Source organism: Pelobates fuscus, chromosome 5 (assembly GCF_036172605.1).
Source record: "Pelobates fuscus isolate aPelFus1 chromosome 5, aPelFus1.pri, whole genome shotgun sequence".
NCBI lineage: Eukaryota > Metazoa > Chordata > Amphibia > Anura > Pelobatidae > Pelobates > Pelobates fuscus.
Window position 1 is genome coordinate 359319560 of NC_086321.1, and position 144179 is coordinate 359463738.

At 42.6% G+C, this 144179-nt stretch overlaps 3 protein-coding genes across 3 annotated transcripts in view; 2 read left to right on the forward strand and 1 right to left on the reverse strand.

The window, feature by feature from the left end:
- Positions 1-23501: 23501 nt before the first annotated feature.
- Positions 23502-59856, reverse strand: C5H17orf67 (chromosome 5 C17orf67 homolog). Its single transcript, XM_063453347.1, has 4 exons — positions 59634-59856; positions 55969-56069; positions 31833-31979; positions 23502-24491 (listed from the first exon to the last, which is right to left on the reverse strand). The coding sequence occupies exons 1-3, from the start codon at positions 59686-59688 to the stop codon at positions 31863-31865; spliced, it is 273 nt and encodes a 90-aa protein (XP_063309417.1). The 5' UTR covers positions 59689-59856; the 3' UTR covers positions 23502-24491; positions 31833-31862.
- Positions 59857-75048: 15192 nt separating this feature from the next.
- Positions 75049-101409, forward strand: DGKE (diacylglycerol kinase epsilon). Its single transcript, XM_063453348.1, has 11 exons — positions 75049-75476; positions 84538-84697; positions 91151-91270; positions 92282-92425; positions 92865-93022; positions 93170-93218; positions 94943-95056; positions 95646-95717; positions 98197-98324; positions 99241-99352; positions 100284-101409. Exons 1-11 carry the CDS (start codon positions 75073-75075, stop codon positions 100479-100481), a joined length of 1659 nt encoding a protein of 552 aa, XP_063309418.1. The 5' UTR covers positions 75049-75072; the 3' UTR covers positions 100482-101409.
- Positions 101410-139555: 38146 nt separating this feature from the next.
- LOC134610396 (meteorin-like protein) overlaps positions 139556-144179 on the forward strand; it is an 8101-nt gene continuing 3477 nt past the window's right edge. The window contains exons 1-2 of the mRNA XM_063453349.1: positions 139556-139766; positions 142019-142416. Of these exons, the coding sequence (XP_063309419.1) occupies positions 139606-139766; positions 142019-142416 (559 nt within the window). The 5' untranslated portion in view covers positions 139556-139605. The remainder of the gene's footprint in view (positions 139767-142018; positions 142417-144179) is intronic.

Consider the following 144179-nt stretch of genomic DNA (forward strand, 5'->3'; position numbering starts at 1 on the left):
AAAGCGAAAGCGTACAATGGACAGTGTTCAGTTTAAGACGACAGAACAAAAGTAGCTTTCGTTTATCGTTGCTGAGATTCGCCAAACACCATTTAAGTCTTTCATGGGGGGGGGACACCCACAAGGAACTTATTATTATTTTTTATCATTATTTCATATAGGCAGGTATACAGTCTAAGATAATGTATGCAACCTTTACGTTATACATTGTAATCATGCAGGTATCTTAAATTATGCCAGAATGCAGCTACGCATTTCACTGTCCCCTTAACCCCTTAATTACTTTTGCCAAGATAAATATCTTGAGAGAGAATAAAGAGCGTTTGGGTCGGAGCTCATTAAATCATTGTTGAAATTCAAATGTGGTGTATTCACCTGTCTGCAAGTGTTCTTGGGCATTTGTAAAATACGAGGAATTGAGTAGTCTCAAAGTAAAGGTTTGAGAAAGCGGAGAGACAGAATGTCTTGCTTTGACATTTAAGAAACCGATTTGGAGAAGAAAAAAAAAAAAGCATGCTAATGAATGGCTACTTTTCAGTCTTATAACAGATTCCCTCTTTTACAAACGATCGTCCACTCCCCCATCATTGCTCTCCTGCTAATATAAAAATAAGAATTGAAATGTCAATTGTTCCTTATTCCTGTGTGAAGATGGCCTGATTTCCTATTCAAACACCTGTTGACGTATCCATTCTGTCTCAGAGTTGTTGGACAGGATCCAGTGTTCTCTTAAAGTCTGTGAAAGCTGGGAATGCAAGGGCTCTTGCTGCTGAGAAGGGTATTTCATAATACCAAGATTCTTTATACCGTATTTTTTATGATGAACCTGTCATTATTAGCTAAAGAAAAAGAACACCCAAGTTCCACAATGCACTGACTTCACAATAAACATTTAAAGCGGCTCTTTCTCCAACTGTTTCTCTTCATCTTCTCTTCATCTTTCCTAATATGTTCTTCTAGGGACTACTTTGTTTTAGGTGTTTTCCTATTTTTGACAAAGGGTGGAACTTAAACGGACGCTATAGTCACCAGAACAAGTACAGCTTAATGTAGTTGTTCTGGTGTGTATAGTATGTCCCTACAGGCATTGTAATGTAAACACTGTCTTTTCAGAGAAAACAGTGTTTTCATTGCTTCCAGTGGCAATCACTCAAAGAGCCACTAGAGGTGCTTCCTGGGTCGGTGCTGCACAATGTGCAGCACTGATGTTCAGCGTCTCCACGGTCAGCATGGAAGTGCTGAACCTTTCCCATAGAGAGGCATTGAATCAGATGAGATGCTGATTGGTGCTTGCACAATAGCCTCCCAAAGCTTTTTATATGGGAAAGCACTGGATTGGCTGAGATCATCAAGTTTGATGATCTCAGCCAAGGGGTAGAGCATGGGTGGGGCCAGCCACAACTGGACCTGCACGGCACTGGAAAATAGGGAGTAAATCAATTTTTTAACTTGAGGTAAAGCTTATTTAGACCTATAGTGTCAGGAATACATATTTGGATTCTTGACACTGTAGTGTTCCTTTAAGAAATCTTCACCTACTTTTTCAAGTATAATTTTCCAATAATACTCACCTTTTCATCGAATCTATCCTTATACTCATAAGCCCCCCTATCTTCAATAGCAAGGTCTGCGCTTGTGCGTGATTCGTATCATGTTGCGTGCTATGGGCAGATGATAGCACTGGCAGTACGTCACTGCCAGTAACTTGAAGATGGTGGAGCCTTTTAGAATCACTTAATAAAGGTGATTAAGGATGGTACTGTTAAAAACAGACACATTTTGGGGACAATAGGAACTAGTACGGTTGAGGTGGGGGATATTAAAAAACACAAGGGTCATTGCCATGACAGAGCTGCTTTAAAAGTTAATTTAAAAAGTTAGTTTAACCAGCCAGGAATTTTCATGAAGGAGAACAATCTAAACCAATTAACGACGGGACACCATGCTATTGTACCTGCATTTCCATACATTGTGTGGTGAGAAATGGCTAAATGGATTAATGATGGGTGGGGTGCTATATGAACACGGTCTACTTCTTATCCTTTTAGTAAGCAATGGACTGGGTTACTATGCAGTTATTGGGTTACCATCCACACCCAGTCCCTGTCAACGTGCAGGGTGTTCGTATCGGCGTGACTGCACCTAATCAGTGCGGTCACACCGATACTTCAGAGAAAATTAAGTCATTGATCGATGTGGCCGTACATGAGCAGGGCGGTCGCACCTAAAAGGGAAAAATAAACTAAGCTGGATCGCGGCGGGTTGCCGCCTGATCCTCCCAGAATTTGGGTCCCGGCTGGTGCAGCATTCTAAGGGCCGCCGGCCACTGCGATCCCGTTCTTACTGATAAAGGGCACAGTGCCCACATTAAAGATGGCGCCAGGTATGCGTGTGACGTCACAATGTCGACAAACACGCAAGTTTGGGGTCTATGGTTTTGGTCAAACTACTCAAAAATAGTTTGACCAAGAACTGTGTGATACAGCTTGCAGCATTATAGCACCATAACCACTACTTTGGCATGTTGTTGCTATGGAGGTTAGACTGACCTATAGCTAGCTACTATATGAAAACTTTAGAGGAACACTATAGGGTCAGGAGCACAAACATTTATTCCTGACCCTATAGTGTTAAAACCACCATCTACCACCCTCCCCCCCCCCCCCGACTCCCTTGCACCCCTAAATATAGCATAATATTATTTTTATGTCAGTCTGCTCATGTTGCCTCTGTTCCTGATCTGCCTGCTTGGCTGACATCACCAGAAGTGGTGTTCTGAGCCAATCACAATGCTTTCACGTTGGATTGGCTCAAGCCAAACACAGCACTGGCCAATCAGCATCAATGAATCAATGCATCTCTGTGAGCAAAGTTCAGTGTCTTGATGCAGAGGGTGGAGACACTGAATAGCAGTAACACTGTGCAGCACTGCCCCAGGAAGCACCTCAAGCAGCCGTCTGAGGAGGAGTGGCCAGTTGAGGAATCCTGTAATGTAGGCTGTAATGTAAACACTGCATTTTCTCTGAAAAGACAGTGTTTACTGCAAAAAGCCTGAAGGGACTGATTATACTCACCAGAACAAATACAATAAGCTGTAGTTGTTCTGGTTGATATAGTGTCCCTTTAATTGAGTTTATTACAAACTATATTAAATTTTCAGGTTCGTTGGGCATCAATTTTATGTTGCACTATCATATATATATTTATATATAGTAAATGTTCTAAGATGCAATTTCATACATGAGAAACCTTTCATTGCAACTTTAGTTTCCTTTAATTAAGAACATGGAAATTACTCACACATTGCATCCGTAGCCGTCGTTTTCACCATCATGGCACCAGAACACACTGAAATAATCTGTGTTTGGCAAAATATCTTTCATTTTTTATTATAAAAGAAAAGCAAATCATAAACAATATTTGATTAAATGTTACAAATATTTAGAACATTAGCAATTATTGCCGTTTTCGTCCTAATTAGCTTGTTGAGGGAAATTCTTTGTTTTGAAATTTTTCATTTTGGAGCCGACCGTTTGTTTAAACTGTTTTATTTAACCTTTTCTCAGCTGGGACTGACATTAATAGGATATTTGGAATGCTTCACCTCACGTATCTCCAAACAGATTATTATATATTTTTGGGCGGAAATGATTTGCGGCTGATTTATGGATGTTCCAGTCAAGGATAAACATAAAGGGAATTGGTCGCATGTACCTGCTATAGGTGGAATAATATCTTCAATATAAAAATCAATATTTTTATTGTATCTCCAGATTTAACTATGGCTTTAAAGGACCACTATAGTGCCAGGAAAACAAACTCGTTTTACTGGCACTGTAGTGCCCTGAGGGTGCCCCCACCCTAGGGGCCCACTCCCGCCGGGCTGAAGGGTTAAACACTTACCTTTCTCCAGCGCCGGGCTCCCTCAGCGCTGGGGACTCTCCTCCCTCTTCTGATGTCATCGGCTGAATGCGCATGCGCGTCAAGAGCCACACGCGCATTCAGCCAGTCCATAGGAAAGCATTCTCAATGCTTTCCTATGGACGCTGGCGTCTTCTCACTGTGATTTTCACATTGAGAAGTGCGGAAGCGCCTCTAGCGGCTGTCAATGAGACAGCCACTAGAGGCTGGATTAATCCTAAGGTAAACATAGCAGTTTCCCTGAAACTGCTATGTTTACAGCAGAAAGGGTTAATACTAGATGGACCTGGCACCCAGACCACTTCATTAAGCTGAAGTGGTCTGGGTGCCTATAGTGGTCCTTTAATTTATGGATTCTAATCATTGGGGTATTGCTATATTTATAGAGAGAATAGAATACAGAAATACCACTTACCTGAAGTGAAATCCCCATTAATCTCAGGCAGGCACGGTGGTGCCCTGACTTTAGGGGCCCGACACAGCACTGTATCTGTCAAACCTACAGAGTAGGGAATATTGCGCCATTTAATTTACGCACTGAGCAATAAGGGTTAATAGAATAAGTGTATCAGTGAATGAGACTTGAATATTTCAAAATGTCACAGCCTTAAGATTGAACTATTTTCTCCTAATGCTCACGTCACCATTGTATCTTTTGTATTACATGAAGCTCTCTTCTATAGCATCAGTGCCATGGATTCTGTTCCCTGTCATTACACACAGATGCTTATTTGTCATAAGGACAGACAGTGTTTGTTTTTGTTTTTTTCAGATTTTGATTCTCGCATCTACGTGGGCTCTATCGGTAATGGCCGTCTGTTTTACAATAAAGCTTTTTTTTTTTTTGGGAATGCACAGATTGCAGAGTGGCTCTGCCAATGCTGAGTATTTCTTAAAAATAACATATTTATAAAATGCCAATGCTGACTGTGTTGGAATTTCATTGACACAATCAATAGATATAGGACAAAGTAGGGATTATATTATCTTATGGGCAAATCCAAGAAGAATAAAGGGCAAAGCTCCTGCTGTCAACTTGTCAATTCCCTGTAGCCCTTGCTATTATGGGAGAGTTTTAGGACAGTGGTAGACAACCTTTTAGTAGTACTATGACAAAATAAGTTTTTGAAGTCCCCTGCGTTGCCGGTGCTATTTTTTTAAATTGAGGTGTGTATGTTGGTGTATTGTGGTTGTGTTGGTAATGGGTGCAGCAGTTGCTTTGTAACGTTGTATTTATGAGTATGTTGGCTGTTATATTGCATATGTTCATTAGTAGTTTGTGATATTGTGTGTGATACCTAGGAGTATGGGCTGTGTATGCAGGCTGCTTGTAGTATTGTGTGTGTGTGAATGATATGTCACATTGTGTGTTTGGTGGTGTGTATATATGTGGGGCTGCCTGTTGCATTGCTTGTGAGAGGGTGCTTGTGGGCTTGTGTGGATGTATGTGGTCTGTCAGTGGTGTTGTGTTTGTGGGGACTGTGTTTTGTGTTTGTGCTGTTTGTACTATTTGTATGAGGAGGAGGCTTATTCTGCAGCTCTGTGTATATCTAGAAGGGTGGTTGGCTTTCCTGGGGTCCAGTGGCAATTGGGCTGGCCAGGTACAGGTCAAGGGGCTGCTCTACTACAGTGCGGATTCCCATTCACTAGTGCTGAGATCACTTCCTCTAAATGCTGCAATGCGTAAATTGAGGATTATCGCTCACCACCTGCAATCACCTTTCAGTTTGCATTACCAGAAATCTTAAGTCCCATGGGGACTCCTGATAGGCCAGAGCCTGTTTGTTTCTGGCAGGCTTGAGTGCCGTGCAAAGGCTCCACACGTGCCATAGATTGAAGGTGCAAGGATACATGCCTGGGTAGCCGCAGGCCTTGCTTTCTCACGTCTACTGGCACCTTGGAGGGGTAAGCTCTGACAGACCTTTTTTAGGCAGATCTCTCCTAGAGAATTCCTAAGATGCTTCTCCAGATTAACCACCTCTAGGAGTTGCTTCTCCAGATAAACTACCTCTAGAAGTTGCTTCTCCAGATTAAACATCTGTAGGAGTTGCTTCTCCAGATCAATATAATTTTCTGCAGCATGGAGTTGAAGAAACTTTCAAAATTCTGGTAACAGAAGGGGGTGATCCCCTGTCGGGATTGACACTGTAGTTCCACCCAAAGTCTAAGAAAGTCAAGCGGAGGAAATATAGATACAAAGTATTCCCTACTTTGCCTCTGTATATCTTTTGACTCGGTTGGAATTTCAGTAAAGTCCTAACACAGTCAATATGGGTATTTCATAAACATTTTATCCTTATGAAATACTCATTTTTCAGGGGACGTGAGGGGGTGACAGTGCCGCTTTAAACAGAGCTGCTAGAGGTCCATTCAACCTTCGATCTTATAGTATTCTCTCTGTCCATACTCACCTACTGTGGTCCTTTCCACTTACCAACCAAATCCTTCTAAGCGATTCTGTCACTATGATCTGTCCTTCTGCTTTCAAGCTTGGGAAAGCCTTAAACCTTGGCGCGCTGTGCGTGTTTGAAGATTAAGCCTTGGCATCCCTGCGCTAAGGTTTATTCTCCCGGCCTCACTGTTAGATTAAAATTAGCTTAGAACGTCTCCCACATTAAAAACAGAGCGGCCAGAATCTTAAGAAAAACAAACATTTCTTAAATCCCACTTCTGATGATTTTTTACTCTGCTGAACTTTGGAAAATGACAAACAATGCTGCTAAGCCAAAGTTGTGGTAAGCACACCCAGTTGGAGTGAAGCGGGCGGTAAGCCGAGACTGGAGATCGCTCCTCACCTTTCTGTTTATTTGTGATTTAAAGATCATTACGTTTTACGATGCCTGGGGTAATCCCTGGTCAGGGATGGTCTGATGTTATGTTCATTCTGCTTCACTGGTGTAGCTTTTTAGTACCTATAATAAGAGACCATTATACATTTTGATTTTAAAGCTTCTTGGTACAAAAACATTATAGAGGCAAACGTTCTGCATACAATCGAGAAATAAACTTACAGAATAATGAAAATTTCAAAGAATCGCACGACTGTAATTAAAATTTCAAGTCATGATATTACTATTTATGATATTATATACAGTCTTTTATTCTGCAAATGTTGCTATCTAGTTGTAATTCAATAGCTTTAAGTCATGTTTGAATATGATTATATATATATATATATTTTTTTTTTTATAAAGCATTTAATGTCTAAGCGCTATAAGCTCTTTGCAGTAATGGGGGTATTTTGAACACCAGAAGCTCTCCTTTCTGACTGTCACAGGTTCTGTGAGACATCCAGGACTGTCATTTAGGGACCCAGAACATTTAGTTCCAGATTATCGTATTTCAATTTTGCCCATTTTGTGACGGCCAGTTGTGCAAATTGCACACACACAGTAGTGGAGCATTGCAAAATTAAACTGGCACTATACCGCACCAACATTGCCACTAACAATCTCGCCCTGACCGCAGCCATTTTATCAACTTTATATGCTGTGCATTGCATATGTCTGAAAGTTCTGGGGTGCATGACGAATGGCATATGCAATATGCACATTCCTCTATTGCACTTTATATCACCTTTATCCAAGAAACCATTACAAATCCACTATGGAAAAATATGGTGAGATGTGTGACCTATTTCAACAATACACTGTATAGATAAACTGTTTGAACCATTTTAAGTGCCGCAATGTAATTTATTTCTTGACATGTTCATATTTAATATAAATATTTCCCATCTGTCGCAGTCCACATAAAATTTTTTATTTTTTTTAAAATAGTGTATTTTGATGATTTGAAAGACGAACTGCAAAATTAAACAAAAATGTGGTAGATTATTATAACTATAATACTTTGACCTAAGTTGTGCCATTTAGTTGGCTGCTCTGCAGGGCACAGTTTAGTAAATAAAGCCCTTTTAGTAAGCGTGATCACTGTTTGTGGTGAAATGGTTAATGCAGTCTGTATGTTTTGCTATCTCGGCATGATCGCTTCTGATAAATGACAACATTGCAACTTTCCAGAAACCTGCCCTTAAATTTCTGATTGAGTCACTGTAATTTTAAACTTACTGCATCACTCATGATCTTTTAAATATCACCCAGAAAACGGAGAATGCATTATAGAAACCAGTTATACGAATATGATGCTTCTATTGACGTAGTGGTTTTCGTACTCCCTTGCTTTTGGGGGGTGTATTACCAAATAAACAACCAGGGCATGTATTTATGGATGAGATATGGCAGTCAGAGCAGAATGTAGCAATTTTTATTTTAGGTCAATTCTTTTTTTTTATTTTATTTTATAGATTTGAGGAGATCAGCAGCAAATTTGATATGTGGTTTCTGGAATTTGCCTTGGTAACTCTGTTTCCTGTTTCACGAAAATATTATGCTGTAGTATCACTTCATGTACAGAACACCAATTTTAAAAATCTATTTTTGATGATTTATCATTATGAAGTCTAGGCAAGAGGCCGGTGTCTAGAACGCATTCCAAGATATTTACTGGAGCCAAGTTGAATTAGACATTGCAGTTTATTCACTAAACTTTGAATAGCAGAAAAGTGAAATTTGGCACAAAAAAAATATAGCTGACAAGTTCTGCAATTCAACTATAGCAGTGGTTCCCAACCCATAAAAAAAAAAAAAACTACTTACCAATGCTGCGTCCACTACATTTGAATCTCTCAGATTATCAATATTGACCAAATCTTCACTAAATTACACATCTGCATTAGTACTAAGGAGAGAGAGACAGGGGCCAAGCCCAAACCGTAGCACCATAACAACTGCAACATACTGTAGAACATGGGTCCTCAAACTCCGACCCCCCAGATGTTGCTGAACTACAACTCCCATGATTCTCTGGCTATCAATGTAATTATAAAAATCATGGGAGTTGTAGTTCAGCAACATCTGGGGGGCTGGAGTTTGAGGACCCATGCTGTAGAGGTTGTGGTACTTACAGTGTAACTACATATTTTTGAAGTTCTCAGGTGTATATATTCAGCCCAACCATATAAATGAATAGGTGGTTCACTGGAAAAATAAATGAATTTAGAAACCTTTATGTAATAGTGTTTTTTTTTATGTGTGTGCGTAATATAGTTTCTGAATTATTTATTTTGGTCCAGTGATGCAGAATTTTAGAATGTCTTTTAATACCTTTTTTATATTGGACTTAATTTATCTTACAGTGTCAAGTCTTAAAGGATTGTTCCCTGTGTTGCTTTTAACCTTTATAAAGGGAGCAAACTTGTCATTCTAAAATATTAGTTTTATATGTGTATGCATTTATACAAGATATTCATTACTATAGGCATGTAAGCTGATGTGTAGGTTTAGTTATTTGATCCTGTGAAATACTGTATATATATTTTTTAGATTTTCTATTTTTGCTGCTGTAGCAAAGAAAGGATGACACCTAGTGGACAAAGCTGTCAATGACCTATAAAACAATCTGAAGCAGAGTATTTAGTTATTATTTATAATAGTTTAATTAGTATTCATAATAATTTTGCTTAAAGGGATACTCTAGTGCCAGGAATACAAAGCTATATTCCTGGCCCTACCGATCCCTCTGTCTCCCCCCTCGCTGGTAAATAAAGGGTTAAAAACCCATTATTTACTTACCTTATCCCAGCGCCGATGTCCCTCAATGCTGGGCCGAAGCTCTGCTCCCTCCGACGTCCCGCGATGAGCGGGGTCAAGTGCAAATGCCACGCGTGCATTAGACGTCCGTATAGGAAAGCACTGAATCAAAGCTTTCCTATGGGGAAAAATCTGACAGTGGAGGTCCTCATGCAGCGCATGAGGACGTCCAGCGTCAGATAACGGACCAAAAGTCCATTACGATTCCGGAAGCACCCTGGTAGACAGCCACTTAGGCAGACTTAGTGCTGCAATGTAAACATGGCAGTTCTCTGGAATTGCAATGTTTAACATTGCAACACTAGGTGCAAAAGGGACACAGCACCCAGACCACCTCAATGAGCTGAATTGGTCTGGGTGCCTACAGTGTCCCGTTAATATAATTGATAATATTGCCAAATATGCCAAATGCCCACATTTTACGTCCAGTAAAGGTAACTTTTTGGAGGTGTAAATGGTTAATTAATTACCCCTGTTTACACAAGTAACATAGTGCTACACATTCCAATCTTCTGGGAGCAACTCTGTTAAATTAGTGCAGAGATATTCAGTGATAGCAGTCTGGCTGAAGCTCATAGGAGTTATCCAATATGTTAGCTGCCCTTGGTGTAAAAAATAAATAAATATTGAAATGCATCCCTTAGTTCAGGAGTCTTGCCTTCTATAAACATATTTTATTCATTAACAGTCATTCTGTTGTACATTTGTTTATAAACATGTTAATTCATTTCTGTAAACGGCTGTGTGTACCTCCAGTTATTCGCGTACATACAGTCTCAAACACCTATTCATTAGAAGTCATTATCCCCCCCATACAATTTTGTGAAATGTTCCTTGGAATTTTGAGATTATGTCTACCTTACCCGTTGGTTCCAGATGGGCCTCCATCTCCAACTGATCTCTCAGATGCCCTAAACCAGGGGTAGGCAACCTTCGGCTCTACAGATGTTGTGGACTACATCTCCCTTGATGCTTTGCCAGCAATATGGCTGTAAAAGCATTATGGGAGATGTAGTCCAAAACATCTGTAGAGCCGAAGGTTGCCTACCCCTGCCCTAAACCAACTGATTGCTTGCCTTCTTAACCCATCATTAGCACTTGAAATCTGTCTACAACTTCTGATTAGGTCAACCAATATGTCTTTTAAATGTTAGCTTTCTGTAACTCCTGAGTTCATCCTCGTTAGCTTTGTTCCAAATTATTTTTTTGGTAACCTTTTTAGAAGGGGTGGTCTTTCTATCTAGCTGTCCTAGATAATACTTGCAGTGGATTCTGGCACATTTGTCCATCTATTGGACATAACCTAATCCTTTACGACGTGATACAAAATGATATTCGCGAACGAACAATGGCCAGTAAGGACTTGAAATGTATAATCAGGGCAGAACACACTATGTTTGGAGATAAGGAGCCAATATATACATACACATACAGAGCTAGCCAGAAACATGTAAAAACAGTTCAGCAAAAAGAAAACCTGTATAAATCTCGGGATGTGAACTTCCACTTAGCTACGTACTGCTGACTCCTGTCTCGTGTGGTGCACATTGTTTGCTAGATTTCTGTGGCGAGCGTATAAACTATTTCAACACCAATTCATATGACCTTTTGGTATATGTTTCAATAATGCCATTATATATATCTCTCTATCTAGAACTAGTATACACATTTTCAAAGAGGATATCTATAGACGTTTTTCAAAGTTGGGTCGAATTACGAAAGCAATGTGTAGTATGATGTTTTCTCAAAATATGTTGTTACCAGCATGACTCTAGCATCAACATGTAACCGAGGATGTAACAAAATGGCCAAGGCGCGGTTGTCACTTTATGGAGTGAAAGACCATTTTAAAGTGGTATTTGAAATTTGAGAATGTAGTTGAAGTTCAATGACAATGGAGGCGTGCGTTTGCAACAGAATCTCCAACACGCCTGATAATTTCACGAATTTGAGATGTTTGAAACCCATGGCACTGTGTGTGAAGGCCCTGGGGAGGTAGCGCAGCTAAGCGGACAAGGGCACATGTAGGAGTGTGGGGATAGATGCATGGGATTGGTTGGGAAAGAGTGTGTGGGTGGGATTATGTTCTGTGTAAGTTAGTGTGGGGGAGGTCTTACCTCAGTGCCACTTGGGATTCGGGCCAGCAAACAGCTTCCTGTCCTCCTGCTCCTGTTTGCCTGGGCCTGCAGGTTTACACAGCTTGAGGGATGGAGGTTGAGGCTTGCTGGCGTCCTCAGGGCTGCTGCAGCATGGATTGTGGCCGGCACCTGTGGGAGAGATTTGGGCACATTACTGGAGGTATGGCTACCGGTGTGGACCCCCCCCCCCGCGGCCTGCCTCCCCCTGGAGCACCCCCTGCTGCCTCCCATGCAGTCCCTGCCCCTGGGGGCCGCACCAGCACTGGCAGGTGTTCCCGCCCGCCTGCCAGACTCTCCCCTGATCACACTCCTCGGGCCCGGTTGAGGACTGGGAGCCTGGGCCCGAGGCATCACCAGGACCATATGTCTGGGGCTCCAGGCATGCGGCCTACCAACAGGGGCCGGGATATGCGACCACGCGCGTGGCACGGCCTTCTGCCACGAGGCCTGCCACTGCCGCGTGGCCTGCCGCATCCATTGCTGCCCGGCCTGGTACTCCCAGGCCGGGGATGCGGCCTCCTACCTCTGCGCGGGCCCTCACTGCGAGGCAGGGGATGCGGCCTGGTGCGGCTGCCGCACGGCCCACACATGGGCCCCCTACCACACCATCCGCCCTGGCCGCCAGCGCTGGATTGCGGGCCGGGGGCGGTGGGCGGCGGATTCAACTCTCCGTGCAGCCGCCCGGCACCGGTTGATGGGAGGGGCGGGGGGTTGGGGCGGTGAGAAGGCCCACTGAGGGCCGCGCGGGGTACCTTAGTACCACCGTTTGGGATTCGGGGGGGTCTCCTTGCCCATCGGGAGCCTCCTCTGCTATTGAGGAAGGCTCCCAGGGCTCTGTCTCCCCTTCTTTTTCTCCCAGGGGGCCCAGCTTACCCTTTCCTGGGCCCCCTGGTCCCCCCTCCTCTTCTCCATTCTCTGCTTCCTTCCCCTTCTCTCCTCTAGTGCTGCTTCCTTCCCCTCTCCCCTCCTTTTTCACCCTCCTGTGTTTTTCTTCCCCCGTCCCCTGGGTCTCCATTCCCTTTCTGTCTGCCCCCCTATGTTCTCTCCCCCCCCTCTACCTAGCTTGAACCCCCCCCCTGCAGGTCACTTACCTCGGCCATCTCCTCTGGGGGTGGGCTCTCCTCTTCTCCACTGCTCTCTTCTCTGGACTCTGCTGCAGTTCGTGGACCCTTCCAGCAGGTGGCACCTGGATCACTGCTGTTGTCTTCTGTGGATGCTGGTACTGCTGTTTCTTTGCATCGTCCTTCTGCGTCTGGTGAGTACTTTTCCCCCCTCTTTTTTAGCGCTTTGCGTGCATATGTTGTTCCTTCTTTATTCAGTCTAGTCCTCCTAGCACGGTAAAATAAAATCAATTAAAAAAAAAAAAAGTAATTTACAGTACAGAAATAAATTGTGTCAATTACCGAATGGAATGCATTAAAAAAAATATAAAAAAATAAACGTGAATACACTGTCAAGTACAAGATGGTGAATAATTAAGGCCAAAAAAAATAAAAAATGTAAAAAATAAAATAAAAATATGAACGAAGAAAGTTTGGGTACATGGACAGCGCTTTCCCCCCTCTTGTTTTCAGTATGTCTCATATGTTTAGGGACGCTTTCCTGCAGCGTCTGGCGCAGCTGATAGCGCCGGCGGTGCCTTCCAGGTTTACGTGACTCTGGGTGTTGCTAAGCTAATAAGGCCCGCTTGGTTTGCGCGCACTACTAGGGAGCAGATGGGGGAAGGGGCTTTTATTGCAGGTATGTTCCCTCCTGCCATGGGGGTCCCTTGGCTTAGAGGGACATTAGGGGCTCCGGGAGGGTCGTGGGGAGCTTGCTGTGGTCGGTTACACCCCAGGGCGCATATTCGGATGCACCCCGTGTTCTGGATAGCATGGTCGGGGAGAGGGCTCCACAAGAATGTGCTGCATGGTTCTGCGATCAAGACGCTCTTGTGACGCATATCGTCCCTGGGAGGCACGGGGTTGTGGAGGTTCGTTTAGCACATTCGTCCGCCGTTGGCAGTGCGTCCCTTCTTGGCCGGGGACCAGATGGGCTTTCGACCTCTGGTTTTGCTTGGGGCTCGCCTGGCGCCTCAGCACGGTGCGTTTTCGATCCCTCTGCAATCTGTCGGGATGGGGGAAGTGGGTGCTCTCGGTGTGGGTCCCTCAGTCCATGTGTGAGCTCCATTGGGCGGTATGGGTCCGGGGGGAATGGGGTCGATATCGCCGGATTCCTTATTTACTCTGTTGTCGTTTCCTTCCAGGGGCTGGGTTTGTGAGTGTGGGGCTGCGGGGCCCTGGGGCCTTGCTGCCGAAAGCGGCTGTGGGATCGGTTTTCTGGCTACCCGTCGGGTTATTGTTTCCAGGCTGTGTTTCTGATGGTCCGGTTTAGGTGGCTGTGTGCCTCCGCGTGAGTTGCTCCCGATGTCGCCTATGTGTTGGGGTCGTCAGTGTCGCATGTCTGCGCTCTGCTTCTGCAGTGTTTTTCTTGGGGTGGTGTTTTGGAGTTTCAGAGTTCCGTGGCCCAGGCCTAATCCGTGGGTTGGGATACGTGCTGTGGTCTCCTGGAGGGTGGGATCAATTCCTGCAAGGGGGACGTCCGTTGACCCTGACTGGGATGTCAGACGGGAGACATCGGTGGTTGCAGGGCGTTGTGGGTTTCGGCTGCGCTACCTGTGGGCTCTCCTGGGTACGCTGGGCTTTGCCTGTTGGGGTTGCCCTTGGGAATGTATGGGGTTCCTTCTGGGCCTCCTTTCACGATGGCTTGTGCAATCTGGGCCCCTAAGTCCTTTCCGAGGACTTCCCTCTGTTTGCCGCTGCAGCGGGTTTGTGGGTTTTGGACCATTGGGCTCTCGGTGGGGTGCTGACTCTTGCCCATTACGCTGGCTCTGGCGGACTCTGGTGTTCTTGGAGCTTTCCCTTTCTGGTGGCATGGTAGGCATGGAGTACCCAGCTCACGGACAAGTGGGTAGTTTTTCCTTGGCGACCATCGTGGGGTGGTGCTGGCTGTCTTTATCGTGTGACGGTATCCTCTACCCCGGTGGTACTCTGGTACTCTGGTTGCGGCGCCTGGCTCGGCGGGGTTTGAGTCTAGGGGCGGCTGGTCAGGTTTTTTTTTTTTTGTCCGGTTATTCCCATTGTGATGGCCGATGCTCTGTCTTGTTCATTGAAGGGCGTACTTCGGGCAGAGGTGTCGCTTGGAGGTGGGGTCGCTTGGTCCACCTGTCCGATGTGGCTGGTCCGTGGGTCGATTCCTTGGGGGTTCCATGATTGGACTGCTCATCTACATGTTTGGTTCCGTCTATTACGGGCGTTGGGGGCGTTTTCTGCGATTTAGCAGGGCTCGGCTTCCCATTCATGTTACGGTTGTCGGCAAGTGGGAGGGTGTTTTGGTGGAGTTGGGTAAGCATTGGGATGGACTTGCTTCCGGTTTCGACGCTCGACGGCTGTTGTCGTTGGGAAGGGTAAGTCGGTTGCGGTTGGCTGATTCGTCGATAGAATCTGTGCAATTTTGGATGTTGCGGGGTTGACTTTCTGCATCCTCCTGAGGTAGATGGAATACACAGGGTAATGGTTGGGCTCCTACCATGATGGAGTGGGTTCCTGGGATAGTCTATAATATACCGTTCCGATCGGGGGTGGTGCAGGGTTCCATAATTTGCCTGTTTTCATTGGGAGTGCTGTTCCGTCCCCTGGATTATTCGGCCTCCTCACCCCTGTGTGGTTCTTGGAGATGGGTTTTCGCCCCAACGTCCATTTAATTGGGGTGTTCCGCTTGGGGGCTTGAATTCCTGGTTAAGGATGGTGGGGAGTTCAAGGGGCATTCATTCTGGTTGGGGGCGGCTACGGATGCCGCCGGGCTTGATGTTCCTGCGCCAATGGTTCAGAGAGCTCGAATGGTGGGATTCCTTAGGGTGGTGGGTTCCTTAGGTTCACCCTGCTGGTCTCCGACTGGATTTATCTCCGCGGTTACGGTCCCCCCCCCCGGAATGGGGATGGTGGGATTCTCGTAGGTACTTTGGGCCAGGAGGCAGGGGCGAGTGGTTGGATCTTATGTCTTCGGGAGCGGAGGTTTGGTGGTCTGGCACCAGATGCATGAAGGGGGTGTGGCTCCTTCTCATACGGGGTCAGCTGTCCCGCCTCATGGGGGTACCAGGGGTTTTGTCATCTTTGGGTGGAAGGACATGGGTTCGGTGACGGTTTAGGACTTGGGTGCTCTTCAATATGGACATGTTATGCATTCTGTTTCTTCCCCGAGGTTCTCAGGGGCTAGGCTGAGGCTATCGCCTTTTCCTGTTGGCAGTGCGCTCCGCAATGTGAGTGCCCTGGTGCGCTGCCATCGGACATCAGAATAGATGGGTTTCTAGGTTTGTCGTGGGGGTTTGGGGGATTCCAGTTTGCCTTTAGGGTTTGGCCAGATGTGGCCTAGTTATCTCGAGGGGATGGGTGCGCTTGCTGGAGGTCGGACTTGGCCTCTGTTAATCTAGCGCTGCAAGAAGTGGTGGAACAGGCCATGGCTGGTTGTGGTGGGGTCCCCCGCTGATTTTAGGGGTAAAACAGCGGGGTTGTGGCGGGGGTATGTCCTTGCCAATTGAGTTTGAAGGGTTACGTTTAAGTATATGGAATGAGATGAACAAGTTTTTTAAGGTCTCAACCTCCCCTGCTTCAAAGGTTAAACATTAGGTTGCCTGAGGTCTCATGCCCATCGAGCGTGGATAAGGTCGGCTGATGGCGGGCATTGGAAGATATGATTTTTATGACGAGGGGGAGGTGAGAGGAAGTGGTGATTAGGAACCACTCTATGTTTATTGGCAAGGACGGTTGGGTCACTGTATAACAATATGTGTGGAGTTATATATGTATATATGTTAATTTATGCTTATTTATGTCTAACGTTTTGGTTACAGAAAAAGAAGAGATTTCATAAATAAAGTTATGGATGTGTTATGCAGTAATTTAGTTTGTGATAATAAATGCTGTGGCCTGTTTCATCCATACTAAGTGGTCTGTCGTTATTGTGGGGTTGAATGGGGTTAGATTTTGTTCTAGGCTGCATCGTGATTCCCCACTACGTACATTAAAGGACCTGGGGAGATAGCACAGCTAAGCGGACAAGGGCACATGTAGGAGTGTGGGGACAGATGCATGGGATTGGTTGGGAAAGAGTGTGTGGGTGGGATTATGTTCTGTGTAAGTTAGTGTGGGGGAGGTCTTACCTCAGTGCCACTTGGGATTCGGGCCAGCAAACAGCTTCCCACCCGCCCACCCTATTGGTATATTTAGTCACAGCTAGCCGGGGGTATGTCCTTGCCAATTGAGTTTGAGGGGTTACGTTTAAGTATATGGAATGAGATGAACAAGTTTTTTAAGGTCTCAACCTCCCCTGCTTCAAAGGTTAAACATTAGGTTGCCTGAGGTCTCGTGCCCATCGAGCGTGGATAAGGTCGGCTGATGGCGGACATTGGAAGATATGATTTTTATGACGAGGGGGGAGGTGAGAGGAAGTGGTGATTAGGAACCACTCTATGTTTATTGGCAAGGACGGTTGGGTCACTGTATAACACTATGTGTGGAGTTATATATGTATATATGTTAATTTATGCTTATTTATGTCTAACGTTTTGGTTACAGAAAAGAAGAGATTTAATAAATAAAGTTATGGATGTGTTATGCAGTAATTTAGTTTGTGATAATAAATGCTGTGGCCTGTTTCATTCATACTAAGTGGTCTGTCGTTATTGGGGGGTTGAATGGGGTTAGATTTTGTTCTAGGCTGCATCGCGATTCCCCACTACGTACATACATGTGCACAAACGAAGATCCGGTAGACCTTGTACAGCAACAAATTCTGCTTCCTCGGCTATTGTGTTGAAATAGTTTACACGCTCGCCACAGAAAGCTAGCTCACAATGTGCACCATGCGAGACAAGAGTTAGCAGTACATAGCTAAGTGGAAGTTCACATCCCAAGATTTATACAGGTTTTAATTTTGCTGAAGTGTATTACATTTTTCTGGCTAGATCTGTATGTGTATATATATATATATTGGCTCCTTATCCCCAAACATAGTGTGTTTCACCATGATTATATGTTTCAACTCCTTGCTGGACATTGTTCGTTCGTGCACAACTCATGCAAGTGTCCCTATTTAGGAAGGACAGTCCCTATTTTGGGCCTATGTCCCTCTGTTCCTCTTTTCAGTTCTAATGTCCCTCTTTTCTAGGAGCTCTATATTCTTCGTGTGTCTAAGTGTATATCAGAGCTCCACAGCAATAATACTCTGAGTAATGTGTCTGAGTGAATAACAGAGCTCCACAACAATAATACTCTGAGTAATGTGTCTTTAAACTACAATAAATGTGTTTAGAAATCAGTCTGTGTAAATAAGATACATTGTTCTTGTTCTATGTTACATTTTAGTTGCATAATTGCACCCCTAACATTAAAGGAATATGTAAATATTTATATATCTCACAAAACTATTTACATGTTTGCAATTGATTTATTTTTATTATAATTTTTTTATTGTGTTTAATACACAAGTAACGTGTTATTGTGTGTAATTTTTTTTTTTTTGGTCCCTGTCAGTGCCTTTTATTCTTCAGCAATACTTTAATTTGACAAAACATTTTATCGGTTGACATGTAATAAATTTATTTTAGTTCACATAACGGGTCCATTGTGTTTGAGACTCCCAATTCACTAGTCATTGGCACTTTATAGCTAATGAACCCTAATATTATAAGTCTCATTATACAATGAGTATAATTAAATCTAGTAACAAAATAGAATTTGAAAAAGGGGGGGAAATATTGAATGTCTGAGCTTCTAAAATACATTTAAATTTAGTACCCTACTGTAAAGTACTTTATGGCATTGATTGGTAGGTAAAGTGATTGCCACATTTTTGAAATATTGTTTTGCGTTATCGTTATTTACGAACCTAGAATTAGAGCTAATATTTTATAAGAATATTAATAAGAGTGCAAGGCTTCTGCTTGAGTGCTTCTAATGCAACTATAATATTCTGAATATTTAAAGTACAATATGACAGGCTTGTCTTCACAAAGTCTCCTTGAAGTGATAGTTGTTAGGTTACCCCAATGTCGTTGCAATTTCACAGTTTTCCTCTTGATTTAAATCTCTCATTCTAGCTCTGTTTAATGAGCAGTTTATTGACGCATCTATAAATCTAATTAGCTACTCATTAACTGATGAATATCAACATCATATAATGACCTTTAATGGTGAGATCTCCTGTGATGTTCAGCACCCGATACGTTTGGGTTTTCGCTATATTAAAAAGTTTAAAAGACTCTAAAGTCACAAGTGCTCTTCATGTCTGTTTTTTTTTTCCTTTATTTTGTATTTTCTGAATATTTTGAAGGAACCTTTAAAGAAACAGATGATATGAGAGGGGCAAGCATTACTATTCCTCTAGAATATCTCATCGGTGGTAGTCGATAAAGACTGGAGGCTTTGAGTTCTTCAGGATTATCAGTTTATTTTTGTTATGTTCTTCCTTAGTATGTATGTTTAATGCGCAAAGTACATCTACAGAACCTCTTAAACCATAGATTTTATACGCTGCACCCAAATAAAGTATGGAGCATTAAAAGTTAGTTGGATTTTTTTTTTTTTTTTTGCCAAAACAGTTGAGCTACTGCTTACTACCATCCAAGTGTGAATTACATTTATTTTGCACAGTTATTTAACAATTCGGAGAGCAGGGGCTGGATCGCAGGTGCTTCAAGGTTGTCATAGAACCAGATACAGCTTCTGCAACCTTGTAGCACCATAACAATTACATTGGACTGTAGTGGCCATGGTGTTTGAACTTTTAAGGACATCTTATCTGTTAAACCTTTAACCCCTTAAGGACCAAGCTTCTGGAATAAAAGGGAATCATGACATGTCACACATGTCATGTGTCCTTAAGGGGTTAAAGACAAATTTCATGTCACAAAGATTGTAGCACTACAAAATGTGGGAATATGCCATACCACCACTGTATATATACAACAAGAGATATCCTGTTTTTAATATATATATATATATATAAACTCTAGCATGTTTTGTTTATCTGTTCTTAAGGAGAATATTACAGTAAAAATAATAATAAATGTAATGTTTTGTTTTACGATAAATAGACAATACTCTTTACTAGTCCTCTGGGTGTATTTTAACTGACTGAATTGAGGGATCTAGCTTAAAAGATCACTCCAAGCACCAAGACCACTAGAGCGCTCTGTAATCAGGAGTGCCCTGGATTTTTTTTCTCCCCCCCCCCCCCGTTCCCACTTGTAGTCAAGACAAGATAATGGTTTGCAATATACGTAAGAGAGATAAATGATACTGCATGTGATGATATTGTTTAGGAGTGCCCTGGATCCCCCAATGTAAGTTGTAAATCAGTTTGCTAACGGTTTGGTAATTTACCTGGAGTTCGCCAAGAGCTGATCACTTCCTACACTGAGATACGGTAGCTCCTAGACAGAGATTCTGTTAGCATTTCTTAGCAATACCCTGCCACGCTCAGTGTCCGCAAACAGTTTGAATACTTTGTGCCAGGGCACTGTAGGGGTTAAGGTGCGTGGAGTGTTCTTTAATGTGGTCTGTGAATATCTCCATTCTGATCATGTTGCTAAGATAGATGGCAGAACATGTGCAACTGACCCACTGGTGTCCCATACATCTGACTCTGTAAGACCTATTGCTATAACAATATCTAAAAATGCTGTCATTTTTTTTATTTAAACTATTATTTTTTTTTGACAAAAGAAAAGGGGTTTCTGCGCACACTTTGGATGTTTGGATATTTGATGTACTCTGCAAGATAAACAGCTTACATAGGGCAATATATAAAGTCCCAATATTTCTTAGAGAAAATAAATAGAAGCACTCACACTTTAGAGAGCCATATCAGTCGGCTCTCTACTTTAAAGGCACATCAGGTGATCTTTGTAAAGTGATTTGTGCAGGTAGGTCCCACCAGAAACGGACAGCAAATTTCGTCTGGATATAATCAGGAACCAGGAAAAGTTGGTAATCAAGTATTTATTAACAATTAAAACAATAAATAAATAAGCACAACGCGTTTCGACCACTCTCTTGGTCTTCCTCAGGTGCAATGCTGTTACATCAACAGTTTCTGCTTATATGTTACATATCTAATTAAAATATTGCGAACATATGTGTATACAATAAAATTCCCACCCTCCATGTCCATATAAGGAGATTCCGGTGCTTGTTCCCATCCAATATGGCGTTATATCCTGCTTCAGTCCATGAGAATCGACCTTCTCATCATGGCCGTGCGTTCCACAGGCTCGTATCCGCTCACATGATTATCAGTCTTACTGCCGATACGTCACATCCGCCGGCTCATGCCGATACGTCACTTCCGTTTTCGGGTATTTTCATTCTTCCGTATTCCAATACAGTGTATTCACAATTACATGTGACAAACGTCATTTCCGTGTGGGCAAAAAACGTACAAGGGTAAGGGAATGTGCAACATACAGGAGATATTTCAATAAAAGTCCAAAGTCCAGTACAAAGTATCAGTTTAGCTCAATAAAAGGTGGGAGAAAGAGAGATAAAGGAATCAAGGTGTTATTATATGTATTAAAAATAAAATATACATAATATATAAAAGATATATTATCTAAAAAGTCTTTAAAAAATACTTCTTACTAAAACAGGCAACAGTTTTATAAAATCGGACCTATATCTTTTATATATTATGTATATTTTATTTTTAATACATATAATAACACCTTGATTCCTTTATCTCTCTTTCTCCCACCTTTTATTGAGCTAAACTGATACTTTGTACTGGACTTTGGACTTTTATTGAAATATCTCCTGTATGTTGCACATTCCCTTACCCTTGTACGTTTTTTGCCCACATGGAAATGACGTTTGTCACATGTAATTGTGAATACACTGTATTGGAATACGGAAGAATGAAAATACCCGAAAACGGAAGTGACGTATCGGCATGAGCCGGCGGATGTGACGTATCGGCAGTAAGACTGATAATCATGTGAGCGGATACGAGCCTGTGGAACGCACGGCCATGATGAGAAGGTCGATTCTCATGGACTGAAGCAGGATATAACGCCATATTGGATGGGAACAAGCACCGGAATCTCCTTATATGGACATGGAGGGTGGGAATTTTATTGTATACACATATGTTCGCAATATTTTAATTAGATATGTAACATATAAGCAGAAACTGTTGATGTAACAGCATTGCACCTGAGGAAGACCAAGAGAGTGGTCGAAACGCGTTGTGCTTATTTATTTATTGTTTTAATTGTTAATAAATACTTGATTACCAACTTTTCCTGGTTCCTGATTATATCCAGACGAAATTTGCTGTCCGTTTCTGGTGGGACCTACCTGCACAAATCACTTTACAAAGATCACCTGATGTGCCTTTAAAGTAGAGAGCCGACTGATATGGCTCTCTAAAGTGTGAGTGCTTCTATTTATTTTCTCTAAGAAATATTGGGACTTTATATATTGCCCTATGTAAGCTGTTTATCTTGCAGAGTACATCAAATATCCAAACATCCAAAGTGTGCGCAGAAACCCCTTTTCTTTTGTCAAAAATTTCATATGTAAGTGTTTTTAGGTGACTAAAACACGGGTTTGGTTTTTAGACGCACTGGGATTTTATGTGCATATTGCCTAGCGCCATTTCACCTTAAAAGTTTGTGTGTGTATTATTTTTTTTTACAAAGACATTACATCTGTACGTGCGCGTTTGACATTGTTTGTTTTTCATTTTTAGATTCAGACAATTTTGATTCTCGATTTTTGCCCAAACCATCTGGAGAAAATACCGTCACGTACCAATGTTCACAAGGTGTTGTGGGGTTTCCCAAATAAGCCTTTGTCCCGGTCCCTTTAATTACAAGGTAAATGGCGGAGATGGTGTCACTCTTGCTTTCACAAGCTGAGCCTTGGGTGTGACGAGTTGTACACAAAGCCTCCGTGACGCAGATTGTGATGTCAAGGAATGTTCCTTTTGCTCATTTAGATGCTTGACTGGTCGTCAATTCTATATGACATCTATTCATAGGGTGGCATTAACCATGTGTGCTTCTCCTCCCTAACCAATTGTATGTTAATAGTAAGGTTCTGAGGTTTCTCATTCTAATTAACATATATTGGTAGAGAAAACAGTAAACTTAGCTACATTAAAGGTTTTCCTTGGAGTTTAGATGAAAACAAGTGGCTTTTGTACTTGAAACTCTAGTGGCCTGAAAGGACAGGACAAATAATTGCAGAAATTAAGAAACTAAGGAACTAGTTGGGAAAAGGGCTAAACTTTTAGAAATGTAAAATACACCAAACTTATTTGACTTTTTTTTATTTTTGGTGATTTAAGGGACACAAGCCACCAAAAAGACTTCATCTAATTAAAGTTGTTATGGTGCCAAGAGGCCTCTGGAGACACTCTTACCTCAAGGGGTCAGACCGTTCTCAAATGGTTTAACCCCAAAAGTTGCCTCCAGCGGCGATGTCCACTCACACACGGTTTATCTTCCATCATCATTCCACAACCTCTTCAGAAATCCTATGTTTGCAATAGGGTAGAACAAAATAGTAGATTCACCCGAGCTAGAACTATAAATACCTTGATTCTTTTCCACTCTATCTTTTGACCATCTCTGGTCAGCATGAAACTTGATGTTGGGGCACTGTTCGCTATATATGTGTGTGTGTGTGTTGTTGTTTTGTTTTGTTTTAATGTCGCTGTTTCAGTTTAAAACGTAATAAATAAAGCAGAACTGTTAAATTTGCAATCATTTTTATTGTAGCATTTCATACAAATCATGCATATAAACTGTAACAATGTAAAGACAGAATAGGTTAGCATATAAAAGTAAATATTGTAAATATCTCATCTAGCATTTGGCCATTTACAGGCTATCATCATGATCCAGCCAATTACTAGTGTTATATAGTAATTATATTATACTGTCTATTATTCTCTGGACAAGGTTTGTGTGAGATAAGGGGACGAGAACAAATCTCAATTGGGAGCAGAATAAATTTTATTTGGACGGATCACGGAGGAGAATAAAGCTTTACTTGTGAGCTATTATGTCAAGAATTAAGAACAGCGCTATAGAGAGTACAAACAGCATCCTCTGTCACTGTTTCAATTTTTGAGTTATATATTATGCTCAGTACATGTGAGTGGATATCACTTCATGTAGACAGGATGCAAACGTATGTGCATCTGTGTAGAAGGTCTTCTAAAGTGTATAACTTCTTAATAATCTATGACTTTTATTTGTCTTTTCTCCCAATAAATGGTTACAAGAACTGCTCACTGTAGTGTAATATCATCAGAAAAGTGTACAGATACTGTTTTATGTGGATCTGTTACTTCTTGCTTTCCTCTTGATGTGATTTGGTTGAAGGAGCGTGTATAAATGTCCGTTATTGAATACAAAGTCTGGTAAAATGATATAATATGAACAAAAGCACAGATGAAACCTCTAGCAGGGATACAGTAGGCTTCCATGCTTTTCAGAAATTAATTTGACTCCAGGCTATGTACAGGCAATAACGTGATATTTGGTTTGTCTTGATCGATGACCAAACCTTCAACTCTGTTTGGTCCACATGATTATATTCCTTGCAGTATTACGCTTTTAGCTTGTAAGAAGGGTTTCATAGGCCATGTTGTGCAGTCCGTTTTATCTGGTTTTTGCTGCATCATGGGGGATTGCGTTTATACACACCAGCAGGTTTTCCTTGTTTCATATTGTGATCTGAAAGAGATAATGGAGTATTACATCCTGGGACATGGATCTTAAACACATTGGCAACCTAACAAAATAATTTTCATGAGATCATTATTATGTACTAAGACCGGAGTCAACTACAGTTTACAACCTTCATACAACCTTCATACAACCTTCGTACTACAGCTTATTAGCCAAGGTGTTCCATAAACCACATATTTAAATATGTGGTTTTTAAATATGTACTATTTAAATATGTGGTTTATGGAACACCTTGGCTAATAAGCTGTAGTCTGCTAGACAAGCAAAATTGCTGATCGTATTGGTCTCATTTATTGGTGGACTAAATCCATTTTTGCCACTTTACCAGGTTTTGCAGCCTTCTTAATTTCTTTGACTGTCAGAGGATTTGATGGAATCCTTGTTAGCTGCACCCGGGGTTAACAAGTTTGGAGTACTGGTCCTCCTCATGGACTGCTTGGTAAATAATTTTAGTCCAATAACTTCATACAGCAAATTATTTGAATGGATACAAGATACATTACAGCCCTGAAGTATGATTTTTGTTTTATATAAGGCTCAGCAAAACGAACAATCTTGATGAGAAGCATTGGACTCGACAGTTGTCCTACATGCTTCTCTAGGACAATGCTCAACATGAACAAGGAAGTACATGCTAGGTAAAAAGGGGGTGGATCTTCACTAACTGTAGAGCCCAGTTCTGCAGCTAATGAAAGGCACGTTTTAAGTGCTTTAGAAATATTGGTGCATAGCCAGGCATAATGGTTCTGAAAGGTATATAAGTTAACAATTGTAGGAGTGAAGGACCTCCAGATATTGTACTAACGACATATTGTGCTATGAATTATTCCATCTGTATTCAAGCTCATAATTGGCTAGCCGTGAGACATTTTTTGGTTCTTATTACCAAACTGTGCCTAATGGAATTGGACTCACTCATATTTACCTGGCCATTATTACAGAGTTGTTCTCCATGCTTCCATATTAGAACCATTTAATTGGACAATTTCCAGCACAAACAAGAAAGTGAGTGCTGGGCAGAAAGGGGGCGGATCCTTATTAGCTGCAGAGGCCGGTTCTGCAGCTAATGAAAGCTATGTTCTAGTCCTTGAAATATTCATGTAAATTTTAGTAAATACATGTGTTTCTCAAGCCATTTTATGAGTGGGGAGCTAGTGATAGGCATAGAGCAGGCTTCCCCAAACTCCAGCCCTCCAGATGTTGTGAACCACAACTCCCATGTTTCTCAGCCTATCTATTTCATTCATAGAATCATGGGAGTTGTAGTTCAGCAACATCTGAAGGGCCGGAGTTTGGGAAAGCCTGGCATAGAGCATCAGATGATGCTCTTAGCCAATCAGAGGTGCCCCTGTCCGTGACAATCCAAGGCTTCCCGTTTGAAGAAACTGAGAGCAGTGGAAGGACAGAGCAGATCTGAACAGCGCTGGAGAGAAGACTTTAGGGTTAAACACCTAAAGGTAGGCCTGTGCCAAGGACCTTCACAAAGGACCATCACATTCTGATGAAGTTGTTATGGTGTCTAGAGTGTTCCTTTAACCTATTTCACATAAATTTTGTTTTAACAATATGTCCTTATTTTACCTAAATCGCAAAGCAGCAGCAGCCACTTGGTTCATGGTGGATATAGAGAGCCTATATCGGTGTTTATTGCATTCCTGGAGATTTTACAGGTACAACTGTGTATGTGTGGGTACAAGGGCAAAATAATTTTATGTTATAAGATAAAAAGGCTTATATAAAGGCATGTAGCAAAGGACATTTTTTTTTGTCATAATGTGCTGTTTATGCATGCCAACATAAAAAGTATATAAAAACATATTTTCATAAAAAAATTAAAAAAAGGATTCTAGTTGGTATTTTCAGTGGCGTGTTTAGAGGAGTCAAATATCGTGTCATATTCTAGACTTATAGTCCATGTGTCCATTTTTTAACTTATATACTGATGTGTTCCATTTATCTGTGAAATGGTCTATATAGAAAACAGCATAACCCTATTATTTATTTATCAAAAGTGTAAACATGAGTGCCTAGGATGATAACCAAAACTGCCCCAATGCGTTCTCTGTACCAGTTTCCAATATGATTAGTATTGAAATTTCAGTCTACATTGTACTTCCTCTACTCAGCCACTAGATGGAGTACTATGGCATGTTCTGTTCTCCTTGACAGGGTACATTTTTTGAATGTGCTCTTCATTTCTATTTTGTCTGTTGCTGCAGTGCCCAGCAGTTAATTCTTTAGACAGGCACACAGCTCATTGTGGGTAATGTGTCCTTACAGTAAACAAACACGCCTACAAAAAGCGTTATCATCCTTTTAAAAACTCTGCAGAAAGCAAAAATTACAAAATTTAGTAAAATGGAATAAGATAGTTAATCCCATGCCCAAATAAAACAATCCCTTATTTAGGAGATATACCTACAATGAAAACATGCATACATTTATTAATGCATTTTTTCAGTAGGGAGATATCTAAAACCAGATTACAAAAGCAGTAGATGTCTTGTCTGTAGCCTTTGCAAGCCCTGCCCTTCTTTACCAGCCCCGACATTCTGTGGCTGTCCAATCACAGACTTTCTTATGTATCTCAATGAGGCAACTGAAGCCTTTTGAGTTGAGCTCCACTGTGCTAACCAAACCAGGAAGTAATAGGACCAGTTGTGTGATTGACATACTAATGAAATATGCACTTTTTGTAAAAAATAATATTTATTAAAAAAAGAGGACACACTCTGCACACATAAAGGATTCAGCAAGATAAACGGCTCTATGTGTTTGGAGTGTCCCTTGAAGAACAGCTGCTAGACTGTCTATATTTTTCACACGAACATGTCATTTGGATTAATATATGTTGCTCCCCCTATTTGGTCTTGGCCGGATTAGATATTTGCTGTCACAAACTGCCTTCTGCTTAACTTCCACAAGCTCTCTTTTTGCCTATTCATTAACCTGGTTTGTGGGATGAGGAGAGTTATAATAGTATCCTCGGTGCGTACTCCGACCTCTGATGCTAGCCTTCAAGACTTCTCTTCTCCAATAGACTTTCACCCATTCTCCACTCCTTCAACAAGCCATTGACAACTCATTTGTTTAGGAAAGTGTATCAATTAAACTGTTAACAGGTTTCCCTCCACCCTGATAACTCTCCTGCAACTGTCATCAAAAAACCACTAAGCCCTCAATTAATACTTTTCTAGCAACCTACTTTTCTACCCTACCCTTACCTTTTGTGTCACTATACCCCACTGCCTCTAGCGTGTAAGCTCATTGAGCAGAGCCCTCAACCCCTCTGTTCCTGCACGTCCAACTCGTCTGGTTACAATTACGTCTCTCTTAGTCCACCCATTGTACAGCGCAACGGAATTTGTAAATAATAAAAAAAAGTATCCTTCCAATGGCCACCCAAGCGAGAGTAGGTCCCTGGTAGTATAAAGGCTGCTGCCAGTGTTAAATTGCTAATAAAATGTGTATTTTGGTGTCAGTGTTTTCACTGCTGTCATCCTGGATATCAAACTGGAATTTAAGTAAAAAGTAAGAATTAAATCACATCATTCTATGCAAATAGTCTCTGAATTCCCCCACACTCCATATGGATGTGTTTAAATGGGAATAAGATTATACAAATGCCTGCTGATAGATTTCTTTTGAGCCCGAACACGGGAGAATTCACTAGTAAACACTGATTGCACCCAAATACAGATGTCATGTAATCTGTCATATGTTTTTCAGTATAACTCTTTCATATATATATATATATATATATATATATATATATATATATATATAAAATAACTAACACGGTATTTTAATATTGCATTTATGGGAAAGGATTTGGTTTTTTTCTTCCTGTTGACAGGTCTTTTCATGTATCCTTTTATCTGCCGACCCACTACGCCAACTCTCTGTGTGGATGGTTTCAAAGCAGTTTTGTAAATGTGCACAAACATCTGTTCTCATTAAAGGGGAAAAGTTCTATACAATTCATAATACAGGGCCCTATTACAATCCCTTGCATGGTCAACTCTACATGGTTTATGATGACCACCGGCCTCCATAGCACTCAAGAAGTGGTTTCTATCCTCTATGCAATAAGATAGAGTCTTGTTCATTTGAACTAATAGAACTCTATCAAATACAAGTTTTCTGCAATAGTCTACAAAACAGGGTTCCATGAAGATTAACAGCGTCGAGATTGTTACAGGCAAGTAATGCTTTACATATTAAATGAGTTAGAAGGAAACCTTTAAATTAAGATAAATACTTAATATAACATTAGTTCAGGATTTGATTCAGGAGGCCAATTTGACAATACTTTTTCCAGTGGAAGTACTAAAGGCTAAGTGTGATTTAATGGAAGCGTAGTTTATACCTGGAGTGGCCTTCCAGTGGAAGTAGTAATTGTTTGCTCACTAAAGCAGTTTTTGAAAATTTGGGATGTGTATTAAGTCGCTCCTGAGGATTAAATTGCTACAATCAGTCCAAGGTTTTTGTAAGGAGCAGACTATATAAGCCAATTGTGCCTTATCTGCTGGCCAAATCATTTTCTACACCTATCTGTACAAATAATATTGTTAAAAACATAGTGGCACTTGCCTGTTACTATCAACCCAGAGTACTTTCCAGTCACCCAGTAAACCTCTGTCTAGGTTAGGCCAGGGATCTGTGTGTGGCATGTATTGGATACACAGGGGGTCTTATTCAGCCTCCGAATATTATGTAGAAAGAAGCTGTTCCCCTGCCCCCCAATGGTAGTTCTGAATTTTATTAGTCTGCAGCATACACGGCGTGCAACATAGGTAATATAACACAAGATAGAGACTTGTGGAAAATCAGCAGTGTTTAATTAGCTTGTCTTGAGTGGCATTTCACAAACCTCAGTGTAGACCTTGTAAGGATTTTACTGTTGTATTAATTATACCTCTGCTCCTAATCACCGTCAAACTAGTAGCACCCCACCCCCCACAAAAATAAAACACATGTACTTTGCTGTCAGAACCCCACAAAGCTATAATTATACTTAGTTCCGCAACACTGCATTTCAATTCAATGTACATTTTAATAAGTCTTTTTAACCCACATATCAAAAAAGCCAAGTAAGTTTGAGGTTTGATGGCAAAGATGGAAAAAGAATAAGGGGGTCTTAAATAACCACAAACTGCTTTTAATTAATGTTACAGTTTTAAACAGGCATGTTTACGGTATGCTCTGCGCCCGTCCTAGAGAGAGTTAAAGAATCTCGGCAATCCTCTTAGCACAGACTGCAACCCGTGAGACGTACAGCTAATCAGCATCATATGAGTTGTAGTCCAGGCGTAGGTAAAGAAAGGCTAGCAATCCTGAGAGCACTATTAGTTCATTATTTTAGTGAACTATCTCACCAGGCATCTGACCTCAGTCAAGACACTCTCAGGGGTCAACAGATGTCTATACTGTCCATGGTGTCTGTGAGATGAATGGGGGTTGGTGGAAACAATATTTTAATTTATGTTTGAAAAACAATTTGTATAAGATTTCAGTAACATTCTATTCCATTTGGCGTTCTGTTAGGCTAAAGGTTTTTGATGTCAGGTGACTGAAGACTGCAAGTGTCTTTAGCACCAGATCCTTCCAATATCTATACAGAATTTTATACTCACTCCTCTGGCTTTTGATTGAAAGTGGTAAGCTACTTCCTTAATCAGTCAAGGAAATATTATGGCTGCCACATAAGCTACACCACAGGATCAGGAAAATGCTTCCCACCACCAGAACAACATTGAAACCCTGGGATGTGATGTATAGGGAGGTTAAGGGAAATGTACGGAGGTCTTCGGCTATGTCAACATCCATTCTGAAATATGATGTCCCTGGTATTGATGTTGACTTCTGGGGATCTCTTTCCCTAACCAATTTGGACAATTTATTTTCAAACAATTCATTACTATCATTCAACTAATTTTAACTTACGATAAATATAATATAGGTAGGTGATTTGGTTAACCCAAAATCCGATATTATAGTTAACAAACTTAGAGATATTTTTGAAGCCCCAATTCTTGATCATAAATATAAGCATTTAGAAAACTTCCAATTGAAAAAAAGCTATCTTGATGACCCGAGTAGAAAGCGATCCATATCGCTGCGTTATTCTCATATTATGACTATTCTCCAGGCCTGGTTGGATTTTATTGAAGCATGGGAGAGGGATCTACAGAGAGAGGCACCTCTAGATGACTAGCTACACCTTACTTTAAATTTAAAAGGTATAACGCAGTGCTTGGCCCATATGAAGTGGTATATATGTGGTACTTGACACCGTCCCATCTCTCTAGAAAATGTACCCAACTTCGTCAATGGGGTTGCGGACAAATTGGCACCCACTCTCATATGTGGTGGCAATGACCAAGTATTTAGATATTTTGGAAAAGTGTACATGCTGTAGTTAAAGATATTGCTCCCTTTGTTGAGAATTTATCACCAGAAACCAGAATTGTGTCTAGAATTGTGTCTGTTTAAGATAATTACTGATGATTTCACTAAAGTCGATAGAATACTAATAGGCCATGTTTTAATTGGTTGTACCTAGATATTGGAAATCAACTACGATTCCAGTTATCAGAGAAGCTTTAACCCTGGTTCTGGAGCATAAAAGGACAAGTCGAATCTTTGTTTAGATCTAGCCTAACTGATTTACTCAAGTATCATTGGAATGTTTGGGAGGCAACTGTCAAGCGCAAATATTCTATATAATAATTTAGAATCAATTAGTTTTTTAGTGTTTCTGTTTATTTTCCTCACCAAGATGTGTCTTGATTTGCAACACATAATATTAATTGAATTGCCAACCCATGCAAAGTATTTTGTTTTACAGCATTATGATACACCTCGTTTGTACCATTATATTGCTTATCATAATGATGTTATTGCCAATTCCATATTGGACAGATGTTTCCCCCCTGTTCTAATTATTTTATTGATTTTTATTTATTTTTTCTTTTCTTTTTTTCTTAATGAGTATTCATACATTTGTATTATGCTGATAAATGTTGATTATTATTATTGTTACTCTTGTTAAAATTGCAAAATCATCCAATATAAAACATTTCTCAAGAATTTGATACCAACTAACACTGCCGATATAACCTACACTGAAAGCCAGTAAACCTCTCCTGCCTGCGGATCATAGTGGCGGGTAAAAGGCAGACCAGCTGGATGTTTCACATACTGATGTACACTCTACCAGCATAAAATAGTTTGGGTACACAAAATCCTATGCTGTGACATCTTGCAAACCTGGTAGTGTAAAGGGTTGAGGATGGCATGTCACTGATGTAGCACGGCATTTACCTTATTTACGGGAAGTCCAAATTCAGACTTTTAAACAGGATTAACAATGTTGCGGTTGCAGTGGGGCTGGCAATGTGGGTTCCACCAATGTTCATAAAACTGCTCCTCTGATCGCTGCTCTAGGCGTTGCAAGTAGAGCATGTATTCCTGGGGGGGAACAGAGCAGTGTACAATTGAATTCAAATTCACAAACATTTACACATATTTATAAACTTCTAAATCATACATCTAAGTAATTTAAACTTCCAAAGAGGGACACTTTAACCCCTTAAGGACCAAACTTCTGGAATAAAAGGGAATCATGACATGTCACACATGCCATGTGTCCTTAAGGGGTAAAGCAGTACTGTCACCCCACCCCCCTCCCCCCACCCACCTTCCAAATTAGTATTTTATAAAGATACAATCTTCTGAAATACTCATATTGACTGTGTTGGAATTTCACTGAAACTCCAACCCAGCCAAAAGTTATACTGAGACAAAGCACGGACTACTTTGTCTCAGTATTTTTCCTACGCCTGACACTCCTAGACACAGAGCGGAGCTACTGCTGTCTAGAAGTGTAAATCCCGCTGCTGTCACCAGAGAAGGCTGCAGGGAATTGTCTCTGTCTATAAACAGTCTCGCGGGATCCTCTGTAGACCTCAATGCTTTACTCTCGTGCATGTGCACGAGTACAGCAGTGACCTCGGCTCCTAGCACAGAAATGTTAGGAGCAGAAGAGGACAGGCCGCCCCCCTGGGACACGTTCAGGTAAGTTAAACTCACCTGCCCATCCAGGCCCCCTCAGGCACAAATTATGCAAAGTGGCAGTGCCGCTTTAATTTTAGGGGGTGGTGCGGGTGATATTATGGTACTTATTTCATTACCTTTTTATATAAATGAGAATGCAAATTAGAACCAAATGTTTCTTTTTGTGCAGATTTTGTTAATGCATATATTATTGTAAGAGTGTGCATATATACTGTAAAATAGGTGCTTATATATTGTAACAATTGTAGTCCCGTTTCTCAAGCAGCTACACACTCGTGTCTCCCACCTCGGGGATGTACCAAAAACGTGACTTTTATTGCAGTTTAAAGACATTTCATTTTTATTTACTTTTTATTTTTATTGCATTCCTTCTAAAGTGGGGAGACTTGGCAGGGTGATAGATGCTCTTTGATATAAGCTGTAAATATGTTGAAGCATTACTTTATTTTTGATGTTCACAATAAAAAAATGCTATTGGAACACGATTGATATGTTGTGTCGCTCAAATCCAATGACCACAGAACCCAATACGATTTCACACTTTATAAACAAACTTTAATGAGTTCATTTGGATACATTGTCATTTGGCAGTTGACTCATAGATGTGAAATCTCACACTTATAATTCCCTTTAAAAAAATAAATAAAAAAAAACCTCTGCATCCATTCATTTGGATCTGATTTCTCACATACATTGCCATTTGTAGGACATTCCGCTTACGCAATCCTAATGACGATCTAGCTGCCAAGTGTGATGGCGACGGGGATATATCCCTACGGACAGCTGGAGACTCCCACGTAACAGCCCAAGGAAAAGATTAATGCTGTTACTCACGTCCAAAAGTCACATTGTATCAAGTTGCATTTTCACACCGTCAAGAACTCGGTAATTGTAGGTCTCACATACATCATCTCATGTAAAATGGAAATTGAACCCAATGGAAGGCTCCAGCACTGGTAGCTCTCAGTGAGTTAGTCAGCACGTCTGGAGCAATGTCCTAACCCTCCCGCTGCGGCCAATGGCAATCTGGGCAATTTAATTGTCCCTGTGCCACTGGGCTGCCACAACTTGTCTGTCTTCCCAGCAGTGACATTTAGGGCTCTAATTCGATGTGTAGCACTAACTATGCAAAGAGAAAGATTTGTCAGTGTCTGAAACTATACGAAATATTAATGTCATAAAAGAATAATATATAGGGGCTTTCTGACTAAGAGGGGAATTGTGGAGAATTAATGAGGCTGTTGCAAGTTTTAGGTTAGTTTTTTAGGTTATTGCAAGAAAATAGCTAATTGAAAGCATTGTGAATTGTAGATGTTTTTTTCCCCCCGATCTGTTAATGTGGCCTAAAATTTGTATTTGTCAATTTTACATGGTTTTCAGTTCAGAGAATTATCCTAATTCATTGCTAATAGAGATTAGTAACTTTAATATTGCATCCATTCTTCTAGGTCAGTGATCGTTGTGCAGGTGTGCAAGACTACAGTTCCCATCATGCTTTGCCAGACATTCATGTTTTTTTTTGTTTTTGTTTTTTAAACAAATAAGTTTGGTACTAAAGCAGAAATAAAGATGCCGATTTCTAATATATTTATACAGTTAGGTATACATCAGACAACTTTATTAGCTCAAACATTCCTATTCCATTTAGACTTTCCAAATTGCAACAAAAAATATTACTTATTCATATTTTAATGGCTATAAAACGTACAATAGCCAGAAACAGGAAAACTCTAACAGCACCACTATGGTTAGAAATAAATAACCAGATTAATTATCACGGGCAGATGGAAGAAGCATTCTACAGAAATTCAGGTAGGATCTCATTATATAAGAAAGTATGGGGAAAAATTGATTAATATCTCCTAAAGAAATAACAGAAACATAAAAAGTAAAAATAAGGAAAATATAAAGATATAAAATTCATACGACTGGATAGGAAAATACACTGGCTCTAACTGATGGTATCATTTAAGGTCAATATAGCCAGTGAGACCTTACGATCACCCAATCACCCATAATACAATTCAGCAATTGGTTACCCTTGTTATTGTGTTTTATTTTTTTTTCTTGAAATTAATGTATGAAAGATTGGAATTTGATTTTTTTTTAAAAATGGAATTGAACATTAGTGAATACTTTGACTTGTGCACGTTAAGCTTTTTGGCAAGATGTGGCAACTGACAGAGCTTCAACATGCTTATTCATACTGGTGGCATCTCATTGTGCTTGTGTAAGGTAAACTATGGAGGGTCTTCAGGATATTCCTTAGACCCCAATTTAGTGCTGGTGTGGCACTGGTAGATGAATGTAGCAGAAGCTGAATTCAGAGCAGAAGCATAACCTGGCAACACCATTAAAGGACCACTTTAGTCACACAGACCACTTCAGCTCAATGAAGGGGTCTGGGTGCCAGGTCCCCCAGGTTTTAACCATGCAGCTGTAAACATAGCCATTTCAGGGTTAATCAATCTTCCCGACAGCCGCTAGAGGGGCTTCTGCGACGCTCAATGCGAAAATCGCATTGAGCACGCAGAACGTCCATAGGAAAGCATTAAGTAATTTTTGAATGTGCATGCGCATTCAGCTCCACTCGGGAGCTGACGTCGGAGGGGAGAAGAGGTCACCTGCGCCGAGGGAGCCTGGCGCTGGATTAAGGTAAGTGGCTGAAGGGGTTTTAACCCCTTCAGCCCAGCGGGAGGGGGGCCCTGAGGTTGTGGGGGGACCTGGAAAAAAAAAAGATGTAATCTGGAATATATTTTTAAGGCACAGTCACCTTGTTTTGTTCCAGGAGTGGACAAAAAAAAAATAAAAGGCAGGTTGGGTGGGAGAGGGGGTCTCTTTTATTCCAGCTAATTGATAATCTGAAAGTGCCATCCAGGTTGGTTAACATGACGTAGAAAATTGATAAATATTGTGTTTCATTAGAGAGCGTTAGATTAAAATATATTCAAATAAAATTACTTCAAATTAAAGCTAAACAATTGCAATAGACATAATCACTATTTCAAACTCTCGTGTTTTCCGAAAGTTTCCGATTTTTACATCTTTATGCAGTGTGCTCTGCTCTCACTAAGTAGGACACCTGACAGCTGCTACTAATCTTAACACAGGTTTCCGCAGGAGTTCATGGGAAATGTAACTGGTGCCCAAGCCGCATGGTGCCTGCTATCAGTCTGTTAGTAGTTCCATTTACTTTATGACTTAAAGGGACACTCTAAGCTACTTAAGTAACACTTTTCGCGTAGATTTTCATTTATTGCTGCAGCGATATGTAAACCCCTTCATCAAGGGACATTACAGGAACCATAAGTTATTCCTCCCCCACTGACTTACAAAACAATGACCTAAAAAAAACACTTTACAAAATTAGCTGCTTACTTCTTTTAAATTAATATTGACGTCTGTGCTTGCATTACATCTCACTATTGAAATTGCCAGTGTTTGGGGAAGAGGGGAAAAAATATTCCTCCTTTATCTGCAGTGACACCTTGTGGATGTTTTTATGTACTAGTGGTCACTTTCATCTGGTTATTCTAAGACCATGAACCACTGCTGATTTGCAAGTTATATATCCTTGCCTGATCATAAGTGCTCAAGAAAATATATATCATTAAAGTAAGCACTGTTGTTAAAAAGTTTCATCATTTCCTAATAAATCTATATAAATGATGAATCAGTTAAGAATCGAATTATGTAGTGGACCAGTCAGTTTCCCTATGATGTATATTATATATTTATTTCATTTAGTGCATTGACATATTTTCTAAGATTTTGGATGCATGCTTTACCTTAAAGGTTTACTCCTAACAAAAAACTGTGTAACTCTTACCATTGGGTTGAAACCGTTCCAATGCCGTGGCAAAGTTTTCTGATCTTCCTTCGCTGATGTCACTCCCCCTAGCAGGAGTGGGATGTATGTCAGGAAGGGCGAGCTGAGAGGAGGTGGTTCATGCCCCCATTGGCTGCCTGGTGCCAACATGCTGTGCGTGCTGGCATGAGATGCAAAATTTGCACAGATTCACATTAGTCACCCAGAACTCTTGTTCCGAACTGGCTTATGACGTTGGTGGAGGTTGGTGGTAACATGAGTTAATCTCCATATGTGCAAAGTTTTATAGCGAAGCGATGCACATACAGACTCCAGGCACCATGACCGCTTTAAATTACTGAAGGGGGCCCGGCCGCCCTCTGACCCGGTATGTACGCCAGTGTGGCCAGCCTCTTCTCCTGGGGGGCCTAGGAGCTGGCCACCTCAGGGCAGTGGCAGATCCAGAGCCTGATCTCGGGAGGGGCACTTGTAGATTATTTAAATAAATAATCCAGGCACAATAACCACTACAGCTCAGTGTAGTAGTTATGGTGCCAGTAGTGCCAGGATCCCACCCCAGAGTAAGTAGTAAGTAGTCATACCGTTTGACAACTTACCTGGGGTCTGCTGGGATATAGGGCATAGGAGCAGTGGTGTGTGTTAGGGGTGAAGTGTGTGTGTGAGTGCGGCAGTGTATGTCAGGGTTGCAGTGTGTGTGTGTTAGGGGACAGTGTATGTGTGGGGCAGTGTGTGTGTGAGGGTGGCAGTGTGTGTATGGGGGGCACTGTATGTGTTTTTGGGGCAGTGTGTGTATTGGGAGCACTGTATGTCTGTGTGGGGCAGTGTGTGTATGGGGAGCACTGTATGTATTGGGGGGCACTGTATGTATGTGTGGGGCAGTGTGTGTATGTGGGGGGGCACTGTGTGTATGGGGGGTCGTGTGTGTGGGGCAATGTGTTTATGGGGCAGCAGTGTGTGTAGGGCACTGTATGTGTGTGTGTATGGGTGTGCAGTGTGTGTATGGGTGTGCAGTGTGTGTATGGGGGGCAGTGTGTGTATGGGGGCAGTGTGTGTGTTTGGGGGCAGTGTGTGTGTATGGGGGCAGTGTGTTTGGGGGCAGAGTGTGTATGGGGGGGCAGTGTGTATAGGGGCAGTGTTTGTATGGGGGGGCAGTGTGTGTATGAGGGCAGTGTTTGTATGGGCGGGGAAGGAGGGTAGGGAGGCTTTTTAATAATAATAAAAAAATGTATTTAATAAAATATATATATTTATGTCCCCCTCCCTTCTTACCTTTACTGGGAGGAGGGGGGACATATTTTGTTCTCTGGTGGTCCAGTGGTGAGGTGAACTCTAGCCCGCAGCTCCAGGGCTAGAGTTCACTCTCGCGAGATTTGGAACGCCAAATCTCGCGAGAGGAGAACCCAGAGGAGCTGCAGGTAAGAGCTCCCGGGTCCTCTCTCCCTGCCGGCGGCCAGCACAGTGCCTGCGGACCGGGGAGGGAGATCACAGATCTCTGATCTCCCTCCCCGGTCCGCAGGCACATTGCAGGGATGGCACTTGGACAATGCCAGCCCTGCATTAGCCGGCAGGTGGGAATCTCGGGGGAGGGCAATTGCCCCCTTGCCCCCTCCTGGGTCCGCCAATGCCTTAGGGCCCCCCGAGGCTGGCCCTGGTGTCACCGGGCAACCGGTCCTGCGGGTGCGCGAGGGAGCACTCTCCCCTGAGCGCTCTCTGCCCAGCTCCCTCGCGCACCGCACTTATGCCGGAGCCGGAAAATAACGTCATATTCCGGCTCTCGCATCAGTAAGAGGCGCGCGAGGGAGCTGGGTAGAGAGCACTCAGGGGAGAATGCTCCCTCGCACGCCCGCAGGACCGGCCACCGGGCAGCCCCACTGGACCCCAGGGAATCCCCTCAGCACTCCCAAAGGTAGGGAGGCTGGGGGATCACATTTAAAAAAAAATGTGTGTGTATGTTTGTTAGTGTTAGAGTGTGTGTGTGTGTTAGTGTTAGAGTGTGTGTGTGTTAGTATTAGAGTGTGTGTGTATTAGAGTGTGTGTGTGTCTGCGAGTGTCAGTGAGTGTGTTAGTTTTTGTGTTTGTGTGTGTGCTACTGTGTGTGTTAGCTTGTGTGTGTCTGCTAGTGAGTGTCAGTGTGTGTGTTAGTTTGTGTGTCAGTGAGTGTGTGTGTGTCAGTTAGTGTGTTAGTTTGTGTGTGTCTGTTAGTGAGTCTGTTTGGTGTCTGTTAGTGAGTGTGTGTTTGTCACTGAGAGTGTATGTTTTGTAAGTGAGTGTGCATGTGTGTCTGTCTGTCAGAGAGTGTGTATGTATGTATGTCTGTCACTGAGTGTGTCTCTGTCAGTAAATGTGTGTCAGTTAGCTAGTGTGTATGCGTCTGTTCGTGAGAGTGTGTGTGTTTAAAACCCCTTCAGCACTTACCTTTCTCCAGCGCTGGACTCCCTTGGCACTGGGGATCCCTCCGCCTCGATTCGCCTCACAGCTCCGAATGCGCATGCGCGGCAAGAGCCACACGCACATTCAAACCGCCCATAGGAAAGCATTATTCAATGCTTTCCTATGGACGTCCAGCATCTTCTCACTGTGATTTTCACAATGAGACAGCCACTAGAGACTGGATTAACCCTCAGTGAAACATAGCAGTTTCTCTGAAGCTGCTATGTTTACAGCGGCAGGGTTAAAACTAGAGGGACCTGGCACCCAGACCACTTCATTGAGCTGATGTGATCTGGGTGTCTGTAGTGGTCCTCTAAGTGTATGTGTATCTGCATGCACTGGCGTATATACCGCTCTCGCAGGGGTCGCAGCCCTGCGACCAGGTGCCCACTGCCATGTGTTGCGGCCCCGGCCAGCGCAAAGTAAGCTCGGAGGGGGGCCCACGGATCAATTTTCACACCGGGGCCCCATGGGTCGTGTGTACGTCACTGAATATATACATGTGGAACATTGAGATGACAGTATTATATCCTACTTAGATGAAAATATCTGAGCATATTGTTTGAAAACAGAATTATGGAAAACGTATGTCTTATATTATTACAAAACCTCTCCTTTAATTTCACGTTGATAGGTTTCAGAGTAAACAAATAGAAAGTGATGTTTTATATTTTTAATTACATTTTATTAAAGTAAACTTCAGGAATGATTTTGGGCCCCTTCGGAGAACCAGCCACCGTTCTAACAGATAATTAGTAAGGCAAAAAATTGTTAGCATTAATAATTAAGAAAATGCAGGAAAGAAGATGGAAGCGTCATTGTCCTGGCAAAAAGCCTGGACAAAACACACGATAAGCATCTATCAGACAGAGCCATTGGGAGAATTACTTTCCTAAGCTAAATTCATTTCTGGGGTGACACTGTGAAAAGAGAAAAAAAAAAAAAAGCTTTCTGTTTGCCGGTAATAAATCGTGGCGGAATTTCATCACTGTCTGCAGTGTTTTCGTTTGCATCCTGCACCCACTGAAACTTGCTGTACCATCTTAAGACTAGTTTATGAGCCAGCTGAAAGTGAAGCTGAAATCAAACTGTGTTAAACACAGAACAACTTAATTATTCCCCTGATAAATAAAATGGTGCAGATAGGGTTACAGTTATGTGTTTTAATAATTGGGGATTTTACCCTGTATCTGCCTACAAGATGGTGTGAACTGTAACCTCCCATAACTGTCAGTCTAGTTACAGCATAGCAGTCACTTCTAAAACTATTTTTAATGTAATCATTATTTTGTTATTATTGCAAGAAAATATATTTTTTCTTGTTTTTATATTTACTACATGAAAAAAAATGCTTTAGTATATGACAGGGTCTTTTAACCATATAAATTGGTCCATGGCTATGTCTTCGCCTGCATGGCTGTTACGTTTATGTGGGTTCTGTTGGTTGGAGGGCTAGAGGACTGTCTGCGGGAGGTCTCTCCTACTCTCCCAGTCACTCAATTCTTTGGCACAGGAGTCTCTGCTAAAGAATTAATTCACGTGCTCCTGCATGTGAAGAAGACTGACGTGCATGACATGAGCAGGCAGTAGTCTGCACATCATAAGCATTTAAAAAAATTAAAAAAAATTATATTCTTTATTTTTCTCATTTCACATTCAATAAGAACATTAATGAGTGTTCAAAAACGGCATAAATTGATGCAGCATAAAGTCCATGTGCGTCCGCACTCCCCTCTGGATCGTATGATTAAAAATACAGTGTAATACCGGCGCCGGCCAGTATGTGGCTCTGTGTATGGAGAGAGACAGGGATAGGAAGCTACATCTTATTCCTGCTTCTCTCTCCTGACTGAATCCGCAGGGGAGCAGCACATGCAGCCAGAGACAGCCTACAGATCAGGTAAGTGAGGCATGAGCAGGGGGGAGCCTACAGATCAGGTAAGTGAGGCATGAGGGGGCAGCCTAACAGTTTAGGGAAGTGAGGCATGGGGGGCAGCCTATAGATCAGGGAAGTGAGGCATGGGGGGCAGCCTATAGATCAGGGAAGTGAGGCATAGGGGGCAGCCTATAGATCAGGGAAGTGAGGCATAGGGGGCAGCCTATAGATCAGGGAAGTGAGGCATAGGGGCAGCCTATAGACCAGGGAAGTGAGACATAGGGGGCAGCCTATAGATCAGGGAAGTGAGAGATGGGGGGGGTCCACCTACAGATCAGGTAAGTGAGGGATGGGGGGGAGGCAGCCTACAGGAAGGGTCAGCAAGGAGCAGGAAGGTAAAGTAAGAGAAGGAGCAGAAAGGAGAAGGAACAGAAATGAGCAGGAAGGGACATCAAGGAGCTGGAAGGGACAGCAAGGAGCGCAATAGGTAAAGTAGGAGAAGGAGCACAAATGAACAGAAATGAGCAGCATGGAGCAGGAAGGGTCTGCAAGGAGCAGGAAGGTTCAGCAAGGAGCAGGAAGGGTCAGCAAGCTGAAGGAAGGGTCAGCAAGGAGAAGGAAAGGTCAGAAGGGAGCAGGAAGGGTCAGCAAGAAGGAGGAAGGGGCAGAAAGGGTCAGCAAGGAGCTGGAAAGGGCAGCAAGGAGCAGAAAGGGACCGAAGGAGCACATAGGTAAAGTAGGAGAAGGAACAGAAATGAGCAGGAAGGGTCAGCAATGAGCTGGAAGGAGCACAAACGTAAAGTAGGAGAAGGAGCAGAAATTAGCAGGAAGGGTCTGCAAGGGGCAGCAAGTAGCAGGAAGGGTCTGCAAGGAGAAGGGTCTGCAGAGAGCAGAAAGGGACAGAAGGAGCACATAGGTAAAGGAGCAGAAAGAATCAGAAGGAGCACAAAGGTAAAGTAGGAGAAGGGGCAGAAAAGGGTAGCAAGGAGCAGGAATGGTCTGCAAAGAGCAGAAAGGGATCAGAAAGAGAAAGGAGCAGAAGGGGGGGGGGGGGCAAAATAAGCAGAAAGTAGCAGAAAGGTAAAGGAACAGAAGGAGCCAAGGAGGAGAGAAGACAGTGTCAGAAGAAAAAGAAGACTGTGTCAAATGAAGGAGAAGAAAAGAAGATTGGAGCAGGAAGGACAAGTGAAGTGAACCCTCAACTTTATTCTGGACACCACATCATAAGGCTTTGGTACATGGGCCTGGCAGGGAATTTTTTTTTTTATGAACCGGGAGCTAGCGATTGGCTTAGAGCGTCAATTGACCACTCTAGCCAATCTGCAGCACCCATGCCTGATGTCAATCTGTGTGTCTCATTCCTCCCCCAGCTCCTCCATGTGTCTCATTCTCCCCTCAGCTCCTCCATGTGTCTCATTCCTCCCCCAGCTCCTCCATATGTCTCAATCTCACCCCAGCTCCTCCATGTGTCTCATTCTCCCCCCCCGCCATCCATGTGCCTCATTTTCCCCAGTCCCTCCATGCAGGACCGGCCTTAGGCCATTAGGCGCCCTGTGGGACAAGGCTTCACGGCGCCCCTCCCCACCATGTTGCCTGTATACAGTCACACACACAGGCACAGGCAGACAATCACACAAACAGTTACAGGCAGACAGTCAGACATGCTCAGTTACAGGCAGACAGTCACACACATAAACACACACACACAGTTACAGGCAGACAGCTACATATGCTCAGTTACAGGCAGACAGTCACAGAGCCAAACACACAGTTAAAGGCAGACAGTCACACACAGTTACAGGCACACAATCACGAACAGTTACACACAGCTGACAGTCACACATCAGGGAGGCAATCACACATACAGACAGTCATGCACACACACACACACACAGGCAGGCAGTCACACACATGCAGGCAGTCAGACACACACGCAGGCAGGCTGGCAGACACACACGCAGGCAGGCGGGCAGAAAGTCCCACACACACAGGCAGGCAGGCACACACAGGCAGACAGACAGTCACACACAAAGATAGGTAGTCACACCGACAGTCACACAGACAGGCAGGCAGAGAGACAGGCAGTCACACACACAGACAGGCAGTCACACACACAGGCACACAGTCACAAAAACAGGCAAACAGTCACACTCAGGCAGGCAGACACACACACACACAGGCAAATAGTAACACACAGGCAGTCAGACAGACAGTCACACACAGGCAGGAAGGCGGGCAGACAGTCCCACACACACATACACACACACAGGCAGGCAGGCACACACAGGCAGACAGTCACACACAAAGGTAGGTAGTCACACCGAGAGTCACACAAACAGGCAGACAGGCAGTCACACACACACACACACAGGCATGCAGACAGTCACACACACAGGCAGGCAGACAGTCACACACAGGCAGGCGGGCAGACAGTCACACACACACACACACAGGCAGGCACACACAGGCTGGCAGTCAGGCAGACAGTCACACACAAAGGCAGATAGTCACACAGACAGCCACACATACAGGCAGGCAGGCAGTCTCACACACACACACACACAGGCAGGCAGACAGTCTCACACACAGGCAGGCAGACAGTGACACACAGGCAGGCGGGCAGATAGTCACACACACACAGGCAGGCAGTCAGACAGACAGTCACACACAAAGGCAGATAGTCACACATACAGGCAGGCAGGCAGACAGTCACACATACAGACAGCCACACACACACACACAGGCATGCAGACACACAGGCAGGCAGTCACACACACACAGGCAGGCAGTCACACACACAGGCAGGCAGACAGTCACACACAAAGGCAGGTAGTCGCACAGACAGTCACACATACAGGCAGGCAGACAGACAGACAGTCACACACACAGGCAGGCAGTCACACAGACAGACAGTCACACACACACACACAGACACAGGCATGCAGACACACAGGCAGACAGTCACACACACACACACACAGGCAGGCAGACAGACAGTCACACGCAGGCAGGTAGGCAGGCAGACAGTCACACAAACGCAGGCAAGCACACACAGGCAAGCAGTCAGACAGACAGTCACACACAAAGGCAGGTAGTCACACATACAGTCACACACACAGGCAGTCATACAGACAGACAGTCACACACAGGCATGCAGACACACAGGCAGGCAGTCACACGCACACACACACAGGCAGGCAGACAGACAGTCACACACAGGCAGTCACACAGACAGTCACACACAGGCATGCAGACACACAGGCAGGTATTCACACACACAGGCAGGCAGACAGACAGTCACTCACAGGCAGGCAGGCGGGCAGACTGTCACACACACACACAGGCAGGCAGGCACACACACACAGGCAAGCAGTCAGACAGACAGTCACACACAAAGGCAGGTAGTCACACAGACAGTCACACATACAGGCAGGCAGGCAGACAGTCACACACACAGGCAGGCAGTCACACAGGCAGACAGTCACACAGACACACACAGGCATGCAGACACACAGGCAGACAGTCACAACACACACACAGGCAGGCAGTCACACACACAGGCATGCAGACACACACAGGCATACAGACTTACCTCTTTCCAATATGGCTGGAAGGGGGAGTGGATGCAGTTGGTTGTTGTCCTTCCTTCTCCCTCTTCCTGTGCAGGGGCTTCGGGTATGTAGTAGCCCCACCTCTGCCTCGCGATAAGCCCTGCCTCTGCCTCACGATAAGCCCCGGCTCTGCTGCTCCTTAAGCCCTGCCCCTGCTGCCGCAATATTTTTATTCTTTTCTTTTCTTAATAATTAATCCTCCACCTGTTTTAGCTCCCCTGAAACCGGCCATGTGTGAGCTGTGTCGGCCACAGGGCGCCCCCTGCTCCAAGGCCGGTCCTGCCTACATGTTACTCATCCCCCCAGCTCCTTCATATGTCTAATTCCTCCCCCAGCCCCTCCATGTGTCTTATTCCCCCAGTCCTTCCATGTGTCTCAATCTCCCCCAGCTTCTCCATGTGCTTTATTTTACCCCAGTCCCTCCATGTGTCTCATCCCCCCCAGTTCCTTCATGTATCTAATCCCCCTCCACTGGGAGCACTTCCTGTCAGACCAGTTAGAGAATTCATAAGATCCTCTACCTGCGATCCGCTCGGCCACACCATATGTAGAGACTGGCAGGAGAGAAGCGCTGTGTGCTTCTTTCCTGCCAGTCACCCGGCGACTGCGTGCCCCAGGCAGGGCCCGCCATGTGCATCAGCAGGGGTCTACAGGGCAGACAGGCAACCGGAAGTGATGGGCCCTGTCTCAGCTGCGACCCCTGCGACTGCAGTAGGTACACAATTGCACACCAACATGCTGGCCACTGGCATCTAATGACAATACAGCCACTCTCTATTAAATTAAAGGAGCACTCCACACCAAGCACCATAACTACTACAGCACACTTCAATCCTCCACTACAAGCAAAGCTCTGGTGGCCTCATTGGCTCATTAGCAGAATGCGATCAAGCTGACTCTACAGCTGTAGTGGTTATGGTGCTCGTAGTCAGTGGTGTATCCCGGTTTTGTGCTGCCCTAGGCAGGACAAAACTCAGGCGCCCCGCCCCCCCCCCCACGCCACCGCCACCCAACCTTTCCCCCCACCCCGCATTCTAAATACACACACACACATTCACTGACAGATACGCATACACTAGCTAACAGAAACACACACTCGCTAACAGAAACACACACACACTAACAGACACACTCACACTCAGTAACAGACAAACACACTCACTAACAGACACAAACTAGCAGACACACACACTCACAGGCAAACACACACACTAACAGTCAGACACACACAGTCAGACACACACAGTCAGACACACACAGCCAGACACACACACTAACAGACACAGACACACACTAACACACACACACACACACACACACACAGTCAGACACACACTCACTAACAGACAAACACACTAACAGACAAACACACTAACAGACACATACACACACTAACAGACACACACTAACACACACTCACACACACACTCATCCACTAACAGACACACACTAACAGACACACACTAACAGACACAGACACACACTAACAGACACACACACTAACAGACAAACACACTAACATACACAGACACACACACACACACTATCAGACACACACACACACTATCAGACACACACACTAACAGACACACACACCAACAGACACACACACTAACAGACACAGACACACACTAACAGACAAACACACTAACAGACAAACACACTAACAGACAAACACACCACTAACAGACACTAACACCCACTCACCCACACACACACTCACCCACATTAAAACTTTTTCTAAATGTATTTAAACACCCCCCCCCCCCAGCCTCCTTACCTTTGGGAATGCTGGGGGGGGGGTGTCTCTTCCTCCCTGGTGGTCCAGTGGCTGCTGGGCGGGCAGGATTGGCGGGCGGCACTGGCGGATGGCTGGCGAGGGAGCACTTCCTCTGAGCTGTCTGCTCAGCTACCTCGCGCGCCGCAGAGTGAGGCTGGGAGGCGGAGCTGGAATATGACGTCATATTCCGTCTCCCAGCCTCACTCTGCGGCGCGCGAGGGAGCTGAGCAGACAGCTCAGAGGAAGTGCTCCCTCGCCAGCCGCCCGACCGCCCAGCAGCAGCCCAGCATGTCTGTTAGCCGCAAGGCTAACAAGACATTTGCCTTGGGCATTTAGGGGCGGCTTTTTTTGCCGCCCCCTGGAAAATGCTGCCCAAGGCAAATGCCTTGTTTGCCTCGCGGCTAATACGCCCCTGCTCGTAGTGTTCCTTTATTAAAGCTATGATTTGTGATAAAACCATCCACAATTGCTGAACTCTGTAAACTCTTAGGACCACAATTATGAGAAGCAGCTACGAGAGCCCTGTATTGGTGGTACAGCAGTCTTTTATCTTGGCAGTATACTGTTGGTTTTTGTGTTGTGTAGTGTCATTTAGCATTGTTTGTATTTTGGCACTTTTTTGCACTGGCACTTTGTTATATCTGCACAGTCATCTGTATAACTGAAGCTGCTGTCCACAGGGGCTTTCGTGCCTTATTTGGCTTTTTAACATTGTATTGCGATTTTGCACAATTTTGTATGTGCTATTGCTTATTTTACTTGGATTTATTACCAATAAAGTGGATATTTGTCCCTCCTATCCATGGACCATGGGAATCTCCAGATTGAATTTAACTTTGTGATTGTGGCGCCCTGTTTCTTCTAATTTATTAATCAGGATTCTGTGGTTGTTTATATAGAGGTTTTGGAGTGACCTCGTGACAGTGGCTTGCCTACACTAGTTTGATATTATTTCACCACCCACCCGTACACGGTTTTTGTTTATATTTGGCCACAATTATGTCCATCCTTCTACCTGGCTATAAATCACAAAGTTTGGAAGTTAAAGTTTTGACCAAATCACGGACAGGTTGATAGTTTTGAGAAAATGATTAAGACAATAGATGTTGTGTTTGAGCTAACTAGCTAACTGGAGTGTCCTGAGCTTGCCACAATGACTGACATGTTGCACGTTGAAGCTGTCCGGCTTACAGCAACTGATTGTCTGCCAGCGCACACTGTAATATTGGATGCAACACCCCTTAGTTGAATCGGAGAACTAGCATTCCCTGCGAGAGGAGTACTCTACTGCTAGGACAGCTAACAGTTGTAAATACACACAAAAAAGCAAACAAACAAAACAAAACACAAAGTTTGCAGGTTGCATAAGAACAACTGTTTACTTTAGAGGCAACACTGTCTCTGCAATCATTTGTCTTCCAGTAAAGCAGCAAAGACTAACTAAATCCCTTTAGTAAGTTAAAGCAGAATTTCTGTAGAAACCGTACAAACGTCATGTTTACTAGTCTAAGATCAATATGTTTCTTATACGTTTGATATGGGATGTTTGGTTTTATTAAAACATGCATAGTACTAACATCAGTTGTTTACTTGTTGTAATATTGACATAATGTGTTGAAAACATTTTAGTTAAAGGTTATTTAATAAATTAACCGCCCACCACCAACAATAATCTTCTTCCTTCCACCACCTGTCTCTCTCTCTGCCAGGGATCCAGCAGGCCCTCTGCTGGCCACAAAGAGAAAAGCTCAGCAGAGAGATGGGAAAATCAGCAATAATTCATTATTATTATTATTATTATTATTTTATTATTTATATAGCGCCATCAAATTCCGTAGCGCTGTACAATGGGATTATCTCACACTGCACAAGAGCATTGACTGGATTCTCGCTGCTTGAAAGGGGGAAGAGGAAGAGAGGACCCTAAACAGGTTTTTTATACAGATTGTACTTGTTTATGTCTAGCAACTGTACATATCATATGTGTCCATTTTGCCCACACACATTATTGCTTTTCCACTTTGGTGGAAATTCCACAAAACTGCGTCCCGAAAAATATACTTAAAGGGACATTATAGGCACCCTGACAACTTCATCTCAATAAAGTATATTTAGTCTCAATGAAGTATAACAAATAGTGATGTCCCGAACGGTTCGCTGGCGAATAGTTCCTGGCGAACATAGCATGTTCGCGTTCGCCACGGATGGCGAACATATGCGATGTTCGGTCCGCCCCCTTTTTGTCATCATTGAGTAAACTTTGACCCTGTACCTCACAGTCAGCAGACACATTCCAGCCAATCAGCAGCAGACCCTCCCTCCCAGACCCTCCCACCTCCTAGACAGCATACAATTTAGATTAATTCTGAAGCTGCATTCTTTTTTTTTTTTGTGTTTGTGTTTATTATACATTATCCTCCATAGCCAGTAACCTGTGTTTATTATACATTATCCCCCATAGCCAGTAACCTGTGTTTATTATACATTATCCCCCCAAGCCAGTAACCTGTGTTTATTATACATTATCCCCCCATAGCCAGTAACCTGTGTTTATTATACATTATCCCCTATAGCCAGTAACCTGTGTTTATTATATATTATCCCCCCATAGCAGTAACCTGTGTTTATTATACATTATCCTCCCATAGCCAGTAACCTGTGTTTATTATATATTATCCTCCCATAGCCAGTAACCTGTGTTTATTATACATTATCCTCCCATAGCCAATAACCTGTGTTTATTATACATAATCCCCCACATAGCCAGTAGCCTGTGCTTATTATACATTATCTCCCCCATAGCCAGTAACCTGTGCTTATTATACATTATCCTCACATAGCCAGTAACCTGTGTTTATTATACATTATCCCTCCCATAGCCAGTAACCTGTGTTTATTATACACTATCCCCCCCATAGCCAGTAACCTGTGTTTATTATACATTATCCTCCCATAGCCAGTAACCTGTGTTTATTATACATTATCCCCCCATAGCCAGTAACCTGTGTTTATTATACATTATATAGTGAGTGAATAATATAATATATATATATGTTCAGAAACATTTTAGTCATATATGTAAATCGGGTTCACGCAAAGAGGGTGAAAAGGTATTAAAGAAAAACACACTTATTGCATCAAATTTACAAAGCCAAACTTTTAAAAGCTTTCCTCATTTCTTTCTCGGGATGAGGAATATATCGGTTGTAGACTGAGGATTTCCATCTGCCCAATCTTTTAATAATATGCACTGGAGTGTCAGTGTTGAAGGAGACCGAAGCTGCCCCTATTCTAAATGAAATACCCAAGACATGGATACAACCCAATCTTAGGAGTAGTGTTCTGATGTAGAAGATGAATTTAGCCATAGTCAGAGGGATTCAGTGAGAGTAGTGGTGAAATGTGTGTGGCATGACTGAGTGTGGGTAAGTAAGAGTCAAGTATTTTAACTGGGCACTAGTTCTAGGTGGGATAAAGTAGTATAGCGGATGGATGAGTAGTTTGGTTCGTTTTAGAGGTTTGTAGAGAAAGTATATAGTGATCATGAATTTTAGCGATATCCAATATTTTTAATGTGGTCTCATACAAACATAAAATGCTATATAAAATTTGTGGGAATATCGAATAGTCGTGTACAGTAAATCAGAGAGGGCTCAGAATATCGAACCATCGATCGGTAACCTGGATGAAGTAGGGGGTCTATCTGTTTTATTAAATACGCGGTAATATGCTTTTAATGGGATAGGACGTTAGGAAAGGTGTGTGATTGGGATAAGTGGTTGTGGCTGTATTTACCTTATCCTGGGACTGACCTGGCTCCTAAGCTTGAGCCGCGCGTGGCTGGATCACTCCTGCCTCCACACGAGCCGCATGCGGCTTGATCTCCTCTTCTGACTTAGCCGCGTGCACAGACCGCAGTGATCGGTCACGTGGCCCACCTGGCACTAGGAGCACGGCTCGAGTCACAAGCTCGCTCTTAAAGGGGCAGTGGGAGCCAAAAGTTGATTCAGGCTCCCATTGGCCCACGTCATTCCAGCACCCCCACACACGAACGTTTTGGGGGCACAATAGCTTGCATTTAAAACAAACAAACCTTTTTTCACTGTAATATAATAGCAGTCAGTTTCCTTCACACGTGTGCGTTTCAGGGCCTGCCAGGCCACAGTGTCACACCAGTGCAACTCATATCTTGTGTAACAGTAGTGTACATTTAAAAAAAAATACAGGGGGCTTGTTGTCACCTTTTGGGGACCCTTGGTGTTGTACGTGGCTGGGTGGAGGAAGAGACCTTCAATTACATCAGTTAGGACAAGGAACTGGACATGGCTAGCTTGGTATCCAACCTTGTGCAAATGGGGAGTTTGCGGTTGTGCAAATGGACTGTTTGCGGTGCGTTAAACGGGGAGTTTGGTCTGTCACTGTGAAGCGGGCGTAACCCTTACACTACCTGATCAATACAACATCATACCTGATGTTTTAAAGCATGTTATTCCAAACAATTTAGGAATGTTAGGTGATTTATGCCCTTTATGGATTAAAACCAGACTCTGCATCAACTATGTAATTTTCCATGGGAGTTTTGCCATGGATCCCCCTCCGGCATGCCACAGTCCAGGTGTTAATCCCCTTGAAACAACTTTTCCATCACTATTGTGGCCAGAAAGAGTCCCTGTGGGTTTTAAAATTCGCCTGCCTATTGAAGTCTATGGCGGTTCGCCAGGTTCGCCGTTCGCGAACATTTACGGAAGTTCGCGTTCGCTGTCCGCGAACGGAAAATTTTATGTTCGCGACATCACTAATAACAAAGTATATTTCATCTCAATTAAGGGGTCTAGGTGACATGCCCCTGTATTTTTAAGTTTGCAGCTGCAAACATTGCTGTTCTGCAGAACAGCTAGGTTTAAACGCCTCTAGTGGCTGTCTCTCGGATCATCCGATTGACGTAGCTCAATGTCTTGCTGAACATGTGCACTATCCTCCTAATGTTATCCTATGGTAAAGTATTGGATTGGTTGAGATCATTAATCTCAATTATCTCAACCATGGAGTCAGGACCGGCCACATTGAGATCACCGCGGCGTTGGAGAATAGGTAAGAAGAAGACCTTTTCATGTGGTCCGAGGGGGTGGTCACCTAAACGGCTAAAGGACACTATAGCGTTAGGAATTCACATATCTATTCCTAACACTATCAGGGCTGATGGGAGGATTTTTGGCTACACAGACAAAGATTAATTTTGAAGCTCTCCCCCTACCTCCCACCCCCCCATAAAAAATGCATCTTCATCTGTGTGTCCCTTTCTTACCCACGGTTTCTTATTCTCTCTTTTAAACATTGTACCCCCTTTATTGTATCCCCCTTTTGTCGTACACTCCCTTTAGTATAACTTATCACAATTTTTCCCTTTGTGTGTCTCTTACACACAACTTCCCTCCAGCCCCCTTTGTGTGTATTTTTCTTCCCTACCCCAGCCTCTCTGTGTGCTTCTTCCCAGCCCCCAGCCTCTTCCTCCTGTTACCCAACCCATCTGTGTGCCTCTTCCCTTAGCCCCATTTTGTGTATCTCTTTATCCCCTTCTCCACCCCTTCTATGTCTCATTCTACCCACAGCCCCTCTGTGTCCCTTCTCAGCCCCTCTGGGTGACCCTCCCAGCCAATGTCAGACTCTTTTACCCTTAACCCAGCCCCTGTCTGTCTCTTTTGCCCCTTCACTTGCCCCTCTGTGTCGCTCTGTGTCCAAAGCCCCTGTCTGTCTCTTTTGCTTCTTTCCCTGTCTTTCTCTTTCTCCCCTTCTTAAGCCTTTCTGTGTCCTCCCAGCCCCTCTGGGTGTCACTCCCCCAAAGCCCCTGTCTGCCTTTTTTGCCCTTTCCCCAGCCCCCACCCTCAATGTGCCTTATCCCCCCGAGCCCACATATTTGTCTCATCCCCCCCAGCCCCTCCATGCGTCTTATTACCCCCCCGACCCTCCATGTGTCTGCCCATGTGTCTCATTCCCTCCCCCAATGTGTTTATTCCCCCCCCCCCCATGCTGCTCCCCTCCCTCCTGTGTGGCATGGCCGAGCAGCGGACCACGGTAGCGGAGCTTCTGTTTCATCTCTCAAGTCTGACAGGAAGGAATTGGTTATAGTGCCTGGAGTTGCCTGGCACTATACTTCCATTCTGGGTTAAAAACATTTTTAAGTTGCAGTTGAACACTGAATGAAAGCTCCTGGCTACCCACAGTGTGGCCTCCACTGGCTAAGGCAGAGAATATACACTTACTGATAGCCATACCAATTCATACCGGACATTCTCAGCCAATCACATCCCCCCAGAGCTGCTCAAGCTAATGCTGTCTTATTAGTCCAAGTAACAGAGGGAATGAGCTGCTGGTTTAGTACTAAATCATTAAAAATAGTTTAATTTTCAATTTAAGGACAGTGGCAGGGAACTCCAGACACTATAAGCACTTTAATGAAATGAAACAATTATAGTGCTTACAGTGTCTTTTTAACAGTTTCAGAGCATTAAAGTGGTTAGTGGGATCACATAGTTTTCCCATAGTACTGTTCTTATGGCAACCAGTTTTAGAGGTTATATGTGAGACAAGTAAACTTAATGGGACATTTTGAAGTGTCATTGAAGTGGTCTGGGTACAGTGTCCCTTTTGCACTCGGTGCTGCAATGTAAAACAATATATGTGTTTAGATTTTTTTAAGTAACTGCTAACGTCGTTTAAAAAAATATAAAACATTTAAGACTAATACAGTTGCACATAATCTAAGAAAAATACAAGTATTTAAATATAAACCAAGTTTAAAAAAAATAAAAAAAATAACCCTTTCATACTGTAAACATGATTTAGCCCTCTCTCTGCCATAAACTAAAATACAATTCTAATAAACGCTATAGAATGCAGCAGGACATTTTGGGTGGACAGTATAGTATCCAAGTTCCGGAATTTAGAGACATTCTATGTAACTCCAGAAAGACAACGAAGGTTCTCAAGATTCAGCTGGAAGTGAGCAGAGCCCCGGGAAGGCAGTACGGTCCCTGACTGCTGCGTACACTGAGAACACACTGTTTGAGGATTCTGAAAACAAGGTGTGCAAGCAGCTGTGCAGCTAGCTTCTAACCCTGAGTGTCCTAGTGGCCCACCAGCTGCTGAACTCCTACTCTCGCCATACTTAGCCAGCCAGTGTTTCTCTAACGAGCAGTTTGTTCCACTGCACCAAGTTAAAGATAGCTAGGGCAACAAGAGGCTTCAATTCACAGGACAGGTGATGCCTGGGGATCAAAGTTATGGGCAAGTTGTGTTATAATTAACTTGTTATCATGCTAAGCCAACCAGCCAATGGCTGGCCAAGAAGGATGGATTAAAGTTGTGCACTACAGCAGGTACCGTTCCCATGGTAGACGTCATCCCAGATTTCTGTAATAGTTGTGAAGGCTCTAGTGCTGTAATTAATGGGTCACGATTTGATCACGTACCTCACGGGTTCACCTGATTGGGGACATACGCCACAGAAACATCTTCTGCCCCTAATCCTACTTGTACTGCAAACACACTTGGGTAGGCAATGGCTATAAATTGGTACATTGGTAATTTCACATGCAAGCAGCCTGCATCACCAGCTCTAGTTTTGGAGCATCGTTTGAGCAAGAAGCATCGTTACAGTGATTTCACATGGAGTTAGGTCTAATTAAGACCTCATCTAACTATTTAAGGCATTTTGGCCTGGCTTTTTGGAATAAATGCAATGTATCTTAAAAAGTAGTTGTCTTAAAAAAAAAAAAAAGTACTCTGCTTCTATTAAAAAGTATTAAGTTTACTGATTCTTCGTTTGATTAAAGGGATTCTCAAAGCAAAATAAATACTAGATTTTTTTCCAGACAATAGAAAACATGTTTCTATTTCCAACTCCTTTTTCAGATACTTTGATTTTCGAAGGACTTAAAGGAACATTATAGGGTCAGGAACACAAACATGTATTCCTGACCCTATAGTATTAAAACCACCATTTAGCCCCCCGTGTCCCCCGTTGCTACCCTAAATATAGTAAAATCGTACTTGTATTCAAGTCTGCAGCTGCTGCCTCTGCCCCTGATCTGCCTGCTTGGCTGACATCATCAAAAGTGATGTGATGTGAACCAATCACAATGCTTTTCCATAGGATTGGCTGAGACTGATCAGGGCAGAGCCAGAACAAGTCGTCAAACACAGCCCTGGCCAATCAGCATCTCCTCAAAGAGATGAATTGAATCATTTCATCTCTCTGAGGAATGTTCAGTGTCTCCATGCAGACGGTGAAGACACTAAATGGCAGTGCTGCAGTGCCCCAGGCAGTAGCCATCTGAGGTGTGGCCAGTGGAGTTATCACTAGGCTGTAATTTAAACACTACATTTTCTCAGAAAAGACAGTGTTTCCTGAAAAAGCCACAAGGGAATGATTCTACTACAAAAATATGTAGTTCTGGTGGCTATAGTGTCCCTTTAACATTCGGTGTAATCTTGCACAGCATGATAATCCTGATTGTGTTGAATGCTTCTCATAGAGAAGCATAGGATTAGAAGTAGAACATGTGCCGTTTTACCTCATTGCTTCTCTGAATCATATCTGATTAAAGGAACACTAAAGCTTTAGGAATACAAACAAGTATTGCTAACACTACATTGTTCCCCTACTTACAGGTGGCCGGCCCCCTGCTGTGAGAGTTTGGAAGTAGAGTTTTACTTACCTATATTCCCTTGTCAGTTGGTCTCGCCGTGTTCGATCCACCTTCTTGATGATCTCAGTCAATCCACTGTTTCCCTATATGGAAACACTGGGAGGCTAGTGTGCATGGTTTCTTTTAGATAAAATGGTTTCTTTTAGATCATCTGATTGAATTGCTGAGTTTAACTCATCTATGAAGGCTGTCTTCCTGACTGCCACTAGAGGTGCATTTAACCCTTCTATGTAAACATTGCTGTTTCAACAAACTGCAGTGCTTTACACGGAAGGGTTAAAATGACAGAGCCACTGCACCCATTGACATGACGTGGTCTGGGAGACTTTAGAGGTCCTTTAAACAAAGGATCAGCATGCTAGGTAAACCGATGATGGGTAGATAAAGCTCCAAAGAGGAGCTTCAGTGCTAGATTAAGTAAGTTTAATGAACACTCCAAGTGAAACTATAGTTCGTTAATGTTTTGACAACTTACCTGGGATCTGCTGGGCAGAGCTTAGCAGGGTTTAGCTCAGGAGAACTAACTGAAGCTCTGTGCTGGAACCTATGGCTGTCAATGGAGGAAGTTGTCAAGCATTAAGCAAATGGTTTGACTTCTTACTTTAGAGGGTGGCAAGGCAGTGACGGCACCATAACCACTATAGCATACAGTAAAGGTTATGGTGCCTATGGTGTTCCTTTAACTGCATTCTGCATCTGTGCCAGGTCCCCCTTTATTGGATTAGCAACTGGACAGTTCTTTCCTTGTAATAACTAAAACAAAAGAATGAATTGCACTGACAAATTTCTTTCAACAAGCAATTCGTTCTTCATTTAAATTGTATTCGTCTATTTTTCTTGTGGATGAATGTACGAATTGACGCAAATGTGGATGAAGATGTGTTAATGCGAAAACTAATGCCAAGGTCTAACTTTTGTTAGCATTTACATAGTGCTAGCTTATTAGGACGCATTTTACAATCATACCCTGTTAATAGAAAATGGAAAATAATTAACAGACAAAATAAATGCTGGTTAAAGAAGGTCCTGCTCAAGCAAGCTTACAATCTAAGAGGTAATGAGGTAAGTATCTGGCAAACCCCGTGACTTTAGGACATAGTGAAGATTATACATGTATGCCCCCGTGACGCACAGTCAGAGTAAAATTACCCTCATTGGCTCATCAGCATGTCCAGCTTTCCGTTCTCTCTCTGAACGCTTCGCTCTCAATACCTGCTTGGCTTGTTTCTCCGGGAGGATGGGTGACGCATCTATGGAAATTGATGATAGAAGTATCAGGTTAAAGGTCTGCTCATATTTACAAACAGAACCAACCAGCCATCTGGTCTGTTTATCGTTACACACAAACTAGTTATACTGATTTATTTTTCAAGATACCTTCTACACGTTCAAGCATTCAGTTCCATCAATGTGTTATCCTGTCTGTATATCTTTAGTATATGTTGCTTCCACTGGAAGTCTATTCAAAGTATCTACCACTATTTCTAAATCTATTAAACCTTACTGCAGAACTAAAAAAATAACACAAAATAAGAAAATGAGGAAAAGAGGCAGCGTTACCGTGTCACTGGGCACAACGGCACAACCCTTGGACATGCCTATGATGCCCATTGTAAAGTGCTGTGGAATTTGACGGCGCTATATAAATATTATAATAATAATAATAATAATAATAATAATGATTCAAGAACCTTTGTTGCCACTGGAAGGCTATTTCAGTGTTCTTATACCCTTTCTATAACACTTTTCCGTTTACTGCTACCATTTCTATATTGGTTAATCTGATCATATCAGCACTTTTTTTTTAATGTCTAATAATCATAGAATAGATTGCGGAAGCTGGAAACGGTAGTGTGTAAATGGGTAATGGCATGCCAAGTATGGCATGATATAAAGGGATTTGCCTAACGCCTGCTCATTAATGAGTTAATGATCCCAGTCTCTCTATGCTGGAAACATAAGAGAAGTGCTGTGTTATAATTCTCTATATAGAGCACACATTGAGCCTCTGACACTAGAACAACAAGAGACAGTATCCCTTTTCTTACCAGTGCTGGGGGACCAGATGTTCCCATTTCCCCATTTAATGGAACATGCTGTGAGCTACAATGCACACAGTCTCCCAGAAACCAGGAATTTGCAATTCTAAAAAGTTGTTATGCAATCGGAACAGTCCGTTTTCGTGTGGAATTCATCGCAAATAAAAAAAATGTATTTACTGACACATTCACAGTGCCTGTTCACTGACCGACCACGGCTCATAACTTCAGAGATAAATACAAAGCAACGGCAAAAATACATCTCTACTAATCTAGAGTCTTTGTAAGTATAAGGGATAAGGTACTGAGATATCAGTTTCGAAATATTGATTCCTTTCAATAGAACACATTCAGCTGTATTTGCACCTACCAGCGAATTTCTGATTTAACTACATTCAAAGGATTTTATTCCATTAAATGGAAATTGTAGAGAATTGATGAGAGAATTGCTAATTTTAGGCCAAAATAATTGAGATGGTGTAATAGATATTTTTGTTTTCAGCTTAACTATTTTGGCTTTATTGGCAATTTCCATGTCAATTCAATCTCCACAATTCTTTATTTAAGGACTAGATGCCTTAGTGTATTGGGCACAGATTTTGAGTGAGGGAAACTTTAACATAGGCTTTAAATTGGCAGACGGCATCCATGCGACACACAATCCATGCGCTGATTATCTACACCTGACTGCCCAGTGTTCTAACAATGTAGGGTCTGTAACTGCTTCATCTTCTTGAAGTGGTTATAGTGTTTGGAATACATTGGCACTTTCCTTCTATTTAGCATTAAATAGGTTTTAGTGTGTTAATGCTAAATGAGAGTTTCAGCAGTCCACCCCCTCAGTCATGCTTGAGATAATGATGAAGCATTAGTCAGTGCAGCTATAGGCAGCAGTGTTTGGCTGAGAGTGTCAGCTGACTGCCTACAGCCAATCACAGTGCCCATTGCTGGTATGAATTGGTATGGCTAGAAGGAAGTGTTTAATTTCTGTCTTAGCTATACCTCCAGTGGAAGCTGGATTGTGGGTGGCCAATGACCCTTAGCTAGTGTTAAACTGCTTAAAAAATGCTGAATGGAGGGGCAGTGCCAGGGGACTCCAAGCCCTATAACCAATTCAATAAGATCAAAGTGCCTACAGTGTCCTTTTAAAAAATACACTTGTAGCACCATGGCCACTGCAACACACTGTGGTGTTTATGGTGCTTCAAGTGTTCCATCTAAGATACCATTTGATGTTGCTACTTTCTCTGTAGGTCAAAGAGCTCATAATCCCATCACCTGTACAAAAATAAGTGTTCACTTTTAATACAGTTTATTTTTTTAACCCGCTTTGGACACTGAGCTTGGCAGAGGGAGGGCTACTGTCGGAAAGACTAAGTTATGTATTTCTCTCTAGATGAATGGACAGAGTCCTCTTTCAATGACTTTCTACTCTCCAGAGGTATCACATTTACAAGGCATGCAAAGAATTTCGAGCCCGTTTAACATACTGCTCTGTCACAGGTTAGCTCTGTATCTCACACAAAGGGATAGTTTGGTGAAATAACCAAGCTAGAAAAAAAATGCAATCTGTCAAGTCAACAAGACAACTTCTGGCTTCTGTACGCAAGTTTATTTAATAGCTGTTATCTATGTGACAAAACCAATTAAACCAGCTTCACATCCTAATACACCTGGCCATTTTTTTTTATAACATAGGGTTATTCACGAACATGTATATAAAATGTTTAAAATTTAATTAAAAAACAAAACAAAGCAAAAACATAGTTGACTTTAACACATGAAATTCTTTGATTTGTCAGAAAAAGCCTGGCTAGCACAGCCAACGTGAGGTGTTATTTATTACCAAAAATCAATTACATGACGTACCATCTCTTCCTATTACAGATCTTACGTTTGCAAAATAGCTTTTACATATGTATCGATTATTGATCTTCACCATACATGTTAATCTGTGTATCTACCAAACCATCCAAATAGAATAATGAATTTGCTCTAACAGACATTTGAAGCTTAGGTAAAGACATCAAAGCACCTTGCATATAAAATACTGTAAACTGGAAATTTAGGATTTTTTTGTAAAAAAAAAATGATCCATTAGGAAAAACTGTTAAGATGAGTGTTTTTATTTTACGAGCAAATAATGAATGATTTGTTAACAAAACATTATTAAAAACTGACCAATACATTGTACTTGGAAAACAAATATCAAAGATCACAAGCGAAAAAAATGATTTAATGATGGATAATAAATATATATTGCTACGTACTATGTTGTATTATGTAATACATATACATTGGAGTGTAGAATAATCCTGGCTAGTTTAACAAAAGGTTGAGTAGTTCATAAGATAAAACAATTTTCTACGTCAGTTTTCTATAAAAATCCTGTAAATTTGCAATTTATAATAACGTTGGGTATGGGTCTGTACGTACCCATATACATTCACAGACATCTAAAAAATATATATTTTATGTGCATGTAGTTCTTCAAATGGTTTAAAGCAGGGGTGTCCAAAACGTAGAACCCCCCGATGTTTTAAAACTTCAACTTCCATGATGCTTTGTCATTCTAAAAGCACGCACAGCATCATGGGAGTTGTGGTTCTACAGCATCTGGGGATCAAACCTTTGGGCACTGCTGGTTACATGCATTTTCTTATGTTGTACATGCAACTATATATTTCAATGGATTTGCCAAATAAAATATTGTTTGCCACAAAGTACAAAACTATGCATTCTGATGTAAAAAGTGCTCTAAGCTTGCATGCTTACCGGTGAAAATAGTCGCAATGACCATAAGGGCGATGAGTGTCGCAAGTGTCTTCATTTTTGGGCGCTGTACAGTCTCTGCCTTTCTCAGGACTAAGCACAGTGTACGATACACACCTCTTAAAAAGTCAGCGTCCTCTCCCACCACTAACTACTGGCAGGATTCCTGAACGTGTCAGAGGCTCCACAGCAGACAGGATGGAGCTGTCAGTGATGTCTGGGTTTATTAAATAAACTGCATGCAAGGTGATCAAATTAACAGGATTTCGTTTTTTTTATTTATTTATTTATTTTCCTCTTGTCCACACATTGGATCTTTATTGAGATTTAATTCAAGGACAGAAAATTAAACGCAGCTATATTTTTACATTCATAATAAATGTACACTGTCAGTGAGGCAGGATGTTTTATTATAGAGGAGATATGTAGAAATGTCTAATATAAACCAGTTATATTATTATTGGCATTTATATAGCGCCAACTTATTCGGTAGCGCTTTACAATATTTATTACTATTGCACTGTAAAACAGTTTAAATAGCAAAAAGACATAAAGTACTTAAAGGGACACTCCAGGCACCCAGACCACTTTGGCTCATTGGAGTGGTCTGGGTGCCAACTCCCACTACCCTTAACCCTGCAAGTGTAATTATTGCAGTTTTTATTAAACTGCAATATTTACCTTGCAGGGTTAAGTCCTCCCCTAGTGGCTGTCTATTAGACAGCCACTAGAGGACACTTCCTGCTCTATAGCACAGGTTTTCTGTGCTAGAGCGTCGCTGGACGTCCTCACGCTGTGTGAGGACCTCCAGCGTCGCTCTATTCCCCATAGGGAAGCATTGAAATTCATTTTCAATGCTTTCCTATGGGGTGCGCTAATGCGCATGCGCGGCATTGCCGCGAATGCGCATTAGGTCTCCTCGGCCGGCTGGCGAGATCAGTCTCGCCCACCGGCCGACGTAAGCAGAAGGAGGAGCGGCGGGGGAGGAGGAAGCAGCGACGAGGGACCTGTCGCTGCCCCTGGTAAGTCACTGAAGGGGTTTTCACCCCTTCAGCAACTGGGGATTGGGGGGTGGGAGGGAGAGGGACCCTCCAGTGCCAGGAAAACGGATTGTTTTCCTGGCACTGGAGTTTCCCTTTAATATATTTGAGTTCAAACTCAAAGTGCCACTTTATGAAAAGTGTACATTAAGCCCTTTATGTTTCTTTCCATTTTAACATTGTGAGGATTGAGAGTAAATTCAAAGTGAATTTTAAATTTAAGGCCAACGTAGCTAACTGGAAGCATAGCTGACTTGGAGACTTATGTCAGTTCAGGTAGTTTGAACTTGAAGGAAAACATATAGTGTTAACAAGAATAGTGTTAAAAACACCATGTAACCCCCTGACCCCTGCCTAACCTCCTAAATATAGTAAAAATCTTACATTTATTACAGTCTGCTGCTGCTGGCTATGCCCCTGATGTGCCTTCTTGTCTGACATCATTAGAAGTGTTGATCTGAGCCAATCACAATGCTTTTTCATAGGAAAACATTGGATTGGCTGAGACTGTCAAGGAGGCAGAGTCAGCACAAGTCAATCACAGCCCTAGCCAATCAGCATCTCCTCATAGAAATGCATTGAATCAATACATCTCTATGAGGAAACAGAGGCGTTTCCAGGATTCATTTTAGGGGGGGCACATAAGGGGCCAGGGACAAAAGTAGGGGGGCAGTTATAAAATGTGTATATATATGTGTGTGTGTGTGTGTGTTTATATATATATATATATACATACATACATACACAGGGCTCGACAAATTCCAGATGCCAGGTTGCCATGGCGACTAGACATTTCGCCCTGGCACCTGGCATTTGCCAGCCTTTTGCTAAGCCGTGCAGGAAACATTAAAGCTGTCCACCGCGGGGAGCATGGAGGCGGCGCACGAAGGAGCAGTAGCCTTCCTGCAGTTCCTCTCTGCTCCCTTGCGCGCTGTTTAGTGGCATGACGTCACTCCGAACATAGCATCTCAACAGAGAGCGCACAGGGTAGCAGAGAGAAACTGCAGGAAGATTGAGAGGCGACACACTGGACGCCAGGGAAAGATCCACTCAGCTCTCCCAAAGGTCGGGAGGCAGGGTGGATTTAAATTAAAATAAAAATAGCAACTTGTGAGTGTGTGAAAAAATGTGTGTGTGTGTCTCAGTTTGTGTGTGTGTCTCAGTCAGTGTGTGTCTCAGTTAGAGAATGTGTGCCTGTCACTGTATGTCTGTGAGAATGTGTGTATGTCTATCAGTGTGTGTCTCAGTCAGAGATTGGGGGCGGAGCTTGCGTACGGGGAGGCGATCTTCCATGCAGGGGCAGAGCTTGTGTGCTCTGCACAGTGGTGGAACTAACGTAGAGTGGGCCACGTTGCAAAAACTGTTTTGGGCCCCTGAAGACACATGCCTATTGGGTGGCCCTAATTGCACGCGCCACTTTATAGGCCTCGGTGTAACCGCAACACCAGCACCTGAAGTTCCACCGCTGTGCCTTCCTTATTACAGACAAGACACCTGTGACAAAATCCACTATTTTACCTACGTCTAAGATATCCTCCTCCTATGTTCAATACGAAGTTACCGAACCCCATTCATGATTTCCCCATTGTGGAACTACCATCTCCCGAACACCGACCACCCATGACTCATGAAACATCAAAGAAAACCTCAGAATTAAGTGTCATCTTGTCGCACGAACACAGGCAGCGGGACCCAGTCGTGTCTGGAACTACAAGTCGGACACTCGACCGCATGAGCACCGGTGAAAGTATACGAATGCCTGCTTCTTTCCGTGACAAGCCAGGAGAGCTCTGTTCGGTAGGTTTGTTTGCACGAACAAGTCAAACAAATGCTACCTATCAAAGGTGAAAGGTCAGTGTAGGACCCACCTGGGGAGGTTTGCCTTGACGTTGGCAGGAGGGCATTCCCTCCAATGGCCATTGGAGTAACTAAATAACCTCAATTTGTTTAAATATACATAGGGGAGAGCGATCGGGGCAGCGGGGTGATGACGTGACACGTGATTGCGCACGCTCCCGCTCCCGCGGCTGAGAGACTCTGGTGTGAGAAGGAGAAGCTGCGTCCAGCACACAAGAGCAGCGAAATGGCGAGATTTAATGCTGCAGCATGATGAAGACGCAAGCGGTATGCCGTCTGTTGTTGCTGTTTGTTGAACACGGATTGCCGAACTGCCTACGGTCTAAGGTATAGGGGAGCTCTTAAACTATACATTTGTGCTGCAAATATTTCAAAAGCCACAAAGACTTTGGACTATTGGGGACATTTTTGTCTAATGTTTAAACGCTGCAAATGGAGTTCTGATTGCAGAGGGGATACTAATTGAGAGGACTGCTGGAAATTGGAACGAAAATATAGCAGGAGAGTTGGAGGAAGGAAACTGTCTGCAATTAAATAGCAAAGATTTTGATATTGTATATTATATGCTGAACTTAGCATCCTGTTGCTGTGAGAGAGCCTCAATTCTAACTGTTCTCAATAGTGAGACAGATTGATACAAATTTTGTGAGAGAGCCATAATTGCAACAGTTTCAATGGTGAGACAGATCGACAGATTGATTTAAATTGCTTTATTTATTTTTTATTTTTTTTTCGCTGGGCGCTGCCTTAAAGGAGAACAGGATTGCAATTAAATACTCTCCCTCGTTAAAACTGCTCTCAATAATACTTACCTCTGGGCGTTGCCTTAAGGAGAACAGGATTGCAAGTAAATACTCTCCTTAGTTAAAACTGCTGTTATTATTATTTACCTCTGGGCGTTGCCTTAACCCCTTCAGGACGGAGTCAATAGTGCACGTTCTGATCAAAACAAAACGTAAACAAAAACTGGAATTTGCGCTATATGTCTGTTCACCTGTAGTTCCCCTCTTTCAAATTATATGCACCCACACTTATTATATATCATTTTGTTCAGGAGAAACAGGGCTTTAATCTATCACTAACTTTTCATATATGGAACATAATTTATTATGAATAAAATTTTAAAAAAATGTGAGAAAATAAGATTTTTTTTTAAATTTGCATTTCCGTCTGACATTTTAACTGTGAATGTCAAAATACTGTTAGGTTTTACTGCAAAAAAACGCACATATTTGTAATCAGCGATGTCTCACGAGTACAACAGTACCCCCCATTAACAGGTTTTATGTTGTTTTGGAAAGTTACAGGGTCAAATATAGAACATTCCATTTTTAAATTGAAAATTTCCAGATTAGTAATGTTACCTTTGAGATGGTGTGGTAGCCCAGGAATGAGAATTACCCCCATAATGGCATAGCATTTGAAAAAGTAGACAAGTCAAGGTATTGAAAGTGGGGTATGTTTAGTCTTTTTTAGTAGCCACTTAGTCACAAACACTGGCCAAAGTTAGCGTTCATATTTGTTTTTGTGTGAAAAAAGCAAAAAACGAATATTTGGCCAGTGTTTGTGACTAAGTGGCTACTAAGAAAGACTGGACATACCCCACTTGCAATACCTCGGGTTGTCTACTTTTGCAAATGGTATGCCATCATGGGGGTAATTCTCATTCCTGGGCTACCATACGTTCTCAAAGGCAACATAACCAATCTGGCAAATTTCAATGTGAAAAAATGAAATGCAAGCCTTATATGTGACTCTCTAACTTTCCAAAACACCATAAAACCTGTACATGGGGGGTACTGTTATTCTCAGGAGACTTCACTAAACACAAATATTAGTGTTTTAAAACAGTAAAACATATTACAACAATAATGTAGACCATAAAAGTGCAGTTCGCTTGTAAAAAATGCGAAAAACGTAACTTTTACTTAAAATATCATCGTTGTAATACAATTTACCAGTTTGAAACACTAATATTTGAGTTCAGCGAAGTCTCCCGAGTAAAACAGTACCCCCTATGTACAGGTTTTATGGTGTCTTGGAGAGTTACAGGGTCAAATATAGTGCTTGCGAATTAAATTCTCTGCACTTTCTCCCTGTGTTGTCAGGCATGTCAATCAAATTTTAATGAATCATATCACATAATTACGTTAAAAGATTATTTAAATATACACGTAGAATTTTAATATATATGCATTTAAAGGTACATTATACTAATGTAATCTTTTATGTAATTATATGTATTTATCTATATATATATATTTGCGGTTATTTGTATTTTATATATAGATAGATATATATAGAATGTCATTCTAAGTGTATTTTGTTACCGATATATATATATTAATAACAAAATAATTTATATTAAATTTTGTTTCAATATTTTATTTATTTATTTTATTATTTTATTTATTTATTATTTTAATTATACGTATTTATATATTATATATATATATGTACATCTATTATATATATATAATATATATACATATATATATATGTAACGTCATTTTAAGTGTATTTTAATATTAATATATATACTTATATTAATATTAAAATACATTACGTATGATGTTACATATATATAATATGTATATATATTATATATATAATATATATACATATATTATATATATAAAAATGCATTTAATTTATTTTATGACATGTTTAATATTTTTTTTTACACTACCTACCAGCAGGGGGACTGTCTGATATTTTAGACAGTCCCCCTGCTGGCAGATCCATAGCCAGCTATAGGGGGCCATGTGATCGCTCTTTGAGAGCGATCACATGGCCCCCGGGGGCCTCATTTGCCAGAGGGGGGCTGCCTGGGCTGTCAGGCAGCCTTCCAGAAGAGGATCGCGGCGGAGGTAAGTACAACTCACCTGCTGGGGCTGCAAGCCGTTACGGCGTACCATGCCGTCGCAACGGCTTTAAAGCCCATTTAATGCGTAACGGCATGGTACGTCGTAACGGCGTTAAGGGGTTAAAGGAAAACAGAAGGGAAAGGAAAGCAGTAATGTCTCCCAAAAGAGATAAAGATAAAGATAAAGTAACAACGGCTAATATAGAGAAAAATAAAAATATAAATTCTTTCTATTCACCTAAATCTCAAGAGCGATCACTAACCAAAAGATCATCTCTGGGAGATCGCAGAGAATCAGCTCCATTAATCCCAGATTCCTTTTCGGCAAATCCCCAATATACCACACAGCAAACACTTAATGAAGCTTTGGAAGCTCTATATTTGAAATTAAAACAAGATCTGGAAGATAATTCTAATATGTTAAGGCTGGAAATAGCTAATATATCCTCTATATTGCAAAGTCAGGCAGACACCCTCCAGGAAATTCAAAAATCTAATGAAGATTTAACTTTAAAGTATAATCAACTGGACGAGAAGATTAAAGCACTAGAGACAAAGGTTACCGATTTGGAAGACAGATCTCGTAGGAATAATATACAATTGAGAGGAGTTTCTGAAACTATTAATTACGATCATTTAGACCAATTTTTTAAATCCTTTTTTCAAATACTAATTCCTGATCTGCCACTTGGAGAATTCCCATTTGAACGACACCACAGATTACATAGACCAAAGAATTTGTCGGAAGATATACCTAGGGACATCATTGTCTGTTTTTCTAACAACTATATTAAGAATTTAATCATACAGTCGACACAAAAAAATGTTATAACAGATCCCCAATATAAAGATATTAAGTTATATTCAGATCTATCTTTGGCGACTCGGCTGGCAAGGAAAAAATTTGCCGCTCAGACCAGCATTTTGAGGAAACATGGAATTAAATATAGATGGAGTTTCCCTACAGCATTATCGGTATCTTTTCAAAATCAACAATTTCCTTTTAAAGAAGCCTCGGCGGCCCAAGAAAATAAATTCAATTTTGGAATCTACAATAGTTATCTTCTTAAATCGACCAATTAATGACCACCTACCTGGAACAAAATAATGACTTTCTACTAAGTTGTTCACGTTATTGACCACCTACCTGGAACAAGACAATGACTATTTACTAAGTTGATCAAATAACGATCACCTATCTGGAACAAGATAAGGACTTTTTTTTTTCTTGCCTCTGAAGCCTACAATAATTAATTGTGAAGATAGTGAGCAGAGTTATGTCTAAAGATAAGAATGCAATATATATGGATAAGGGTATCTGGTAATATTTGCAACTTAAATAATCTAGATGGCACAAAGTTGGTAGTTATGTAAATACGCCACAATATACAGCCATTTATATTATTTTTTGTTAAGATGCCCTTTTTCTCCCCTATTTTTCTCTGTTCCTGATATATTTAATTATATAGGAGATCGGTAAATTCCATACTATATCTATGTTGGGTATTTGAAGGTGGTATATTGATTATATATAAGAATGGCACAAAGCACAAGTGCAATTTAATGGATTTACATATATTTCTTTTTTTTCTTTCTCACTTAGTTTGTATTAACACTGTTTTGATCACAATAAGGGATATTATCAGTACATTTCTCCAACTATGGAGTTCGACACGGAGGAATTTTTCAAGAGATTTTATATTTGTATCTTGTGGTAACACAAGCTTTGATTATAATAGTTATGATTTGATATTATTAGTATTAATAAGAACGGAAGTAAGTTATCCATACACGAGTGACAATAAGCACAGTTCCATAGTAAGGGTTTATTCACTTATGACAAACTATGATTAGTACATGGATATGAAGGGGGTGAATGAGGTCAGAGATTCTGGCTACTACGTGGGCATCAATGGGGTGGATGAGGTTAGAGATTCTGGCAATAGTAAGATAATACACAAGAGGTAAAATTAAATTTTGATCACAATAGGTAGGGGGAGTCGGGCTCTGGGTACATTAGGGAAACAAGGAGATAGAATGATCAAGGGAGGGGAAGGAGAGGGATACTTTAGAGTTGGAAAGGAATGTTGAACAAATCTAGAATAACAATTTAAGGTAACATGGTCTTTTAGATTAATGTGATCCAATATCCTAGACAAAACGAACTGACTTACTGATTGTTATAGTGATTAATATAGGCCGGATATTTGGAATATTGTTGGGTTTTTGATGAGGTTTGGAGATTCTCCCCTCTTCTCAGTATTCCCAGTTTGGTAATCATAGGTAGGCTTTGTTCAGGAGGTTATAAATACATAGGTCCCCTCATTTTGCCTCTTTCTTGGAATATGTTCCACCCTTTTACAGTATATTTTGGAACCATAATGACTGAGGGAGGAGAGAAGAGAGGGAGATTTGCAATATTATTATTGATAGTTGTAAATATATTAGGTAGAGTTAGATCAGTAACTTGAGGTGATAAGGCCTTAGGGGCTAGCGTGGTTATATATTCTAGACAATGTCGATAGCTTTTTGGATTGATATGATGGACTTTAGGTTGGATACTTAGAATGCCGCTTTGTTTCTGGAGAGTTTGGAGGCCTTCCTCCTCTCGCTAGGGTCTCTATTCCTGCAACCATAGGCAGGTCTTGTTCAGGGGGTCACATATATATATATATTTACACATATGTATATGTCTCGCCACTGGATTACCAAGAGGGGGTCTGTTCCCCATCTTGGAATACTTTTTATGTTTTATGTATTTTATAATGTAAATGTCTACTATTTCTTCTTAGTTTTTTTCTTTTTTATTTCCTTGAGACTCGACCTGGGGCACAATCAGGACAATAGGTGTTATGATGGCACTTAATGTGATTTCATGGAACGTTCAGGGTTTGAATTCACCACAGAAAAGGGGAGCGGTCTATAAATTCCTAAATGAAAACGATATAGACATTGCCTTTATTCAGGAGACACGCTGGATTAATTCTCCAGAGAGACTCTGGAAGTTTAAGAAATTCCCTTTAATATTTTCTTCTAATATGGAGGGGAGTAAAAAAAAAAAAAAGAGGCACTGCAATTATAATCTCTAGTAGAATCAATTTTGAAATGATTCATCTAACTGGGGATCTAATGGGAAGATATGTGATACTCATTTCAAAAATTAATGGTATTATATATACTTTGGTCAACATTTATGCACCAAATTCGTGCCCGGGGGACTTTTTGGATGAAATCATGGAAAAGGTTGACGTATTAGCATGTGGTAATATTATAATTGGGGGAGATTTTAATTGTGTATTGGACCCAACACGAGATAAAAGTCACAAAAACACTAGAGATTATAAATCTACAAATACCCATATTTCTGACTTTTCTGAATTTCTAGACAGGAATTCTCTATGTTATTGTTGGAGGACCTTGAACCCCAGTGAGAGAGATTATACCTTTTTTTCACATGTTCATCAGACCTATTCTCGAATAGACATGTTTCTGGTGAAAGCTGGGTTTTTAAGTTCTATTATTGAATCCAATATTGGATCTATAGTTGTGTCTGATCATGCACCAGTATTTATTAAGGTTAAGTTAAAAGGTGGTCTTAGATCAAGGACAAGGTGGAGACTTAATGAAAGCCTGTTGAAATCAGAGTGTAACATTGATTTTTTGTCTTCTGAAATTGAAAACTTTTTGATTACTAATGATAATGGAAAAGTCACCACGGCAATGGTATGGTGTACCTTTAAAAATTATATAAGGGGATTATTGATTAAACTAGGTTCTGAAGTTAAAAGGAAGAAGGGATAATCTTTGCAAGAATTAAGAATAAAATTGGCAAATAAGGAACGTCAAAATAAAAATATGGTGAATAAAGATTTAATTGGAGAAATAGCTAACTTAAGGGAAACTATCAAAGATAGAATTTATGACACGGTCAATAAAAATATATTATTCCTTAAGCAAAGATGGTATCATAATAACAATAAAATAAATAAAGACCTTTCTAATAAAATAAAAAATAACCTTAAAGATAAATCTATAAAAAAAATCGTTGTAGGAGATAAACACTTGACGTCACCAAATGACATTGTTAATGCATTTGCTGAATTTTATAAATCTCTATATAACCTAGAGGAGGTAGGGAAGAGTAGAGAAGAAATGGATAAATTTTTGAGTAATCTTAAACTACCAAAAATTAACCAAAGGAGGTTGGAAATGCTGAATGCCCCATTTTTACTATCAGAAGTAACCGAAGCAATAGATAAATTAAAACTGAACAAGGCTCCGGGCCCAGATGGTTTCTCAACAATGTTCTACAAAACTTTTTCTAGACTTATTTCCCCTATCCTTTTAGAGATGTTTACGAAGGTATCCGCGGATACCCCCTTCCCTAATGAGATGTTGTTGGCCTCAATTATTCCTATACCTAAAGTAGGGAAAGATCTAACACTTATTGCTAACTATAGACCCATATCTCTTATTAATTTAGATATGAAAATATTCTCTCAAATATTGTCCAATCGCTTTAGAGAGGTAATTGGAGAACTGATTGATGTTGATCAGTCTGGATTTGTGAGAGGGAGAGGTACTACTGATAACCACACTTAGGATATTTAACTTAATACACAGAATAAATGAGCATAAATGGGGATCCGTTATTATGGCCCTCGATGCTGAGAAGGCCTTTGACAGAGTCAATTGGAGATTCCTTGACTCTGTCATGGGTCAATTTGGCCTGGAGGGTCAGTTTAGACACAAAACTATGTTGTTATATAGGAGTTCTACAGCCAAAATAATTAACTCATTTGCTGAGTCTGACCATTTTGAGGTCAAAAACGGTACTAGACAGGGTTGCCCTTTGGCTCCCCGGTTATATATCCTTACAATTGAACCTTTGGCCACTCTGATCAGACAGAATACCAATGTAAAGGGGGTCAAGTCTCTCAACGGGGAAATCAAGGTTTCCCTTTTTGCAGATGATGTCCTCCTTATCTTGACGGATCCGATAGTCTCAATTCCGTCAGTATTGGATGTTATATCTATTTATAGTAGTTTCTCCAACTATAAGGTTAATATGAAAAAACACAAATCTTAGCCTCTTTTCTATCTGAGGTTCAGAAAGATCTTCTGACTGCACGTTTCCAACTTTTATGGGCAAAAGATACTATTGGCTACTTAGGGATCAAAATATCCTTTGATATAGAGAGGATGATACAAACAAACTATGATAATCTATTAAAAGATTTGCAACAACAGGCAGATACATGGAGGAAGATTGAGTCCTCATGGATAGGAAGATTATACATGATCAAGGCATTTTTGTTACCTAAATTTATATATTATCTTAGGGCGATTCCTTATAGATTGGGGGAAAGTACTCTTAACCATTTTCAAATCCTGATTTCCAAATGTATTTGGGCAAATAAACCACCTAGGATAGCGTTTGATACTCTTCGAAGAAGCTACCAGAAGGGAGGAATAGCATTTCCAGATGTTGATAAAATTCATGAAGCATGTATGGCGACTCACCTTTTACAGTGGTTAGATAAGGACCAGGGAAATAAATCATGGCTTACTCTAGAACAGGAGGATAGCCCCAGACACAAATTGTCTGTTCTTTTTTGGATGGGTATGTTAAATTTAGGTGAATTGGATACCAAACATATTTCGAATAGAATTTTGGTGGATATGATTAATACCTCAAAATCCCTAAATAAAAAATTGAAGTTGGAAGACAAATTATTATATAGAGTTCCATTAGTGGTCCTACAACATGCAATGGACAATATAAATGTTCAATCTTGGATACACCTAGGCATATTGAAGATGTCTGATTTATGGGATGGATTTAAACCCATCCCATTTACACAAATGCAAGAAAAATATAATCTTTCCCCTAGAGATCTTTTTCAATATTTAAGGATTACATTTTTTTTACTATCTCGGACTATACTTAAAGATCACAATGTTAATCCTCTTATTGTATTATATAAAAAGAAGGGGGGGTATTTCTAGATTTATTAAATTGTTGGAATCAATGGAACAAGATTTTCATGTTACCTCCTTTACCAAATGGGAACGAGATATTGGGGAATCCTTTTCACTTTTGGAATGGACTAAAGCTACACTCCTAGTGAAGCGTTGTATACACAGCGTCTCTCTCTATGAAACACATCTAAAGATAATATATAGATGGTATATGGTACCGGCTAGACTCTACAAAATATCATCTGTATATTCTAGAAACTGTTGGAGGTGTGGAACTGAGGAGGGCACTATTTACCATATATGGTGGGAGTGTCAGGGTCTTAACAACATAAAAACTCAAATGCTTGGTCTTGTTAACTCTATTTTCAAGGAGATAAAAGAAATTAGCCCCCAACTTTTCCTCTTCAATATTGGTTTTCCTTCACAAGATAAATATCAAAAATACCTTTTGTCCCACATATTTTTTGCCATTAAAATATGTATAGCTAGGGCTTGGAAATCCTCAATCCCATTAATATGGCATAATATTATGGAGCAAATAGAATATCAGCATAGGATGGAATCAAACCCCTTCTTTGGTACTAGAGATATGGTTAAACTATGGTTACCCTGGACAAATAGACAGTATACATGACAATAAAGACTGTGATCTCTTCTGAAGCCCCATGTCGAGTCTCAGAAATGTAATCTATTTTTATTATAATTTTTTTTTCCGTGTGTTTTTTTTTTTTTTTTTCCTTTCTCTCGTGATTATGTCTATCAATGTAACAGCTATACTCTGGGAATCCTTAGCATGAACTATTTCGATAGCGGCTAGCATTAGATGATTGTAGCGTGATTGAAGGACACACCACGTGTAGGATGTTTTTTACTGAGTGTTGTACTCTATGTGGAAACTCTCGGTGTTTAACGCTATACAATGCCTATATTAGAATATATTGCCAGTACGCTTTTGCTTAAGTAGATATATTGATGTGTATTTCTTTTTTTTTTTCCTCTTCGGTATATATTATTTATTTATTTAATTTATTTATTTTTCCTTCTGATATAAATTGGAAAAATGTGTATGTTTTAACTTGTTTTTAATGGTTTCAACATGTTGGAGAATTGCCTTTGGGGTATCTCACACATGAATGTTACAAATTTCCACATAATAAAACAATAAATATAAAAATAAATATACATAGGGATTTAGGAGAGAGCGCAGGTAACTTTTTCTTTGGTTTTTACTGTATGTATTGGGGCTGGTGTGTACAGTGGCCGGTGCTGCTGCCCAGGAGTGATGGGAGTGAGCGCAGGACATGTTTTTTTGTTAGACATTTGCAATTCGTTTCGGTCCGAATGTGAATTCGGCCGAATTTGGGGGTACTTCCGAATGTCTGAATAGATGAATTGCCGAATGGTCGAAGTCCCTAAAAATAATGAGGGGGGGACCTTTAACTAAGTATCTGTAAAAAAATAAAACTTACCATTTGATGTCTTCTTTCTTCTAAAATCTTCTTTTTTCAGCCCCAAAAAAGGGCAAATAAAAAATCCATAATAACCGACACACAACAAAAAAAACGAGCGCAAAAAAAAAAATCCTTCATCCATGGAGGGCTCCGCGCAGACTGAGCTCTGCAGGGTGGGGGTGAAATCCACCAATCAGAGTGCTCTGTTTACACAGCGTGGGAAAGTCCCCCCCCCCCTTATTCCAATTTAGGGCCTCCACCCGCCACTCAGGGGTGAGGGCCAGGGGGGAGGACAATAGGTACCCCCCTTATTAGTATTTAGGGCCCCCACCCACCGCTCAGGGGTGAGGGCCAGGGGGGAGAACATTAGGTCCCCCCCCTTATTAGTATTTAGGGCCCCCACCCACCGCTCAGGGGTGGGGGCCAGGGGGGAGGACATTAGGTCCCCCCCCTTATTCTAATTTAGGGCCTCCACCCACCGCTCAGGGGTGGGGGCCAGGGGGGAGGACATTAGGTCCCCCCCTTATTAGTATTTAGGGCCCCCACACACCGCTCAGGGGTGGGGGCCGGGGGGGAGGACAATAGGTCCCCCCCATCATTTTACTTTAGGGCCCCCACCCGCCACTCAGGGGTGGTGCCGGGGGGGGCAATAGGTCCCCCTTTAGTTTAAAAGCCCCCACTTGCGCGTCGCGGGTGGGGGTTTGGGAGGGGGGACCCTATTTTTTTTTTTTTTTTAACAGTGAGCAGCCACTAAATACTAATACTATTAGTAAAAATGTACTAATAAGTCATTTTTACTTAGTAAAAAGTGGGAATTAGGGATTTATCTACTAAGTCCCGAAGTGCCGAAGTCACGAAATTCCGAAGTTGGAAGTGCCGAAGTTGCCGAATTTTCAGGTAAGTCTCTACATTTACCTGTCACAGCACTCTATGTGTAAAACACATACACAGCCCCCCCCCAAACACACACACACAAACAGCATCCCTCACACACACTGCACCCCTTACACACACAGCGCCGTTGACATACACAGCACCCTGGGCCCTGACACAAAACACCCCTCACACACACTCAGCAACCCTAAAACACACTCAGAAACCCTGACACAAAGCGTCACTCACACACACACAACACCCCTTGCACACACACACACACACACACACACACACAGTACCTCTAACATACATACACAGCACCCCCCCACACACAGCACCCCCCCCACACACAGCACCCTTCACACACACACACACACACAGCACCCTTCACACACACAGCACCCCTCACACACACACACACACAGCACCCCTCACACACACACACACACACACACAGCACCCTTCACTGCAGTGTGTGTGTATTCAGCAGTCTGTGTGTGTATTCAGCAGTCTAGGTGTATGTGTCAGTGTGTATCTATCAGTGTGTGTCTGTGTGTATATGTATCTGTGTCAGTGTGTGTATGTATCAGTGTGTATCTGTGTGTATGTGTCAGTGTGTATCTGTGTGTATCTGTGTGTCAGTGTGTATGTGTGTGTGTGAATCTGTGTGTGTTAGTGTGTATGTGTCAGTGTGTGTGTGTCAGTGTGTTTCAGTGTGTGTGTGTCAGTGTGTATGTGTCAGTGTGTGTGTGTCAGTGTGTATGTGTCAGTGTGTATCTGTGTGTGTCAGTGTGTGTGTATCTGTGTGTGTGTGTGTCAGTGTGTATCTGTGGGTATGTGTCAGTGTGTATCTGTGTGTATGTGTCAATGTGTATCTGTGTGTATGTGTCAGTGTGCATCTGTGTGTATGTGTCAGTGTGTATCTGTGTGTGTCAGTGTGCATCTGTGTGTATGTGTCATTGTGTATCTGTGTGTATGTGTCAGTGTGTATCTGTATGTGTCAGTGTGTATCTGTGTGTCAGTGTGTGTCAGTCAGTGTGTGTGTGTCAGTGTGTATCAGTGTGTATGTGTCAGTGTGTATCTGTGTGTCAGTGTGTATGTGTCAGTGTGTGTGTCAGTGTGTATCTGTGTGTATGCAACCACATCCCTAGAATTAGTTTGTGCATGTTGCGGTGTCTCCATTTCTGTCAATGTACAATGTGTAGAGTCTGTGGTTTTCCTTGCTGCTCCCAGTGGCGGAGACAGATTTCGAGCCGCGTTCAGTCTCTGGCGTGTAGCGCTCTGTGCGTGACGTCAGGGGCCGCGCCGCCGGTCTCCTAGGTGACGCTTCCTGCAGGTATCTGCGGAGCGCCATGAGGGCGCGGTGAGGGATGGAGCCGGACGCGGAGCGCGGGCTGGGCCTCGCGCTGGTCACGGTGTGCGCGGTGCTGATCCCTGTCCTGATCACCGTGTGGTGCAGTGTCCGCCGGGGCCGCAGGCAGCGGGGTCCGGCCCGGGACGGGAAGCACTCCTGGGAGCATACCGACCTGTTCGGCAGGCCGACATACTGCTCCGAGTGCGGCGTGCATATCCTGCGGGGCCTGTACTGCCGCTGCTGCGGCCTCTGCGCGGACCAGGCCTGCGTCAAAAAGGCGGCCCGGCGCTTCGCCTGCAAGGAGGGAGAGAGCGGGGCGGCATGGAGCCACCGCTGGGTCCGGGGAAACGTCCCCCTGTGCAGCCAGTGCACCGTGTGCGGCCTGCAGTGCGGGAGCCAGCCCAAACTGTGCGACTACAGGTACTGAGAGTGTGACTAGAGAGTACTGAGAGAGACTGCAGGTACTGGCAGTGAGAATAGAGGGTACTGAGAGACTGCAGGTACTGACAGTGAGAATAGAGGGTACTGAGAGACTACAGGTACTGACAGTGAGAATAGAGGGTACTGAGAGAGACTGCAGGTACTGGCAGTGAGAATAGAGGGTACTGAGAGACTGCAGGTACTGACAGTGAGAATAGAGGGTACTGAGAGAGACTGCAGGTACTGGCAGTGAGAATAGAGGGTACTGAGAGAGACTGCAGGTACTGACAGTGAGAATAGAGGGTACTGAGAGACTACAGGTACTGACAGTGAGAATAGAGGGTACTGAGAGAGACTACAGGTACTGACAGTGAGATTAGAGGGTACTGAGAGAGACTACAGGTACTGACAGTGAGAATAGAGGGTACTGAGAGAGAGACTACAGGTACTGACAGTGAGAATAGAGGGTACTGAGAGAGACTACAGGTACTGACAGTGAGAATAGAGGGTACTGAGAGACTACAGGTACTGACAGTGAGAATAGAGGGTACTGAGTGAGACTACAGGTACTGACAGTGAGATTAGAGGGTACTGAGAGAGACTACAGGTACTGACAGTGAGAATAGAGGGTACTGAGAGAGACTACAGGTACTGACAGTGAGAATAGAGGGTACTGAGAGAGACTACAGGTACTGACAGTGAGAATAGAGGGTACTGAGAGAGACTACAGGTACTGACAGTGAGAATAGAGGGTACTGAGAGAGACTACAGGTACTGACAGTGAGAATAGAGGGTACTGAGAGACTGCAGGTACTGACAGTGAGAATAGAGGGTACTGAGAGAGATTACAGGTACTGACAGTGAGAATAGAGGGTACTGAGAGAGACTACAGGTACTGACAGTGAAAATAGAGGGTACTGAGAGAGACTACAGGTACTGACAGTGAGAATAGAGGGTACTGAGAGAGACTGCAGGTACTGACAGTGAGAATAGAGGGTACTGAGAGAGACTGCAGGTACTGACAGTGAGAATAGAGGGTACTGAGAGAGACTACAGGTACTGACAGTGAGAATAGAGGGTACTGAGAGAGACTACAGGTACTGACAGTGAGAATAGAGGGTACTGAGAGAGACTACAGGTACTGACAGTGAGAATAGAGGGTACTGAGAGAGACTACAGGTACTGACAGTGAGAATAGAGGGTACTGAGAGAGACTACAGGTACTGACAGTGAGAATAGAGGGTACTGAGAGAGACTACAGGTACTGACAGTGAGATTAGAGGGTACTGAGAGAGAATACAGGTACTGACAGTGAGAATAGAGGGTACTGAGAGAGACTGCAGGTACTGACAGTGAGATTAGAGGGTACTGAGAGAGACTGCAGGTACTGACAGTGAGATTAGAGGGTACTGAGAGAGAATACAGGTACTGACAGTGAGAATAGAGGGTACTGAGAGAGACTGCAGGTACTGACAGTGAGAATAGAGGGTACTGAGAGAGACTACAGGTACTGACAGTGAGAATAGAGGGTACTGAGAGACTGCAGGTACTGACAGTGAGAATAGAGGGTACTGAGAGAGACTACAGGTACTGACCGTGAGAATAGAGGGTACTGAGAGAGACTGCAGGTACTGACAGTGAGAATAGAGGGTACTGAGAGAGACTACAGGTACTGACAGTGAGAATAGAGGGTACTGAGAGAGACTACAGGTACTGACAGTGAGAATAGAGGGTACTGAGAGAGACTACAGGTACTGACAGTGAGACTACAGGTACTGACAGTGAGACTACAGGTACTGACAGTGAGACTACAGGTACTGACAGTGAGAATAGAGGGTACTGAGTAAGACTGCAGGTACTGACAGTGAGAATAGAGGGTACTGAGAGAGACTACAGGTACTGACCGTGAGAATAGAGGGTACTGAGAGAGACTACAGGTACTGGCAGTGAGAATAGAGGGTACTGAGAGACTGCAGGTACTGACAGTGAGAATAGAGGGTACTGAGAGAGACTACAGGTACTGACAGTGAGAATATAGGGTACTGAGAGAGACTACAGGTACTGACAGTGAGAATAGAGGGTACTGAGAGAGACTGCAGGTACTGACAGTGAGAATAGAGGGTACTGAGAGAGACTACAGGTACTGACAGTGAGAATAGAGGGTACTGAGAGAGAATACAGGTACTGACAGTGAGAATAGAGGGTACTGAGAGAGAATACAGGTACTGACAGTGAGAATAGAGGGTACTGAGAGAGACTACAGGTACTGACAGTGAGAATAGAGGGTACTGAGAGAGAATACAGGTACTGACAGTGAGAATAGAGGGTACTGAGAGACTGCAGGTACTGACCGTGAGAATAGAGGGTACTGAGTGAGAATACAGGTACTGACAGTGAGAATAGAGGGTACTGAGAGACTGCAGGTACTGACAGTGAGAATAGAGGGTACTGAGTAAGACTGCAGGTACTGACAGTGAGAATAGAGGGTACTGAGAGAGACTACAGGTACTGACAGTGAGAATAGAGGGTACTGAGAGAGACTACAGGTACTGACAGTGAGAATAGAGGGTACTGAGAGAGACTACAGGTACTGACAGTGAGAATAGAGGGTACTGAGAGAGACTACAGGTACTGACAGTGAGAATAGAGGGTACTGAGAGAGACTACAGGTACTGACAGTGAGATTAGAGGGTACTGAGAGAGAATACAGGTACTGACAGTGAGAATAGAGGGTACTGAGAGAGACTGCAGGTACTGACAGTGAGATTAGAGGGTACTGAGAGAGACTGCAGGTACTGACAGTGAGATTAGAGGGTACTGAGAGAGAATACAGGTACTGACAGTGAGAATAGAGGGTACTGAGAGAGACTGCAGGTACTGACAGTGAGAATAGAGGGTACTGAGAGAGACTACAGGTACTGACAGTGAGAATAGAGGGTACTGAGAGACTGCAGGTACTGACAGTGAGAATAGAGGGTACTGAGAGAGACTACAGGTACTGACCGTGAGAATAGAGGGTACTGAGAGAGACTGCAGGTACTGACAGTGAGAATAGAGGGTACTGAGAGAGACTACAGGTACTGACAGTGAGAATAGAGGGTACTGAGAGAGACTACAGGTACTGACAGTGAGAATAGAGGGTACTGAGAGAGACTACAGGTACTGACAGTGAGACTACAGGTACTGACAGTGAGACTACAGGTACTGACAGTGAGACTACAGGTACTGACAGTGAGAATAGAGGGTACTGAGTAAGACTGCAGGTACTGACAGTGAGAATAGAGGGTACTGAGAGAGACTACAGGTACTGACCGTGAGAATAGAGGGTACTGAGAGAGACTACAGGTACTGGCAGTGAGAATAGAGGGTACTGAGAGACTGCAGGTACTGACAGTGAGAATAGAGGGTACTGAGAGAGACTACAGGTACTGACAGTGAGAATATAGGGTACTGAGAGAGACTACAGGTACTGACAGTGAGAATAGAGGGTACTGAGAGAGACTGCAGGTACTGACAGTGAGAATAGAGGGTACTGAGAGAGACTACAGGTACTGACAGTGAGAATAGAGGGTACTGAGAGAGAATACAGGTACTGACAGTGAGAATAGAGGGTACTGAGAGAGAATACAGGTACTGACAGTGAGAATAGAGGGTACTGAGAGAGACTACAGGTACTGACAGTGAGAATAGAGGGTACTGAGAGAGAATACAGGTACTGACAGTGAGAATAGAGGGTACTGAGAGACTGCAGGTACTGACCGTGAGAATAGAGGGTACTGAGTGAGAATACAGGTACTGACAGTGAGAATAGAGGGTACTGAGAGACTGCAGGTACTGACAGTGAGAATAGAGGGTACTGAGTAAGACTGCAGGTACTGACAGTGAGAATAGAGGGTACTGAGAGAGACTACAGGTACTGACAGTGAGAATAGAGGGTACTGAGAGAGACTACAGGTACTGACCGTGAGAATAGAGGGTACTGAGAGAGACTACAGGTACTGACAGTGAGAATAGAGGGTACTGAGAGACTGCAGGTACTGACAGTGTGAGACTGCAGGTACTGACAGTGTGAGACTGCAGGTACTGACAGTGTGAGACTGCAGGTACTGACAGTGTGAGACTGCAGGTACTGACAGTGTGAGACTGCAGGTACTGACAGTGTGAGACTGCAGGTACTGACAGTGTGAGACTGCAGGTACTGACAGTGTGAGACTGCAGGTACTGACAGTGTGAGACTGCAGGTACTGACAGTGTGAGACTGCAGGTACTGACAGTGTGAGACTGCAGGTACTGACAGTGTGAGACTGCAGGTACTGACAGTGTGAGACTGCAGGTACTGACAGTGTGAGACTGCAGGTACTGACAGTGTGAGACTGCAGGTACTGACAGTGTGAGACTGCAGGTACTGACAGTGTGAGACTGCAGGTACTGACAGTGTGAGACTGCAGGTACTGACAGTGTGAGACTGCAGGTACTGACAGTGTGAGACTGCAGGTACTGACAGTGTGAGACTGCAGGTACTGACAGTGTGAGACTGCAGGTACTGACAGTGTGAGACTGCAGGTACTGACAGTGTGAGACTGCAGGTACTGACAGTGTGAGACTGCAGGTACTGACAGTGTGAGACTGCAGGTACTGACAGACTGCAGGTACTGAGTGTGAGACTGCAGGTACTGACAGACTGCAGGTACTGAGTGTGACTGCAGGTACTGAGTGTGACTGCAGGTACTGAGTGTGACTGCAGGTACTGAGTGTGACTGCAGGTACTGACAGTGTGAGACTGAGAGACTGCAGGTACTGAGTGTGACTGCAGGTACTGACAGTGAGAGACTGCAGGTACTGAGAGTGTGACTAGAGGGTACTGAGAGACTGCAGGTACTGACAGTGAGAATAGAGGGTACTGAGAGAGACTGCAGGTACTGACAGTGAGAATAGAGGGTACTGAGAGAGACTGCAGGTACTGACAGTGAGAATAGAGGGTACTGAGAGAGACTGCAGGTACTGACAGTGAGAATAGAGGGTACTGAGAGAGACTGCAGGTACTGACAGTGAGAATAGAGGGTACTGAGAGAGACTGCAGGCACTGGCAGTGTGAGACTGCAGGCACTGGCAGTGTGAGACTGCAGGCACTGGCAGTGTGAGACTGCAGGCGCTGGCAGTGTGAGACTGCAGGCGCTGGCAGTGTGAGACTGCAGGCGCTGGCAGTGTGAGACTGCAGGCGCTGGCAGTGTGAGACTGCAGGCGCTGGCAGTGTGAGACTGCAGGCGCTGGCAGTGTGAGACTGCAGGCGCTGGCAGTGTGAGACTGCAGGCGCTGGCAGTGTGAGACTGCAGGCGCTGGCAGTGTGAGACTGCAGGCGCTGGCAGTGTGAGACTGCAGGCGCTGGCAGTGTGAGACTGCAGGCGCTGGCAGTGTGAGACTGCAGGCGCTGGCAGTGTGAGACTGCAGGCGCTGGCAGTGTGAGACTGCAGGCGCTGGCAGTGTGAGACTGCAGGCGCTGGCAGTGTGAGACTGCAGGCGCTGGCAGTGTGAGACTGCAGGCGCTGGCAGTGTGAGACTGCAGGCGCTGGCAGTGTGAGACTGCAGGCGCTGGCAGTGTGAGACTGCAGGCACTGGCAGTGTGAGACTGCAGGCACTGGCAGTATACTGAGAGACTGCAGGCACTGGCAGTATACTGAGAGACTGCAGGCACTGGCAGTATACTGAGAGACTGCAGGCACTGACAGTATACTGAGAGACTGCAGGCACTGACAGTATACTGAGAGACTGCAGGCACTGACAGTATACTGAGAGACTGCAGGCACTGACAGTATACTGAGAGACTGCAGGTACTGACAGTATACTGAGAGACTGCAGGTACTGACAGTATACTGAGAGACTGCAGGTACTGACAGTATACTGAGAGACTGCAGGTACTGACAGTATACTGAGAGACTGCAGGTACTGACAGTGTGAGACTGCAGGTACTGAGAGACTGCAGGTACTGAAAGTGTGTAATGAGAGACTGCAGGTACTGACAGTGTGTGCTGAGAGACTGCAGGTACTGACAGTGTGTGCTGAGAGACTGCAGGTACTGACAGTGTGTGCAATGAGAGAATGCAGGTACTGACAGTGTGTGCAATGAGAGACTGCAGGTACTGACAGTGTGTGCAATGAGAGAATGCAGGTACTGACAGTGTGTGCAATGAGAGAATGCAGGTACTGACAGTGTGTGCTGAGAGACTGCAGGTACTGACAGTGTGTGCTGAGAGACTGCAGGTACTGACAGTGTGTGCAATGAGAGACTGCAGGTACTGACAGTGTGTGCAATGAGAGACTGCAGGTACTGACAGTGTGTGCAATGAGAGACTGCAGGTACTGACAGTGTGTGCAATGAGAGACTGCAGGTACTGACAGTGTGTGCAATGAGAGACTGCAGGTACTGACAGTGTGTGCAATGAGAGACTGCAGGTACTGACAGTGTGTGCAATGAGAGACTGCAGGTACTGACAGTGTGTGCAATGAGAGACTGCAGGTACTGACAGTGTGTGCAATGAGAGACTGCAGGTACTGACAGTGTGTGCAATGAGAGACTGCAGGTACTGACAGTGTGTGCAATGAGAGACTGCAGGTACTGACAGTGTGTGCAATGAGAGACTGCAGGTACTGACAGTGTGTGCTGAGAGACTGCAGGTACTGACAGTGTGTGCAATGAGAGACTGCAGGTACTGACAGTGTACTGAGTGAGACTGCAGGGTACGGAGTGTACACTGCCTGTCAGTGATATGTACCATGGTGCTGTGTGTGTATATACTGCCTGGCAGGGATATGTACCATGGTGCTGTGTGTCTATGCTGCCTGGCAGGGATATGTACTACGGCACTGCCTGCCAGAGATACATAGTATGGAAACACAGTATCTCCCTATCTGATACAGCAACCCTGTATTTATTTACTATAAGGACACAGCTTCCCTCTATTCTTGATCAACCCTATCTATATTTACTATGGGGACTCGCAACCCTGTATCTATTTACCATGGGGAAACATCATCCTTCTGTCAGATACAAAACCAGCAACCCTGTATCTATTTAGAGCATCAATCTGTGATGTACAGAAAACCCTGTAAGTGGTTACTATGGGACACAGTATCATACAGGACTAACAACCCAGTATATGCAGGAACGGAGCATCCCACTATCCTTGATACAAGACCACCGACCCTGTATCCATTGCAAGAACAAAGCATCCTCTACCCCTGATAGAGAACCACAAACACAGTATATCTATTGCACGCTGTCTCTGCAGCCCCCATACCCATTTACTAGTCTATCACACCCAACTATTTTTTTCTTAGTACAAAGCACCTCATTATTTATATCAATATCCAGAGCAGTTACAGACCACTTACAGTATATGTTTCTTGATTGGAAGCCAGCCCAAGGTGTGTCACTAAATATCCAGAGTACCCCAATATTAACTGCACAGGAGACAACACAAACTAAGTAATTCGAGGTCAAGTGACCATTGTATGTGTCATATGCTGCCTGTATACATTACAATTGCATGCTTATTATTTTAATAGGTCTGTAAAATGTTATTGAAGCTTGACAATGTGATATTGAGATGCAATGACTAGACAAAAGCAAGCACTTGTTTTCAGGAAAGTTCTCTGACATAATTATCCATCTTTGTTTCTATCAACATTTAGATCAAGACTTAAATGGCAATCACAACAGTGAAGCCTTTGTAACTCGTGATGGTTACTGTGCAGTCTACCTATGCAAAGTGACTGTTTGTAATTTTCATTTATTTGCATTATTCCTTGGCTTGCTTCAGTGTTGTTTAGTCGTTATGTCGTAGCAAAAATGGTTTCCAGAAAATTAAGTCCTGGTAAAAGATGTAGATAAATGACCTCTATACCCCATTTATTGTGTATTTTAGCATGTAAGTCAGGCTGTGCAGTGGTGGTAGTCCGCAAGCTACAGTATGGAGCCAGTGAGCAGATCTAGAATAAGGAATAGGATGATGTGGGTACAGGAAGTGCACAATATAGGATAGATCCCTCAAGAAAAATAAAGTGTACTAAGTGGTATCTACCACTCATGTTAACCCAGTGGAGCACTAGCGTGTTGCATGTTTGTGTGTGCACAGTTTGAGGGAACTGTCACATGTATAGTATCAGCTATTTAATATCTGTTTTAGTTAATTAAAGGACCACTATAGGCACCCAGACCACTTCAGCTTAATGAGGTGGTCTGGGTGCCTGGTCCAGCTAGGTTTAACCATTTTTTCTATAAACATAGCAGTTTCAGAGAAACTGCTATGTTTATAAATGGGTTAATCCAGCCTTTAGTGGCTGTCTCATTGACAGCCGCTAGAGGGCTTCGGCGCTTCTCACTGTGATTTTCACAGTGAGAAGATGCCAGCGTCCATAGGAAAGCATTGTGAATGATTTCCTATGGACTGGCTGAATGCGCGTGCGGCTCCTGCCACGCATGCGCATTTAGTCGAAAAGGGGGAGAGCTCCCTGCCCGGGACTGGAGAAAGAGGTAAGTTTAACCCCTTCCTCCCCCTAGAGCCCGGCGGGAGGGGGACCCTGAGGGTGGGGGTACCGTCAGGGCACTATAGTGCCAGGAAAACGAGTGTTTTCCTGGCACTATAGTGGTCCTTTCAGTCACTCTATAGGATAGATCACAGCTCACTGTTTGAGAGCCCTCTTGTCCTAGGATATAAGTTTTTCACACCTACTGGTGCTAAATGCAGAATAATAGTAAGTCTTCTTATGCAATCCAGTAGTAAGAAAATAGGGCAACTCTTCTGAGCTGAGTATTGTAAAGCTACTTTATTGTTGTTATTTAGGTAACCATTAGTATAATGTTTCGGCGTTAGGTTAAAGAGGAACTGTCACCACCTAATTGCGAGATTGAGGCTTGCTGAGACAATATGACATGCACCTACTAGCCCTAAACCTGATGACTGAAGATAGACCCTGGCGATTACTTCCTTTCTAAGCAAGGTGTTCCTAGAGATTGTGTCAAACATTCATAAACTTAGATTTTTTTTATTTTTTTTCCCCTCAGGTGCATTTGGTGCCAGATAACCGTACATGACGAGTGCATGCAGGACCGTATAAAGACTGCAAACTGTGATTTTGGTGAATTCAGAAATCTTATTATTCCTCCAAGTTACCTGTCATCTGTCAGCCAGATAAAGAAAGGCAAACCTGCTGACTACAAAAAGGTTATTATAATAGACAAAGTAGCTGATTTGCAAAACAAACACCAACTTGGTATCTGCTCATCTAAACACATTGTTTGCAGGGAATTGTCCGGAATCTAAACGAGAATTACCAGATTTTACTAATTACATGACGTAAAGTTATGATTTTATAAAGGACACGGAGGCTCATATTAGGCTTTATCTCTTTCTTTATTCCTCAGCAGCAAAGAAAGGATATTGATATTTTTAATATAGCAATAACAAGAAAAACCAAATACGCTTAAGGGTTAACCATATAACATTCCAGATATATTAAAGGGACACTATAGTCACCTGAACAACTTTAGCTTAATGAAGCAGTTTTGGTGTATAGAACATGCCCCTGCAGCCTCACTGCTCAATCCTCTGCCATTTAGGAGTTAAATCCCTTTGTTTATGAACCCTAGTCACACCTCCCTGCATGTGACTTGCACAGCCTTCCATAAACACTTCCTGTAAAGAGAGCCCTATTTAGGCTTTCTTTATTGCAAGTTCTGTTTAATTAAGATTTTCTTATCCCTTGCTATGTTAATGGCTTGCTAGACCCTGCCAGAGCCTCCTGTATGTGATTAAAGTTCAATTTAGAGATTGAGATACAATTATTTAAGGTAAATTACATCTGTTTGGAAGTGAAACCAGTTTTTTTTTTTTCATGCAGGCTCTGTCAATCATAGCCAGGGGAGGTGTGGCTAGGCCTGCATAAACAGAAACAAAGTGATTTAACAGTGAATTGAGCAGTGAAATTGCAGAGGAATGATCTATACACTAAAACTGCTTTATTTAGCTAAAGTAATTTAGGTGACTATAGTGTTCCTTTAACCAATGGGATCAGTCCTTGTACTATGTCCCCTCATGTGACCTAAGTCACTCCCTCTTTCTAGCTGACGCCGAAGCTGAACACATTAACAGGAAAAATTCATAAACTTGGATAGTCTCCGGTAGAGGGTTCCGGTGAGTCTTCTGGTATAGTTAGGGGGTAGAGGATGATCCTGGTTATTCCATCACAGGGTTAAGCTGTAGGAGACAGAGAGATATGTGGTAAAATATATTCAAATATCGTTGTCTTGCATATAAGCCGTACAAGTTTTCCAAAAAGCGTTCATATCTGAAACTTTTTTCTTAAGTCCAGGAAATTCAAAATTAATATTATTAGTTCATAACATGGGAAGATACATGTATGGCTTACCTGTCATCGGGTGGGCTAATAATCTCCTCTGTGTCCTTTATATAATCATGACTTTACGTCATGTAAGTAGTAAAATCTGGTAATTTTATTAAAGGACACGGAGGCTCATATTAGGCTAGTTTAAAGCTGTGAGATGACCATAGACGAGATATGTTCTGTTGGCCGAAAATAGTATTCTTTAAACGTCGATTCTCGGGACCAATCAGCTGTGCGGAGAAGGTCCTCCAGTTTACAACCAATTGAGAATGCTTTAGAGGCCATAGTGCCTCTAGTAGAATGTGCTCCGTAAACTGATGTGTTGATGCCAGCAGCCGACATTATCCATTTCACCCAGCGTGCCAGAGTTACGGTGGATACTGGGTGATGAGGTTTCCTCACCGCCAAGAATAGGTCGTGTGTTGTAGGGTTCCGAACTGACTGGGTCCTTTTTTCGTACTCTTGAAGACATGTCACCGGGCAGAGGTAAGCGTTGTGAGGAAATGATGGGTAGAAGACTGATGTGATTTTTTACTTCGTACGTCTAGTGATATTAAACAGGACACCATGTGGGGTGAAGGACCGTGCATCGATATCCAGGGCTCGATGTCTGACACCCTTTTGCAGGAAATTAAGCACAGGAGCATAGCCAATTTTGCGGACACTTGCTTGAGTGTGAGATCCGAGTTTGGAGGCCAGTCTTCCAGTAAGCGAAGGACCTTATTAACATCCCATAAGGCTGTATATCGGGGTTGTGGTGGCCGCGCAAATTTTATGCCTCGTAAAAGACGAAAAACCAATAAATGCTTCCCAGCTGGGAAACCCCCCCCCCATCCACTGTGGCCGGCTGAGATCGCCGATCTGTACACATTTATGGTGCGGTAGGCCAAACCTTGGTCATACAGGGTAGTAAGGAAAACCAGGACGTGATTTACAGGAGCACGTAGGGGATCCACGTGTTGTTCCACGCACCATCTACACCATGTGTTCCAGGCATGAGTATAGGATCGCTTTCTTCCTGGGGCCCAAGCTCCCGCCAATAAGTCCAAAGTTGTTCATGGAACATTCGGCAGGGACGAGGGTCCCCAGAGAGGAGCCACGCTAGAAGTCTGAGATGGCCTTGTATCAGAAGTGGATGAGAGTTCCCATCGGGGTCTGATAATAGGTTCGTGGTTCCTGGGATCAGTCTGAGAAAGTCGATAAACATTTCCATGAGTGAAGGGAACCAAAGTTGTGCCATCCAGAACGGTGTTATTAAAACTAGCGATGTTCGGGAGCGTTGTAGGTGTAGGAGAGTTTGTGCTATGAGTGAGAAGGGAGGGAAGGCATAAAGCCGGTCGTTTGGCCAATTCTGTTGGAAGGCATCCAATGCCAAGGCGTCTGGGTTCGGTCTCCAGCTGAAGAACGAAGGAAGTTGAGCATTCAGCTGGGAGGCAAAAAGGTCGATGTGCATCGGGCCCCAGAGTTGTTGGAGTTTTCGGAATATCAAGTGTTTCAATCGCCAAGCACTGCTGTCTCGTCAATGCCTGGAGTTCCAATCTGCTAATGTTTTGGAGAGTCCTGGAAGGTATTCTGCCTGTACTCATATGTTGCGGCTCAGACAGAAATGCCAAAATTATTTCGCCAGATTCATGAGTATTGTCGATCTTGTGCCACCCAAGTGATTGATGTAACGAACGGCCGAGATATTGTCCATGCGCAACAGTATGGAACAATTGGTCATGTGTCTGAGGAGGCTCCGGAGAGCAAATGACCCCGCTAGGAGTTCCAAACCATTGATGTGGAGTTCCTTTTCTTGTGAGGACCATTTTCCACCTGTAGAGGTGGGACCACAACGAGCGCCCCATCCGAGTCTGCTCGCGTTGGATTCTATGATGAGATCCGGGATGGTTCCGAATATTGCTTTGCCGTTCCATGCTTCCATATGTTGAAGCCACCTGCGTTCAGGGGACGAGTTGTCTGAATAAATCGGGTCGATTTGCCTCTGACCCATCTGAAGCCTCCTCTGAGTCTGAATCAGTCGGACGAATCAGGTAGGGCTTTTGCCCGCTTCCAATTCCGCAACGCTTTTGCCGGCTGGGGGCTCTTTTACGTGGGAGCACCATGTCCTCAGTTTCAACAGGGCGCAACCTGTCCGTCACACTGGTTTTGGAGGCGACACCTTTTAGATGGTGTAATTTGCATGTAGCCTTGCGGCCGCTAGGGACCATTGGCTTGCTATCAGCAGGTATAGGGGGTAATGAACCGGGGGTTCTGCCGGATGCCATAATGGCGGAGGAGATAGAGTGTGTGACAGGGTGTCTGACATCACTCCCATGGCATTAAATATAGCCTGTGTCACTGACTTGTTCATTGTAGCATCCAGGAGCGCCTGGAACTCCTCTGAGTTCACGTGGTCCTGGGATGCTTCCTCACCACCCCTAATGGCCGCAATGCCTGTAGGCAGGGCTGCTGTAATTTGCTTGCTAGGCTTAACAGAGGCAGAGGGGTCAGAAACCTGTTTGTCAGCCTGGGACTGCATACTGGCCAGAATTTAATACAAAGCTTGAGTTGGGGAAACAGGCACTACTCAGTATGGTGGTTAATGGGGAATGGCACAGGGCAACTGACACCCCTTATAGTGGGTTATGACCCAGGTATGGAAAAACAAGTGTAAAAAAAAAACCAAACTCTGCCTGCACAGTATAAAATCACTTGAGGGCAAAGGCACACTATATGGCACATGAAACAAGGTATTGCACAAATAATATGGTAGCTTACCAAGTGTTCCCTCAGGAATGACTCCTGGGGGACACTGGTAAGCCGCCCAACACCTCCACTAGCCAATCAGCTCGCGCCCCTCCCTTAACGAGCGGCGCAAACGACGGGTGAAAAGGGCGGCAAAATCGACAATCGCAAGATGGCCGCCGCGATGCGCGGTAGAGAACCGCGCATGTGCGGGCGGCTTAGATAGCGGTTATTAATGGCCGTGATCCGTCGGTGGCTAGGCTGCTCGTTATGAGCTGCGGAGGTGAGGAGGAGGAGGAAGGGGGGGAATAGGAAACTGTGGGGGAAAAAAAACTAGGGATCGACCGATATTGATTTTTTAGAGCCGATACCGATACCGATATTCTGTGAACTTTCAGGCCATAGCCGATATAATTTGCCGATATTCTGTACATTTACCATTTTGGAAAATAAAAAACTATTTCTAAAGGTAAATGCACAAAATATACATGCCATGTGTAGTGGATGCAGTGTGTTTAGACAGGGGAGCTGTGTATGTGTGTGTAGCGGATGCAGTGTGTGTGTAGCGGATGCAGTGTGTGTGTGTAGCGGATGCAGTGTGTGTGTAGCGGATGCAGTGTGTGTGTAGCGGATGCAGTGTGTGTTTGTGTAGTGTGAGTGGTGTGGATGCAGTGTGTGTTTGTGTAGTGGATGCAGTGTGTATTTGTCTAGTGGATGCAGTGTGTATTTGTCTAGTGTGTATATAATGAAAGCAGCGTGTCTGTGTAGTGTGTGTGGGTAGTGTGCGTAAAGTGAATGCAGTGTGTGTAAAGTGAATGCTGTATATACTAAATGCAAAGTGTGTGTGTTTGTGTAGTGTGTGCATATAAGGAATGCAGAGTGTGTGTATTTGTGTTGTGTGTGTGTGTGTATAGTGAATGTAGTGTGTTTATATAATGCAGTGTGTGTGTTTGTATAGTGTGTGTATATAATGCAGTGTGTTTGTGTAATGTTTATATAATGCAGTGTGTTTGTGTAGTGTTTATATAGTGTGTGTGTATATAATGCAGTGTGTTTGTATAGTGTGTGTGTATATAATGCAGTGTGTGTTTGTATAGTGTGTGTGTGTGTATATAATACAGTGTGTTTGTGTAGTGTGCATTATATACACACACTATACAAACACACTGCATTATATATACACACACTATACAAACACACTGCATTATATATACACACACACACTATACAAACACACTGCATTATATATACACACACACACTATACAAACACACTGCATTATATATACACACACACTATACAAACACACTGCATTATATACACACACACTACACAAACATTACACAAACACACTGCATTATATACACACACTATACATACATATAGTGTATGTGTGAGGGGGCATTTTTTAATAATTTTTTTTATATATATTATTTTTTTTTTATATATATATTTAATTATTATTTCTTTTTTTGTTGTCCCCTCCCCCCTCCCTGCTTGTTTCCTTGCCAGGGAGGGGGGATATGTTAATCCCTGGTGGTCCAGTGGCATTAGTTTAGCGAGGGGAGGGGGGGGGGGGGGGGTGGGCAGCAAGCGTTTACTCACCTCCCAGCAGCTCCTCCAGCTCCCCAGTGTAAATCTACACTGGGGAGCTGGAGGAGCTGCTGGGAGGTGAGTAAACGCTTGCTGCCCGCCCCCCCAGGACCGCCGGGCTTGTAATGAGCCCGGCGGTCCTGGGAGGTATTATCGGCAATATCGGTATCCCTATTGGCCGATACTGATATTGCCGAAAATACCGAATATCGGCCGATTATATCGGTAAAACCGATAATCGGTCGATCCCTAAAAAAAACGGGTTATAAACAACCCATGCAGAGTGGAGGCTTGCCCCAGGGGAGGTACAAGTACCCTGCACTGAGGAAACAAGAAAAAAACAGAAACAAAACACTAAAGCAGTAAACACATCAATAATAATTAATGAAAATGATCTGCAAGGTACATTAACACTAGACAAACACCTAAATACAGTACAATTTTTTCAGAGCAAAAAAATATGAGGTACTTGGCTGAGGCAGCAGCAAAGAAAGAGGGAGTGGCTTAGGTCACATGAGGGGACATAGTACAAGGACTGATCCCATTGGTTAATATATCTGGAATGTGATATGGTTAACCCTTAAGGGTATTTGTTGTTATTGCTATATTAAAAATATCAATATCCTTTATTTGCTGCTGAGGAATAAAGAAAGAGATAAAGCCTAATATGAGCCTCCGTGTCCTTTAATAAAATTAAAAATTTTAGACCAAAATAGCTAAGCTGTAATCCCTCTCTGTCAGCTGTTGCCACTTCCACTGTTTTGCCCTAAAGTTTGAAAATCACTTTGAATTCCTGACTCTTATCATTTTATGTATGTATTTTGGTGAATACATTTCTAAAATTATAATTTGAGAAACTTAATAATTTGTTTAAAAAAAAAAAAAAAAAAAAATGGAATGATTTTATGTTGGTTGATGAGTTGGTTAATCTTTTTTTTTCCCTCTCTTTCCAGTTAGCCTCTTCCTTGGGGGCTCAATGGACCCCCTTAATAGTACTAGCAAATACACGCAGCGGGAACAACATGGGTGAGGTTCTCCTCAGTGAATTCAAGGGCCTTTTGAATCCTGCCCAGGTAAAGACATTAAATATAATATAACACTTTTTTCATTTTGTGTGATTTTTTTTTGTGTATGTGATTACAGATGAGCTAGTAGTCCTTGGAGAAAATTACCGTAATAGTATTTTTCCAGTTTGTAGTTTAAGGGTAGGATGTTCTTTTCTTCCCATGCACAGGTTAAAGGTTTAAAAGGTACAGGGAGTATGTAAGAACACATAATTAAAGCACACACTTATTAAATGCAGATCAGTTGCGTGATCTTGCGAGGTTACATGGAAGGGCTGGATGGATAGATGAGTATTGTGTGAAACGTTTTCCTGACAAAGGAAGTAGAGCTTACTGTTCACTCCAGCCTTTTGTCAAGATTGTCAAGTTTAGGAAAAATACGTTCGGCAAAGTAGTCCCTACTTTGTCTTCTGTTTTAAAGAGAAATAGATGAAAATAAATAGATAAGATAAAATAAATAAAAAATGAAGAAACTATTCTGATAAGAGGAATTGATGAGAGAAATACGTTTGGGCAGCTGAACCACTTTAAAGCTTTGCAGCTTTAAATGTGTGACATGTCATGATTCCCTTTTATTCCAGAAATTTGGTCCTTAAGGGGTTAATCCCCTATGTAGCTTAGGACTCACAGCGAATGTCACTTGGAAAGGGAATCAGCCAGGATTTGGAGAACTAGTGGAGAAAGGACTCTGAAGGGCTCATAACTGACAAGTGCCTGTTAAAGAGACAGCAAGATGCTTTTGTTTTCCTGTTAAATTAGCAGTATAGAAGCAAAATAAGTTACAGATTTAGTAATATAAAAAAAACCCTACCCTTTAGAAAACTCATGATAAAACCTGGATGTGTTTGGGAGGAGCCTGCTGCTCTGTGTCAGCCTGTTATTGGCTGCTCTTCTTTGTCATGCTCTGTGTTGTGGGTATCTAACAGCCATTGAAATGTGCACTTTAATTGGTCAATCACAAAGCGTCAGAACATGTAACATGGTTGCTATTTCTTGATGGCTGCAACCTTTTTGTTCCAGGTGTTTGACTTAAGCAAGATCTCACCATTTAAAGCTCTTCAGCTCTGCACGTTGCTGCCACCAAATTCTGCAAAGGTGCTGGTTTGTGGTGGGGACGGCACAGTAGGCTGGGTCCTGGATGCTGTGGATGAAATGAAGATAAAGGTAGAACTCGTTCTTTCTCCTGGTTCGTGAGATTATAGAATAACAGAATAGAGCCATTACCAGTCTTTTACCATTTAAAAAACACAGCATTTTTATTGCTTTTCTTTCACATGAGACAAGGCTTTCATATGAGTATTATTTAGTGTATTGTGTATTATTTTTATATATATATATATATATATATATATATATATATATATATAATTTTTTATCATCAAAAGAATAAGCATTATTTCTCTCTGTTTCATATTATGTTGTTATAATAAGTCATTCTTGAATCATTATGTACAAGTTATTTTGGCTAGGGCTTGACAATTTATGGTCTCTATAATCTTTGGCCTAGCAGCGTGATTGCAGACTTTCATATTTAAGGTTTTTGTAAGTCTTAAAAAACGAAATATTCTATGTATTAGACACATTTTCATTGCATGTGTTTTAGTGTCTGGAAAACTTTGTTCCGCAAGTAGCCATTTTACCACTGGGGACAGGAAACGACTTGGCTAATTCATTGGGATGGGGACCTGGCTTTGCTGGTGATGTTCCTGTGGAGCAAATACTTCGGAACGTAATGGATGCTGACAGCGTCAAACTTGATAGGTGAGCCTTCTTCCTTCTTATTGAAGTCTGTAATGTAGTCTCTGCACCAAACACCGAAGACTATTCTACTTTCACCAAGACTCTTTTAATGTTGTTGTTTTGGTTTTTATTGTTTGTTTGTTTGTTTGTTTGTTTTTTTCTCTCCAGATGGAAAGTACAAGTTACAAACAAAGGGTACAGCCTGAGGAAACCAAAGGTACAGATGTCCAACATTCATAGTACCAACAAAAGCAAAGCTATTTCAGAAGTCTTAATACAGCACTCACTCAGGGACTTAAATCACTAAACCGTTTGCAAGTGAATTGCTACATTTTCATCCGTATATAAGTTGGAACAATTCTCAAAACTTTGCTATTTTTTGTTTCAAATTTCACAATAGTACACCGTTTCATTAAAAAAAAAAAAAACAATGAAAGAAACCAAATAACACATGTTGCTAGGAAAAGAGATCTCTTCATATTGAGCATCCCTTGTCATACATTTACATATGTCAGATCTGTGGACCAGAAATCACCATTGATTGATATTGATTGGTATTGATCATCTCACAGTAGTCATTGAATGCATTGAAGACTTACAGTGCAGGGATGACTCCACCAATCCATTGATTCTCATAAGAAGCATTGGTAATCTTTTGCATTCTAATGACTCTGCATGATGCCAAACATAAAGACCTTAGAAAATTCATTGTCTGTCTGACCGCTCTTGGTAATTTAAAAAACAAAAAAAACATCTTCTCTATGCAGCCTGATATGAAGTAATTTGCTGTGATCGTCCAGTGCATCTCATGCAAGTATTGATTCCAGTGTTCCTCATAGAGAGATATTACCAGTGTTCAGTGCCATTATCCTATGTGTGTGATAACCCCAACATGAAATCCATCAAGGAACAGTCTCTAGTGGTGCTTACAGCCACTAGAGGTGTGTTTTCAACCAAATGTAAGCACGGCTGTTTTTAAAAAAAATATTTGTTGCATAGCATCAAGATCCGCCTTCTTCACATATGTTTTTGCTATTGATCCAAAAGAAGGAAAAAACCCTAGTTTGAAGCGCTTCCAATTTTGCAACAAACTAGGAAAAAAATTCCTTTTTGACCCCAAAATAGCAGTCAGATGTATCCTTGGATCAAACAGCTATTACCCCACTAATTAGAAATTATATCCCTGTATGTTATGTTTTTGCAAATATTTATCCAATTGCAATTTAAACATCTGTATGGACTCTGACAAAACCACCTCTTCAGGCAGAGAATTCCATATCCGTATAGTTCTTTTCGTTGCCTTAGATGAAATCTCCTTTCTTCCAGCCTAAATTCGTGAGCTCGTGTCCTATGTAAAGTCCAGTTTATGAATAGATTTCCAGATAATGGTTTGTACTGGCCCCGAATATATTTGTATAATGTTATCATATCCCCTCTGAGGCTTTTTAAATGGCTCTGTTTTATGTTGTCTGAGAAAAAGACCATCTCCGCACCTAAACATTTTTTTTAAATATATTAATCCTTTCATTAGAAGAGAGGAATTCCAGAGATTGCCAGTCCCATAATAAACTCCTTTTAGTGGCTTGTTTTCTATAAGAGCACAGTTAGTTTTTTATTTTTTGGGTTTTTTTTAATTATAGTTTAGAACCAATAACAAGCCTTAGTCCCACCTCCAACTGTGATGTTTCTCTGCTGTGGATTTATTTTATTCAGTCTCTTCTCCCCTTCTGTTTTAATGGATTCCATTCCTACAAGGCACCTTGAATCAATGTATTAACAAATGCTCTATGCTAACTGGTGTTTGTATATTGATTCCCAGACTCTTCAATGCGTGGTTTTTAATTTGTATTCCTTTTAAAAAAATACATATTATTAATATAGCCGAAGTAGTGGTGACTGTAATGAGCCATGTTTTAACTAGCTGATGTATTTATTTTTCAGGTATTGTCAATGAATAACTACTTCTCAGTTGGTCCAGATGCATTGATGGCCTTAAATTTCCATACTCACCGTGAGAAGACTCCATCCCTGTTTTCTAGCAGACTTGTCAACAAGGTAGGTCTTTTGGAAATGGACAAATATTCTTTTATTTTCTGCTGATGGACACAGTTCATTCCATCTCATGCCTTTCAGCAGACTACTGCTCAAAGTTATTTAGACCTGTGGTTCTCAGGCGTACGTCAAGGATTTCAGAATTTTCCAGTTCGGTTCCAGTGGGGTTACAGACAAATGTGGACCATTGAGCATTTGGGACTAGGTTGGGGGCAGCTGTTAGAATCTCTTGGAAAAACATTTACTTTTAATATGTCCTAAACAGGCCATTTCATTAGCTGTTCCTGTAAGTCACAGTTGGATTATCTTTAAAACTGACAGCTGATTAATCTGTATTTAAGCAAAGGGGTACCTGGAACATTGGACTGTTTGGCTTACTGGCTTACCTATGTTTAAGGAGGAATGTCCAGAAAGCATTGTCTGTTTGGGTTTTAGAGCCCAGAAATTTGACACGTTACTCTATAGTTGTGCTCTATATTGGGGATCAATTCCAGCATGCTGTCATTACTTGGGTCTTGGGACTGAATAATTTTACATTTAAGTAATTTTGGGCTCGTTACAGCAAATGTGACAGCTCTGTTTTTTATTACAGGCTGTTTACCTGTTTTATGGGACAAAGGATTGCTTGGTTCAAGAATGTAAAGATCTTAACAAGAAAATAGAGGTAAGATTGTAAACATAAAACTCTACTCTTCTCATCAAATCTAAAATTGCATGTAGTAAAAAAAGGGGGGGGAGGGGTGCACACTTTGTCTGTGTGTCTAGTAGGAGTTACATTATTTTAAGAGACAGCTGTCATTAACCCCTTAAGGACCAAACTTCTGGAATAAAAGGGAATCATGACATGTCACACATGTCATGTGTCCTTAAGGGGTTAAAGGGAAACTATAGTTGTGCGTCCCACTCCCCCTGTGGTGCAGAACTGGTTAAAAAACCCTTCTGTCACTTACCTGGGTCCAGCGCCAATGTCCCTCAGCAGTGGCTCGGGTCATCCGGCAGGGGGAGACCTAATGCACATGCGCAGGAATCTGGTTTACATGTCATGGGGATACATGGGGAATCAGGTGACGCTAGAAGTCCTCATGCATAGCATGAGGAAGTCCAGCGTCATTTAGGCGACTATTAAAAAATGCAATAATTGCATGCTCAAGGTTAAGGGTGATGGGACACTGCACCCATACCATTTCAATGAGCTGAAGCAGTCGGGGTGCCTATACTGTCCCTTTAAGCAATGCCATTACATCAATAGAATGTCTCCTGTCCAAAACTGTGAGCTAATATGTTTACTGTTTCACACATTTTTACAAATACATTTCCTAGTAACAGGGTTTACAAGATGTATACAACCCTGTCTGCAAAGGCCATTTTTCTGTATTTTCCATGGCAGGTGCCTAAACAGAGGATGTTTAGAAGTTTATATTTCCCTTTTCTTCATATTCAGGGGAAATGTAATTGGTTCTGGATCTGATGGTGACTGCAGTAGTAATTCTATTAAATGCATTACTTGCTGTGTAATCATGTCTGTTCATCTACAGGTGATACTCGAAAAATTAGAATACAGTGCAAAAGTTCCCTTATTTCAGTAAGGCAACGTAAAAGGGGAAAGTAATATATGAGATAGACGCATTGATTTGTCAGAAGTGCAATGATTATGACTTACAGCTCATGAAAACCCCAAATCCACAATCTCAGTAAATTAGACTATTACATGCAATCAATAAAACAAGGAGTGTACATAGAACAATATCGGACCTCTGAAAAGTATAAGCATGCATATGGACTCAGTACTTAGTTTGGGCACCTTTTGCAGCAATTACTGCCTCAATGCGGCGTGGCATGGAAGCTATCAGCCTGTGGCACTGCTGAGGTGTTATGGAAGACCAGGATGCTTCAAAAGCGGCCTTCAGCTCTTCTGCATTGTTCGGTCTCATGTCTCTCATCTTTCTCTTGGCAATGCCCCATAGATTCTCTAAAAATCAGGTCAGGTGAGTTTGCTGGCCAATGAAGCACAGTAATCCCACGGTCATTGAACCAGGCTTTGGTGTTTTTGGCAGTGTGGGCAGGTGCCAAGTCCTGCTGGAAAATGAAGTCAGCCTCCCCATAAAGCTTGTCTGCAGAAGTAAGCATGAAGTGCTCCAAAATCTGGTAGACGTACTGCGTTGACCCTGGACTTAATGAAGCACAGTGGACCAACACCAGCAGTTGATATGGCTCCCCAAATCAACACAGACTGTGGAAACTTCACACTGGACTTCAAGTATCTTGCAGTGTCTGCCTCTCCGTTCTTCCTCCAGACTCTGGGTCCTTGGTTTCCAAAAGAGATGCAAAAGTTGCTCTCATCAGAAAAGAGGACTTTGGACCACTGAGCAACAGACCAGGTCTGTTTTTCTTTAGCCCAGGTAAGACACTTCTGACGTTGTTTGTTCAGCAGCGGCTTGACAAGAGGAATACGACATCTGAAGCCCATGTCCAGGATCCGTCTGTGTGTGGTGGCTCTTTATGCACTGACTCCAGCCTCAGTCCACTCCTTGTGAAAGTCCCCAACACTTTTGAATGACCTTTTCCTGACAATCCTCTCCAGATTGCGGTCATCCCTGCTTCTTGTGCACCTTTTTCTTCCACACTTTTCCCTTCCACATAACTTTCTATTAATGTGCTTTGATACAGCACTTTGGGAACATCCAACTTCCTTCGCAATTACCTTTTGAGGCTTTCCCTCCTTATGGAGGGTGTCAATGATGGTTTTCTGCACAACTGTCAGGTCAGCAGTCTTCCCCATGATTGGAGACCATGAGAGACCATTTAAAGGCTCAGAAACCCTTTGCAGGTGTTATGGCTTACTTAGCTAATTAGAGTAGAACACTGTGAGCCTAGAATAATGCACCTTTTCACAATATTCTAATTTACTGAGATTGTGGATTTGGGGTTTTCATGAGCTGTAAGCCATAATCATCGCACTTATGACAAATCACAGCTTGAACTATCTTGCTTTGCATGTAATGTGTCTCATATATTAGTTTCCCCTTTTACGTTGCATTACTGAAAAAAATTAACTTTTGCACGATATTCAAATTTTTCGAGGATCACCTGTATAGCTGTAGCCAGCTCTGTAACTGCTGACCTTTCATGCTTTGTCACTGCAGCTGGAGTTAGATGGAGAGCGGATTGACTTGCCCAATCTGGAAGGCATTGTGGTGCTAAATATAGGCTACTGGGGAGGTGGCTGCAGGCTGTGGGAAGGAATGGGAGATGAACCATACCCCTTGTCTAGGTAGGTAATCATAAAGAAAGATGAACCAAGCTGTATATAAACTTATGACAACTTTGGTGTGACTGCCATCGGTGTATAAAGCTCTAACTTTTTTTTTTTTTATTTTAACAAATAGAGCTGCTACTAAAGGGTTAAAATACTTATTAGAATGCTCGCTGTAGAATACTTGCTGTTCCTAGATCTGATAGGTGCTGCTAAGGCTTTGATCCCCGTTCATTACATGCGAGTGATCAGGTCTACTGCAATTTCGAACTGCATCTATGCAGGGAAATGGCAATAAGATTGTTTTAGTCTGGTTTCCCTGGGACCAACTTATTGAGTCTAATTCGCTGTGCATAGAAACACTGAACTTTGATTCATGTATTCAATGCATCTCTATGAGGAGATTCTAATTGGCGTGGAGATGGCTCTGTTTGCAACAGACACTTGCTGCTAATTTATTCGTGTTCAGAAAATAAGTGATCCATTTTACCCTCTTGTTTCCCTTTAATAGTTGGACAGGTCTTGGATACAGTCTTCAGTGGTTTGACATGCTTGGGTCCAAAAGCAAGGCATATTTTCTGTTTGTTACCTTTCTCAAAAGTTTTTTGCAAATTAGCCATGCCACTGAGATATGTTATAATTGTGGCAGAACGAACACTGTAATAGTGCTTTGCTGACATTAGCACAAAGACACAGGACCTGATTTTCTGTTGAACTGTTTGAATTTACAGACTGATAAATAAGAATTGATTATGAAAAAATAAGAACAGATTTAATACTGTCCTAGTTTTTTATTATTATTATTATTATTATTATTATGTACTTTGTTTTACAATTATCTTAACTGTGGTAAAAAAACAACAAAAGACCAATAATACCCAGAATTTAATACAATTTTTCTTGATTTAGAATTTTACAAATTTCCTCATTGCAGACATGATGATGGCCTTTTGGAAGTTGTCGGAGTTTATGGTTCCTTCCACTGTGCTCAGATTCAAGTGAAGCTGGCAAATCCAGTGCGGCTTGGCCAGGCCCACACTGTACGGGTAAGTGGTGGACCCTATAAGGTTTTAGATTAGTGGATGTTTGATACGTGGACACATTTAGATCCGCACTACCTTCTTGCTGATCAAACCAAACAGACCTTTTACAAGGTAAACTGAACCAAACATGTGAATATGATTCTTACCTTATCTATGCCAAAGCATGTAAGTAAAATTGCCACGGCAATCCACCCCAAGACTGTTATTCTCTACTTATGCTTAAAAGTTTCAATGCAAAACCGTTACAAAGTCACATTGTAGATCATGATATTTTTTATTGGGTGAGAACAATTCTAAAACCCATACAGTCAAAAGGCTGCAGTGGGCATAAGACCGCTTTAATTTAAAGGCAGTGTAAAAGTGTAAAAAAGCTGTTGTATGGTACTGTATAAGAGTACTATTTTAAACTGTGTGTGTGTAAGGGTTTCTATATCTGTAACAATAGCAAATTGACATTCAACGGAAACCTGAAAATTAGGTAGTGTCAATAGAAGAAAAGGTAATTGCGTATATTTCTGTAAATGACACTAGTAATATTACTATTATGCACTCCATAAAGCGATTTCCATTTACACATCCTCTTTATAGATCAATTTCTGCTGTTTGAATACAGCAGGTAAAGAACCAAATTAAGTCACTTCGAGTAGAGGGAGAAAAAGTATTTGTGGAACTAGAGCTCCACGCAAATCTTGCAAACGCCAAGACCAAACATTTTATTCAAATTGGTTTGCTTTGCTAAATAGCTCTCATTGATAACTAGTACCTTGGTCGAAAAAAATAAAAATAATTATTTCATCATCTATAGAAATATTTTATAATCTTCTTTGTTTTGCAACATAGCAGGTTGGTAGCATGTTAATTTTAGGGAACATTACTGCATGAATTTGTACTAAAGGTTATTCTAATCTTCTCCATTTCTTTGCCACTTCGACAGCTGATTTTAAAAAGTTCCAAAATGCCGATGCAGGTAGACGGAGAACCGTGGGCGCAAGGTCCATGTACCATCACCATTACCCACAAGACCCATGCGAAAATGCTCTACCACGTGGGAGACCAGACAGACGATGAAGCCTCCAGCTCTTCAGACCAGGAGCAACACAGAGATGTGAATCAGAGTGATGAGGAGATCTAGGCAGCCATGCATTTGGAGGTCTTCACTACATCCTCATAATCTAGATTTCTTTCCACTTACAACAGCCAGCCCTTCCTTTAATAGGCAGAAAATGTCATGACATGCCTGTGTCTGCAACAGTGAATGGCTGTAAGTGTCCTTTTTCTTAACCAAGCCATTTGATGGGCAGTTTGCCTCCTTTCATTCCCTGTGGGAGAAGCTAATGCATCTTGTGCACTAATGTAGATAGGTCACCCCCCAATCTTGGGGCATATCTTTAAATCAATGGTATTTTCCAGAAATATCTTCTGTATTAGAAACCTGAAGTATATACTTATTTTTTTATCCTCTAATCTGATTTTAAGAAGATGTATATGTCTTATATTCCAGACTACTGTGAAAATGGGGAAAATATATGCAGTTTGTTTGTTTGTACTAACCCAAGATAAAACTGTGTACAATAGAACAGACTGGGATTTGAAACGTACAAATAGATTGAGGAATTTATCATCACATGCACAAATGATGCTCTGCATGCGCGCACAGTGAATTTATCAAAGGGCTTAGCCACATTGAGACGTAATTGTTTACAGAATGAGTAACTTGTGAATTCTTTGAATAGCCTTCCAGCAGAGATGGTAGAGGTTTATACTCCCATTGTACAGCGCTACGGAATTTGCTGGCGTTATATAAATATAATAATACACTGGAATTTCATACATGCTTTATGTAGACTTACAGTTGCCCTGACAGAATGAAAGCTTCACCTTTTTTCAATGCGTTAACTAGCTTGCTTCAATGATACTTCTCTTCCCTCGCGCTAGCTTTTCTCTGATTTCAGTGATAGAAAATTAAGTTTCTATCACCTGTAATATCTATTGTAAAGGCCCACCTTATTCCAAGAACTGTGTGATTTACTAAGGCAGTATTCTTCAGCCAGCCTTGACCTGATCTGTTTGTTTGCTTGATTGTGTGTTCATATTAGAATTTCAGTATTTTTTAAATAATCTTTATATTTATTTTTCATTTTATTTTTTTAAATGGCTCTTGCAAATACTTCACACGTGCACTGCTTCTGAAACACTTATTTAAAGGAACACTATAGTCACCTACATTACTTTAGCTAAATAAAGCAGTTTTAGTGTATAGATCATTCCCCTGCAATTTCACTGCTCAATTCTCTGCCATTTAGGAGTTAAATCACTTTGTTTCTGTTTATGCAGCCCTAGCCACACCTCCCCTGGCTATGATTGACAGAGCCTGCATGAAAAAAAAAAACTGGTTTCACTTTCAAACAGATGTAATTTACCTTAAATAATTGTATCTCAATCTCTAAATTGAACTTTAATCACATACAGGAGGCTCTTGCAGGGTCTAGCAAGCTATTAACATAGCAGGGGATAAGAACATCTTAATTAATCTTAATTAAACAGAACTTGCAATAAAGAAAGCCTCTTTACAGGAAGTGTTTATGGAAGGCTGTGCAAGTCACATGCAGGGAGGTGTGACTAGGGTTCATAAACAAAGGGATTTAACTCCTAAATGGCAGAGGATTGAGCAGTGAGGCTGCAGGGGCATGTTCTATACACCAAAACTACTTCATTAAGCTAAAGTTGTTCAGGTGACTATAGTGTCCCTTTAAACCAGTCTAGTGTTGAACACACTCCTGAGTGATGAGTGAAACATTAGTTTTGACAGACGTGCAGAGAAGAAGTTGTGTTCTCTTCAAAATTGGCTCCTTTTTTTCACTTTGCTTTTCACAACCGTCATTTAATTCTAATTCATATCGGTTTCTGTTGAACGGTCAGTAGACCATATTCTGTTATGCTGCAGTGCTTGTTTGTAAGTCCCTCATGGATTGATTGTATGTTGGTCTACACTTTGAATTTCTATCCTTGGTCATATTATTAGAGAAGATTGCAGGAATTGTGTCCAATATAAGTCTGGATTGAAAAGGCCTCAATTTAATTATTTTGGCTAAGCTTTTCAAATAAACACAATCTGTTCGGTTTCAAATGATTTTATTTACAAAAATACCTGAAGATGTTAATGGTGACTTTGATCACAATCTGTTAAATAATTTGAAAAGCTTATCCAAAGTTATTAAAGGGACGCTATAGTCACTGGAACAACTACAGCTTAATGTCCATTAGACACATTTGAAAATATTAATCAGTGTGAGATCTTTTTTTAAAGCTGTAGGTGTTTATTTAAATTCTTTATGGTTGTGTATAGACTTTCTGATGACAGAGCTACTTTAAAATAGTATATATTCAACCTAAAAGGAAAGAGGATGAAAGGTTAAAAACTACAGGTGGAGTAAAATATACATTAATGTAAGGTCCAAACTGAGAAGGGCTCCCGGGTCACTTGAAAAACATATAGCTTTGAGACCACATCTAGTCTCCACTTCACAATTAAACAACATTTTATGGGCTTTCTTTTGCTGGCCTTTAACAATTAAACCTGTAGATTTTTCCTTTTATGTAGATTGACCGAAAAAAAAAAAAAAACACATCAAAACCCTGCAGTCAGTATATTGTGATTTCTCAATTTAAAAAGTATCCAAGCTACCTAACTGCTGCATAAATGGATTATTGTGATAGAAGATCCCCTGTCTCGCTCCTCTTGGTTTCGTATTTGCAAAAAAAACTGGCTTGAGTCGCCTAGTACACAGTTTTGTTCTCTCATTTTTTTTATTTTTATTTTATTTATTTTTTTTCTCTTGACTTTTTATGAATTAAACTACTGCCAATTGATGACTAACCTGTGTTTGAATCACTGCTGGACAGAGATTTATGTGATGTGATTGAAATGGCAGCGATGATTGGCACTAAAATTCTCCTTTATTCCTGGTCTGATGAGACCTCCTAGCAGAAGTTGTGAATGCTGTGTTTTTGCATCAGTGCAGGATAGTTATTTTTACTTTATTTTGCATTTTTTTTGTCTTCATTTAAACAATTGTGGTGAGTGCCATCCTGGAATGTCTTGTAGCCATAACTTCGAATGCAAAGGAGAAAATGATAAGCGCTCAACAACTAAACCAAATTATAAAATAGGCAGCTTACCGGAAATTAGGCACTTCCCTCAAAAGGAAAATCTAAGGAAACCAGTAACAAGTAGTGCCCTAGAGATGTTTATAACCACACGTGAGATTTGTAATAATGTGTTGTCATTGAAGAGACAATCCTCAGAGTTCGCTTTTAGATTAAAACGTAGAGAAGTCGAATGGGAGGAGATGTAATAAAGAGAATTACACGCTTTGTAACCTTTTCATTTATTTAGCGCATATCCTTAATCCATGTGTAAGTAAAGGAATTGCCCAAATGCAGAAATTGTCTAATTGAGTAGGTTTAAGGAGGATTACATAAATCTTAACAAAAAAACACTCTGGGCACCATAACTACTCAATTGTTATGACATGGTGCCAAGAGGTCCCTGGTGCTGGCTTCTCTCTATGGGCTAACCTGAAAGCCCAGTAGCCAGCTCCAGATTGCTCTGCCCCCTGTCCTTCTGCTGCTCATATTCTTAAAGTGAAAGCGGCAGCTAAAGGCGCCCCTTATTGGCTGAGTGTCAGCTGACGCTCTAAGCCAATCAGTATCTCACAACTCACAAAACGGCTTGAGGGACATACGTACATATTTTTCTCAAGTAGTTTTGTGAATGGGGAGCTACTGATTGACTCGTGGCGTCATCTTGTACATAATTATACACATTTTTGATTATACTAAAATTTCTATATGGACTTTAGATTTTACCTAGACATAGGGTTAGGCAACCCCCGGCACGCCAGATGTAGACTACATCTCCCCTGATGTTTTGAAAGCATTATGGCTGTAAGAACATTATGGGAGATGTAGTTGACAATGTCTGGAGTGCCAAAGGTTCCTAAACTCGAACTTTCAGTTTTTTCCTTTTTTTTTTTTTTAACGGTTTACACATTCCATGTTCTCCTGCACTTAATATTTTTAGGTCATTTGCAACAATTGCTACATTGTTACTGTACTGTAAAGAAGCTGTGTATTTTAATCATCTGTAGCTATATATGTATTTTATTATTTTTAAATGTGCATCTTTGGGAAAAAATTCTAACTTTTAATAAAGAAACAATTCGTGTACCATAACCACTACAGCCCACTGTAGTGTTTATGGTGCCATGACGGCTGTGTGAGTTTCACATGGTGCACGGCTGAGGGATTCTGAGGGATTCTTTTCATAGAATGCATAGAACCCGACCTAAGTAACAGGTCAGTTTTAACAGGTGACATAAGAGGATTTATATTAAAGCTTAATTTATAACAGCCAGTTAGTTGTCGTGATTGCAATTATAGGAAACATGGGGGAGGGATATCTTTTTAATGTTTGGTGGAAAAAAAAAAAAAAAAACCTGATTGCGGGGAGGGGTTTGTTTTTAATTTTTTTTTTGTGGTTTGACTTTGTTTTGTTACTATACTGGGTGCTGGCTTCTCAGTAATCTGCACTTATAGATTATTTATCTCTATAACTTATATAATGTATTTATACGAAAGGATTTCCCTAAAGCACTGAAGGCAGCAATGTGAGTGTTGTTTGCATTAAGCACACTGGGGTGACATTTATTAAATAGAGATTCAGATAAAATGTTTACAATGTCACTAGAGTTCTTTTACTTGTTTTCATGTAACCTGTTTACATTTTCTGTATGAGTATGGAGTTACAATGATAGACCAGACTTGGCTCTGCTTCCAATTCCTCTCTTTAAGCATATAGCTGCGTTGAAAAACGATTAATCTGCATGACATATTCTGTCACAGAGTGAGTGTAAATGCGTTTGCTATTCTTCTGTAAAAGGTGTGTATTTATGTTTTACATAGGTCTGTAGATAACCCTTTCCCTTAAATCTTATTCCTGGTTGATTACAGTTACTATAGCCCTGCCTTTTTGACTGTAGCTCTCCTGACTACATATCGAACTTCAGAAGGTCACTTGTTAGAACCCCATGTGATCTGGGTTCTTATTCTCACCCAACATTCTGCTTTAGCTGATCCCCGTGAATGCCGTTCTACCAAGAGCTGCTTTGAGGATAATGAATTGCATAGCTGCACAGTTTAAATAGCACAAGATGACTGTCTTTAGAATTAAACATTTAGTATTTAGAACTTGGCTAAGCTTTTATTTATTTTTTGTATTTTTTTTTTTCTTCATGATGTGTTAGATTGTTTTTTGGTTTGCTTTTTACTTCTTTCTAGAATTTCTACACAATGCAAATATTCTAAGTATTTTCCAATACACTATAATGTTGTCCATGCTTTGTCCTAACCAAATATTTGCATTGTGTAGTCCTCAAACTATTAGATTACAGCATAATGAACTTTTTTTTTTATAGCAATGGCATTTTTCACACCTTGAGACAATATTGTACATGTAATACGCATATCTTGGCTCCTACATTTTGCACACTGTATATTATTTGTAAAGTGTCTGGCAGCCGGACATGGCTCCTTCTTTGAGTACTTGGAAGTGTTGGGCATCCTTCCTTTAACTCCAAAGTATTCAGTGGATTTATGAATATATCAGCATTAACATGCTGGAAAAAAATCCCAAATATACCAACTTGCAAAGTGTCTCTTTTTTTGGAAATAAAAAAAAAAACAATACAAACGTTTACATCTGCTTTGAAAGATGATATTCTCCTCATCACTCCCATAATGCAGTGCAGCATTCACCAAATCATGGCATGCTGCTTATTGCCTGGTCGTGAGAACATAATTTTGTTTAGTTTTTTTTACATTAACATTAGTAAATCTTAGAATGTGTATAGTATATACATGTATTACATATGTGTCTTCAGGTGAGCACAATGATAAGCTTTGTTACTAATTTTATTTTTGCTATAAAGAGTTTCTATTGTCTTATTTATTGGAAACATTCTAAGTCTGTAACTGTTACATGAGTCTGTTTACAGTTTATGTTTGAAAACTCCTTGTGTTTTTTTTTTTTTCATTTTGCTGTCCTGTGTGTTTGTTAAATTCTCACCTCGCTATTGTGGCTAAACTGATATTACATTATTCCCTCTGAGAGCAAACATAAAATAAAATTTTAGGTGAAAATCACAATGTGTTTTTTGTATGTGGGGGGAGAATTACACATCATGCAGAAAGCTGTATAACTTTCACCTGTGACAGCTCAACATACTTGGTGCCTGTGAGTATTATGACTTAACCGGCATATACAAAAATAAGTCCTGCGCTGAAACTCGCACTACTCAGGCAATGAGAGGGATTTGGATTTCGGAGGGCAAAGTGTGTATGCTCCTAAAAATGGTGGGTTAGACCTTTCTCAACATTTTGAGACCTACCTTTGCCTCGAGAAAGTAATTTTTATTAATTTGGAGAACAAGTCCAATTAAAGGTAGTAAAGAATATTTTGAAAGTAAATTGCATAACGTGAATATTGTGTATGTAAGGAGTGTATGAACTATTAATCTGAAGTATAAAAATCACAAAATGAAAATCTAACACACAGTAGTTACACACACAGGAAACAGACAGACACTCACTGATTTTACACACATTAACAGACACACACACACTCTCACTGATTAGACACTTCCTGAGACATACTGAATTGACACACACTGATTTGGCACAATCTTACCTTTGGGAGAGTTGGGGTGGATCCTTTCCCCGGGGTCAAGTGTAGGGCTTGTGCAATCTTTGTGCTCTTCCCGCACTGCTCCCTTGCGTGCTGTTTAGTGAATCAGGGGCCAGAGTGACATCATAATCTGGCTCCCGTTCTCACCGCAGGGCATGAAAGGTAGCGGTGCTGGAATATTATGAAGGGTATAGCTCTGTCACTTCCTTTCCCGGACACTTTATTTGGGCAGGGTAGGCACCTGCCTTCTGGGTAAACAAGTGCTTAGTCTGTCTTCGAGCACAGCCGGCCTTCTCCTAAGGGCTGCTAAGGTAGCCAGGTATTGGCATACTCTCTGCCTGTGATCCATGTACCCCTTGGGGTATTCGTACTACTGGTTGAGAACCAAGGGGGTAAACAATTACTGTAATAAAAAAACTTTTTTTTTATTTTATTTATTAAAACACTGCTTTTGCATTTTCTCGCCATTACTGGCATGGTCCCCCTCCAAAAGAAATAAGAGTAATCCATTGCCAAGTTCTCCCTGCCGCCCAGTCCTTCATTGGTGACATCACTCAATCTTGCTTCAGGGGGAGGGACGTTGCAGAGGATGAACTGTGGGAGAAATGGGGTGTGTTGCCATTGGTTGTCTGTTGACAGCATGTTATGTGTGCTGGCGAAAGATGCCTAGTATATGTGTATATAAATAAAATGACATTTGCTAGCCCAGAACTCTTGTACCAGGCTGCTAATGGCGCTGCTGCTGTTACACTTCCGGCAGCAAAGTTCTTTAGCGATACATAATAATCAACTTAATGTAGTGGTTCCAGTATCTATAGCATGTCCCTGCACTGTAAACACTGCCTTTTCATTTACATTGCTGGCTAGTAACGCCTCTACTGACAGTCAATTGGACGGCCACAGAAGGTGCTTCCTGCGTCAGTGCTGCAGTGTGAACCACTGGTGTTCAGTGTCTCAACGCTCTGCCTAGAAACTCTAAATGTTCCTCATAGAGATGCATTGATTCAATGCCTCTCTATGAGTAAAATGCTGACTGGCGCAGTGTAGAGTTTTGCCACGCCTGTCAATGCTTTCCTATGAGATATTGATGATCTCTGCCATGGAGGCGGACCAGGCGCGATGGTGATGAAAAGGTAAGTAAACAAATATATAAATATATATATAAAAAAATTATTGATTTTCTCACCCCTCCTGGGTGGTATGATTATTCCTCATTATTGGGTCCTCTACCAGGGGCCTGGGAGTTTGAGGGTTCTGCGTAGTATCTTAGCTGTTCCTAGAACTGAACTCTTCTGGACAGCGATCTCAGATGTGCCTCCTGGAATCTGTTGAAGCCACTCCCCCAACTTGAGAGTCACAGCCCCGAGTGCTCCTATCACAACTGGGATTTCTACAGCCTTCACTTTCAACATCTTTTCTAGTTCTTCTTTCAGTACTTGGTATTTCTCCACCTTCTCATGTTCCTTCTTCCTGATGTTAAAGTCACTGGGTATTGCCACATCCACCACGACGGCAGTCTTCCGTTCCTTATTTACCACCACAATGTCAAGTTGGCCAGCACTTGCTTGTCTGTCTGGATATTAAAGTCCCACAGGATCTTAGCCCTGTCATTATCGACTACCTTTAGTCGTATCTTCCATCTGGACTTAGGCAGGTCCAATCCATATGCTTTGCAGATGTTAAACAATTGACTGTGTTTAATTTATCCATTCAGCAACTTCATCTTGCAGTGAACTCTGCATACCTCCCTTTGGGAATGAAATCTCCTCCTCTCCAACCAATCTCTCCAAGATTTTAAATTTTCTTTTTCTGTACTACTATTCAGACTTTCAAACCACACTGTTGTCAATTTCTTTCCACAAGTCTTAAAACATGAGAAAATTATAGAAAGTTATATTTTTCATAAAGGCATCACAATTTTTGAATACTCAGTAACTCTTACTTATGTTAGCAGCCAATCAGAATGTGTGTTTTGCTGTCTAGCGTCTACCCTTCACTGTGACGGATAGTGGAACAGTTCTTGGGTTCTATGGAAGTAAACCAATGAAAGGCAAAGGTAGGGTTCAGTCTTTAGTGAAATCTTCTATTTTATAAGCAGTTAAAGAAACACTATAGTCACCAAAACAACTTTAGCATAAAGAAGCAGTGTTTGTTTGTGTACAGATCATGCATCTGAAGTTTCACTGTTCAACTTAGGAGGTAAATCACTATTGTTTCGGTTTATGCTGCCCTACCCACACCTCCCCTGGCTGTGACTGACACAGACTGCATGAAAACAAAATGGTTTAATTTTCAATCACTTTAAGAGTTTTTATCTCCTGCTCTGTAAACCAAACTTTAATTTGCAAAGTCTAGCAAGCCTTTAACAGAGCAGGAGATAAGGAATTTTAAATGAAACAGAATTTGCAATAAAGGAAGTGTAAATATTAGATGACTTTTAACAGGAAGTGTTTAGAAAGGCTATTCAAGTCATATCCAGGCAGTTGTGACTAGGGCTTCATTAACAAAGTGATTTAACTTCTAAATGGCAGAGAATTAAGCAGTGAGACTGCACAGGGCATGATCTGTACACCAAAACTGCGTCATTAAGATAAAGTTGTTTTGATGACTATAGGGCATCTTTAAGGTATGGTTAGTTCTGAATAATTGTGCACAGGTAGTTTATTATTTTTTAAAACCTACATATTCTTCAGCTTTGTACAATCGATGGACGAGACATATAAAGTAGATTTACCAAGACACGTTTGTCTTACATGAATAAGATGCAGTAAAGGGCTTACAATCTAAAGAGGAGTAGCATTATACGATAGATTATATCAAGGTACATACTTGTTACAGTCCATTATGTATATTAACATGCATTGTTTTGTTGTGTGAGAACAAGTTAGCAGATGGCTGTGGGTCCGAGTTTCATTGCTTGTCTCAGTGAAACTCAAACAATACCTCCTATCCCCGTGTCCTGCGGAGCACATCCAAATAAACACAATTACACTCCCCCAGACCGAAAGAGTATATCCTCCCTTGCTGTTTAGAAGTGACTCTTCCCATATGAAAAGCAGTAAATACAAAGCACCTTATAAACTGAAAGGAGATTTGTCATGTTAAGGATTTAGATGAGAGTGAAAGTTTAATGGACAGGTCTTTAAATCCATCTGCTGTCGAAACCAGTGCAGAAAGAGGAAATAAAGGGCCATGTTTCTAAATTGGAAGGGGGTTAGCTGTACACAAGGGATAATCTCAGGAGGAGATTTGGAATGTCATGGGGCAAAGTTCTGTTCTAAGATGGAGCAATAGGTATTGATGTTGCAGTGGTTTCCACAGTGATTACATCACTTTTTTCATAAAGTTCGTGCGTATTGTGCCCCATGTACCGAATGTATCAGAACTAAAACGTATAATTGAGAGAAATCTCTTTGTTGCGTGGTGGTAACAGCAGTTGTGAAAGCTTAGTTTCAAACGTCTCCTTTTCAAACTTGAGTGACATTATTAGTTTTGTTATAGCTAAACTGTTCTTAATTAAACACTATTTTCTAGTACGAAAGATCTAATAAAAATGTAAATAAAGCTGGCTTACCGGCACTGACTGAACCCGTCCATTAATAATGGTGCCACCATTATGATTGAGGTAATAGTCTTACAACAATTGTGATTCGTCTCAAGTTTGCTATTTGCATCGGATTTGTCTTGATATTAAATGTGGGCCCTGTGCTGGCACACTGGCAGTCATGATTGTGAGTGAACATAGGAAACGTAAGTTTGATTAACGTCACAAGAAATGCACTCACTGTGACTTTTCTGAAGGCGCAATATAAATTCATTAGTATTGTGATTAAAAGACAATTTGTTGTTGAGGGGCGGAGCCTGAACGCCGATGGAGCAGGACGTGTGAGGCCTGAGCTCTCCCGTCCACGAGCCACAATCAGCCAACATCTGCACCTTATCCCGGCCATCCACACACACAAAAGGGATAAACGCTACCCACAGCACCCCCCGATCAATACCGCCATGGGGGGAATCAAAAAAAAAAAACAGATACCCCCGTATCGGTGGCATCAATGTTCCGCGCCACCAGGGAACAGGGGCGGCCATCTTTAACCCAGGAGGCCCAAGAATCCGGAGCTGAAACGGACGAAAGTGAAGCCCCTGACAGAGAAGCAGCTTCCAACTACCGCACACAGCGAGAGCCGCTTACCAAAGCCGACCTCCGCCAAATGCTGCAAGATGCCACAGCGGACATAAAAGCACACACAGCCGCAGAACTAGAACGGCACATCTCAGGCCTAAAAGAAGAAATTGAGGCCCTGAATAACCGCACAGCCCAGGCAGAAGCTGACATCACACAAATTAAAGTGAACACCACCCAGCACAAGCAAGATATATTTTACCTAAGTGATAAAATACAATTCCTTGAAGACAGTCTGGAAGACTTGAACAACCGTTCCCGCAGGAACAACATTAGAATAAGAGGTATGCCAGAAACAGTGGATACTGACGCTTTATTACCCACGCTGCACGATCTGTTTAGATCCCTGCTCCCGAACTCCTCAGACCAAGACAGGGAGATAGACAGGGCACACAGGGCCCTACGACCTGTAGCCCTCAACCCATCAGTCCCTAGAGACATTATTGTCCGCCTTTTACACTTTGCCACGAAAGAAAAAATCATGGCGGCAGCCAGAACCACACAACCGAAACATGGGACTCACATGCTCGCCTTCTTCCAGGACCTAGCCCCCACCACATTGAGGAAAAGAAGGGACTTAAAACCTCTCACCACAGCACTAACCCAGCAAGGTCTAAGATACAGATGGGGTCACCCCTTTAAACTTCAAGTACGCGTGGGAGAACAGGAACATGTCCTACACCACCCAGCTGCAATGGAAGATTTTGCAGCAGCCCTGGGACTACAGCTCACCACCATACCACCACCAAGAGACCGCCGCAACAACAGCGGAACCGGGGAGGCCCAAGCGACTGAACGCCCTCAACAGACACACCGACACCAAACCAAGAAAGGGCCAACCGGACCAACGTGACCTGAACTCAACCCACACGGCCCTTGGACTCTCATTTTACCCAGCGGAATCTACCGCTATAAACCAAACGAGGACTCAGGCTTGTATACACTAACATGTTGCAATGTTGATATGTTGAAATGTTTTACTGTTTTACTGTCTTGCTAAATACGCTAATTTCTGTTATGATGTTATTGTGGGAGAAATCAGGCCGGCACGCTTGTACACAAGACAGGCCGAACCAGGGAACTATGACTAAGCTGCCAATGCCATAGAAAATCCCCGTCCCTCCCCCTCTTCTACTACTCTCACAATCCCCCATGACACTATACTACTTAAATGACGAGGGCATGGCGGTAGCTAATATGCAGCCCAGACCACAACCCCATTGCCCAGCCAGCTACAGCACAATTTGCCACCACAGCGAACAGGCCCACCCTGTTCCAATTACCAATTAGCGCTGTGCCCCCTATGCCAGGACTCGGATACCACTGCTGTACAGCCCTCCCTATAATATGGTAAACTGAGGTACAAAGACTAATGGACACTCACCTCACCCAGCGGATCCCACCGCTGTAATCCAGGCCTGTGAAATCTTTAAAACAAAAAACCCAGGAAAAAAAAAAAAAAAACAACAAACAAAAAGGGGAAAAAAAAAAAAAAAAAAACGATAAACAAAAAAGAAAAAAAGAAATTGTTTGCATAGTTGATATGTTTTACTGTTTTATTGTTTGCACTCACCTCTACTATGATGTCCGTATGGGAGATTACTAGCTGGCGCACTAACATATAAAACACGCCAAGTAACGTTGCTTTCCCTTTACTAAGACTCAGGTGTGACAATGGACACCCCTATCCCGACCCGAATGGTACTGAAGTTACACTAAACAGCCTCCCCCCCACCAAGACATGGGTATTCACGCGTAATGTCCTCCTCTTTTTGAGACACTGGAGGGACAGGGCAATGCCCCCCCATCATCAGGGCACTAAGGTCACTAAGCACCACTCTCCCCTGGCGATGACTTAACTGCCAAATCGCACAGCTCTCCCACTACCACAGCGTAACTGTTAAAATGCGCTGTTCCCCTGTCACCCTGGCAAAGCGGTTACATCACACTGACCGCCTCTTACTTAGGCACAGGCAATACCAAACCACAACTGGTAATCTCAACTAATGTCATGCATATTCTTTCCGCAGAATCCCGGAACCCTAAGTACCGCCCCAGCCACTGGGACATAGCGACCCGACAAATGACCGCGACTAAGGTAACGCACTCACGGCTCGAAGGGGACGGGAGGCGAGGTTCATTCCCCCTCCGGACACCTCCGATCCGACTCACACAACCTACTCCAGACAACCCCCAATAACGGCCGAACCTGCTCCCCCCCCCATCGGGACAGCAGACCACCCACGAGGGAACAGGAACAGGACTGCAACGACACGCAGGTACCTACACCCCCTCAACCTCCGCCCCCACCACACCTGGCAGCTTTGGTATAAGACCAGGAAACACCAAACCCTCACCCCTACCAAGAGGCGAACCCCTGACCTCTCACACAAAAAGACCTGACTCCCCTACCATAACAATCAACACAGTTACTGACAACACTTCCATTCAAGAACGACACATACAACCCCCCCGACCCACTCCACACACAACGAGAAGATATGAACACCAAACTGACATGCGTATCTATCAACTGCAAGGGCCTCAACAACCCCGCAAAAAGACATAAACTAATGAGGTGGGCAAACCGTACAAACGCAGACATTATATTATTGCAAGAAACCCACTTCACACAGGCCAAACCATTTCACCTCATTAATAGACACTACCGAGAATGTCACACGGCAAACTCCCCCACGACCAAACAAAATGGAGTTGCTATCCTGATGCGAAAAACTTGCCCACTCAACACCAAACAGATACTGAAGGACCCACAAGGTAGATTCATCACACTCACAGGCCAAGCAGGTCACACCCGTTACGCCATAACCTCACTATATGCACCGAACACCCCGGATAAAAACTTCTGGGACACGTTCCAAGCACACTTAGCCTTAACCCCAGGCCACCTCAAAATCGTAGGCGGCGACTGCAACGCCACGCTATCACCGACGGTAGACAGACTACGAACCCAAAACCTTACGAACCCAACACCCAAAATAGACAGACTACTACAAGACTTCGTGCTCAGACAGGGACTTGTAGACGTATGGCGCCTGCTCCACCCAACCACTAGGGATTACACATTCTGCTCCCACCCCCACAACTCGTACTCCCGCATTGACCTATTTCTGATATCACCCCCCCTTACTCACATGACCCAATCGGCTGACGTAGGCAACATCACGTGGTCGGACCACGCGGACATCACACTATCAATCAAGGTCCCAGACGTAGCAAAACCATGGTCCTGGAAACTTAACCCCACACTACTACACAATCCGTTGATAACGGAAGCTATCCTAACTGAACTGACGAACTACTTCACGCTAAATACACCCACGGCAACCTCACCAGGCATACTATGGGCTGCCCACAAGACGGTTCTGAGGGGGAAAATCATAAGCCTAGCATCGCACTTGAAAAAAACTCAACTAGCTGAGTTAGCAACAGCCCTAACAAACCTTAGGACCCTAGAAGCAAGCCACAAACAAAACCCCACGCAAGACATCCTCACAAAAATAACAGACTGCCGCACCGAAATTAAGAACTTCATGACCAGAGACACACACAAAGCCATGCAATGGATGAGACAAACCTACTATGAAAAATCTAATAAGGCCGACACCCTACTAGCCAGGAAACTGAGAAACAGGGCGGACCGAAAACAAATAGACACAATACTATCACCGGACGGCACCAAACACCACACGCCATCTAAAATTGGGGAGGTCTTCCAAAAATACTTTTCCACACTATACGACCAAAGCCCCAACACCCGACTACATCCCGAACTAACTAAACAAACCATAAACGAATACCTACAGAAGATACCCTTACCAGCCTTAAAAACGGAAGCAATATCCAAAATCGGCCAACCAGTCACCGTCGAAGAAATCGCCAAGGCTATCAAAAACACTAAACCCAACAAAAGCCCGGGTCCGGATGGCTTCACGGGACTATATTACAAAACCTTCCCTGCCATCCTCCTCCCCCACCTTTGCAACCTCTTTAACGCAATACTACAGGGAAACCCCATACCTCCCGACATCCTAAGAGCAAACGTGTGCCTCCTTCCCAAACCAAATAAAACCCACCTAGACCCGGGCCACTATAGACCGATCTCCTTACTTAACGTTGACTTAAAACTACTGACCAAGCTACTTGCAGACAGGATAAACCCCCACATACATAAACTTATACACCCTGACCAAGTGGGCTTCATACCCTTTAGACAGGCGTACGACAACACAAGACGGACCTTTGACCTCCTATGGACGACCTCACACAGACGAATCCCCACCCTATTCCTATCCCTAGATGCCGAAAAGGCATTTGACCGACTACTATGGCCTTTCCTTTTCGCCACCCTACACAAATTCCGGTTCCCAGACCCAATCCTGAATGCGCTCAACACTTTATATTCCGCACCGGTAGCAAACCTCCTCATCCCAAATGCTCAACCCCCCTCTTTTCGCATCTTCAACGGGACGAGACAGGGCTGCCCCCTCTCCCCACTCCTGTTCACCCTCTCATTAGAACCCCTACTCCAAGCCCTACGCCTAGACCCAACAATAAAGGGAGTACACATCAGAGACGAAGAATATAAAGTGGCAGGCTATGCAGACGACCTACTCCTCTCCATCACAGACCCGACAAACTCACTCCCACCCCTACTACACACCATACATGAATACGCACAGGTCTCAGGCTATCGCCTTAACCTAGACAAAACGGAAGCACTCCCAGTACAAATACCCCAGGAGGAGCTAGACACTCTAAAAATAACATACCCATTCCGCTACAACACCACGCACATACACTATCTAGGTGTCGACTTACCAATAGATGTCTCCCAGACATACCGACTCAATTATTCCCCCCTACTGCTAAAAGCGACGGCCGACCTGAAGTCATGGGAATCCCACTCTATCTCTTGGCTAGGAAGAGTAGCATGTATAAAAATGAATCTCCTACCGAGGTTTTTATACTTATACCAGGCGCTACCAGTTCAAGTAGTCACCAAAGACTTTAAACTATTACAAACGCAAATAGATCACTTCATCTGGGCCAATAAGCGAGCCAGGATACGAAGAGACATTCTCTACCTCCCGACACGATCCGGAGGACTTGGCCTACCCCACTTTCTCCATTATTTCCATGCAGCACAACTTGCGCAGATCAAGGCACTGCACGCCCCCATAGGGATGAAAAGATGGGTAGACCTTGAACATAACCTATTTGGCCAAGATTTCCTCTCCCTCTATATATGGGTCCCAAAACAAGCAAGACCACGACCCCCACCCACCACACCTGCACTTGACACCTCCATTACACTCTGGAACAAACTCTCTATAAAACATGCACTCACAACGAACCCCTCGCCCTTGACACCAATCCTGAGAAACGAACACTTCATACCGGGCATGACCCCAAAAGACTTCGCTCACTACGAAGACAATGACCTTGTCAGGACATATCAATTCTTTCGGAACCAAAAAATCATTGCATTCGCAGACTTACCTCAAACCAGACCACTCACCACACACGACTTCTTCCGCTACCTACAAATCAAAAACCTCCTAGACACCCCCTCATATAAACAAGCCGGACTTACACCCCTCACAGCCTTCGAACAGGCGTGTATTCATGCCCCCATACAAAAAAGCCAGATCTCCACAACATACACACAACTGCTCAAAACGACAGGGACCCGACCACCAGGGTATGTCATAGCATGGGAAAGGGATCTGGGACCACCCGCAGACCCTACAGACTGGAACGCTATATGGGAAGCCACAGCGACAGTAACAATATGTGTAACACATAAAGAGCAGGCATACAAAACCATGATGCGCTGGTACCACACACCGCTAAAACACAAACAAATGGGACTCTCCACATCAGATAGATGGTGGAAGGGGTGCGGCCAACAAGGAACGTACTATCACATGTGGTGGGAATGCCCATACATCGCACAAATCTGGACTGACATAGTGGCCCTGGCCTCAAGAGTCCTACACGACACCATCCCAAGGGACCCGTGGCTGTGGCTACTATCCAAACCACTAGAGGGCACGCCACGAGCTCATAACAAACTACTGGCCAAACTAGCCTTAGCCACTAGGAGAGCCATAGCCTCCCACTGGGGTGCACCCACAACCCCATCACTCACCGACATAAAAAAAAAATGAACGAAGCCAGATCCATGGACAGTCTATCAGCACTCATTCACGACACCATAACTCACTGTGATAAAATATGGGACCTGTGGCTCATGGAACCTACCACCGCCATTTAGGGGAAATACCTATGGTTATTAAAAAATTAAACAAACAATTTAAAAATGCGAACCAGAACGATTGGAACCCAAGTACCACATATCACACTCCAAACCAAAACTACCCCTCCCCACCTACAAGGTAATCAAAGAGAAGCGAGAGCAACATATAAATATTAGCCCTATCAGTACACGATGGGTCACACCCGGCCCCTCAGCTCACACACCCTTTGTGTACTAAGAGAACTATGGGATTGGTTTTGACAGGTGCGAAAATGGCCCCACGGTCGACTGCTATGAACACGGAGTAATACAACCAACACGGACGAAAGTCAACCCAGACCAGAGACCTGTACTAGACAGTAAGACTAGTCAACTCGCTCCCCTACTTTTGTACAATCATACGACCTGGCTGTTCTTAAATGTAGACTCACATTTTGAGTCAACACCAACAAACTACACAACCTACAGTTCAGGGACGCCTCCCCCTCCCCCCCCCCCCCGACGACCCCACCGGAGACTCCAAAGTAGGGAGCCCCCGAAGTACGCCCCATTCTCGAACTGGGCTCCATCCCCTAACACCCTTTACGTTTTATTTACTGCTCCTTGTGCCGCAACAAGGAAATATGACTGTACATGTAAGCTTGTTCATACTTACTGTTGTTTTTTGTTCGCACAAAATGTTTAGAAATTTGTCTGGACAGAACCTCTTACGAAAACATAACGCTGTAACACCAGATAACTACTCTACTAATATATGCCTCTCTGTATTACAATGTTTTTTCTTTTTGAACTGGTTACACTTTGGCTCTTGCATAAGCCCACACAGTATCTTTTGTGCAACATTCATGTCCATGTGAACTTTGTCAAATGTACAACGAAGAATATATATGAAACAAAAAAAAAAAAAAAAAAATCTCGGCAAGACACCACGGAATTAAAGGCACTCACTATTGTAACATGATGTATGGTGGACTTTCCTGCAGCTGACCGTTCCTTCGACTACCTGCTTATTTAAGTACCATATCATTATGACATGCCCTTATATTGATGTACATTTGTATTGTATTTCACTACTGTTATGCTTTTTGGTGCCTTGCCGTGCAATAAATAAAGAATTTATAAAAAAAGACAATTTGTTAAACCCTGTGTAATAGCATTTTCATCTGTTGCATTGAAAAGACACTGCACCACAACTACTACACTTAACTTTAGTGGTTATGGTACATTGTTATTTCAGCAGTTTGATAAAAACCAGGGCCCTCCTGTTGCCCAAACCCCACCCTGAGCACTCCCAGGCTATCACTTTCACCTAAATTTGGTTGGATAATGAAGTGAACTTTCTTAATTATTTGGGTTCCAGTAAAACTACATTTACATACTTTTTATCTATATTCCTAAACAGTCTGATAGAAAAACTGAGGGACTGCACACAAAGACAGCTTCAAAAACTCTACGAGCATGTAGTAGTTATGGTGCATAGCGTAATTTTATCTCAAACATGACCAAACTAGCTATGTTTTTAGCAGTATGTAATAGTAGCCAGCCATGCAAGCAGGTTCTGTAATGTACTTACTATCTTGACATACAGCAGGGGTAGGCAACCTTCGGCCCTACAAATTTAGTGGACTACATCTCAGGGGTGACGCCGTCCACAACATCTGAAGTGCTGAAGGTTTTCTACCCCTGGCATAGAGCTATAAACTTCCTGTTGCCCATATGCACAGTGCATTATGGGTGTGCCTGCACATTTATAATTGCAATTCTCCTACTTACAGAATCTGCAAAAATCGACCAGATGCATTTGGTCAGCTTTAAAATCAGTTCTTAATGGGCCCTACCCCCAGAGCCCTAGGTGTCCCTCTTTAACATTCGAAAAACTTTCTTATAATTTGTAACACATGGATCAAGACTTTTGCTCCCCCGAGCTCTCCTTTAAACCTTCTGGTGGTATAGCTCTGGGAGGGAGGCCTATCATCCGTTCACCTCGCAGGGAGAGACCAACCCACCCTTTACCCCCCTCTTCGTCTGGTTTCTCTCTCTCCAATACTTCTTAATAGTAACGCAGAGCTGTATGTCTGAGATCCTATTCATGAAAATGTTTATTTAATTATTTGTTGCCGATTCTCTACATTGAGAGAAGTTGCTAATGCTTTACTTTTTCACAAACTTCAATAAACATCTTAAATACAAAAAAAAAAAAAATCTGTGTTTTTTGCCACTTATACCTCCGGGAGACAAATAGAAAAATAGAAAATGAAAACCTGTGGCTTAGTAATGGGTCAGTTTATTTAAAAAAAAAAAAAAAAAAAAAAAAAGGCATTAAAACATTTATATCAGATTGGTCAACCGCATCATATATACAATATAAGCCTTCAGGACTTGCGGAAGGACAATTTTATGAGCATGACAAAAGAAAGTTCATAACCACAAATTTAAAAAAAAAAAATACAATTAAGAATAAAAGTCCATTAAAATCTGAGATGGGTGTGTTTAATAAATGAGGATCAGGACAAGGAAGAATTATGTTTTCTTGACTAGATAGCAAGGAATAACCTATGGCTGCATATTTGTAAACCCCTGTAAGAACAGTCTTACAGATTGCTGTAGTGGTTATGGTGACAGAAGTGCCCGGCCTCGCTGTTCTAAGCAGTCAATTCTAGAACAATTTGACTTCTTACCTAGGCTCCATCAGCAGGGTGCGGTAGTGGTTATGGTGCATGGAGTGTTCATTTAAAGGGACACTCCAGGCACCCAGACCACTTCGGCTCATTGGAGTGGTCTGGGTGCCAACTCCCACTACCCTTAACCCTGCAAGTGTAATTATTGCAGTTTTTTTTTAAAACTGCAATAATTACCTTGCAGGGTTAAGTCCTCCCCTAGTGGCTGTCTATTAGACAGCCACTAGAGGACACTTCCTGCTTCATAGCACAGGTTTTCTGTGCTAGAGCGTCGCTGGACGTCCTCACGCTGTGTGAGGACCTCCAGCGTCGCTCTATTCCCCATAGGGAAGCATTGAAATTCATTTTCAATGCTTTCCTATGGGGTGCGCTAATGCGCATGTGCGGCATTGCCGCGCATGCGCATTAGGTCTCCTCGGCCGGCGGGCGAGATCAGTCTCGCCCACCGGCCGACGTAACCAGAAGGAGGAGCGGCGGGGGAGGAGGAAGCAGCGACGTGAGACCTGTCGCTGCCCCTGGTAAGTGACTGAAGGGGTTTTCACCCCTTCAGTAACCGGGGATTGGGGGGTGGGAGGGAGAGGGACCCTCCAGTGCCAGGAAAACGGATCGTTTTCCTGGCACTGGAGTTTCCCTTTAATTGCGTTCAGTGAAGAAGAGAGCAGAAACAGATCAGGATGTTGCAGTAGGTGTGTCCTACTCTGAGCGCCGTCTTTGAGTTAACACCTTGTGGTAAGATGTTGCTGGGACCTCCTGGAACTGTTATGGCCCCACTAAATTTGCCAAGACCCAATATAGACAAGTTCAATTTTAGACCTGTACCTATTAGTGTCATTAAGAAACACCTTAATAACCTAAAAATGAAAATCCAGTCTGGACCTGATCAAATCCCAGCAACGCTATTGAAGCTCAGTGCACCGGCAATTGCTAAACCTGTCACAACACTTATTAACGAATCCTTGGTGTCTGGATACATACCCAAACTTTGGAAGACTGCGAGAGTAGTGCCTATCCATAAAAGTGGTAACATTACTTTGGTTTCTAACTATCGACCAATATCATTGCTCCAAGTATTGTCAAAAATCTTGGAAAAATACATCCATACGCAACTATGTGAGTATTACCAACAATCAAACTATCTTATCCCAGATCAATCGGATCTTCACCCAAATAACTCAACTACAACTGCCCTCTTAAAAGTTTGCAATGACATCCAAACTGGCATGGAACAAGGAGACCTAACTGGAGCTATTTTCCTTGATTTTGCAAAGGCCTTTGACACAGTAGACCACGACATTCTACTGCACAAACTCAAAAACTCAGGTATTGGTGATTGTTCGCTAACCTGGCTTCGATCATATATTGGATCACTCACAATATGTGTCCATTTCTGACAGCGACTCCCTCTCCCAATCACAAGATTCAATTTTTGGCCCCCTACTATTCACATTATTTATAAATGATCTGCCTAATGTCTGTAAATCCTCAAATGTACACAACACAGTAATCTATGCGAGCAAATCCAATCTACCGCAACTTGAGGCTGTGCTCCAAGACCAGTTTACAGAGGTAGAAAAGTGGATTGCAAAAAACAAACTCTTCCTAAACACTGACAAAAATGTCACAATGATCTTTGGAACAGTACCTAAATTACACAAATTACACAATTCCCACCTATCCATCAAAACAAAATCAAATGGTACACTGATCGCAGTCCATTCTTTCAAATACTTGGGTATGTTGTTAGACCCCAATCTATCTTTTGGCCTCCACATAGAAAAACTTGCATCTAAACTTTATCCAAAACTAGGTGCCCTGTACAGAAACAAATCCTGCCTAAGCCCTACAGTAAAGGAAAAGATTGTACAGCAAATGCTGATGCCAATCATTGATTATGGGGATGTAGTATATGCACCTGCACCGCAATCCCACATTAATAAACTCAACACATTGTATAACTCAATCTGCCGATTTGTGCTACAATTTAATTACATGACCCACCATTGTCATATGCTAAAAGAACTAAACTGGCTGTCGCTGGAATCCAGACGCACCCTTCATTTCTCCAGCCTTGTGTTTAAGAGCATTTCTGGGAACCTCCCACCCTACCTGAGCAGAATGCTCTCCCCGGCTGTTCCAACCTCCTATAACCTCTGATCCAGTACCAGCACTTTATTTAGTCTACCTCAGTACAAAAAGAAAGCGGCTCAATCCTCCTTTTCCTATTGAGCTCCACAATGATGAAACCACCTCCCGCACACTAACGGCCCTGAACATGGATTCCTCTGAGCTCTCATCTCCTACCCCCCCCCCTATGGACCGATGGGGGTCATCTCGGTCCAACACAAGCTACTGGGGTAACAGATACGAGCGGCACTTACAGCCGGGTGACTGGCAAAGCCAAGGCAGCAGAGCACATGGAGCGTCTAAAATGGCGGCTACAGATGCAACAAGCAACGTAAGACTCCTGCCTGAGCTGGAGGGTTCCTGCAACATCCAGCAACGTCTAGAAGCCACCTTTGCCCGATTCTGGCGCAAGCTATGGAGAAGGTTGCAGGTGCCTACGGCAGAACTGCGGACCCTGCCATATCGGGGCAGGCCGACCGGAGAACAAAGTAAGCTAAATGGGACTCCACCGCTAGCACACAAGTCTGGGGCTGCGGTCGGGGGGAAGAGGCACCCTAATCCGGGCAGAACGACAAACCCCAAGCTGACCACACTCACACGTTGCCCGCCCAGGCTGAGGGCCGCACGGAGAGAGCCTCCGAAGCATCCGCCACCCTGCGGGAAGACTGCCCGCCGCTGGCGGCGACGGAACACCGGCAGCATCCGCTACACCCACAAAGGGTCTGCCTCGAACTCACCGAGCTCTCGAGCCAGTGGTAAGAAGATGCCACCCTCTATACAGGCCTGGGGCTGGAGGGGATCCTCACCCCAAGATCGCCGCTCCGACGCCTTGAGCCATCCCGCCCAGGACGTCAACCTGCCACGAACCGGCATGGGCTGACAGAGACTGGTTTGTAGGCCCACAGCCTCCGATCCTCTTAGGTCGTATCGAAACTTCTCACTAAAAGGACTCTGTGCTTCTTAAACTATACTTTAATCGCATAGTCAGCCGAGCTCGTCAGTTATGTTTGACCTATGCCAAAGCTCATAAGTTAATGCTTTTCTTTATATTTGAATGGTACCGTTTACCCAATGTATAGTCATTGCAGATGCCATACTGCCGCTACGCTCCTGCATCAATTTCATATTGCATTGTGTTTTTACGATGACATTATAAGTTTTTATGTTCCAATTACCAGCCTACCTCCAGCGGAGAACACCTCACATCACTCTGAGGCATTTCCACGATTACTCTCACTGGCAGCATTAAGCCGCCTCACCCACACACTCTCCCCCAGAACACATCACTAGGCACAAACACTTCGCCTATAACCCAGCACGTTAACTGTGATGTAGCCTGTATACACCACAGGTGGGCCTCATGTCCTACCTACACCATAAGCACACCCTATATGATAACGATACATAGCTTAAAACACGACGGCAATGCTCTACAAATATGGTTAGGCCGAGTTATATGTTCTCACTTCACCACAACGTTGGTTATACTGAGTTTTCATCTCTTCTTAATACTTACCAAGTTGCTTACTCAGTGGATTCCCATTTAAAATAATATAAAGAGCACAGTAAAAAAGAAAATGCAACGCGAGCCCCAGCATAACATGCAGCTTAAACCTGTAGACACAAACTGACGGGTTTATCTTTATCTTGCATACATCGAGTCGTTACACTTAGTGAGCAATGGGCAGTTTCCTCAGGCTATATTGAGTTGTAGATTTACGTCTATGCAAGCTTCACGAACTGTAGCAGCATGTTAATATTATACCAATAGCTATGGGAGTACCCTATCTAATCTGTAAATAGTTTGTTTTTGTTAATTGATATGTGATATGTTAACACTAGAAAATTGTACCTAGCTTGTAGTAACTTTACTAAACCTATCTTTAAGCGTTTGACAAATCATCTACTCACGAAAAAAAAAAAAGTGCAGATTTAACAATGCTACTTCACTGTATCACCCTGTAACGAATATTGCCTGTTTATGCTGTTGTGGCATACCTGAGCAGCTTGTATTTTACGTATGCACTACAAAAATAAAGAATTAAAAAAAAAAAAAAAATGTAGCTTCCCTATGGTTCCAGCTCGGCTATTTAAAACTACATTTTGCAACGCTGTTTTATTTCACTACAATTCGGTGTTCAGTGAAGAAACTCCTTGCTGACATACAAATACGGACAAAATTTATATAACTAATGCTGAAATGTAAATCTCAGATTAGCACTAGGGCAAGTACCGGGGAGAAGGCTGTTGGTTCCCTGGTTGTCAATCCATTTAAAAAACGCTTGCGACAGATCAGAGGAATGGAGTTTAAAAGACTGCTAGCACAATAACCACTACGGCAGGCTGTAGTGATTATGGTGCTTAGACTGACCCTTTAAAGAAGAAAGAAAACAACTAATTAATTTTTTTTTTGCCACTAGTATTTTAATGCCAGCTCAATTTTTCAGTAATAGGAAATAAATAAAAAAATTTAAATAAAATAAGCGTGTAGTGTCAGGGATAGGAAACACTGCTCTTAAAGGACCACTATAGTGCCCTGAGGGTGCCCCAACCCTCAGGGCCCCCCTCCCTGCCGGGCTCTAGGGGGAGGAAGGGGTTAAACTTACCTGTTTCTCCAGCGCCGGGCGGGGGACTCTCCTCCTCCTCTCCTCCTCCTCGGCTGAATGCGCATGCACGGCAAGAGCTTTCACAATGCTTTCCTATGGACGCTGGCGTCTTCTCACTGTGAAAATCACAGTGAGAAGCGCGGAAGCGCCTCTAGCGGCTGTCAATCAGACAGCCTCTAGAGGCTGGATTAACCCTATTATAAACATAGCAGTTTCTCTGCTATGTTTATAGAAAAAAGGGTTAATCCTAGCTGGACCTGGCACCCAGACCCAGGGCAAGATTAAGAGCCCAGTGGGACTGGTGCTGACAATTATGATGGGGCCTAATTGCAGAATCTTATCAGCCAAAAACACTAAAACATTCATACCTCCCAAACGTCATGTATCCGATGGAGATGGTGTTGGAGGGAAACTCAAAGGAGAAACACTGGGAGACATGGGGGCACTTGTGGATACAGACATGGGGACACTGGGAGACATGGTGACACAGACACTAGGGGCACAGAGAAATGGGGACACTGGGAGACTAGGGGACACTTGGGGACACTGTGAGACATGGGGGCACTTGTGGACCCAGACATGGGGACACTGGGAGACATGGGGGCACTGAAACATTTAGGGGCACCGGGAGACATGGGGACACTGAGACACTAGGGACACTGATTGGGAGACATATGGACACTGGGAGAAAGATATTTGGGGACACTGGGAGACATGGGGACACTGATACACTAGGGACACTGAGACAATTGGGGACACTGGGAGACATGGGGGCACTTGTGGATACAGACATGGGGACACTGGGAGACATGGGGACACAGACACTAGGGACACAGAGACATGAGGACACAGACACTGGGAGACATGGGGACACTGAGACACTTGGGGACACTGTGAGACATGGGGCACTTGTGGACCCAGACATGGGGACACTGGGAGACATGGGGACACTGAGACACTAGGGACACTGGCTGGGAGACATATGGACACAGGGAGAAATATATTTGGGGACAGTGAGACATGTGGACACAGTTAGACATGTGCACACACTGAGACATGGGGACACTGAGACACCAGGTGTCATGCCAAAAGCATGAGTTGGTGTTTGATGTGTGTTTATATATGTTAAGAGTTGTTTTTTTTGTAAACCTTGGGATGACATTTATTGTGGTCTTTGATCTTGCACCAGGCCTACACCATAAAACATCTAGATAGCCATCACCAGAGCTGGACACAAGGAATTTCATAGAGTGGGCAATAGACTGCCAGACCAACCCCCTCTGAATCCCCCCTCTTCCCCCTCCCCCCAGGGGTCTTCCCACTGAGAAACAACTAGTTTAGATATATAATCAGGGTGCTGGACTTTCCAGGGAGGTCAGTTATTCATTTTTCTTTTGTCAGTAACTTCTAGGAGATCAATACCATCTAAGACTCCCACAAGAATTCTAAATGGGGTAAATATATGTAAGGAATTTCTTGTGTTTTCTCCTATTTTATTTTATGTACTGTTTTGCAATTTGTTATCTGTATGTCATTTATTTCTGTATTTTGTACTCAGCACTGTGAATCTTTCATTGTCAGATTAAATATTTACTTAATCAGCTTTTGTCTCTGTTCTATAAGAGCTTCACTCTCCAGAGGAAAGCAGGTAACACGTTACCAAAAAGGGTTAATTATATGTGTTTGATCAGTAAAAGTAGAACTGTGATTCTGTAATTCTCCTGTGTGTGGGGTAACCTAAGACGCCCGGGTTTAAAAGTCTTGGTGGTGGCAGTAAAGTGTGTACTAGTGGGTTAGTGTAGAAGGGATTGCAGGGGTTAATTGAGTGGTTGCTGGGACTAGCAACAGGTAACCAGGGATCTGGTGTCATTAACCCTGTCACTTCCACACTCTCCCCACTGTCTCGGCTAGGCCTATAGCCCACGCTCGTGACACCAGGGGACACTGAGACACTAGGGGACACTAAGACACTTCGGGACACTGAGACATTTGGGGACACTGGGAGACATGGGGGCACTTGTGGATACAGACATGGGGACACTGGGAGACATGGGGACACTGAAACATTTGGGGGCACTGGGAGACATGGGGACCCTGAGACACTAGGGTCACTGGCTGGGAGACATAAGGACACTGGGAGAAAGATATTTGGGGACACTGGGAGACATGGGGGCACTGAGACACTAGGGACACTGAGAGACATGGGGACACATACACTGGGAGACTAGGGGACACTGGGTGCCGTGGAGACAGTGAGACACTAGGGACATTGGCTGGGAGACATGGGGACACTGAAACATTTTGGGACATTGGGAGACATGGGGACACCGAGACACTAGGGACACTGGTTGGGAGATATAGGGACACTGGGAGACATGGGGACACTGAGACACTAGGGACACTGGCTGGGAGACATGTGGACACTGGGAGACAGATATTTGGGGACACTGGGACACATGGGGACAATGAGACTCTAGGGACACTGAGAGACATGGGGACACAGACACTGGGAGACTAGGGGACACTGGGAGCCGTGGGGACACTGAGACACTAGGGACATTGGCTGGGAGACATGGGAACACTGGGAGACATGTGTCTTAGTGTCCCCTAGTGTCTCAGTGTCCCCATGTTTCCCTGCTGCCTCTCCCCCCCATCCTTAACTTCCCTGAACTGTTGTCTGTCTGCAGACTGGGAGCTGCTGTCTGAACTCTCTGTGCTGTGTAGCTGCTCCACAGCGGATCAGTGAGTGGAGAGAGGCATTTTTTTGAATGGGCCTATTCCATGGGCCTGGAGCTGCAGCTCCATCAGCCCCTATGTTAATCCTGCCCTGCCCAGACCACTTCATTAAGCTGAAGTGGTCTGTGTGCCTATAGTGGTCCTTTAAGCTAATATGAATTTATATACACTGATCAGCCATTAAAACCACCTGCCTAGCATCGCTTGATCCCCTTCATGCTGCCAAAACAGCTCTGATGCATCGAGGCATGGACTCCACAAGACCTCTGAAGGTGTCATGTGGAATCTGGCACCAAGACATTAGCCCAGATCCTTTAAGTCCTGCAAGTTGTGAGGTGGGGCCTCAATGGATCAGATATGTGGTTCCAGCACATTCAAGCATTCAAGGTGAGTAAAAACTGTTATTCGCAGGTTTTATTGAAAATTGAGAGGGGTGAACTTACCCATAGTGTGATGTAATTCCAGTAAAATACAAGTTTAGCAGGCTAAGATTGCCACAAGGCATATGTATGTATATGTGTTTGTAGTATCAGTTAGTTAATTACACGTAGCTAAGATACTGTTATCACTGTACTGACCAGGTGCAGGAATGTAAGAACTGGAATTACGCGTCCCTCTCCTTTGTATCAGATGAGCCACGTGGTTAGACCGGATGGATGAGTTTAGACTCTATTTATTAAATAGGTTAAGGGTATGTGTGGGTGTAGTTAATTGTGGGAGGAGCTACAGTGCTATATAAGGAATGTACTCTATGTATTCAGTACTCAGACTTTGCTGTATTTTGGTGACGCTAGTCCCTCTGAGTCCCGATCGGTGATCCAATAAAGAATCTCTTCCTTCCTGAAGAAACCTGTGTCCATCTCTCTGTGCTTGGCTTCCGTCAGTTTCTCCGGTATCATTTGGTGCATTGGCCGGGAAGCTCATCGTTCAACGGTAGCTGAGAGGCAGAGGCGTGAGACGGTCTATCTTTGCCCACGTTCTCTACGGCTGCACCCCTGAACTTCTGCGTGGACCTCCCTTCGTCTCGGCGCCACTGGTCTGTTGTCCAGGAGATCATCGGCCTCTACGTGAGAAGTGCTGGGGTGTCCCCGTCGATGAGTGTGAACTCAGGTTCAGGAACGAGGAGGTAAGACAACTGCTGTTTTAGACGGCAGGACCCACTAGGGGTATACCGATTGTGCGGTAGGCCCAAAGGGGTTTTGAATCTGTGTATCTGCCCCCTCTGTCGGAGGGAAGGAGCGAAGGCGCACCGCTCGATCGAACGCTCTTTAGTCAGACCGTTTGATTTGGTTAGTCAGGCGGGGTCCTGGTGTAAATAGCCCTAGCCGGACACCGGTGTCTTGTCTAGACTAGCGTTCTAGGGTGTATATTACGTTCGCTAGGTCGGAGGGACCGGGAGACTAAGCGGCGCCTGTGTAAATTCGGTTCGCTAGTTCTCATCCTATCTGGGCTAAGTGGGAAGGCGTGTAAATTTGGAACCCACTAGACTTTTGATAGTGCGACTAAGAGGCGCCTGTGTAAATTCGGTTCTCTAGCTCGCTATATATGTGGTGATTGGGCAGTGTGGCTAACCAAAACGGGTGTATATAGTTTTAGGTAGTCCATTCAAGGTACTGGCCAATAGTTTAGTTGGGAATTGTAAATGTGTTAACGATTGTTTTAGTAAAGTGTATATCTTGTTAGATAGCGCGAGCTCAGCCGTCTAGCGAGAGTGTTAATAGTGTGTTGCTGTATTATAGTGCACGGTACCATAACCCTGTATATTTACTGACATTATATAATAAGTACTAATCATTGTCGTCCATTGCATGTTTAACACCATAACCACTAATAATTGTATTGTGACCTTAACTTGTGCTTTGACCTATGCTAACCGTACTGTAACCGCTATTTGTAAAAGACGATGTTACTGGGGTGTGTTATAGACGGGTAATTCGTATATAGAGAATTATAGCGTGGGTGACTGTATAGTTACGCCAAAGGGCATAATATTGATTATATAGTGACTGGTGTAACAGCTGTGTGTGTACGGGAATTCCCTGAGTGTTTATTGTTATTGTGTACGTTTCACTTGGTAACCGTACCACGTGGTGCTGTTGCCAGAGGAAACGGGTGTGACTGTTGAATAGTACGCGTGTATAGTATTCGTTGTCGACGACGTTCCATTGTTAAGTATGGGTGCGTCGCAGTCAACGATTCCGGATCCCTTAGGATGTATGGTTAAGAATTTTAAAAAGGGATTCAAAGTTTGTGATTTTGGGGTAAAGATGTCTCCTGTACGTTTGGTCACTTTGTGTACTAGGGAGTGGCCTACTTTGGTTGCGGCATGGCCGCCACGTGGCAGTTTGGATCCAACTCTGGTACAGCGCTTACACGTGGCTGTATCGGGTAGGCCTGAACTTTACGGCCAGTTTCCTTATATTGACTGTTGGAGACAGGCCGTAAATGACTCGCCAAAATGGCTCCAGACATGCCACGAGGAGCAGTGTCGCCTCATGGTAGCTAGGACTTGCTCGTCCACTAGGACTGGTGTTAGGCCCATTTTGGACACGCCCCCTGAGTCCGAGATCCCTTTGCCGCCCCCTTACTTTCCGTTAAGAAGAAGTGACGCAAACGCAGGAAGTCCTGCACCCCTCCCCTCATTACCCTCATCCACTTCCGCTTCCTCCTCCAGTACAGGATCCACCCCCCCTCGTACTAAATCTCCCCTTCCGGAACCAGAATCCACCCCCATTAGAAACGAATATCCTGATTTGGCGCCACTTCAGACTTCCGGTCAAGCTTCATCTAGCTCGGCTCGAAGTGTTTTATTTACGACCTTTTCCCAAAACCGACCTCCCACATCCCCATACCCTATCTCTCCCCGACCGGAACCCATGACTGACGCCTCTCTACGTAGCCCCATCCAAACCCGACAGTTGACTGGTGCCCAACAATTAAAGCACTATCAGATGCCTCTTCGTCTGAATCCCGGGTCAGCTTATATCGATGCCGCAGGTCAAATGGCACACGCTGACCCAGTCTTCGTATATGTCCCATTTACCACAACCGATCTTTTAAACTGGAAGACCCATAATTCCTCGTATACTGAGAAACCACAAGCTATGACTGATCTGTTCACCTCAATAGTACAGACGCATAATCCGACATGGGCTGATTGCCAGCAGTTACTAATGACTTTATTTAACAATGAGGAAAGGACAAGAATAAATCAAGCAGCCATTAAAGCATTAGAGGATAGAGCCCGTGCTTTGAACCAAGCCAATCCAGCAGCATGGGCCGCGACACACTATCCCAACACCGATCCCGATTGGAACGTAAATGGTGCTGATATGGTTCAACTCAGAGCCTATAGAGACGCTATAATTGCTGGCATGAAAGCCGGAGGAAAGAAAGCCATTAACATGTCGAAGACAGTTGAGGTGATCCAGAAAAGCGATGAAGCGCCCAGTGTCTTTTATGACCGATTATTGGAGGCATACCGCTTGTATACCCCCTTTAATCCGGAAGACGCAGACAATTCCCGAATGGTTAACTCCGCCTTTGTCAGCCAAGCATACGGAGATATTAAGCGCAAGCTACAAAAGTTAGAAGGGTTTGCAGGTATGTCCATCACCCAACTAATGGAGGTAGCAAATAAGGTCTATATGAACAGGGATACAGAAAGTAAGAAAGAGGAAGAGCGCAAGATGCGTAAAAAGGCTGATATGCTAGCGGTAGCGATCGCAGGCGTAGATAAACGGGGCCCAGATAGAGGCAATAATAGATGGAGTAGGGAGCCTTTGAGTAGGGATCAATGCGCGTATTGCAAGGAAGAAGGGCATTGGAGGAACGAATGTCCGCAAAGAGAGCAGTACGAGAGAGACCAACCCAGGGCAGGCTACGGAAACTTTAGAGGTAGAGCGAGAGGTAGAGGAGGCCCCGGAGGGAGTAATGGTTATAGAGGGAGTAATGGGAACAGAGGAAGTGTTAGGGAAGACAGGTATATTCCAGCAGCGCAAAGGTCCCGCGATAGAGAAGGTAGGGACTTTGTAGGATTGGCTGACACTGTCATGGAGGACTATTGATACCGACCGGGCTCCATCCCCCTTGGTCGAGCGGAGCCTATGGTCGATGTATCAATAGGGGGGAAAAGGAGTGCGTTCATGATCGACACTGGTGCTGAACATTCAGTGGTGACTAATCTAGTTGCTCCTCCATCTGGAAGGACTATTACTGTGATAGGAGCAACTGGAAGAAGTGCTGAAAAACCGGTTCTTAAAAGTCGACTCTGTACATTGGGAGGCCACGTAGTAAAACACCAATTCCTTTATATGCCTGAATGTCCAGTCCAATTGCTGGGACGTGATATGCTATCAAAATTACAAGCGCAGATTACGTTCCTACCAAATGGAACAACATCCTTAAAGTTTAATGGACCTTCAGGTATTATGACTTTATCCGTACCAAAGGAAGAAGAGTGGCGACTTTATACAGTGTTGACTAGCCAAAACCCTAGGAGTGATGAGACATTGTTTAACATACCAGGAGTTTGGGCAGAGAACAACCCACCAGGACTGGCCCGCAATATTCCACCAATAAAAATTGAACTGAAACATGGGGTTTATCCAGTGAGCCTAAGACAATATCACATTCCGCAGAAGGCTAAGAAGAACATCCAATCCTATCTGGATAAGTTCATACGGTATGGTATCCTAAAATTCTGTACTTCCCCCTGGAACACCCCATTGCTGCCTGTTCAAAAGCCCGGTACAGATGAGTATCGACCTGTACAGGACTTAAGAGCAGTCAATGATGCGGTTGTTAGCATACATCCAGTTGTACCCAATCCATATAACCTGCTTGCTTTAATTCCGGGCGGGGCTACTTACTTCACAGTCTTAGATCTCAAAGATGCCTTCTTTTGCCTCCGAATTGCCGCAGAAAGCCAATGTATTTTCGCTTTCCAATGGGAGAACGCTGTAACGGGCTCAAAACGCCAAATGACTTGGACAAGACTGCCCCAAGGGTTTAAAAATTCACCTACCCTATTTGGTTCAGCTCTAAGTCAAGATCTACTGGATTTCGAGTCTATCCCAGGAGAATGTGTATTGTTACAATATGTAGATGACTTGTTGATAGCAGCAGTTACAAAAGAAAAATGTCAGCAAGCAACGCACGATCTACTACATATTCTCTGGAAGGCAGGATACAAGGTGTCCAGGAAGAAGGCTCAGTTGTGTTTGCCAACTGTCAAGTATCTGGGATTCCATATCTCTGAAGGTCAAAGGATTATGGGGCCAGAGAGAAAAGAAGCTGTCTGCCAAATACCAATACCCAAGAATAGAAGACAAGTGCGAGAATTCTTGGGGGCAGCAGGCTTCTGTAGGATATGGATTCCCAGCTATGCGATACTGGCAAAACCTCTGTACGCAGCCATCAAAGGTACAGAGCACGACCCCTTCTTATGGACCCAAGAACAGCAAACGGCATTTGAAGATGTGAAGAAGGCTTTGATGAGTGCCCCAGCATTAGGTCTACCTGATCACACACGACCATTCTACTTATATGTACACGAGCAAAGAAGAATGGCTGTGGGAGTATTGACACAGTACTTGGGATCATGGCAAAGACCTGTTGCCTACATGTCTAAGCAACTGGATGCAGTGGCCAGCGGACTTCCACCTTGTCTAAGAGCCGTAGCTGCAGCCGCCCTGCTAGTAGCTGAAGCCGATAAACTCACTCTGGGTCAAGAACTTTATGTACGAGTCCCACATGCAGTACAGACGTTGTTGGATTACAAAGGAAATCATTGGTTTAGTAACAGCCGTATGACCAAGTATCAAGCAATGTTGTGTGAAAACCCAAGAGTGCATTTAGAGACTGTAAACACCTTAAATCCAGCTACCCTTTTGCCGCAACCTACTGAAAGTCAACATGATTGTTTGGAAGTAATGGATGAAGTATTTTCAAGTAGACCAGATCTTCGTGATTTTCCCATCCAGAACCCCGATGTTCAATATTACACCGACGGCAGTAGTTATGTGAAAGAAGGGATCCGCTATGCAGGATATGCAGTGACAACAATAGACAAGGTGATAGAAGCTCGGCCACTGGCGAAAGGAACATCAGCACAAAAGGCAGAATTAATAGCACTAACACGAGCGTTACAATTGGCTGAAGGTTTAAGAGTAAATATCTATACGGACTCTAAGTATGCGTTTTTAACCACTCATGCCCACGGAGCTTTGTATAAAGAAAGAGGACTACTGAATTCAGAAGGCAAAGAAATCAAGTACGCAGCTGAAATCCTACAACTATTGGAAGCAGTGTGGGAGCCGAAAGAAGTCGGTATCATACATTGTCGAGCGCATCTGAGAGGAGATGGTGATGTAACCAAGGGAAATCGGATGGCAGATAGTGCAGCTAAGCGTGCTGCTGAATCAGGAAGACAGGAGTATGTGGGGCATATAGCTGCTCTTATACCAACTCCACTGTCCCAATGGACTCCAGTTTATACAGCTCAAGAAGAGGAGTGGTTAAAGACTGAACCGGGAAAGTATTTGGAGAACAAGTGGTATCAGCTAGAAGATGGAAGAATAGTCATACCAGCATCACTAGCGGTAGAAATTGTCCAAAATTATCACAACGGGACACATTCTGGGAGAGACAGTACTGAAGAATCTCTCAGGAAACATTTCTACATACCAAGATTGTCCAACTTGACTCAGGCCATTGTACGCAGATGTGTAACGTGTGCTAAGAATAATGCAAGACAAGGACCAGTAAAGCCACCAGGAGTCCAGTTTATGGGGGGACTCCCCATGTCCGATCTACAAATAGACTTTACAGTAATGCCTAAATCGGGTGGACATCGTTACCTGTTGGTAATTGTGTGCACCTATTCAGGCTGGGTAGAAGCATGTCCTACTCGTACAGAGAAAGCAGGAGAAGTTGTAAGATTCCTGCTACGAGAAATAATACCCCGATATGGACTACCCTGTTCTATAGGATCGGACAATGGTCCAGCTTTTGTTCATCAGTGCCTACAACAACTGACTCATATGCTTGGTATAAAGTGGAGGCTTCATACTGCATATAGACCCCAGAGTTCTGGTAAGGTAGAGAGAATGAATAGAACTATAAAGAACCAGTTGGCTAAAATGTGTCAGGAAACCCAACTTAAGTGGAACGTTCTCTTACCCATAGCTTTATTGCGAATCCGCAGTACCCCTACCAGAAGGATGGGCCTCTCTCCTTTTGAAATCATGTATGGGCGACCACCTCCCGTACTTGGTAACTTAAGGGGGGACTTGAGTCAGTTGGGAGAAGGAATTACCCGGCAGCAGGTTGTAGAGTTGGGTAAGACTATGGAGGAGGTACAGAAATGGGTACAAGATAGATTACCTGTGAATATTTATCCCCCTGTTCATAGTTATCATCCAGGAGACCAAGTGTGGATTAAAGAGTGGAATAATGTACCGTTAGGGCCCAAGTGGAGAGGTCCTTATGTTGTTCTTTTGTCTACCCCTACAGCGATAAAAGTAGCCGAAGTAACTCCGTGGATACATCACTCCAGGGTTAAACCAGCAGCAGTCGATTCTTGGCAAATTACAGCAGATCCAGAGAATCCCTGCAAGATCCGGTTGAAACGCACTACTCAGTCGGAGTAACGAGGAATTATTGTGGATTACAAATTTTATTGTTACAGGTGTGAGTGAGAAGGCCATAATAAAGCCTGTCCGCTTACCAACACATAGTGTATAAGCCAGGAAAGTCTCGAAGGGACACCTGTGAAGACGAGCAGAACTCCATTCCCTGCAGCCCTCACATCCTGGAAGCTGAGGTTCCATCGCACGGACGAAGACTGAGGATGACGGCGAAAGATGTGCTTTTGATTGTGTTTATTTATATGTGTTTTTATATTCAGGAAGGTAGAGGTACCGACACTCCTAGCTGTGAGGTATGCATTAAGACTACGAGAACAGGTAACCATATTTCCCAAACCCTAATTTGGCATTCACAATACGAATGTAAAGGAGAGGTATCAAGATGTAGATACCTAAATATAGACTATAGTGTGTGCCATTTAGGAGTAGGAGAACCTAAGTGCTTCAGTCCAGAGTATCAACCTCGTACAATTTGGTTGACTCTCAGGAATGGAGATCCTCAGGGGACCCTAATTAATAAGACGGTGTTAGAATCCGTACATTCTTCGGGTGTTCTGCTATTTGATGCATGTAAGGCGATATCAAGTGGTAGAAAACCGTGGAATGTATGTGGGGATCTTAGATGGGAGAGGACGTATGGGTCTAATGATAAATATATTTGTCCCAGTAGTAAAAATAAATATGTGAGTCCTAGATGCCCAAATAAAGACTATAACTTTTGTCCATATTGGTCTTGTGTGGGGTGGGCGACTTGGGGACAGACAGTAGATAAAGACATGATAGTGACTAAGTTGCCGACTAGCCCTTATTGTAAGTCTATGGAATGCAACCCAGTCCATATACTTATTAATAACCCCGACAAGTTCCTAGATAAGTATGGAAATTTATTTGGGTTTCAGATATACGGGACGGGTTTAGATCCTGGGACATTATTGTTTATAGGAATAGAGACTGATACGGTATCCTCCCAGACTCATCAAGTATACCATTCCTTTTATGAAGAGATGAGTATAGATAATAAGATCCCCCATAACGCTAAAAACCTGTTCATTGACCTAGCTGAAAGTATTGCCGGTAGTCTTAATGTTACCAACTGCTATGTGTGTGGAGGTACTAACATGGGAGACCAATGGCCTTGGGAAGCAAAGGAGGTAATGTCCGGTTCTGAGGCAGTTGACCAACTAATATCTACACAAGCCGATTATCATTTGAGTGTTAGAGGTAAATCTGAGTGGAGATTAAAGACCTCCATCATAGGTTATGTTTGCATAGCAAGGAAAGGAATAATGTATAATACTTCTGTAGGAGAATTAACTTGTCTAGGGCAAAAAGCTTATGATGATGATACTAAAAATACAACTTGGTGGTCGGCTTCAAATGTCTCAGAACCATCTAACCCGTTTGCTAGATATGCCAGTTTAAAGGATGTGTGGTTTGATTTATCCATCACATCTACCTGGAGAGCCCCAGCAAATTTGTACTGGATCTGTGGTAAGAAAGCCTATTCGGAGTTGCCACAGGACTGGGAAGGGGCATGTGTGTTGGGTATGCTCAAACCATCCTTCTTCTTGTTACCGATTGAAACAGGTGAGACTTTAGGTGTTAAAGTGTATGATGTGAATCATAGGAAGAAAAGGGGACCCTTAGAGATAGGCACCTGGGAAGATAATGAATGGCCTCCCCAGCGTATCATAGATTATTATGGGCCAGCCACGTGGGCAGAAGATGGTACCTTTGGTTATAGAACCCCAATTTATATGCTCAACCGTATTATAAGATTACAGGCGGTGGTTGAGATTATTACTAATGAGACCTCACAAGCACTCAATCTTCTAGCGAAGCATAATACCAGGATGAGGACAGCAGTGTACCAAAATAGATTAGCCTTGGATTACCTTTTGGCAGTAGAGGGAGGTGTATGTGGGAAGTTTAACCTGAGCAATTGCTGTCTTCAAATAGATGACGAAGGGCAAGCAATAGCTGAGCTTACTAGCCATATGGTTAAACTAGTGCATGTGCCTACTCAGGTATGGAAAGGGTACAATCCAAGTAGTTGGTTTGGTAGCTGGTATGAGTGGTTTGGAGGGCTTAAGGCAGTGGTAGGTGGAGTCCTACTGATTTTACTGTTGTGTCTACTCCTACCGTGTCTTATACCCTTAGTAGTTAGGTCTGTGCAAAGCCTGATAGGAAGTATAGCAGAGAGGAAGGCTGCTGCACAGATAATGGCGATATATAAGTATAAGGCTCTAGATCAAGGAGAACCAATGCAGGAAGATGAGTGTTAAAAGATTCACATCATAAGATAAGTCTGGTCTGGTTCATGGTAACCTGAGGTATATGCAAACCAAGGTTAAGTGATGCCTCAAGTAATTGTGAAATATCAGAGGCATCAAAGGGGGGAATGTGATGTAATTCCAGTAAAATACAAGTTTAGCAGGCTAAGATTGCCACAAGGCATATGTATGTATATGTGTTTGTAGTATCAGTTAGTTAATTACACGTAGCTAAGATACTGTTATCACTGTACTGACCAGGTGCAGGAATGTAAGAACTGGAATTACGCGTCCCTCTCCTTTGTATCAGATGAGCCACGTGGTTAGACCGGATGGATGAGTTTAGACTCTATTTATTAAATAGGTTAAGGGTATGTGTGGGTGTAGTTAATTGTGGGAGGAGCTACAGTGCTATATAAGGAATGTACTCTATGTATTCAGTACTCAGACTTTGCTGTATTTTGGTGACGCTAGTCCCTCTGAGTCCCGATCGGTGATCCAATAAAGAATCTCTTCCTTCCTGAAGAAACCTGTGTCCATCTCTCTGTGCTTGGCTTCCGTCAGTTTCTCCGGTATCAATAGTGCCCACTGCCCAGTAGGTCATATTACACTAGAACAGACACCCCTCTCAAAAGGGTTATAGTAACCTTTTAATTTTTTCAGCAAGTTGAGCTACAGTAGCTCTTCTGTGTGATTGCAGCCTTCGCTCCCCAAGCACATCAATAAACCGGTTCACCAGTTGCCATTACTTGCACCGCATTTGATAGGTAAGAACGACTGCATACTGGAACATCCCACAAGACTTGCCTTTTTGGAGATGCTTTGACCCAGTTGTCTAGCTATCTCACTATTTGGACTTTGTCAAAGTGACTAAAATCTTTTCCACTATTTTTTCCTGCTTCAAACACATGAAATTCAAGAGCTGACTGTTCACTTTCTTCCCAAAATATCCCCCTCATTGACAGCTACCATTGTAGCGATATATTCAATGTTATTCACTTCACCTGTCAGTGGTTTTAAAGTGACAGTATAGTCTACGGCTTGTTCAGAGCCTGTTCTGGTGTTTACAACCTGTTCAAAGAAAAAGCGGTGTTTACATTGCTGACAAGTAACACCTCTAGGTGCAGTCACTCAGACGGCCACTAGAGGTGCTTCTTGAGTCAGTGCTGCATAGTGTGCAGCACTAACATTCAGCGTCTCCACACTTTGCATGGACACGCTGAATGCTCTTCATAGAGATGCATTGATTTAATGCATCTCTACAAGGAGATGCTAATGGTGTCAGGAATACATTCAGGTCCCTCTAATGTTGTGACTGATCAGTGCAGAATGTGCCTATGAGATGCATGTAAGTAATTTGAGCAAATGCTTTGGAAAACAAACATATCTCTCTGTCCTCTTATTTGAGGTTATTTGCAACTTTTTAGGTCTGATAATACTTGGCTCTGTTCATTTCTGCAACTATTTAAAGGGATTGCAAACCTATGACGGCTCAGTCACTGAACACCAAAATGCGGTGAATTTAAAAAAAGTTGAGTTACGAAAAATGCTAACTAGGAAAGGTTCTCCTTTTCAACCAAAGTAAAATATTTGGCATTTTAGCCCAATATGTGCAATTTCCTATTCAAATATATTTTAACAGCCTGTAATAACAATAATTAATGGCATTTTGGTGTTTTGTTAATAAATCCTATGATTTGACTATTTGTATGCACATCACTGCTAGCTGTCGGAATATAAAAGTAATTTGTATAATAGTATTTTTAAAACCACATTTCATTAATTTAATCCCATGAATTTGTTTAGAATTCACAAGCTGATTTAAAGGACGGTGGGGGTAATAATCTGTAAACAGAACTGGTTTAAGTCCATCCCTTTTAGAGCTGCTGTGACGTCCCCTTTAAACTAAAAGTCAGGAATGAGAGATTCATTTAAATCGAGGAGGAGATGATGTGCTGAGAGGTCAGGCTGGCTTTCTGGATGCAGACAGACCATGTGCACACAATGCAGGTCCCATCTCCCAACCAGTGGGCACACTCCATGCCCAGGACAATGTGCTCAGCCTTGCTGTGTGTCTTGCTGCTGTTAGCCTGGGTATCAAAGATGGTCAGTGCTGGGGACTACTGCAGCTGGAGAGGGAGGTAAGCTTTAACAAATCTGTCGCTTTAACAGATTGGTGTTGTTCACCAAACTCTGAATTGTGGCAAATTAAAATTCAATAGAAATATTAAGGCTACAACAGACTAACTGTGATGACAGAAGCGTATAATAAACAGAAGCGTGTAATAAACTTTTCTAAATTAGACTCTTTGTCGTTTTCATTTTAATTTACTACCATTGATGGGTTAATAATATATATAATATATAATAATCCGGGGTTTTTCACTAAAGTGAGAATTCAAAGTGAATTTCAAATGTAGGGTGAAAATTGTCAAACCTTTTTTTTATTATTATTGTTACAGCGATAACAATGAGTGTCTGGTTTTAAAGTGCTATATGAAGCATATTACTAAATAAATAACACAAAACATTTAAATATATATTATATATAATATAAAGTAATACTCCTTTATTTTAAATCTGTATCACTGTATTAATATTTATATATGTATTAAAATACAACTAAAATCAAGTATATTTTTACTGTGTGAATTTCTTTCTAAAATAAAATAATGCCTATTATCACCCAAAATGTCAGTTTTATTTTTGCAAACCTTGCTTGTCATTTACTTCCTGTAATGACAATATCCATGTTGCTCTGGAACCTGCTGATAAGCGACTGTCTACCTCTCCTAGATAAGAATTTACTGGTCTATATGCCTATATTTTATTAATTCCCTCCACCCCTCCACCCCCCCAACAACCCTGGGACTCAGTACTCCGGGCCATTCTCTGTGGGTAATGGTACTTAGCAGGGCCACAGGGCAGTGATCAGAATGTACAGCTGGTCAATACATTGTCACAAAATATTCTAAATCGGGGAAGATCCACAGATGTTGTAGAACTACAACTCCTATGATGCTTTGTCATTCTAAAGGCATTCTAACGGCATGCAAAGAATCATGAGAGTTGTAGCTCTTAAACATCTGGGAATCTACCTATTGGGCAGCCCTGGTCTAAATTTATATATTTAATTAGTAACTGCTGATCCCGTGACATTTTTTTAACTGTAAATACAATCTTGTTTTAATGGAAATTAAATCGATGAATTAAATGTTTAAAATCATTTACAACTTGTGTTAATGTTACTTTTCATTTGATGCCCAGTTTTCTTTTTAAATGTATAATAGATTTAGCAAATTACATCATAACCCAGTTCAGTCAAGGCACAATCAAGGCACACAATGCAAATGAGGTGGAAAAATAAAAACATTTGTTTTCATGTCTCCTCGTCTCTGTCAGGGTTTTTACTGAAGTTGAGAATTTACTGAAGTGAGAATTCAAAGTAAATTTCAACATAGTCAGACTGGAAACAATTCTGTAAGTCAGCTATGCTTTCAGTTTTTTTTTTTTTACTCTGGCCTTGAATTTAAAGGGACACTATAGTCACCAAAACAACTTTATCTTAATGAAACAGTTTTAGTGTATAGATCATGCCCCTGCAGTCTCACTGCTCAATTATTTGCCATTTAGGATTTAAATCACTATGTTTATGCAGCCCTAGTCACATCTCCCTGCATGTGACTTGCACAACCTTCCTAAATACTTCCTGTAAAGAGTCATCTAATGTTTATGCTTCCTATATGGCAAATTCTGTTTAATTCAGAATTTCATACCTCCTGCTCTGGTAATAGCTTGCTACACCATGCAGGAGCCTCCTGTGTGTGCTTAAAGTTAGATTTACAGAGCAGAAGATAAAAACTGTTAAAGTAAGTTACATCTGATTGAAAGTGAAACTATTTTTTTTTCATGCATGCTGTGTCAGTCACAGCCATGGAAGGTGTGGCCAGACCTGCATAAACAGAAACTAAAGTGATTTAATTCCTAAATGGCAGTGAATTGAGCAGTGAAACTTCATGGGCAATATATATACCCCAAAACTGTGTTAAGCTAAATTTGTTTTAGTGAATATAGTGTCCTTTTAAACTTCACTTAGAATTATCACATTCTCTATGCTGACTGACTTATAAAGATGACTGACCGAGAGCTAAAATTAAAGAGTCTAGCTATAGGGTAAAGAAATGTGGATTTCTACAGTTAATTTTATTTTTCTATCCTCACAAAATTCGTATTTGTTAAATATAAAAGATTAATAAACATAATAAAAAAACCTCGGTAAGGAATTCCCATTTTAATAGCTGAGTTATTCACCTCATTGCAAGCACATTAGGGTTTTTGTCTTTTTTTTTTTTAAATTTCCTTTAAATTTGTTACAATACTTCTTGCCTTGCAGTGGTCTGGTTTCGGACTTGCGTCAGCAAGCTGTGGAACTTATTCGCCTGCGTTGTACAGAGGGTTCCCTGGAATGGAACTACCCAAAACGAGCTCTGCGGGTTATTCTTGAGCCCAACCTGGCAAGTGGCAAGTACAGTACAGCCTGCATCAAGCCATCCGCACAATTCGAAGGTGCTAATATTTATGTGGAAAAGAACAAAGAAGTGCGCCTCCTGGTGGGCGAGACGGAGGGGTTACGGCAGGTACACTGCTTTTCAATGGACAGACAGCAGGTGACCCTGTTTCTGCAGGCCAGTCCGCAAACCGAGATCACGGCAAGGACAGCTGGGTTTCAGTACGAGCTGCTCAGCAACCAGAATTCCGGGCCATGGTTCCATAAATTTGCGCTAGTAGAAGGTAATTACAGCTGTGAAGTGTATTTTTTTAAAATGATAAAGCTGTGTATTGTATATCATTACCATCTTTAACTGATTGTAAATGGTTTTATAGGACTGCCCATCCCAGACTAAATGTAAAACGTGGCAATGGATCTTGTGCTTGCTCTTGGACAGGGGCAGGCAACCTTCGGCCAGATGTTGTGGACTGCTCTTGCCATTGCCATTATGCTTAGCAAAGCATAAGGGAGGATGTAGTCCACGACATCTGGAGTGCTAAATGTTGCCTGTCCCTGCTCTAGGAAGTAGCGGGTCAATATCCCACTGATTTCTAGCTGAAGGGGGTCAGCAGGAAATCTTATGGTAGGTCTTGTGTGGAATAATTCTGGGTGTCTGTTGTTGGAACATCTTGACATATGTTTGCAGTAATTGACAACTGAAAGAGAGAGCAGTGATAGCATTTAGTACTTACCACCAACCCACCAAGAGGGGACACAGAGGGTAAATAATTGCTGATAACATGTTAAACATTCCTTCTTTAATAAGAAATATTTCACTGCTGTGATACAAAACGCACTTTAAGCCCTTAAGGACACATGACATGTGTGACATGTCTACTGTGTGTGCGGGGCGCACTGTCTGTGTGTGAGGCGTGCTGTGTATGTGTGTGAGGGGTGCTGTATTTGTGAGGGGTGCTCTATGTGTGTGAGGGGTGCGGCGTTTGTGTGTGAGGGATGGTGTGTGTGTGAGTGGTACTCTGTGTGATTTATGTAAACTAGAAAAATGTTCAGAGTTGTGGCAACTGACATTTAATGTGGATAAGTGTAAAACCCAAGGGCAGAGTACAGAATATTTGATAGAGTCCTAACCTCAACATCTGAGGAAAGTGATTTAGGGGTGATTATTTCTGATGACTTAAAGGTAGGCAGACAATGTAATAGAGCAGCAGGAAATGATAGCAGAATGCTTGGTTGTATAGGGAGAGGTATTAGCAGTAGAAAGAGGGAAGTGCTCATGCCATTGTATAGAACACTGGTGAGACCTCACTTGGAGTATTGTACGCAGTACTGGAGACCGTATCTTCAGAAGGATATTGATACTTTAGAGAGAGTTCAAAGAAGGGCTACTAAACTGGTTCATGGATTGCAGGATAAAACTTACCAGGAAAGGTTAAAGGAACTTAACATGTATAGCTTGAAGGAAAGACGAGACGGGGGATATGATAGAAACATTTAAATACATAAAGGGAATCAACACAGTAAAGGAGGAGACTATATTTAAAAGAAGAAAAACTACCACAACAAGAGGACATAGTCTTACATTAGAGGGACAAAGGTTTAAAAATAATATCAGGAAGTATTACTTTACGGAGAGGGTAGTGGACACATGGAATAGGCTTCCAGCTGAAGTGATAGAGGTGAACACAGTGAAGGAGTTTAAGCATGCGTGGGATAGGCATAAGGCTATACTAGCTATTAGATAAGGCCAGGGACTAATGAAAGTATTTAGAAAATTGGGCAGACTAGATGGGCCGAATGGTTCTTATCTGACGTCACATTCTATGTTTCGATGTTTCTAACTATTTGGTAATTTTATGCAGCGACCTTCGTTCCTGCTTAGCAAGCATTGCATTACAGATTTCTGACCTATGTTGGAGCAATAAGAAGACTTCTTGCACTTCCACCAAGGCAACTCCGGTGTGTCTACATAGTAATACAAGTGCTACTGGCCGTCATATTGGAGAACATGTAGTGACAACAGCCACTATTCAGAGAATTAATTGTG

Bases quoted from the DNA above. Each gene is read 5' to 3' on its own strand.
- C5H17orf67 (XM_063453347.1), bottom strand. From the start codon at position 59,688: ATGAAGACACTTGCGACACTCATCGCCCTTATGGTCATTGCGACTATT. The intron at 56,070-59,633 runs GTAAGCATGCAA...CAATTTCCATAG, and splicing joins CATTGCGACTATTTTCACCG to ATGCGTCACCCATCCTCCCG. The intron at 31,980-55,968 runs GTAATTTTACTC...GTTCCCCCCCAG, and splicing joins ATGCTGATGAGCCAATGAGG to GAATACATGCTCTACTTGCA.
- DGKE (XM_063453348.1), top strand. From the start codon at position 75,073: ATGGAGCCGGACGCGGAGCGCGGGCTGGGCCTCGCGCTGGTCACGGTG. The intron at 75,477-84,537 runs GTACTGAGAGTG...TTTTCCCCTCAG, and splicing joins CCCAAACTGTGCGACTACAG to GTGCATTTGGTGCCAGATAA. The intron at 95,057-95,645 runs GTAGGTCTTTTG...TTTTTATTACAG, and splicing joins CTAGCAGACTTGTCAACAAG to GCTGTTTACCTGTTTTATGG.